At 41.5% G+C, this 144179-nt stretch overlaps 1 protein-coding gene across 1 annotated transcript; it reads right to left on the bottom strand.

The window, feature by feature from the left end:
* Positions 1-62166: 62166 nt before the first annotated feature.
* On the bottom strand, positions 62167-115582 carry CD47 (CD47 molecule). The gene is made up of 8 exons (XM_052636705.1): positions 115444-115582; positions 102395-102742; positions 93651-93740; positions 73432-73539; positions 68380-68472; positions 67585-67677; positions 66220-66312; positions 62167-62207 (listed from the first exon to the last, which is right to left on the bottom strand). The coding sequence occupies exons 1-8, from the start codon at positions 115487-115489 to the stop codon at positions 62167-62169; spliced, it is 912 nt and encodes a 303-aa protein (XP_052492665.1). The 5' UTR covers positions 115490-115582.
* Between the last annotated feature and the right edge of the window lie 28597 nt (positions 115583-144179).

The following is a 144179-nucleotide window of genomic DNA, read 5'->3' on the forward strand; positions in this document are numbered from 1 at the left end:
ACTGAAAACAGGGATCGAACAAACATTTGTTCACCAATGTTCATAGTAGCATTATTTGCCATAGCCGAAACGTATAAGCAACACAAGTTGAATTTTTAAATTCAACACAGACGAATTTTTTAAAAAGTGGTATGTATGTACGTTCAATGGAATATTAGTCAGCCTTAAAAAGGAATAGCATTCTGATACACATGCTACAACATGGATGAACCTTGAAGACATTAAGCTGAGTGGCATCAGCCGGACACAGAAGAACAAATGACTGTGTGATGCCACTTTCCTAAGGTACCTAGAGTAGCCAGAATCACAGACACAAAGTAAAACGATGATACCTACAGGCTGGGGGAGGGGGAAGTGGAGAGTTACTGTACAATGAAATGGAGTTTCAGTTTGGAGAGATGTAAAAGTTCTGGAGAACGATGGTGGTGATGGCTGTATAACAAGGTGAATGTACTTAATGCCGCTGAACTGTACATTTAAAAATAATTAAAATGGGAAACTCTTTCCTGGGTATATTTTACCACAATATTAAAAATAAAGAACTCAAGCAATATGCTGCTGCCTGGGCAAATCTGTATTTCTCTCTGTAATATCTCTCTGATATTTTTCCTCCCTGTGAGGGATTTTCTTTTCCCCTTCTTTCATCCCAGCTTCCTCTCTGCCCTGCTGTATTTAGCACTCTTCCCCATTTGCAAAACTTTCACTAAAGACAGACTATGATATGGTCAATGACTCCCTATAGGTTGCATTTGAGCCAGTATTATAGCTTTCCCTGGCCGGGTGGCTCATCAGTAAAGAACCTGCATGAAAATGCAGGAGACTTAAGAGATGTGGGTTTGATCCCTGGGTCAGGAAGATCAGCCAGAGGAGGGCATGGTGACCCACTCCTGTATTCTTGTCTGGAGAATCCCATGGACAGAGGAGCCTGGCGGGCTATAGTTCAGGGGGTCACAAAGAGTCAGACACAACTAAAGGGACTTAGCAGACATGGTGTATTTTCATTACAAGGGTTATCTCTAATGGGAAATATAAGGTCATATTTCCTGGTGAAGATGGCCCTCTGAGCCCCCTACGATATGTGTACCTTGGCCCCTGCACCTCAGAGGACTGATGGACTGGTCAGGGATTCCGCTGGGAAAACGAGAGTCACTATAGGTATTTCAAACACAGTGAAATTTAATATAGGGAGCGAAGTTTCCTAGGTGTTGGAAGGGAAGGAGCAAAATTACGGATGGGCCACAGTGATGCTACCCAGAGATCCAGCTCTGCAGTCAGTCGCTGTAACTCTGTAGGAACCTACTTGTCTCTGAGCCCACAGGACTCAAATAGCCCTGCTGCTCTTCTCAGGCCAGCAGGAACCAGCCACTGTCCTGCAGGGTTCCGCTGCTGCTAGCTCCGCCTCGGCAGGGGGGCTAGACTGCCGGCTGCCTCCCAGGCTGGAGCCAGAGAAACAGGTTCCCTCTCTGCCTCCTGCTCTCGTGCAAAATCCTTCCAAAGGCAGAATCTAAACTGGAACGCTGCTGGCAGGGGGCATCTGAGAGACATAGTTTTCAGGCTTCGAGCCCTTGTGGTTTGGGGAGCACTGAGAGGTTGGTGCTGAGCACAGCGGGCAACACCCCACGCAGACGAGTGTTGTGGGGGAGTTGAAATGAGCTCCTCCACAGAGATAGGCTGATCCCTGTAGGGTGAGTCCGCCTCGGGCTCCCACATCAGTCAGGCCTGTCTGACTGCTCTGGGATCCTGGGCCATGATAGCAAGAACTATGTACCAGGTCGTTCAGGAAGCAGAAAGCTCTGTGAAGGGCTTTCAACCTCACAACAACAAGACTGTAGGTCAATGTCATAATTTCAGCTTCTCAGATAAAAGGCTAGAGTTGGTGGTGGGGTGGGAGGATGGGTGTCAGGTCACATGGTCACTGAATGGGGGAGCTGGAATTCAAACCCAACTCTGAGTGACTCTTCTCTTGGGCTGAATGCTGAGCTTCCATTTCCTGCTCACAGGACTGCTGGAGGTTTGATGAGACCCTGGACGTACACCTCTAGTCTTCTGTTTCAGCCCTCATCCCCTGTGGCAAGCATGCCTGTGTGGTTGGCCTCCCTTTGAAACTCTGCACGATGGGGGCACACAGAGTGCGTGCTGGTCAATTCCACCTCTGTCCTGTTCTGGCAAATGAACCCTGTCCTGAACCTTCCCCGAAGAGGGAAGTCAGAAGAGTAGGAGGTGTTTCTGCCTCTGGGTAACTTTTCCATTGCAGCCAGCATTAGTTTCCAATGATGGCTGAAAACAATGGAAATGTATGGGAATTCCCTGGCGGTCCAGTAGTTAGGACTCTGCTTTGACTGCCATGGGCCTGGGTCTATCCCAGATCCAGGAACTAAGATCCTGTGTGGCACAGCCAAAAAAACAAACAAAGGAAACCAATGGAAATGCATTCTCCCATAGGTTGGGAGGGCCGAAGTCTGAAATCGAGGTGTTGGGAGGGCCAAGCTCCCCACAGAGGCCCTGGGCTGAATCCATCCTCACCTCTTACAGGTTTTGGCAGCTCCAGACCTTCTTTCTCATAAGGCCACGTGACTCTAAGCTCTGCCTGTCTTCACACTGACTGCTCTTCTGGGTGTCCTTTTACTCTCCCTCTGTCTCACTCTTTCCAGGTGACCTGTGATGGCATTTAGGTCCCACTCGGATGATCCAGGATGATCTCCTCATCTCAAGGCCCTTCACCTAACCCTCTTCACAAGGACCCACTTCCTGCATCAGGTAACATTCACAGGTTCCATACATTAGGACGTGGTCATATCTTTGGGGGCACCATTCAGCCCACCTCACCTCCCTCCCAGGGGAGGCAGGATGACGCACAGAGGAGCTTTCTGACTCCTCCTCTTGGGAGCACATCCTGGGATCTGGGCCTTGCTCCCTCATCCTGCAGCATCTTCCTCCACCTTCTGGGCCAAGCTGCAGAAGAGTCAGGAACCTGGAGGCGCATACCAAACAGGAGGATACTCACAGACACAGCCTTGCAGTCTTGTTAGTTGAGCACCGTGAATAGACTCAGCCAGGCCTTCGCATTTCCAGCGCAAGCCAGGTAGCACTCTCTGGAGCTCCCCAGCCTCGGGAGTCAAAAATTCCTTTATGGTTCTCATCTCAAAGAAACTGCTCACATTAACCTTTCTCCTTTCTGGCCTTCTGCTCTGCACAGAAAAGGAAGAGAAAGTTCTCCAACTAAATTCCTGCCCTCCGGTTTCTCCTTTCCAGATTTATTTCACTAAAAAGCCTCTTCAGTACCCCCTCCTTGATTGCTGAATCAAGTCACATGAACCCTTCATGTGGGATTGGCTAAACTCCCAGCTTCCTTCCTCCCACATCTCCACCCATCCCCTCTCCACCCAATATTCACCACACTTTCACTTCTGACTGTCTTCCCCAGCAGCTATTAATGATGACAACTCAACAACATGCTCCTGGTCCAGAAAGAAAGTGAGTGATCCCTCTCGATTCCCATACAGATTTGGGAGAAGGGGTTTCCTTTTTTCGGAAAACCTCAAGACCTGGGGTAAGTGCCTGGGTCAGTGGACTCACCTCCACTGTTGGGGTCGATGCTGGGTGAAGCAGACCTGCAGGTGGTTATCCAAGTTGGCTTCACAGCTCTGTTCACCATTTGGTGCGTGTTCTCATTCCCTATCTCGTGGGGGCCTGGCCTTCCGAGTCTCATCCATCCTCTAAACACCAGCTGAAGAGCTCCCATGTGTACAGCGTGCCCAGTGATGTAGAACTTCCCACAGCGTCTTTTGATCCTGAAAACAAACCAGGGTCACAGCTGGCTGGCTGGCCCTGGTCGCATTGCACAGATGAAGAGGCTGTGGTATTAGGATTTGTCCTGAGTCACCAGGCTGCACGTGGCAAAGCTGAGTCCAGCAGAGGAACCTGGTTGTGAAGGCAGTTTGCTTTCTGCTCCTGGACTTTTCCTCTTACTCTTTTTTCTCATTTTTCTTCTGTCCCTTTTCATCTTCTCTATGCCCCTGACTCAGCTCCTTACAATTTATTTTCCTCTCTATGCTAATTATTTCTGCCACTCACCTAGACCTGAATTTCACTACTAGCTTTGCTACTACAAACTGTGATCTTGTGCACATTTCTCAGCCTCTCTGGGCTTTGATTTCTTCAGCTGAGCACAGTGGTAATACTAACTCCCACACATGCTGGAGGTTTAAGAAGGTTATAAATAGAAAGAGAGAGATAGAGACGAAGGAAGGAAGGAAGAAAGAAAGAACGAAGAAAAGAAAGAAGAAAGTCAGTCTCTGGCTCTTGGCAGTCAGCAGTCATTTCTGTCCTCCACTTTTTTAATTTTGTGGAGACATGGCTAAGACTGTACACTTTTGTCCCCCATTCACCTGTATCATCCTTATCATAGAACTGATGGGTTTGATTTATCAGGAGACCCTGGCTGCGCTTCTGTGACTATGAGCCGTGGCCAAAGGAGAAGAGCCTGATGGATGTGGCCGGCGTGATTAATAGCAGCCTGTCTGAGAGTGGCGTGTGACGGATCGCCCCAGCTCCACTTTGAATTCTGTGTTGTTACAGGCAGCTGTTTGGCCAAGCAGAGGCACAGTGTTCACAGCACAGAGTCTGGCTGCAAGCCCTGGATTTCCTGGGTCACCAAACCCGATTTTCTGAGTGGAAAAGGAAAGAAAGCCAGGGCAATGGCACGCACCCAGAGCAGGGTGTGAGCCCAGGGAGCAGGCGCGGCTCTGCTCCTCTCTCTGACGGGACACAGTAGAGCGCAGACAAGGCTCACCCGTGCCCGTCTCCCCCACCCCCCACTTCCTGCAACGCCACTGTCTGGTGCTTTCGCAGGGAGAAATTCATCATCAGGACGCCTGGAAGCACCCAGAAGAGAGATGTGTGTCACTTTGAGATGTTCTGCTGACCTTCACCTGTCTCCTGCAAATGAGAAAGCATTGTTTTGGGAACCATGCCCTTCTCTCCATTCTGCAGCTCTCCAACCACCTCAGCATGAGGAGCTTTAAACAGAAAGAAACTTGCATTGTATCCCTGTTCCCTACTTAGAGTTAGGATTTGCTCACCCCATCTGCATGTCTTGGACATTGCTGTCAGGGGCTGTAAATTAATCTTGAGGCAGAGCATTCACTGACTCCATTCAAGGGGAATGCAACAATGAATATGTCTTATTTTTGCCAAGCTGGTTATCCATTTCTTAACCAATTCTTCTAGGAATGTAATCAGTCAGGAACAGGGAAGCTGGGGGTCCTGGTCTGCTCCTGATCTCTGCCTAGCACTGGAGTTGGAGGAAACCTTGCAGCTCCTATTTGAATTTTACACTTGGATGATGTTTCTCTTGGCTTCGACTATAAAGGCTGCTGCCCAGAGCCAATCTTTGGCAAAGCAGAGAAGTATGAAGCTTTTTTTTTCCCCCCTAGAATATTCCCAGTATTCCTCTTAAACACTTTTGTCTTTAGTCCTCACTGAGTTCTCAGACACTTCTTTCTTCCTGTACTGCAGCCACATGTGAGCTCTGGGAGGATCTGAGACATATATTCTGTGCATGTAAGTGGTTGATATTATGTAGAAGAGCACTTCGGAGAAGGGCACAGCAACCCACTCCAGTGTTCTGGCTTGGAGAAGCCCAAGGACAGAGGAGCCTGGTGGGCTACAGTCCATGGGGTGGAAAAGAGCCGGACACAACTGAGTGACGCGCAGCACAGCGCAGCACAGAAGAGTGCTTCACAGAGTTCAAGTGTGTCTGCATCCCCCGCAGCGCTAAGCTGCAGAGTCTGGATCAGCGGCCCTGGAGTGGGGCTAAGATTCTACATCCCCAATATGCTCCCAGGTCATGCTGGTGTGTGGCTGGTCTCTGGATGGAATTTTGAACTGTACGTTGAAAAAGCCTCCAGTCCTCCTCCCATGTTTCTCTTTTACCCTTACACTCCTAGCACACTCAAAACATTTCTGACATCATATGTGTGAGTTTACCCCACACCAAGCAATTCTGTGACACCAGCTAGGTGTCCTGTGATTCAGCAGAATTCTGACACTATCAACCAGGACATAGCATCAGGCCCCCACCAGGTTAAGAGCCCAGTTCCATGAGAAGGCCCTCCTGCCCCAAGTTTGGATTTGGATCACAAGTGGCAGGTCTCCAGGTCACCCACAACTTCTGTCCAACTGGTCTACAAATTGAAGGTTCCCCTGAGCTCCTTCCCCTTGGATTCAATGTTTTTGCAAATAGCTCATAGAACTGAGAGAAAGATTTATGCTTGTGTGTGTGTGTATGTGTGCTCAGCCACTCAGTCGTATCTGACTCTTTGCGACCCCATGGACTGTGACCCACTGGGATGCTCTGTCCGTTAGATTTCTCAGGCAAGAATATTAGAGTTGAGTTGCCATTTCCTTCTCCAAGTATCTTCCCCAGGGACTGAACCTGAATCTTCTGCACTGGCAGGTGGATTCTTCACCACTGTGCCACCTGGGAAGCCTTTTCTTATGTTTACCAGTTTATTAAAAGATATGATAAAGAATGCATATGAACAGTCAGATGAAGAGAGACATGGGGAGAGGTGTGCAGAAGGGTCCCGAGGACAGGCACTTCTTTCCACATGGAGTTGAGGTGCGTCACCCACCCACCTCCTGCCTATGTGGATATGTTCACTAACCTGCAAGCTCCCCGAATCCTATATTTTGAGGCTTCTTATGGAAACTTTGTCACATTGGCATAATCAGTCATTAACTCCATTTCCAGCCCTTTCCCCTCTCTGGAGATGGGAAGGTGGGGCTGAAGATTCCAAGCTTCTAGTCATGACTGAGTCTTTCTGGTGACCAGTGTCCTTTGGGGAGCCCACTCAGTCTCTTCATTAGAACAGAGAAGCTCCTAATACTCCTATCACGTAAGCATTTATGAGTTTCAGGAGCTCCATGTCGGGAACCCAGATGGGGATGGAGTTGGGAGGGTAAGGGGTGGGGGTGGAGCAGAGACCAATGTATAAATTTCTTGCTGTTTCACAAGCTTCCAAGCCTTAAGTCAATTCTAAAGGGAGAAAATGGGAATGGGAAAGAGCCTTCCTTTTCTCTCTGGTTTAGGGAAGTATGTGTGTATGTGCACGAGTGTGTGTGTGTGTGTGTGTGTGGTTCTCACATTTCTTAGTGACTAGCTTTATCCTTGTGCTCTCTTCAGATCCTGCATGATTATCGGTTTGCTTTATCAAATTTTTAAATTAATTGGTCAAGTATCAGTTCTCACTGAGGCACAGTTATGATCAATACAATTTTCATTATTTTTGCCAATAGAAACTTGTATTTTCTCAAAATACCCTGCTCTCTCATTTTGGTAAAAATCAATCAGTTTAAATTGAGTTACTTACAACCTTTTTCTCTACTGTGTGTTTAAAGACAGAAGTGATTTCAGGTGAGTCCAGGATCAGGTCAAGGAGATGGCCCTGCTTATGTCTGAACTGCCGCTGAAGGCTATCACCTAGCAGACTGCCAGAAGAAACGGTTTTTCTGAGAAACTGAAGAGCCGGAAGATGGGAACTCCTCACAGAGGGCATAGCACAGCTGACTCACCAGAGCCAAGTCTAAAACTTCAGTTCTCAGTAAAGATGGGTCTTTATCCCAACCTTCAGATCAGTTCAGTTCAGTCGCTCAGTCGTGTCCAACTCTGTGCAACCCCATGAACCGCAGCAGGCCTGTCCATCACCAACTCTTGGAGTCCACCCAAACCCATGTCCATTGAGTTGGTAATGCCATCCAGCCATCTCATCCTCTGTCGTCCCCTTCTCCTCCTGCCCTCAATCTTTCCCAGGATCAGAGTCTTTTCCAATGAGTCAGCTCTTCGCATCAGGTGGCCGAAGTATTGGAGTTTCAGCTTCAACATCAGTCCTTCCAGTGAACACCCAGGACTGATCTCCTTTGGGATGGACTGGTTGGATCTCCTTGCAACCCCACAGTTCAAAAGCATCAATTCTTCGGCGCTCAGCTCCCAACCTTATATTGACTCAATTTTCAGGTCCTGGGAGAAAGAAGTCTGTAAGCATGTAAACATAAAAGGGCTATTTTCATGAATGATTTTCTCAGAAAAGAGCTTGCATTGGTATCCTTTGAGCAGAAGGAATGCGTAAAAGAGACTGGTCAACGTCAGGGTCCCCCCATGTTTACTGTACTAGCTGAGCTGTGCCTGCAAAGGGTGGCAGCTGTGCCCAGCAAAGGCAGCAGCAGAGCCTGTGGGATTTAGGAGCATCCTGCATGGAGCCAGGAGAGCAGCAAGGGCAGAGAGAGCGGGGGAACAGAGTGGAGACCACACAGAACACCTGTGTGGGGAACTGAATGATTTCATTCATGAGCTAATCAGAGAAGCTCTCTGGAGACTTCCAAGATTATTAGGGGAAGGGGTGCCTGGGAAGGGGGATTTGCTGGGTGCTGAGGCTCCATGTCACAGATAAGAATTAAAGCCTATGCTACAAGCATAATTTAATCAAAATGCCATGTATTTAGGAGAAGGCAATGGTACCCCACTCCAGTACCCTTGTCTGGAAAATCCCATGGACGGAGGGGCCTGGTGGGCTGCGGTCCATGGGGTTGCACAGAGTCGGACACGATTGAAGTGACTTAGCAGTAGCTGCAGCCATGTATTTAGACTTTCGTTCTGTAATAAAATCACAGCACAAGACAGAATGAGTGGCTGTGGTCTACACTCCCATCCAGCCTGAGTAGCTCTGTTTCTTCTGTCTTATGGGGTGTCCACATATGATTTCATTTGAGGAAAAGGGTCCGGAGCTAAAATCCCTGAGTGGGCTGCTCTCCAAGGACATGGCCACCGCCAGGACCCGTGGCTCTTCCCCTGTGAGTTAGGAAGCAGTGGCAGATGCTGTGGTAAGTTTTAAGAACACAGCTTCTTGGAGCTTTAAGGTTGTGCTCTGGGTGGGGGTACCTGAAGTCTGAGTGCTTCATGCTTCAGTAGTTCTGAGTGCTGACAAAGTCCAATCCCTGTAGATAGCCAGGCCATCAGGACAGCTGTGGCAGTGTTTAGGGCAGGGAGAGGATCCTTGCAATGAGGGCTGAAATTCCTGGAGGAAATGGAGGTGGGCAAGGCCCCAGACCTCACAGGCTATTCTGAGCCAGGAATTAAGAAGCTGTTGCTCAAATCCCCAGCGTTGCAGTGTTCACATTCAGTCTGTATCACCAGCTGGCCTTAGCATCTCTCAACGTCCCCAGGGAAAGAGGCCATTTCTAAACTAACCAGAACCCAAATCAGAGACCTCATTCTACCATGATTGAAGTGTTCCGAGTAATGGGATTTTGAATAAATTAGTTATTCATCATGGAAGAGGTATTATAGATAAATACCATTCCTCATTGCTATTCTGAGCTGTCCACCAGTCATCTCCTTTAAGGAGAAAAATAGAAGAATTAATGTGGTTCTGAACAGTGATCTGCTTAATGATTTCAAGGTTTTTATCTGGAGAGGATTTCAATAAACTACTTTAAAAGAAGTGGAATGCAAAAAAGAAAAAATGTGTGAAGGGCCTATATAATTGCTGAAAGGTAAGTTCTGTAAGGCTAGAAATCAACAGAAAGGGTGAATGTTATGGAAAGATTTTTAAGTACTTATTCAGGAGAAACTAAATAGAAAATCAATCAGGAAAATAAAAAATTCATAAACCCAATTGCTTCTAATTGGCTCAGAACATAGTACAGAATTCAAAATGTTTTCCTCTGAACAGCTCTGTCTCTCGAAATTATGACTCTTATCGCAGGAAAGAGTATTCAGGTTACTTTTTTTTTTTTTCTTATCAAAGAAAATTCATCAAGGCCAAAGCAATCCTGCAAATGTCTCAAGCTGAAAAACTCTTCATTATGGATATTTATGGAGAAATTCCTACTAAAGTTTTACTCAAGCCAGAAAGAACATATTTTTCTTTCAAGTCTTTAAAGATGCATTAAGCCCCTACTATGTACACAGTATTAAGCAGGACATTATGGGAAATGCACAGATTAATGAGCTGTGATTCCTGAGTATTCTCAGCTTAGAAGGGGAGTCAAGTGAATGCGTAGTTAACTTTAGAACAAATACTAATGCAATAAGGGCTTAATAGTAGAGACATCAGCACGTGGTATGAGAAAAATAAAGGATATAGGTGATTTCTGACTAAGGAGATCCACGCAGTTTCCCCCAGGGAGGTAAAAATCTATAGCAAAGGGTTAGAAGATATTCCACCCAAAGGGAAGACTTGGAGCTAATGTCCAGCAGAAGAGAAGAGTATTTAATAGTAACTTAGAAGAGCTGGCACAAGGTGAAATCCTGAAGACCATGGCAATTATATTTAGTACTATGAGCTCTAGCCTCTGTATCTCAAACTTTGGTGGGCACCCGTAATTTATGCGCTGCCCTCATTTTTCTTGTCCGAATGAAAATTTCCTGAGAAATACATACCCTCCTAAGTATTACTGATTTCATAGGTGACCTCTACCAAGGAGTATCTGCTTTTTAAAATTAAAAAAAAATTTTTTGGTTTAGTTGCGGCAATCAGGATCTTTGATTTTCTTTGCTTTCATTATTTGCAGCGTACAAGCTCTGAGTTACAGCACTTGGAACGTAGTTCTCTGACTGGAGATCTAACCTGCTTTGAGAGTGCGGACTCTTAGCCACTGGACCACCAGGGAAGCCCCGGAGAATTTTAAAATGTTTATTATGTATTTGTTTAAAGTATAAAAGAACTCAAGATATGGAAGTGTTCATGATTTAAATGATAAGGACAAAATAAGAGGTGTCTGGTCCCCTTTTCTTTGTCATGAGCATTTTTCAACATTCCAAAGCTTGCTCAGTGTTTGTTTATAAAAGAGGGGCATGAGGAAAGAAGCTGTCTTTTGTTTCTTAGGTATTAACTCCTTTCTGGTGGAGGAATTGCAGACGTTAGTGTGCAGATGGAATGGGTGCATATTTAATTTATTTTATTTTTTAATCAGATGATAATTGCTTTACAGTGTTGTGTTGGTTTCTGCTGTACAAGAATGTGAATCAGTCATAATTATATATATATATATACACATACATATATATATATATATATATATATATTTATCCCTCCCTCTTGAGCCTCCCTCTGGGCACATATTTTAGAAACACCAAGCAGTCCTGAGATTCAGCTCCAGCTCAGCCTTCTGATTTTGTTTTTTAATTATTTGTTTATTATTTATTTCGGCTACACTGGGTTTTCCATGAGGTTCAAGGGCTTCTCCCTGCAGTGGCTTCTGTTGTTGTGAAGCCCAGACTCTCGGGCAGGCGGGCTTCAGTAATTGCAACACAAGAACAATGAGCCTGAAGCAAGTTTCTCCGCTTCTTAGAGATGCCTGTGCAAGCTGGAGGGGGTCACCGACCATTACCAAGATGGAGAGGAGGGTAGTGTCCTCTCACATCACACCGGGAGGGCTGATTTCACCTGACAGCAGTCATTCCCAGCACAGACACAGAGGAGGGAAGGGCCGTGAGCGTCCCTGGGGCAGCTGCGTTTTAGGCCATGGGGACCTCATGCTGTCTACCTCAGCAGGGCCCATGGCCCTCTCCCACTACCCTGCTGACCCCCACACCCCACCCTCCCCAGTTGTTTCTTCTGGTTGGTCAACTTTCGAATTTCAGAGGAAAATTATTTTTTCCAGGAGGCTTTCTCTCACCAGGTTGGGTCCAATATCTTCTCACTGTCAAGGCCATTTCTAGTTCACTAGCACTCAATGCCTACATTCCTTGCTAGACTGCAAGTGCCAGGAGGATATCAGATCAATTACAGCCTGGCTCTTGACTGATGGGCTTGCATGAAAGTGAAAGTTGCTCAGTCGTGTCCGACTCTTTGCGACCTCATGGATTATACAGTCCATGGAATTCTCCAGGCCAGAATACTGGAGTGGGTAGCCTTTCCTTCTCCAGGGGATCTTCCCAACCCAGGAATCAAACCAGCATCTCCTGCATTGCAGGCGGATTCTTTACCAACTGAGCTATCAGGGAAGCAAGGGCTTGCATATTCTTGAGTAAACTAATAAAGGAAAGGGGAAAGGAAGGGAGGGGAAAAGAGAGGAGGGAGGGGAGGTAGGAAGGAAAGTGAAAGTGAAAGTCATTCAGTTGTGTCCGACTCTTTGCAACCCCATGGGCTATACAGTCTGTGAAATTCTCCAGGCCAGAATACTGGAGTGGGTAGCCTTTCCCTTTCCAAGAGGATCTTCCCAACCCAGGGATGGAATTCAGGTCTCCCACATTGCAGGTGGATTCTTTATCAGCTCAGCCACCAGGGAAGCCCAGGAAGGAAGGAGGGACCCTATTAAAATTCGCTCCATTATCACTATATAAACCATCCAGAGGACCGGAAGGCTGGTGTATTCAGACAGTTGTGGCAGCCGCTAAGGAAGAATTAGGAGAAGCTCTGATTAATATGCTGTGATCTTTCCAGGCAAACAAAAAGGCAGCACCGGGGCCACTCATTCTTACAGATGTCAACTTTGCTCTCCGTGCTATTCCTGTAAATGTTTAAATGGCAACATCACGGCCCTGGGGCCTCGTGAACAGCACATGATAAATTCCCACAAACTGATGCTCTTCTGCTTACCACAGAACTTCATAGTATCTTCAACATGCTTTGCAAACTGGACCTCTTTTACTAAGTATGGTGGTGGATGAATATTTTCAGATCTGTTGCTGGCCAAAACCTTGGCTTTCTCTGCCCACTGAAGCCAAATAAAAAGTACAGAGACAGAGTTTGGAGGTAAGAGAAAGGTAGCTTGAACTGTCAGCTGGTAGAAAGGGGAATACCTTTCCATGCCCTCCCTTTATGAGGAGCCCAAAAAAATGAAGGCTCGAAGTCAGGAGTCACTAATGATGAACAAAGGTGTTAGGATCTTGATTTCTTCCTCTAACTTTGTTTCAAAGACAGTCATAGGATGGCATCAGTAACCCAGTAATTGGGTCTGGCAGTTCAGTGGCTCTGTGGCCTCCTTTTTGATTTGAAAAAAAAGGAAGAACTGTAAGGGGAAGAGTCTTGTAAGGCTAAACACCAGATACGGGATGTATTTAACACAGTTCAGTTCAGTTCAGTTCAGTTCAGTCGCTCAGTCATGTCCAACTCTTTGCGACCCCATGAATCGCAGCACGCCAGGCCTCCCTGTCCATCACCAACTCCCGGAGTTCACTTAGACTCACGACCATCAAGTCCGTGATGCCATACAGCCATCTCATCCTCTGTCGTCCCCTTCTCTTCCTGCCCTCAATCCCTCCCAGCATCAGAGTCTTTTCCAAGGAGTCAACTCTTCGCACGAGGTGGCCAAAGTACTGGAGTTTCAGCTTTAGCATCATTCCTTCCAAAGAAATCCCAGGGCTGATCTCCTTCAGAATGGACTGGTTGGATCTCCTTGCAGTCCAAGGGACTCTCAAGAGTCTTCTCCAACACCACAGTTCAAATGCATCAATTCTTCGGTGCTCAGTCTTCTTCACAGTCCAACTCTCACATCCATACATGACCACTGGAAAAACCATAGCGTTGACTAGACGGACCTTAGTCTGCAAAGTAATGTCTCTGCTTTTGAATATACTGTCTAGGTTGCTCATAACTTTCCTTCCAGGGAGTAAGCGTCTTTTAATTTCATGGCTGCAATCACCATCTGCAGTGATTTTGGAGCCCCCCAAAATAAAGTTTGACACTGTTTCCACTGTTTCCCCATCTGTTTCCCATGCAGTGATGGGACCGGATGCCATGATCTTAGTTTTCTGAATGGTGAGCTTTAAGCCAACTTTTTCGCTCTCCTCTTTCACTTTCATCAAGAGGCTTTTTAGCTCCTCTTCACTTTCTGCCATAAGGGTGGTGTCATCTGCATATCTGAGGTTATTGATATTTCTCCCGGCAATCTTGATTCCAGCTTGTGTTTCTTCCAGTCCAGTGTTTCTCATGATGTACTCTGCATACAAGTTAAATAAGCAGGGTAACAATATACAGCCTTGACATACTCCTTTTCTGATTTGGAACCAATCTGTTGTTCCATGTCCAGCTCTAATTGTTGCTCCCTGACCTGCATACAGATTTCTCAGGAGGCATGTCAGGTGGTCTGGTATTCCCATCTCTTTCAGAATTTTCCACAGTTTATTGTGATCCACACAATCAAAGGCTTTGGCATAGTCAATAAAGCAGAAATCAATGTTTTTCTGGAACTCACTTGCTTTTTCCATGATCCAGCGGATGTGGGCCATTTGATCTCTGGTTCCTCTGCCTTTTCTAAAACCAGCTTGAACATCTGGAAGTTCACGGTTCACGTATTACTTTAGCCTGGCTTGGAGAATTTTGAGCATTATTTTACTAGCATGTGAGATGAGTGCACTTGTGCGGTAGTTTGAGCATTCTTTGTCATTGCCTTTCTTTGGAATTGGAATGAAAACGGACCTTTTCCAGTCCTGTGGCCACTGCTGAGTTTTCCAAATGTGCTGGCATATTGAGTACAGCACTTTCACAGCATCATCTTTCAGGATTTGAAACAGCTCCTCTGGAATTCCATCACCTCCACTAACTTTGTTTGTAGTGATGCTTTCTAAGGCCCACTTGACTTCGCATTCCAAGATATCTGGCTCTGCAAAATGTAGCTCCTGCAGAGTCAAGGGGGCAGAAAAGCAAACTTAATTACAGACATGTAGAGTTAGGAATAAAATAAAAAAGCTAGAAATGATCAGGCCTGTTCACTCTTTATCTTCCTTGTCCTCAGGAAAAGGAAAGGAAAAAAAAAAACCTCATTTCCCTCTCTCTCTCTCTTTTTATTTTTTCCTTTTTACTGCTACAGAACCTTTCAGAATAATATAATAGACTATTCCATCATAAAACATTCTGCTTCTGTTTATAATTCAAAATATCTTTTGGGATCTAAGAATGGAGAAGTTGGATTATTCCTTTCATTCTTATCTTGACTTCAGATAGCTCTGGCAAGGGAGGGAATGAAATTAGAGAGATGTGAGGACACAGTGAAAGGAGCCTTTGGGGACTCAGCATTCAATCCAATTCAATGCAAGGAACATCTACAAGGTACTTATTGAGTTGAGTGATTCAAAGGAATAGCAGGTATTAGACATTGTATTAATAATTAAAATGTTTATGCAAGTATGGTGCTGAATTATCTCATTTAATATTATCAGCTCTAATGTTGATATTGTACTATTGTTATCCTAACTTTATGGATGAGAAGCCAGGCACAGGGATGAAATTTTAAAAAAGAAACAGAGCTGTGCCCAGGGACACATAAACATTGAGTGGTTGGCCAGGAATCCAACAGGGAAATCCAGTGCTTCCGTCTGTGCAGCTGGCCACTGCTGGGAATGGGAGGGCAGAGAGAGAGCCTGGAGATCCCATCTCCATCACTTACAAGCACACGGTCCATATAGATGTCTCAGAGCAAGAACCCAGACTCCATCATATTTTTTATACCTCTCTGCAGTTTTGGGGGCTTCCTTTTGGAATTGGAGAGAAATTTATCCTGCCTTGTACCTGTCACCCTTACAACTCTTTCTGTCCACCTGAATCTGCCATCGTGTCCACAGCTGATTGGACCACAAATGCTGAAGGAATGCACTTTCTAGGCAGAAGAAAAGACCTTCTGAGAAGTCCCTGTGGTAACTTTTTCCAGGGACTCAGAAAAGGAAGGTGTGCAGAGAAAGAGAGAGAGACAGCCAGCCAGCAGAGAAGGAGGAGCGAGGGGTATGCGTGACTGGCCTGGAACATGCCCAGCTTTGTAGTTCAATAACTTGGCACCCTTTAAAGCTTTGTTCTCTAAACATTTACTCAACATTTATTTACATGAGAGGCTGAGTGCTGCCTGGGAAAAAGGCAGAAGAGGAAGCTGTGCTCATTTATTTCACAGTCTTAATTTAGCTCTGATCTCAGGCTTCACAGACAACTCAGCCAAGCAGAGGTTCTGTGGTAACTAGGCTCTTCCATCTTCATACTGTACCTCTCAACCGACCTCAGATCTCATTCTAGCCATCAGCTCTTTTCCTACAGTATCCCCTTTGGGTAGTCTCATCCTCTCCTATCACCCTTGAGAGTTGTGATTTCCCTGCTCCCACCCTCAAAGGTCTTAAGCTCTATGGTGGTGGTTTACTCACTAAGTTGTGTTCAACTCTTGCGACCCCATGGACTATAGCCTGCCAGGCTCCTCTGTCCATGGGATTCTCCAGGCAAGAACACTGGAGTGGGTTGTCATTTCCTTATAGTAATCCCTGAGCAGATACTTCTCTGTGTGTGTGTTGTTTGTTTCCTCAACTGGAGTATAGTTGCTTTGGATATGAACTTAGGCAAACTTCGGGAGATGGTGAGGGACAGGGAGGCCTGGTGTGCTGTAGTCCGTGGGGCCAGCAAAGAGTTGGACATGACTGGGCGACTGAACAACAACGAGAATAATAGTTGCTTTACAAAGTTGCCTCGGTTTCTGCTGTACAGCAAAGTGAATCAGCTATATGCATACACCAATCCCCTCCCTCTCTGGTGACAGTTTGGTTCCAGGTTGTATTTTGGTATCTCTCACAGAGGTTTCTCCAATGGAATTGCTGCAAGCTGGTCTTGAACTTCTCTCTGAGACAAGGATAGATGAGTTGGAGAATGTCAAGTTCATGATCATTTGTGGCATTTACCTGAGGACATTGGGAGCCACTGGAGAGTTTTAAATGGAGTGGTGTGGCCTGTGTTCTAAACAGACTATCCTGGACGCAATGGACAGAGTGCTACATGGGCCTCGATTGGTGGGTCTGGAGAACTGAGGATGGAGGGGATGGAGAAGACAATACTGACATTCCTCAGTTTTCAAGTCTGCCCAAGTCCTCAGCTCTGTTTTTTGTTTTTGTTTTTGTTTTAAATAGTAATCACTGTTGTCATTGTAATCACTTTTGTTATTATAATTTGCAGGGCTCCATACAAAATGAAAGTGTGGTGCCCTTCTTTTAAAAGTTATCAAAAAGTTTAAGGTGATGATAGCCTGTGGGAGGTTCTCTGAGCTCAGGACTGAGAGACTACATGGGTCACACATCCACAAAACCCATCCTGCCAGAGGCCACACCATCTCTGTCCTAGTATATTCCCCCAGCTGACTCAGTTATCCCTGCTTCATCATCTCCTTATTTGACTTTTTGGTCAAATATTTGACTCTATTCTCTTTTTCTGATTTACAGTTTCTGCTTACTGCCTTCTTTTTGAATGTCATTTGGCCTCTGTCTTGCTGCTGACTGATGATTTTTTCTGAATATCTCATTTTCAGGCCCTACACAAGACAGAGTCTGATAATGTTGACATGGATACTGTCTAACAGAGGTCATTTTTGTTAGGAAGAACCCCATCAATAATTAGTCTCAAGGTCATAGGCTGACCCTGACTCAGGTGTCCACTTCTTGCCAGGCTGGCAGGGGCACATGAGCAGCAGGGGGTCTTGAAGCAGGCTCTGCATGCTGGTGCCCAAGTGTCTTTCAGACACATAATTTCCGGTGAAGTTGAAAAAGAATAGCTTTATTGCTTTGCCAGGCAAATGGGGATACTGTGAGATCGTAACTGCCAAAACTGTTTATCCCAACCCACAAGGGATCTGATAAGGAGTTATATAGAAATAGTTCAAAGGTGGGGCTGCTGATAAACACCAGGGTGTGTGCAGGGCCTGCAGTTCCTTTAATCTGGACTCAGGTGTTCTCCTGAGGAGTTCCTGTGGTTTTCAAATTTATCAAACTGTGACCTGCTCTCTGGATTGAAGAAACCTTCCTCAAGTAGTTAACAACATCCATTCATTGAGAGTTTTAATTCTGCAGAAGTGATCAACGATATTGTTATGTGTATGTTTCCCTTGAAAGGGAACCAGGATCCTGTCCCAAGGCTGTACTATTGTCTCTTGACTGTTCTCCCTTTATCTCTGCTTCCCCTCCCTTTCCTGAAAAGCAACTGAACCTGGGCTTTGGAACTTCCTTGGCTCCAAAATCACTGCAGATGGTGACTGAAGCCATGAAATTAAAAGACGCTTACTCCTTGGAAGAAAAGTTATGACCAACCTAGACAGCATATTCAAAAGCAGAGACATTACTTTGCCGACTAAGGTGCGTCTAGTCTAGGTTATTTTTTTTCCAGTGGTCATGTATGGATGTGAGAGTTGGACTGTGAAGAAGGCTGAGCGCCGAAGAATTGATGCTTTTGAACTGTGGTGTTGGAGAAGACTCTTGAGAGTCCCTTGGACTGCAAGGAGATCCAACCAGTCCATTCTGAAAGAGATCAGCCCTGGGATTTCTTTGGAGGGAATGATGCTAAAGCTGAAACTCCAGTACTTTGGCCACCTCATGCGAAGAGTTGACTCATTGGAAAAGACTCTGATGCTGGGAGGGACTGGGGGCAGGAGGAGAAGGGGCTGACAGAGGATGAGATGGCTGTATGGCATCACTGACTCAATGGACGTGAGTCTGAGCGAACTCCGGGAGGTGGTGATGGACAGGGAGGCCTGGCGTGCTGCGATTCCTGGGGTTGCAAAGAGTCACACACGACTGAGTGACTGAACTGAACTGAACTGAACTTCCAGTATTCTGGCCTGGAAAACTCCATCGACTGTATAGTCCAATTCAGTTCAGTTGTTCAGTCGTGTTCGACTCTTTGCGACCCCATGGCCTGCAGCATGCCAGGGTTCCCTGTCCATCAAAAACTCCTGGAGCTTACTCAAATTCATGTCCCTCGAGTCGGTGATGCCATCCAACCATCTCATTCTCTGTCATCACCTTCTCCTCCCGCTTTCAATCTTTCCCAGCATCAGGGTCTTTTCAAATGAGTCAGTTCTTTGCATCAGGTGGCCAAAGTATTGACGTTTCAGCTTCAGCATCAGTCCTTCCAATGAATATTCAGGAATGATTCCTTTAAGATGGACTGGTTGGATCTCCTTGCAGTACAAGGGACTCTCAAGAGTCTTCTCCAACTCCACAGTTCAAAAGCATCAATTCTTCTGCGCTCAGCTTTCTTTATAGTCCAACGCTCACATCCATACACAACTACTGGGAAAACCATAGCCTTGACTAGATGGACCTTTGTTGGTAAACTAATGTCTCTGCTTTTTAATATGCTGTCTAAGTTGGTCATAGCTTTTCTTCCAAGGAGCAAGCATCTTTTAATTTCTTGGCTGTCAGTCACCATCTGCAGTGATTTTGGAGCCCAAGAAAATAAAGTCTCTCACTGTTTCCATTGTTTGCCCATCTGTTTGCCATGAAATGACCGGATGGCATGATCTTAGTTTTCTGAATGGAGTTTTAAGCCAACTTTTTCAATCTCCTCTTTCACTTTCATCAAGAGGCTCTTTAGTTCTTCTTCACTTTCTGCCATAAGGGCGATGTCATCTGCATATCTGAGGTTATTGTTATTTCTCCCAGCAATCTTGATTCCAGCTTTTGCTTCATCCACAGCCCAGCATTTTGCATGATGTGATCTGCATATAAGTTAAATAAGCAGAGTGACAGTATGCAGCCTTGTTGTACTCCTTTCCTTTGGAACCAGTCTGTTGTTCCATGTCCAGTTCTAACTGTTGCTTCTTGACTTGCATACAGATTTCTCAGGGGACACAGAAAGGCTTCTGTGTCCAGGAGCCCCAGAGAGTCATATTTGGTTTCACTTCATAGGGAAGGAACAGATTTCTAGACTTCTCTCCAGTAAATAATTAAGGTTTGAGTCCTTGTCCAGGCTTTACAACTATAATAAATTATAAGAAACTTGATGAGATCTTTGTTCTTGTGCTCAGAGGGCTTATAAACTTACTGGGGAGAAAAGAGATTAAGATCTTTGTCATGTTGGGAAGTACCTGTTGAGGACTGTGATAAGAAATGCACCACACAGGTTTTGCTTGCCCCCTGCCCCTGTCCTCCCAGGGGTTTCTGGGGAGTGGGATCACCCACATGGCATTCCTGGCCCCATCACTCAACTGTTATATGTATCTGGACATGTTCTTCCATTTCTTTGTGCCTCAATGTTCTCAGTTGTAAAATTAGGGCCATAAGAGTACAGTCCTAGTCTCAGAGAGTTTTGTGATATTGTATAAGATCACCTATTCCTGGCTCAGTAAATGATTTGACCTAATAACTTCTACCATATATCTTTGTCTTCCTTTATTCTTAAATTTCTCCTCCCCTTGCTGAGCAGGCAAATTGTATCCCTCTCTCTCCAGAAGGTCCATGCTCCTTCCTGCTCCTTTAACTTTGCTCAGAGTGTTTCCACCTAAGTAAGTCTTCCCTCCTCTCATTCCCGCTTTCCTTTTAGGCCTCATCTATTCTTTTCACAACCCAGACTCAGTCCAAGGCCTTCATATAGCTTCTCTTGATTGTTTCAACCCCACATAGTCAGAGCTTAGATCTCAGACTGCAGCTCCTCTTTACAACTCATAAAGTTGAGGCTGACAGAGTCAAGCCTCTTTCTCTTTCCTAATCTCCTATTTACATCACACATCTGTACCATACGTCATAACCCTTACCTACAACTGCCTCTGTCCTCCTGCTTCCTGTCTTAACAACTATTCATTTTAGCCTTTAGATTTCAGTTCAAATGATTCTTCCTCAGGCTTACTCACCCCAGTTCAGTTCAGTTCAGTTCAGTCGCTCAGTCGTGTCCAACTCATTGAGACCCCATGAATCGCAGCATGCCAGGCCTCCCTGTCCATCACCAACTCCCTGAGTTCACTCAGACTCATGTCCATCGAGTCGGTGATGACATCCAGCCATCTCATCCTCTGTCGTCCCCTTCTCCTCCTGCCCCCAATCCCTCCCAGCATCAGAGTCTTTTCCAATGAGTCAACTCTTCGCATGAGGTGGCCAAAGTACTGGAGTTTCAGCTTTAGCATCATTCCTTCCAAAGAAATCCCAGGGCTGATCTCCTTCAGAATGGACTGGTTGGATCTCCTTGCAGTCCAAGGGACTCTCAAGAGTCTTCTCCAACACCACAGTTCAAACGCATCAATTCTTCGACACTCAGCCTTCTTCACAGTCCAACCCTCACATCCATACGTGACCACAGGAAAAACCATAGCCTTGACTAGACGCACCTTAGTCGGCAAAGTAATGTCTCTGCTTTTGAATATACTATCTAGGTTGCTCATAACTTTCCTTCCAAGGAGTAAGCATCTTTTAATTTCATGGCTTCAGTCACCATCTGCAGTGATTTTGGAGCCCCCCAAAATAAAGTTTGACACTGTTTCCACTGTTTCCCCATCTATTTCCCATGACGTGATGGGACCGGATGCCATGATCTTCGTTTTCTGAATGTTGAGCTTTAAGCCAACTTTTTCACTCTCCTCTTTCACGTTCATCAAGATGCTTTTTAGTTCCTCTTCACTTTCTGCCATAAGGGTGGTGTCATCTGCATATCTGAGGTTACGGATATTTCTCCCAGCAATCTTGATTCCAGCTTGTGTTTCTTCCAGTCCAGCGTTTCTCATGATGTACTCTGCATGCAAGTTAAATAAGCAGGGTGACAATATACAGCCTTGACGTACTCCTTTTCCTATTTGGAACCAGTCTGTTGTTCCATGTCCAGTTCTAACTGTTGCTTCCTGACCTCCATACAGATTTCTCAAGAGGCAGGTTAGGTGGTCTGGTATTCCCATCTCTTTCAGAATTTTCCACAGTTTATTAGGATCTACACAGTCAAAGGCTTTGGCATAGTCAAGAAAGCAGAAATCGATGTTTTTCTGGAACTCTCCTGCTTTTTCCATGATCCAGCGGATATGGGCCATTTGATCTCTGGTTCCTCTGCCTTTTCTAAAACCAGCTTGCACATCAGAGAGTTCACAGTTCATGTATTGCTGAAGCCTGGCTTGGAGAATTTTGAGCATTACTTAACTAGCATGTGAGATGAGTGCAATTGCGCAGTAGTTTGAGCATTCTTTGTCATTGCCTTTCTTTGGAATTGGAATGAAAACGGACCTTTTCCAGTCCTGTGGCCACTGCTGAGTTTTCCAAATGTGCTGGCATATTGAGTGCAGCACTTTCACAGCATCATCTTTGAGGATTTGAAACAGCTCCACTGGATTCTATCACCTCCACTAGCTTTGTTCGTAGTGATGCTTTCTAAGGCCCACTTGACTTCACTTTCTAAGATGTCTGGCTCTAGATTAGTGATCACATCATCATGATTATCTGGGTCATGAAGATCTTTTTTGTACAGTTCTTCCATATATTCTTGCCACCTCTTCTTTATATCTTCTGCTTCTGTTAGGTCCAGACCATTTCTGTCCTTTCTCGAGCCCATCTTTGCATGAAATGTTCCCTTGGTATCTCTAATTTTCTTGACGAGATCTGTAGTCTTTCCCATTCTGTTGTTTTCCTCTATTTCTTTGCACTGATCACTGAAGAAGGCTTTCTTATCTCTTCTTGCTATTCTTTGGAACTCTGCATTCAGATGCTTATATCTTTCCTTTTCTCCTTTTCTTTTTGCCTCTCTTCTTTTCACAGCTGTTTGTAAAGCCTTCCCAGACAGCCATTTTGCTTTTTTGCATTTCTTTTCCATGGGGATGGTCTTGATCCCTGTCTCCTGTACAATGTCATGAACCTCATTCCATAGTTCATTAGGCACTCTAGCTATCAGATCTAGGCCCTTAAATCTATTTCTCACTTCCACTGTATAATCATAAGGGATTTGATTTAGGTCATACCTGAATGGTCTAGCAGTTTTCCCTACTTTCTTCAATTTAAGTCTGAATTTGGCAATAAGGAATTCATGAGCCACAGTCAGCTTCTGGTCTTGTTTTTGTTGACTGTATAGAGCTTCTCCATCTTTGGCTGCATAGAATATAATCAATCTGATTTTGGTGTTGACCATCTGGTGATGTCCATTTGTAGAGTCTTCTCTTATGTTGTTGGAAGAAAAAGATCAATCCTATGGTTGTCCCTTCTCATAGCAACCTCCCCTTGGAAGACTTCATCAAAAAGCAATTCAGGGTTTATTGCTATAGTTAGTTGATTAACATCCACCTCTCTCACTTACTAGAACGAAAGTGTTTTTTAGAAATCATTTTCTTATTGGGTTCAGTTTAGTTCAGTCGCTCAGTCATGTCTGACTTATTGTGACCTCATGAACCCCAGCATGCCAGGCCTCCCTGTCTATCACCAACTCCTGGAGTTCACTCAAACCAATGTATGTTGAGTCAGTGATACCATCCAACCATCTTATCCTCTGTTGGCCCCTTCTCCTCCTGCTCTCAATCATTCCCAGCATCAGGGTCTTTTCCAATGAGTCAGCTCTTCGCATCAGGTGGCCAAAGTATTGGAGTTTCAGCTTCAACATCAGTCCTTCCAATGAATATTCAGGAATGATTTCCTTTAGGATGGACTGGTTATATCTCCTTGCAGTCCAAGGGACTCTCAAGGGTCTTCTCCAACACCACAGCTCAAAACATCAATTCTTTGGTGCTCAACTTTCTTTATAGTCCAACTCTCACATCCATACATGACTACTGGAAAAACCATAGCCTTGATAGACGGACCTTTGTTGACAAAGTAATGTCTCTGCTTTTTAATATGCTGTCTAGGTTGGTCATAAATTTCCTTCCAAGGAGTAAGTGTCTTTTAATTTCATGGCTATAATCACAATCTGCAGTGATTTTGGAGCCCCGAAAAATAAAGTCTGTCACTGTTTCCACTGTTTCCCCATCTATTTCCCATGAATTGATGGGACAGGATGCCATGATCTTAGTTTTCTGAATGGTGAGCTTTAAGCCAACTTTTTTGCTCTCCTCTTTCACTTTCATCAAGGGGCTCTTTAGTTCTTCTTTACTTTCTGCCATAAGGGTGGTGTCATCTGAGGTTATTGATATTTCTCCTGGCAATCTTGATTCCAGCTTGTGCTTCTTTCAGCCCAGCATTTCTCATGATGTACTTTGCGTACAAGTTACATAAGCACATTGACAATATACAGCCTTGATGTACTCTTTTCCCGATTTGGAACGAGTCTGTTGTTCCGTGTCCAGTTCTAACTGTTGTTTCTTGACTTGCAGACAGGTTTCTCAAGAGGCAGGTCAGGTGGTCTGGTATTCCCTTATCTTTCAGAATTTTCCACAGTTTATTGTGATCCACACAGTCAAAGGCTTTGGCATAATCAATAAAGCAGAAATCGATGTTTTTCTGGAACTCTCTTGCTTTTTTGATGATCCAGCAGATGTTGGCAATTTGATCTCTGGTTCCTCTGCCTTTTCTAAAACCAGCTTGAACATCTGGAAGTTCACAGTTCACATATTGCTGAAGCCTGGCTTGGAGAATTTTAAGCATCACTTTACTAGCGTGTGAGATGAGTGCAATTGTGCGGTAGTTGAGCATTCTTTGGCATTGTCTTTCTTTGAGACTGGAATGAAAACTGACCTTTTCCAGTCCTGTGGCCACTGCTGAGTTTTCCAAATTTGCTGGCATATTGAGTGCAGCACTTCCACAGTATCATCTTTCAGGATTTGAAATAGCTCTACTGGAATTCCATCACCTCCAATAGCTTTGTTTATAGTGATGCTTCTTAAGGCCCACTTGACTTCATATTCCAGGATGTCTGGCTCTAGGTGAGTGATCACACCATCGTGATTATCTGGGTCATGAAGATCTTTTTTGTGCAGTTCTTCTGTGTATTCTTGCCACCTCTTCTTAATATCTTTGCTTCTGTTAGATCCCTACTATTTCTGTCCTTTATTGAGCCCATCTTTGCATGAAACATTCCCTTGATATCTCTAATTTTCTTGAAGAGATCTCCAGTCTTTCCCATTCTATTGTTTTCCTCTATTTCTTTGCATTGACCATCAAGGAAGCCTTTCTTAATCCTCCTTGCTATTTTTGGAACTCTTATTGGGTGCCTGTTGTCATACTCAAGGTTCTGTGCTCAATACACAGAGGTCAAATAAACCAAAACAAAGGAGGTTGGAGAGAGAAAAATTTATTATGAAAGCCAAGGAAGGAGAATGTGTGGTTTGTGCCCCCAAATACCCAAACTCCCTCATAGTCTTCAGGGAAGAGTTTTTAAAGGCAAAACTTGCAGGGAGGGCTATAGGCTGGTGATGAAGTAACAGGGTGAAATTTCAAGAATCTCAACTATCAACGTTCTGGTTTCAACCAGTTTGGGGTTTCCAATGTGCTTGTTCTCAGGTGGAAGTTGCCCATCCTGGGTAGGTGCCTTAGTTCCTGTAAAACTCAGAGATATGTGTCAGATTGCTGTGTTTATCCCTTGAGCAGGAGCTGGAACTTTTTACTTTTGTGCTATTTTTTCTTGAGTGCTTTTCCTTTGTCTTTGCACTCCTCACTTCCCTAATTAGTAACTATTTAATTCGAGGAAGGTGTGGGACTGAAGCCTTTTTCATACAAACAAGAAATGAGGGACACAGAAAGGCTTTTGTACGTGGGAGGGCCCCACAGGTTCCTGTGCATTTTCATGCCTACTACATGCGTGATAGTGTGCTGGCTATTGGGGATTCAGTGTGAACCAGGCAGATTTGATCTTTGTCTCCATGGGTTTTACATAAAGTTACCAAATTAAGAAGTGAGAACAAGTTCTTAGAACTTTTGGGATCTTTCATGGATGGAAAATAGTTGAAGAAAATGAACAGTATGAGAAAATTTAGCCCCACTAAACTGAAGCAAAATACTGAAGATATTTTTACAATCAAGGATAAGATAATAGAAATATCTCAAGTACTCTGGGTAGTAACTACAGTGAAGAAAAATATTTTGAAAATGAAATACCCTCTTCTTTGGGCTAGATTCTTCTTTTGAAGGCCAAGAGTCAATCTATTCCAGTCTTAGTTGTCTAAATACTCCAATGCTTTGTGTTTCTCGGACTGTTTCATAAGAACAATCTAGTTCCTTATTAGTCAAGAGGCAGAACCCTGAGCACCTGAGCAGTTATCTTGCTTTGTAAACTAATCTGAGTGCAAACGAAGCCCTTCTTTTAAAGTTCAAGAGTTTCTTCCGTGTTTTATTTAAAGAAACCACAGAGTGAATGGATGGCTTATGCCCCACACACCCAAACTCCCTCAAAGTCTTCCAGGAAGAATTTTTAAAGGCAAAATTTGGGGGAGGACTGCAAGATGTGTGATTGGCTGGTGATGAGGTAACCGGGTGAAATTCCAGGAATCTCAACCATCAGCCTTCTGATTTCAACCAGTGTGTAGTTTACACTAAATTATAAGCACCCAATCCATTATTTTCCAGGCTTCAAATTGTCCATTTAAGGAAAACATCTTCTGCTGGTCGCTTGAAAATACTCTCCTTAGAGATTACAATGTTCACACTGTCTTTTAAATGTTAGTAGATTTCAACTGTCTAATGGGCATTTCTGTTTAGCTATCTCAGGCGTATCAACAATCCCCAAATTGAATTATGATCTGATAACTCCTTTTTCATTCTTTGTATCTGTTAGTGACACCTCTGTACTAGAAATTTGAGATGCAATCTCTTATTCAAATGCAAGTTCATGCATTTTTAACCCAAATATCTGCTGAATTTGCCTCCCAATCCCCTCCCCCAGTCTTTCTCCTGCCATCCTTCCTTCCCAGCTGGCTCAAGTTTTCATCTTTTTCACACTTTCATCGTACTTGAACTGTGGCCTCCTAATTTTTCTTAACACGTTGCCTCTGTCTTTCTGAATCTTACACTCCCATTGTACCACAGACATCTGTCTGCACTTCCCAGTTTTGTCAGTTCCATGTTTAAACCCCTACAGTTCAGTTCAGTTCAGTTGCTCAGTTGTGTCCGACTCTGCGACTCCATGAATCGCAGCACGCCAGGCTTCCCTGTCCATCACCACCTCCCTGAGTTCACTCAGATTCACATCCATCGAGTCAGTGATGCCATCCAGCCATCTCATCTTCTGTCGTCCCCTTCTCCTCCTGCCCCCAGTCCCTCCCAGCATCAGAGTCTTTTCCAATGAGTCAACTCTTCACATGAGGTGGCCAAAGTACTGGAGTTTCAGCTTTAGCATCATTCCCTCCAAAGAAATCCCAGGGCTGATCTCCTTCAGAATGGACTGGTTGGATCTCCTTACAGTCCAAGGGACTCTCAAGAGTCTTCTCCAACACCACAGTTCAAACGCATCAATTCTTCGGCGCTCAGCCTTCTTCACAGTCCAACTCTCACATCCATACATGACTACTGGAAAAACCATAGCCTTGACTAGACGGACCTTAGTCAGCAAAGTAATGTTTCTGCTTTTGAATATGCTGTCTAGGTTGGTCATAACTTTCCTTGCAAGGAGTAAGCGTCTTTTACTGAACTGTAATTCAGCTAGATGCTCAAGTATGAAAGCCAGTGCTCAAGAGGTAAGTGCTGGTAGGAATGGAATGGTTGCTTTACTCTGAAGGCCAGTGACATGGGGAGATGGCGGACTTGTGTTCAAAAACCAACTCCAAAGATTTTGATCAACCATAAAAGTTTTTAAATAGAGGATCATTTAGGGAGAAGGTCAGCATCTTCTTTATCTTACACGGTATGCAGACTTTCTTCTGATTGGTTGGTGGTGAGGTAACAGGGTGGTGCTCCAGAAATCTTGTGCTCAGTCTGGAATTACCACCCTTAATCTGGGTGGGGGCCTTGATTCCTACAAAGAATTCAAAGGTTTTATATTATACACACACACACACACACATATATATGCATATATATTATATACATATATATATGTAATAAATACATATATTTCTTGAGGAGGAGCCAGGGTCCTATCCCTGGGCAGCATTATTGTTTCTTGACTGCTCCTCCTTAGTTTTTGTATTCTCTCTCTTCCCTGATAAGCAACCCTTTGAATCTGCCCGAAGAAACTCAGGGAAGTTCAAGGAGGCTGAATGGAGTGTGTTTCCTACAAACAATAAGCGGGGGACATAGAGAGAATTTGTACCTGCAGGGCCCCACAGCAGTTCTGCTCCATTTAAGGAGGGGGCAGAACACAATACACCATTTTGGCACATTGATTAGTTGAATTAAATTTGTTCTGTAAACACCAGTGCAAGGACATTCAGACCCTCTTTTGTTCCCCTGACAACAGGAAATAAATAGTCCCCTTAAAATGTACCCTCCCTGGACCAGGAGGAAGAAAGTTATCTTTATACCAGACATAGGAAGTTTAGGGCCAAGAAAGCTATATAAACAAGACTTCTCATTTATTTATCAGTTTGCAATCCATGTTTGGATCACAAAACATGGTCCACTGGAAGAGGGAATGGCAAACCACTTCACTATTCTTGCCTTGAGAATCCCATGAGCACTATGAAAAGAAAAAGATATGATACTGAAAGATGAAATCCCCAGGTTGGTAGGTGCCCAATACGCTACTAGAGAAGAGTGGAGAAATAGCTCCAGAAAAAATGAAGAGGCTGAGCCAAGTGAAAACAACACACAGTTGTGAATGTGACTGGTGATGAAAGAAAGCCCTATGCTGTAAAGAGCAGTATTGCATAGGAACCTGGAATATTAGGTCCATGAATCAAGGTAAATTGGAAGTGGTGAAACAGGAGATTGCAAGAATGAACATTGACATTTTAGGAATCCGTAAACTTAAATGGACTGGGATGGGCAAATTTAATTCAGATGACCATTATATCTACTATTGTGGGCAAGAGTCTTAGAAGAAATGCAGTGGACCTCATAGGCCACAAAAAAAGTGAAATGCATTACTTGTGTACAATCTCAAAAACAACAGAATGATCTCTGTTTGTTTCCAAGGCAAGCCATTCAATATGACAAATCTATGCCATAACCACTAATGCCAAAGAAGATGAAGTTGAATGGCTCTATGATGACCTACAAGGCCTTCTAGAACTAACACCAAAAAAAGATGTCCTTTTCATCACAGGAGAATGGAATGCAAAAGTAGGAAGTCAAGAAATACCTGGAGTAACAGGCAAATCTGGGCTTGGAATACAAAATGAAGTAGGACAAAGGCTAACAGAGTTTATGCCAAGAGAACACACAGGTCATAGCAAAGACTCTCTTCCAACAACACAAGAGATGACTCTACACATAGACGGTCAATACTGAAACCAGATTGATGATATTCTTTGCAACCGAAGATGGAGAAGCTCTGTACAGTCAGGAAAAAACAAGACTGGGAGATGAGTGTGGCTCTGATCATGAACTCCTTATTGCCAAATACAGACTTAAATTGAAGAAATTAGGGAAAACTGCTAGGCCATTCAGGTATGACCTAAATCAAATCCCTTATGATTATACAGTGGAAGTGAGAAATAAATTCAAGGAACTAGATCTGATAGACAGAGTGCCTGAAGAACTATGGATGGATGTTCATAACATTGTACAGGAGGCAGTGATCAAAATCATCCCCAAGAAAAAGAAATGCAAGAAGACAAAATGGTTGTCTGAAGAAGACTTACAAATAGCTGAGAAAAGAGAAATGAAAGGCAAAGAAGAAAAGGAAAGATATACCCATTTGAATGCAGAGTTCCAAAGAATATCAAGGAGAGATAAGAAATTGTTCCTCAGTGATCAGTGCAAAGAAATGGAGGAAAACATTAGAATGAGAAAGACTAGACATCTCTTCAAGATAATTAGAGATAAAAAGAGAACCTTTCATGCAAAGATGGACACAATATAGGACAAAAATGGTATGGACCTAACAGAAACAGAAGATATTAAGAGGAAGTGGCAAGAATACACAGAGTTCAGTTCAGTTGCTCTTTGAGACCCCATGGATTGCAGCACTCCAGGCTTCCTTGTCCATCACCCACACCCAGAGCCTACTCAAACTCATGTCCATTGAGTCGGTGTAGCCATCCAACCGTCTCATCCTCTGTCATCCCCTTCTCCCGCTATCAATCTTTCCCAGCATCAGGGTCTTTTCCAATGAGTTAGTTCTTCACAACAGGTGGCCAAAGTATTGGAGTTTCAGCTTCAACATCAGTCTTTCCAATGAATATTCAGGAATGATTTCCTTTAGGATGGACTGGTTGTATCTCCTTGCAGTCCAAGGGACTCTCAAGAGTCTTCTCCAACACCACAGCTCAAAAGCATCAATTCTTTGACACTCAGCTTTCTTTATACTCCAACACTCACATCCATGCATGACTACTGGGAAAACCATAGCTTTGACTAGATGGACTTTTGTTGGTAAAGTAATGTCTCTGCTTTTTAATATGCTGTCTAGGTTGGTCATAGCTTTTCTTCCAAGGAGCAAACGTCTTTTCATCTCATGGCTGCAGTCAATATCTGCAGTGATTTTGGAGACCAGAAAAATAAGGTCAGCCACTGTTTCCTCATCTATTTGCCATGAAGTGATGGGACCTGTTGCCATGATGTTAGTTTTCTGAATGTTGCTCTTTAAGTTAACTTTTTTGCTCTCCACTTTCACTTTCATCAAGAGGCTCTTTAGTTCTTCTTCACTTTCTGCCACAAGAGTGGTGTCATCTGCATATCTGAGGTTATTGATATTTCTCCTGGAAATCTTGATTCCACCTTGTGCTTCTTTCAGCCCAGCATTTCTCATGATGTACTCTGCATATAAGTTAAATAAGCAGGGTGACAATATAAAGCCTTGACATACTCCTTTTCCTATTTGGAACCAGTCTGTTGTTCCAAGTCTAGTTCTAACTGTTGCTCTTTGACCTGCATAGAGATTTCTCAAGAGGCAGGTCAGATAGTCTGTTATTCCCATCTCCTGAAGAATTTCCCGCAGTTTACTGTTATCCACAGAGTCAAAGGCTTTGGCATAGTCAATAAAGCAGAAGTAGATGTTTTTCTGGAAATCTTGCGTTTTGGATGATCCAGCAGATGTTGGCAATTTGATCTCTCATCCCTCCGTTTTTTCTAAATCCAGCTTGAACATCTGGAAGTTCATGGTTCGTGTCCTGCTGAAGCCTGGCTTGGAGAATTTTGAGCATTAGTTTGCTGGCGTGTGAGATGAGAGCACATGCTAGCATGTGTGGTTTGAGCATTCTCTGGCATTGCCTTTCTCTGGGATTGGAATGAAAACTGACCTTTTCCAGTCCTGTGGCCACTGCTGAGTTTTCCAGATTTGCTGGCATATTCAGTACAGCACTTTCACAGCATCATCTTTTAGGATTTGAAATGGCTCAACTGGAATTCCACCACCTCCACTAGCTTTGCTTGTAGTGACGCTTCCTAAGGCCCACTTGACTTCACATTCCAGGATGTCTGGCTCTAGGTCAGTGATCACACCATCATGATCATCTGGGTCATGAAAATCTTTTTTGTATAGTTGTTCTGTGTATTCTTGCCACCTCTTCCAAATATCTTCTGCTTCTGTTAGGTCCATACCATTTCTGTCCTTTATTGAGCCCATCTTTGTATGAAATGTTCCCTTGGTATCTCTGATTTTCTTGAAGAGATCCCTAGTCTTTTCTATTTGGTTGTTTTCCTCTATTTCTTTGCATTGATCCCTGAGGAACGCTTTCTTATCTCTCCTTGCTATTCTTTGGAACTCTGCATTCAAATAGGTATAGCTTTCCTTTTCTCCTTTGCCTTTCAATTCTCTTCTTTTCACAGCTATTTGTAAGGGCTCCTCAGACAACCATTTTGCTTTTTTGCATTTCTTCTTGGTCTTGATCCCTGTCTCCTGTACAGTGTCATGAACCTCCATCCATAGTTCTTCAGGCACTCTGTCTATCAGATCTAACCCATTGAATCTATTTCTCACTTCCACTGTATATGCAGAGTACATCATGCCTAATGCTGGGTTGGATGAAGCACAGACTGGAATCAAGACTGTGGGAGAAATAGCAATAACCTCAGATATGCAGGTATATAAAAAGGTATATAAATAGGTATATACCTTTATTGCAGAAAGTGAAGAGGAACTAAAGAGCCTCTTGATGAAAGTGAAACAGGAGAGTGAAAAAGTTGGCTTAAAACGGAACATTCAAGATACTAAGATCGAGACATCCGGTCTCATCACTTCAGGGCAAATAGATGGGGAAACAATGGAAACAGTGACAAACTTTTTCTAGGGCTCCAAAATCACCGCATATGGTGATTGCAGCCAAGAAATAAAAGACACTTGCTTCTTGGAAGATAAGCTACGACAAACCTAGACATCATATTAAAAAGCAGAGACATTATTTTACCAGCAAACGTCCATCTAGTCAAAACTATGGTTTTTCCAGCAGTCATATATGGATGTGAGAGTTGGACTGTAAAGAAAGCTGAGAGCTGAAGAATTGATGCTTTTGAACTTGGTTTTGGGGAAGACCGTTGAGAGCCCCTTGGACTGCAAGAAGATCCAACCAGTCAATCCTAAAGGAAATCAGTCCTGAATATTCATTGGAAGGACTGATACTGAAGCTGAAGCTAAAATACTTTGACCACTGATGCCAAGAACTAACTCATTGGAAAAGACCCTGATGCTGGGAAAGATTGAAGGCAGGAGGAGAAGGTGATAACAGAGGATGAGATGTTGGATGACATCGCCAAGTCAATGGATAAGAGTTTGAGCAAGCTCTGGGAGTTGGTGACGGACAGGGAAGCCTAGCGTGCTGCAGTCCGTGGGTTGCAAAGGATGGGACATGACTGAAGGTCTGAACTAAACTGAATTGATCCCAAGCCCAAATCCCTTTGCCTTGTCAGCTCCTCACAAATTTATTGTTTCTTTGTCTAAAAGATATGAAAGCTGCCTGCTTTGGTCAGTTCTTTGAGTCTCATACTTTTATGAGTTTCTGTACATATGTGCAATTAAATTAGTTTTTAGTCCTGTTGATCTATCCTATGTCAATTTAACTATTAGGCCAGCCAAAGAACCTAGAAGGGAAGAAAGAAAGAGTCTTTCTCATTTACAGTGACAACCAAGAAATGCAAACACACATGCCCAGACATGCGCTGCTTCTTCCCCAGCTGACAATCTCTAAGAAAAAAATCTGTACTTCTTACCATGGTCTACAAAGCCCCCAGAGACCCGACCTGTGCCTAGACTCCTGGCCTCCTTACCACACGCTTGGTTCTCTATTAACAGTGACTGCTGTGCTTCGCCACCTGTGTGACAGCTCTTCCAACCCCTCACCCAGCCAACTGCTCCCTGCAGAGTCTTTTCCCCCCAGAAGCCTTCCTTGAACACTTTCCTTGCTTCTCTTGGCCCCTTTCCTCTTGCCCCCACCCCCATTCTGACACTGACTGGACGAGAGTTTCTCCTCTGGGTACACCCTGCATCCTGCGAACACTCTCCCAACACCCAGACTGTCAGGTTACCCAGACCTGTTAATACTTGATGGCTCCACGAACGTCTTTGTGGATAGTGCGGATGAAGACCGATGGGCTTCCCAGGTCTTTCTTCCAGGAAGCACTTGCTGTTTGTAAGACTGTCCTAAGGCTGCGGAAACAAAGTCCCAGGAATGAGGTAACTTAAATCAATAGAAATGTATTCTCTCACAGTTCTGGAGGCCAGAAGTCTGAAATCAAGGTGTCAGCAGGACAACATGCCCTCTGATGGCTCTAGGTGGAATCCATCCAGGCCTCTTCCAGCTGCTGTTGGCTCCAGGCTTGTGTCTGCATAACTCCAATCTGTGTGTTTATCTTCATGTGGCCTTCTCATTGCTGTCTTGTCTGCCCTTCTGTCTCTTATATGGACATGTCATCAGATTTAAGACCAACCTGCATAATCCAGGATGATCTCCTATCATGATCCTTAATTACATCTGTGATATCCTTTTTCTGAAAAAAGTCATAACTATGGGTTTAGGAGGTGGATGTTCTTACTTCGTGGGACCATTATTCACCCTGTTGCACTGTATAGCTATGAGGAGTGTGCTCAGCAAATAGCCTCTGGCCGTCAGCTCCTTCAGGGGCCAAGGAACCAGCCTGTAGGAGTGTTGTGTTAGACCAGGTTGCCTGATGGTTGAAAGTTGGGATGGGTCACTGAAAATTAGGCCACTTGTTACCTGTCAGTGATTCGAAAGACCCGCAGTCAAATTCTTTCTCCTGGACTTTCATTACCTTACGCTCGCTGTGACCCACTTTCTCTGGGTTTCTTTCAATAGGAGTCATTTACTGAGAACCCTTTAAACCTGCCACAGAGTGAGAAGTTGAGGTTGTGACAGAAGAAGCCTCATAGATCTCCTTATCCTCTTGGAGCCAGGCTGCTTGGTCGGGAAGACGGGAAGCAGTGAGAACACAGGTGGGATAATGACTAAGCACCGTGACAAACCGTTAAGGAAAAGTGACAGCTTCAGGAAGGGAGCTGGGTCTCTGTCCATCAGCCTCGTTTTCCTGAGCTGTGAAGAGGGCTGCGTTCTGAAGCCTAAGTCCTTTCAACACCCAGTCTGCTCTGTGTGCTGAGATAACTAAGGGATTTTTATGAAAGCCTTGAGACTTAAGCTGAGCTGTGAAGTATAGAAGAGGTCAAACAGGAGAAAGAGAAGGGAAGAGGCTGGAGGGCTTGGGCATCTGGAAGGAGAGGGTAGGATTTGCCTCCCCTGGAGGAGGAGGAGAAATGGCCTGGAAGAGTGTCAGGGGTTGGGTGTGAAGCTGAAGGAGCCTGGATGAGACAGGGCAGCGGTGCGGGGCTAGGCCCCTCTGCTAACAGTGTGCTGGAAGGGTTTCAGAAAAGGAAGATGAGATTATAAACGTGATACTGGGACTTCCCTGGCAGTCCAGCGGTTAAGATTCTGAGCTTCCTCTGCAGGGAGCAAAGATCTGATCCCTAGTAGGGAACTAAGACCCTTCATGCCACTTGGTGTGGCCAAAAAATAATAATAATAATAAGTGGTATTTGGGTGTTTTTCTTTTTTTTTAAGCTGCACTATGTGGCGAACATGTGGGATCTTAGTTCCTTGACCAAAGATCAAACCCACGTCCCCTGCATTAGAAGCTGGAAATCTTAACCATTGTACCTCCTAGGACCCCGGGTATTTGTTTTTGAAGAAAAGTGTTTGAGATTCAGTATAGACAAGAAAAGGGCTTCCCCTGTGGCTCAGCAGTAAAAAAAATCTGCCTGCAAGGCAGGAGACACAGGAGACGAGGATTTAATCCCTGGGTGGAGATCCCCTGAGTAGGGAATGGCAACCCACTCCAGTGTTCTCGCCTGGAGAATCCCATGGCCAGAGGAGACTGGCAGGCTACAGTTCATGGTGTCATAAAGAATTGGATACGACTAACGCAACTGGGCACACACATGCCTAGGTAAGAAAAAGTGAGAGGCCAGAAACTGGAAGGTAACTCAAGACACTTTTTGCCGTCGCCCAGGTCGGGGACTTGATGTGACTTGAAATTCAGGCAGCAGTAACATGAGAAACCCATCTCAGTGTTTGCTTTATCAGTTGGTATGAACTTCAGACAGAGAAATCTTAACTCCAAAGTTAGGATGCTGGGAAACACCCAGAAGTAAGAACACTTGGAGGTCATAGAGATTAAAAAAGACTGTGAGCTTGCTTTGGGACCTGTAGAGTTGTGGTATTGTCAGGACAGTCAGATAGAAATGTCTGACTGTTTGTTAGGGACGCCTTGTTGCTGCCCTGTCACTGCAGCATCTTGTCCTGCCGCCATCGGGCTGTCACCGTCATGGGCTATCTCTCCAAGGCCCCTGGGAAGACAGCCTCCTGTTAGCTCCACAACGGCATCTCTGCTGTCTTGAATGTGACCTTTCTTTGAATTTATACTATCTACCCTTGAATCTTTTGGTGTGTTAGCATCTGTTTTCCACTCTCTAGTGGATGAAAAGAAGCATCAGGGGTGAGTGTCCATTTACTCATTTGTTCAATATTCATTGAGTACCTACTTTGTGCCAGTTATTATGCTAGGCACTGGGCATCTAAAAATGAGTAAAACTCCCCTGGTTCTTCTTGTGGTGGGAAAGATGCCAAATGAGGGTGAAGAGAGGAAAGTGCAGGATTCTTCAAACAAAAAGCAGGGATGTCTGAAGAATGCTGAAGGGTTACAAAAAGCTTCTAACAGAAGCAGCAGTTAAGCGACACCCTGAAGAATGCTTGGGGGTGACCCGGGGCAATGCTGCAGGGCTGTCTGGCTCCAAAGTCACCTTGTATGGTGTGCTCTGTGTGAATGAGAGGAGATGTGCGAGGACGTGGCCCAGAATGAGGGTTGGGAAAAGTGCTGGAGGTGGGGGACAGATGAGGGGAGGTACCTCAGAACTGATCAGTATTTAGACACTGACTCATCTTAAAGAAACACCTAAGGCATTAATAAATATAAACAAGCATAACTGTTTGCTAATTTTTATGAGAAATTAGAGCATGTATCCTTCACACAGACCAGAGATGGACAGCTTTGAGGTGCTGACTCATGCCAACTAAACTCTCAAGGCATTAATATGTGCAAGTCCGTACTCTGGTTTGTTAATTTTCTATGAGAAACAGAGTCGATCTGTCAAGCGGACCAAAGATTGACAGCTCGTCCCTCTCCCTGCATGGGGGCCTCCCTGGGAAGCCCAATTATCCCAGGGTTTCATGGCAAACCTGGAATCAGAGGAAAGAGCAGTTAGTTACACAACCCGAGGACTTCAGGACCTCAGGCTATGTGTCTGATGTGTCCATCTCTTGTCCGGGACGAGCTCAGTGGATTTGTCAGGGGAAAGAGAGGTGGTGAGGGCCCGGCCCACCCTGACCTCTTTGCACCTCTCCACTCCAAAGCTTGTTAACCTTCCCCACTCTGACAGTCTTCCTTGGAATGTGTGAATGTTAACTGTAGCTTGGGAGAAACTGCTTACTGCATCCCTGTGTTCAATCAACTATGCTGTTGATGGTAGTCATTTCATGCCAGGGGCACTCCCAGTGTTCAGGTCCTCTGTGTCACCTCTCTGCTGTCTTTCAGTGCACGTGTACAAGCTAATTTGGTATCTTGGGCCATTGTAGTAATTGCTACATGAATGTTTTTAGGGCATGATGAATGCAAATCAACTTTTAACCAAGGTAAAAAGCAAGCAGGCCTTGGGATATACTTTAAGTCCTCTTACCAAGAATAGAACTTACACCTCCTAACTTCTACTCTAGCCCTCTCCCCGGTGCCTGGTCAGGACTAGTTAAACATGCCTTGCCACTGGGGCAGCTCAGGCCTGACCTACACTGGCTTTTTTTCGATCTGGATACTTCATGCAAAAGGTAGAAAAGTGTCCCCCCCAAAAGAAGTCCACATCCTAATCTCTGAATCTGTGACTATGTACCAAGGGACTGATGTGGTTAAGAATCTTGAGATGGAAGATTGTTGGGGATTATCTGAACCCAATATAATCACAAAGCTTCTTAGAAGAAAAGCAGGGAGGCAGGAGAGTGAGAGAGTTAAAATGACAGAAGCAAGAGGTCAGAGAAAGAGATTAGAAGATGCTTCTCTGCTGGCTTTTCTGGGAGGGAGGAGACAGAAGCCCCCAGAAGCTGGAGAAAGCAAAACAATGGACTGTGCCCTAGAGCACTTAGAAGAAATGCAACCCTAATCCCATCCTGACACAGGATTTCTAAAAAGGAGAACTCTAAGATGGTAAATTTGCATGCTATGACGTCACTAAGCTGGTGGTGTTATAGCCACGCATTCTGGGAAACAAACTCACTCAGAAGGACAATGCAGATAGTGGAGTGCGGTTTATTACACCGGCGGGCCCAAGGCAGAGTCTCCTCTTAGCCAAGGACCCTGACCAGTTTTTCTGAAAACTTTATATACCCTAAGTGTACGTGCCCAAACCCACCTCCCCAAATTCCCTGAAACTAGTCTGAACAAAGGAAAAGAAAGATACAATCCAAGTTAACCCGTGATGCATATGCCTTAAGCCTAGGTAGTTAACAGTGGACAGTTATCAATAGGCCTGTGGTCATACCTCAATAAGCGTAATAGAATTTATGACTCTATTCGGTTACACAGATAATTAGGGTATTCTTTTAGGCAACAGAGAGTCTAGCTATGAGCCCTGGGGTTCCATCCAGGGGGCCTGGTTTTCCAGTTGGTATGTCGTTTCCATAGATACTGGGCATATAGCTCAAAGTCCACAGTCTGTCCCAAGATGGAGTCCTGCTTTCAAGAAGGAGCCTGTTCTGTTTCCTCCTTCAGTGGTAATCTGTTATAGCTGTGATAAGAAAATGATACGTTCAGCTTCTCCTGTCTCCAGGACCTATCTAGTCATGTCCACCCTCCTGGGTAGAGCCCTGCACTCTGGAGAGCCTGCTGATGGGAGACAAGACACGCAGTGCCTGTGCCGAGTGGGGGTTATCCTTCTCACAAATGGTGCAGCATTTAAAGCTCTGGTTTACTGCTGCCCATGCATAAGTGTTGAGTCCATGCTCTGGGCCAAAAATGCAGTTGCCCTGTCACTGCTTGTGCTGTGACACAGCCCTCCTAGGGTGCTGGTGGAGATGCCAGCTTCCTTTGAAGCTAGTCATTCAGATCAGCTCTATGGGAGCCCTCAAGCAAGATGAGAAATAGGTCCAAGATTCTCATCATGATGCAAGTTTCATATCAAAAATGCACAATCAATTGACTGGAACAGGAAATAATTAATCAGGACATTATAGAGCAGTTAAGTATAATTAATTCAAACAAAAGAATGTGAGTGTGCAGTCTTAGCTACCAGAGTAATTTTATTTCCTTGCAAATTGAGTTCAAGATAAACAAACATCGGAATAATCTTTTCAGGTTTTTCATAACTCATGGGTTATTTCTTCCTTTCTAGTTATCAAAAATATTATTAAATTCACACACCAATACCTCTAAGTTGATCATACTCTGTAGAAAAAGCTCCATGCTCCTGGTAAATGAGAAATTAACTCTGACATTAGGAACCAGTTTCCATGTGTGTGTGTGTGAGTTTGTATGTGGAGGGGTTGGTGCTGAATAAAAGCTGGAGGGAAATTTGATTTCTTATCTAATATCTTAAAATCTAAGCACAAATGCATAAAATATTTATGTTGTGAAAACGCCATCTGAGAAAGTGACTTAATCTCAAGGGTAAACTTATTGATACCGTGTAGGTTTTTCTTTCCTCTTATCTTTTTTTTGGCCCTAGAGCTGAGAGCTCTTATAAGGAAAGAGGTGAAAAATGTAAGGCAATATGAGCTGGCTGCAGCACAGCATTATTGTTCTCCTACCCAGTTTTTTTTTTTCTTTCTTTTTTTGTCATTGTTGGGACATTCAAAAAGCCCATAAGACAGGCCTGTAAGCACGGCTTTATGTAGAGGTGGAAGAATTCATCATGCAGAAAGATTGGAGGGAGTATTTTCTCCCCTTTGTAGCTTCAGAGAGCGCACTGAGCCCTGTTGAGCTAGAAAAATAGAATTGGGTTCATGTGATGGGTGATTACTGTTTGGAAGTGCAGATCCATCACGGTAACAATGGGAGAGGCAGGGCTTCCAGGCAGCTCACAGGCCTGCAGGGCTTCTCTCTCCCTGATAGATCCACTCCCCAGATTAACCTGATCACAAAGTACAGCCAAAGGGCCATCTGGTCACCTAACGTGGAGCTTGTAATGTGCTATTACGTGACAAATCTAAACAGGTTCTAATTTCTGATTTAATTCACAGTGTAATAATAAATCAGTCAAGCTCCCGAGAACTTTACTCTGATGCCTTTGATCGCTACCTTCCCAGTAGGGGATGGTTTTCGAGATGAAATTTATGACCCATCAACAGGTTTTGAAATAAATTTAGTGTATTGCACATGTGCATGCTAAATTGCTCCAGTCATGTCCCACTCTTTGTGACCCTATGGACTGACTGTAGCCTGCTTCTGTGCCCAGGAAGACTACCATGCCCTTCTCCAGGGGATCTTCCTGACTCAAGGATCGAACTCAAGTCTCTCAGTCTCCTGCATTGTCAAGTGAGTTCTTTACCACTCAGTGCTACCTGGGAAGCCATTAGTGGATTATAATCAGCACTTTTTTTAAACTTTTTTTTCAATTTTACTTTACAGTAATGTATTGGTTTTTTTTAAATAAAAGAATAGAAAAGAAAATATCAGAGTATATCACACAAAGTAAGATGATGGTGTTTAGTTAGATGACATTTAGTTTGAAAGATTAGTTGTGTGCATAACTATATATCTGTATTACAGCATGTACATTCACCTCCACATCTGCATGTTTGTGAAAATCTATTGAACAATGGCCAAAAAAGTTTGAAAGCATTTGCTGACTGTGTTAGACATTTGAATGCCTATTTCACCCACAGAGAGATGCAGGGTAGAGCATCTACAAGCACATCAAAGCTAGTCTACACTGGGAAAGAGAAATGGACGGAAAGAACTGATGGTGCAGAGGCACGCTGATAGTGACTGCTCTGGTCTGGGCAGCTGCCCTGGACCCTGTCAAGGTTTCCAGGAGGTCTATTCACCCACCAGACTCTTTACCAGGGTGTCGGGTACCTGTGAGAGCCCCGTTTCCCCTGTCGCTCTGTGTGCACACAGAGTGAGTTTTCAAAGAGCAAATGGGACTTAATATGATTGATTAACTAGGGGAAATGAGCTTACACCCAGTATAAAAGTAGCTTGCTGGGGCAGAGGGAAAGACCTGCTGCTTGAGGTCGCCGCTCTTCGTGCCGCTCAAAGTAATGGAAATGCATAAGAAATGCTGCCCTGTTGAGCACATAACACGTGGTCCTTGAGCAAGAGCTAGAGGGACTCTCACACTGCATGTTTATGTGTACATTTAAGTATTCTAGCAGCACACATAAAACTATAGCAATGATTATTTTACAGCAATTCCTACAACCCTTGGAGTTCACCCAAGTTCATGTCTATTGAATTGGTGATACTATCTGGGAGATGGTGAAGGACAGGAAGGCCTGGCACGCTGCAGTCCATGGGAGTCACAAAAAGCTGGACACACTTAGCAACTGAACAACAACGACGACGAGAGCCCCCATTCCTCCTCTCTCTCTTTTGTAAAAATGCAAGTTTGTATGACTCTGTTTTTGTTAAGGTGAGGTTGCCCAGGTACACAGCTCTCATATCCTTGCAGACAGTTGTCCTGGAGCCCTTGTTATTTGGGCCAAGCCAAGGGAGTCACTCTGACTAGTAACCGACAGGATCTTTGACTCAATAGTAACATATCCAATGTCTCAGATTCTTGATTTTTGATGTATATTTTTGGGGGTAGTTCTAGTAAATGAGAAAGTCATCTCAAAAGTGATGATATGACCTAAGCAATTATCATCATAGCTCATGACATCCAAAGACAGAGACAACCAGAGATGATGAACCTCATGATGGAAATACTACAAACCCCAAACTAAGTCTGCGCAAACCTCCAACTCTGAACACCACTTTATAAGAAATTGGGGAGAAAAGAAAGCTTATTAAACAACATCACAGGCATGCCACCCACAGAGCCAAACTGTAAGGAATTCAACCAGACAAAAGACCTGGGTTTTTCAACAATAACAACACAACCAACAGAAAAAAAAGTATAAACCTTATTTGGATCTTGGGGCAAATAAACTACCACAAAAGGAAAAGGGAGAGGGACTCTCAGCATTAAAAAATTTGCCTGCAATGCAGAAGACATAGATTCAATCCCTGGCTCTGGAATATCCCCTGGAGTAGGAAATGGCAACCTGCTCCAGTATTCTTGCCTGGGAAATCCTATGGACAGAGGAGCCTAGCAGGCTACAGTCCATGGGGTCACAAAGAGTAGGACACAACTTAGTGACTAAACAACAACAGGGAACTGTAGACACTAAATAGATACGTGATGATGGTCAGGAATTGTTAGTAGTGATTTTAGGACGTGTGATGATCCTGTCATCATTGCTTTTTACAAGCATAAGTCTTGGTTGTTTACAAATATATACAGATACATTTATCAGTGAAATACCCTGACATCTGTGATTTTCTTCAAAATGACCTGGGTCGGGGAGGGAATGGAAGAGGAAACAAAATCATCTGAGTTGAAAATCCTGACACTGGATGATGGGAGTTCACTAGAGTACACTATCTACTTTGGTATACGTTTGAAACTTTTTCTAATTAAAAAAAAAGTCAGTGTCTGTTTTGTTGAGATATTCATCCTTCTCACAAACATATTGAAATCATACTGCCCAATATATATTGGGGATATAGAAACAAATTAGTGTTCTGGCTAGACTTATCATCATTTCATATTTCCTATTTCTAAGATACCATTGGTTTTAAAACACACAGTTGTTTTTACTGCAGCTTTTGATATCTCCTGATTTAAGGTCAAAGCCCACTTGGAGTGGGGAGGAGAAAAGACATATTGACTTTGAGACACCCAGCTTTCAGACTTCCCAAACTACCTATCTTGGAATCAAGGAAGGATGGTGATTCTTATTTTCTTTCAGTTCTAAGGAAATATTTGGTTGTACAACCTGAAGATTTCCTAAGAGGAAACATTACTGTGTTCAGTGTAACTGTAGGTTTTTGTCCTTTATATATTTCCTTCCCCACAGTGTGTCAGAATCCAGCCATGAAGTTGAAATAGGTTAATCTGGTCTTATCAGACATGTCTCAGTCATCTGGAAGAAGATATCAACACAAGGAGTAAGTATGGGTACATTCTTTAGAAACTGTGTTTGCAGTTGGTTTAAAACTCTTCCAAGAATTCAAGGTGAATTCAACAGTATGAGACCAAAAAATGTTTCCACAGCACCATCTTCGCAGGCACAGCTGCAGAGAACAGAGGGAGCTTTGAGCCAGAAGGAACTGGGCTGAATCCTGGATGGATTATCAGTTAGCAACTGAGTGAACTTGGATGTGTATCTCACCCTCTCCGAGCCTCACATGCCTCAGTAATAAAATGTCTGGAGAAACTACTGTTGAGTTCTGGAAGTAAATAGAATGACAACTTATAGAAGAGCACCTATGCAGTATTAGAAGATAGAAACTCAAGTTCTGACCATTTTCCTGGTCAGGCCCCTGTATACTCTGGATGGAAGATGTTAGCCCAGCCTTCTGACTGGTGCTCACAGGTTAAGTAGCCATTCTGCAAAACCATCATTTGGTGGATTTGTGGCTGAAGAATTCAATTTGGGAGGTATCTTAGCTCAGGCTGCCATAACAAAAATACCACAACTGGGTAGTTTAAATAACAAACATCTGCTTCTTATGGTTCTGGATATCCTGTGAAGTCCAAGGTCTGGGATCCAGCAGGTTTCCCAGATCTGATGTCTGGTGAGACCCAGCTTCCTGCTTTGCTGAGGCCTACACTGACCTTCCCCTTTTTTGAAGGCGCTAATCCCATCATAAGGGCCCCATCCTCGTTATCTAATCTAACTCTCGCCGCCTCCCAAGGCCCCACCTCCAAATACCATTAAAGGGGGATCAAGGCTTCAACATACAAGTTTGGGGGAGACACGTTCAGTCCATAGGAAGTGAATCGGCTGCTTCCACACTGACTTGGAACTTCAGACATAAAAGCCTTGGAACTTTCTTCAGATCTGGCCCATGGTCAACAAACAAGCTCCTCTGTGGCTCCTGTGGCCTCATGCAGGGATGCTGAGGACTGTGTATCTTCTGGGTACCCAGCACAGAGTAGGCACTCATCAGATAGGGATTGAGTAGATGATTACCACTGAGGCAAGTCCACCCAGAGTCCACATTTGGGGCTATGAGGTTGCTGCACCCACACCAGTGCTACTGGGTTGCTCTTTTGCTAGGATGTTTATATACCCTCTGTGCATCATGACTGCACTGATTTGGCTTTTGCTCTCAGTTCCATTTCAGAGCTGGGATAAATATTTACTCCCTTCCCAATGCCCTCTAGACTGGGGTCCAGGCAGCACCAGGTAGCCCTACCTAGAAACCTGGGTGAGCTTATGGCCTATCCTTGTCCATGCCTGCTGAGGACTCCAGCCCCTGGCTCTCAGCACTCGGCTTCAGGTGGTGGCAGCTGGCAGTGGCCATCCCATGGGCAGTAGGTCCACAGCATGCAGACCAGCTGGCTCCTCTCCCGGCACCACCCCATCTGCTCAGTGAGGGCGACACCAGGAGAGGATGGGAGGAGCTGGCCAGCTTACAGCCTTACAATATGCATATGTTCATGTTGCCTTTGAGCTGGGAGAACAAGGAAGGGCTGGGTTGGAAGGGTCCCTCACTGTCCCCAGGGAAAGGGCAAGGAAAAGTTCCCTTCTCAATCCCCTTCTAGACCAGCTGATACTGGGATGCCACACTTGGGGTATGATGCCTGTCTGAGCCTAAATTTCCTCATTTGTGTGAAAGGTGGAGAAAGTCATCAGAGAAAGCCCTGTTATTAGTATCAAGCAAATGAACTTTGGATTAATTTCCTAGATTCCTACCTGGCCAAAGGCTGATGGATGAGACTTGTCAAGTTTGCCACAGATGATGACAAAGCAAAGGCTTAAGATAAGAGGACTCCTGCCAAGGTTAGGTGCTAAGCCCACCCCATCACGACCTTATACACCGCTGGAAGAGGAAGGTCTGGAAGAAAGCTGCAGACTGTCTGCAGATTTCCATCTTCCAGGTTTTCCAGGGAGAGGAGAAGAAATTCACTGTCTTTGTGAGTTAGGCAGGTAGCGGAAATGAATGGAGTATGCTTGGGGTCTGCATAGTAAGCATTAACTACCTCCCCCACTTTCACAACGATGCTTTCTCTACTTGCTGGTAAAACAAGTGGTCCTCTATGTATATGTTTTGTTTTCTCATTTTTCATGAATTTGTGATCACAGGGAAATTATTCCTCTAGTGCAAACAAATTCTAAACTACAGGATCACATTGCACCTTATGGAAACCCAGGAGTTGTGCCACCGAGCCCTTTGTTGGGGGGTGGGCATGGGAACCAGTGTGGCCAGATCTTCTACTGTGTTTATTTAACAAATGCTGGAAATATAGATTTTTTTTAATGGAGAGCCTCCTGTTTTCACAGTTTCCTCTTCTTCTTTTCTTTTAATAGTGCACATGTTGTTTAAATCTTTGTGTACACCACATAAAACCTATCCGTCTGTGGTCTGTTTGTATCCCACCTTCTGCATGGTACTCTGAATGTTGAAGTGTTCTTGCTAAATTATTCCAAATTTAGCATTCCACGTGCGCCTCCTCTTGCAGCTGGGAAGTTGGGAGCTTTGGGAATCCTCATTGACTAAGGGAAGCTTGTCTTTGACCTTGACTTGGGCCTCATGTCCTTAGGAGATGTCAGGGGCTGGCATGGGCTGGACAGAGGTACATCTCCTTTACACAGCAGAATTTCTTTCCTGGGGTCTTTCTATCACCCTGAGGCATTGGTTCCTTCTGTGGGCCACCTCCTGGCTTCTCGTATGATGGATACTAAAAAAGGAACACTGCCTTGCTGTTTGCACTGACTTCCTGGCAGAGATGTCAGACCAGTAGTGCTAGGGAGAGCCCTTCAGGCATGGAGGCCAAGCCCCTCACTTTACACATAAGGACGAAGAGATGTAGAAATCTCCCAACACCTTCGCGGGCCCACAGCTTGTGGATAACAGCTGAGGGTTGAATCCCAGGACTCCTGCCTCACTGCCCAGCACTGTTTACTATCTCCTGCTGCGCCTGCCCACACAGGGCACACTTAGCCCTCCCGGCCTTCTTTGGAGGTTGTGGGCATTGCGTGCGTGCAGAGTCGTTTCAGTCGTGTCTGACTCTTGGCCATCCCATGGACTGTAGCCCACCAAGCTCCTCTGTCCATAGAATTCTCCAGACAAGAATACTGGAGTGGATTGTCATGCCCTCCTCCAGGGGATCTTCCCAGCCCAGGGATCAACTCTCATCTCGTGTGACTCCTGCACTGCAGGATGATTCTTTACCACTGAGCCATCGGGGAAACCAGACTGGAGCTGCATAAATAGCAAACTTCAGAGCAGAGGCTGGGAATAGTGAGGAAGGCCAAAGGGAAACAGAGGTGGGGAGGAACTTTGAAATACTCTCTCCTGGAAGTGAACAAAATTTTCCTGACATCTCTCCAAAAAAGGCTTCTTGCTTATTTTGTCCCCAGAGCATGGGAACACCAGTAGGTCTTGCCAGGCAAGTTCAACTTGCAGGCCACCCTGGCAGAGCTGGTCTCCCCAGTTCACAGAGCTGCTCCCCCAGGTCAGCCAAGGAGCCGGGCACTGGCTCTGCAGAGACTCTGGCTCAACCTCCCAAGGTCTCTCCCTCCATCCTTTCGGCTCAGGGGTCTCCACTATCTTGAGATGAAAAACCACACATTTCTGACTCAGGCGAATGATTTGCTTTTTCTGACAGAATGTATCCTGGGAGGGAAAGAGTGGCTTAAAGATTCTGGTCCTGTGATCTCTAATCTGTGATCTGCTGTTTCATCCTAAATGACGTATTCTTTTAAATGAAGACCTTGAACTTTCTATTAAACAACAATCTATTTTTTAAAAATTGTTTAGAAATGGGGAAATGTGTGAATTTAGTTTTTTTTCCTTTTCTTGCTTATCATGGGGTTGGGGGAAGTAACATGATTAAACTCTTAGTTATATTCCACTAGACAATTTTATATACATTATCTCAAGTAATCCTCAAAAAATTTCTGGAAGGCATGATACCTATCTAAAAAAAAAATTTTTTTTTTCTATGTTACAAATAAAGGGATCATGGCTCAGAGAAAGTGAGAAACTTACTAAATATATAGCCCAGCTTGGAGGATTGTGTCTGTCATTGCAGCTGTATCCTTAGGCCTTTGCATGGTGCCTGGCCGGAAGTGCTCAGTAGAGTTGCCAATAATGTTATTTCCCCTGTGGCAACCGGTGAGCAATGAGACCTTCATGAATGATGAAAAAAGACCTTGTAGGGTGAAGAAAAGAAAGAGGTTTGCATAATTAATACTGAAATGAGAAATGACTTTGATTTATACCACAGCATCTCTCTTCCAAGGATTTTGAGGTATTTGACAGTTATCTCACTTGTCTCTTCACCAGTCCTGGCAATATTCTTGCCAAGTGAGAGGACATGAAGCACAGAATGATTTAGAAAGGACCACACACAGAGCCCCAGGGCCAGACACAGTTACTTCCTGCTCTGTGTGCATGCCTTCCGGCCCCACTGGAATCTTCAGGGCACCCCCTCTTCAGTACCTCTCCGGAGAGGGACTTCTGCCCCCTATTCCATTCCATCACCCTGGAGATGAACTCAGCAAAGAGGAATAACTCAAATTCCCTTTGGACTCTTAGCAGGTACAGAGAAAACAACTTATAAGAATTGACTGTAGAGAAGTGTTTACCAGCAGTCTCCAAACTTTTTGGCAGCAGGGACCAGTTTTGTGGAAGACAATTTTTCCATGGACTGGGCGGGGATGGGGGATTGATCTTTGGAATGATTCAAGCACACTACATTTATTGTGCACTTTGCTTCTGTCATTATTACATCAGGCTCCATCTCAGATTATCTGGCCTTACATCCCAGAGAATGGGAACAACACAGATGAAAAATGACCTCCCAGATCTTCTTCCCAAAATCTTATCTTTAATGCTTTCTGTAAGACCTAAAACATTGCAGGAAATTGAGTTGAACTGAAGCAAAACCTCATGTAAACGCATTGCTGAACATTTCTGTGTTGCTTTTATTATTAGAAAAAAAAAGAACATACTAAAAATTTTATCCATAGCTTTAAGCTTTACTTTTTTAAGTCTGAAATGGTATCTTTTTATCAAAATAACAAAATGAAGGTAATAGAGGAAGGGGCTTTACAGTTGCAATACTATTAGGAGATTTCTGTACCCAAACAGGAAATCTAAAGACCTGTAAACTGGAAGCTGAAGTGAGTTCATTCGAGATTCCTAAGTACGCACTTGCCACTACCTGTCTCAAAAGCTTGTCTGAGACACAGAAGTCTTAATTAAATGCAGATGAAAAGGTGTCCTGAGTTGATTTTCTCGTTTAACATTAGACTTTCTTGAATTAAGCAGCTCAGTAAGAAACGAGACATAATTGAGTCTTGGTTTTAATTAAACATATAGAGATATATTTATTTATTTACTAGTTCCACTAAGATATTGCTGAATTTTCATTAACGCTGTTGATTTTTTCTTTCCATAGAACAATACTCTTGTTAATCTTGCTTGAATGCAATTAATTGTGCTGTATTTATCTTCCTGGCTTCACCATTAATTCCAGTGTAGAACCAATTATATTCCAGTGGAGAACCAATTATTTATATTTTTCACTGCTCCTAACATCCTCCCTACTGAACATTCATCAATAATGCTGTGACTCACAGTATATTTTTATTTTGGGTGGAAGAAAGTGAGGAATCAGTTTGGAGGAAGAAATGAGAGAGAGGTGTCTATAAAAGACGTTTCATTGGGTAGCATGGATTGGAAATGTCCCTGATGAAGGACACAAGTGCCTACTTTTGGATATAATTATGGTGCTGAGATTGGCTTTCTGCATTACTCTCTCTTTCTTCAGATGCAGATGACAGACTAAGAAAAGACTCCTATAGTTACTGCATCTCTAAACACCCAACAAACATAAACAGTAAAACACCTTAACAGACTGTGACATACTGATTCACTACGCACATCTGGCCAAGTTGGGAGTCAGGAGCTGAAACAACATACGAGGATAGCCCAGATTCTGTCTCTGGGGAAAGTACCTAACAGTCTAAGCATCCAAGGCTTAATAGAAAACCAAGCCTTCAAACGAACTGGGGGCCTTTAATCAAGCACTCTCTGAAGCACGTTTTGTACTCCACTCAAAGGACTGCAGCCAGACAGCCCCACTTGGCTTTTGATTCCCCCTTGAACTGGGCATCATCCGTGGCCATATGAGTAGGCGGAGAAGAAGTAAATAGAAGTCACTTCCAATTCACAGCATGTCTCCAGCTGCCTTTTTTGCTCTCTGCAGACACCCAGGAGCACTGGTAGAGCAGAGACGCTCATCATTTTAGAGAAGAGAGTGAGCTGGTTACATATCGCCTAAGCCTTATTAAAACCCCAGACTGAAATACTTCCACTGGTGAAATAATATTTACCAGGACTCTGTATTTTCAACAAATACCTCCACTCCCATGTATCAATACTTGGCTTTAGTCTCTGCTAGTTATTAGCCTCAAGGCAGCTCTGAGTTCTCCCGTGAATCTACAGTGATTTAAGGGTCTGCTCTTAGCACGCTTTTAGAGTCTTGAGCATCAGCCTCTGATATGAATGAATAAATGGGTGAGTTGAGTATTGCTGGCGGGCAAAGTGGGTTCTAAAGACCCTCCATGTGTTTATGAGGACAAGCTCCTGTCTCCATTCCAGGAAAGGGCGAATCAGATCTTCCGATGCCTTTCTCTTTCTCACTTGCCATCCTCTGGTTTCACTGAGGGAACCAGCATGCATGCATGCTTGCTAAGTCGCTTCAGTTGTATTCGACTTTTTGCAACCCTATGGACTATAGCCCTCCAGGCTCTGTCCATGGGATTCGGCAGGCAAGTATACTGGAATGGTTGCCATGCTCCTTCTCCAGGGGATCTTGCCAACCCAGGAATCGAACCTGTGGTTCTTACCTCTCCTTCATTGGCAGGCAAGTTCTTTACCACTAGCACCACCTGGGATGCCCTGAGGGAACCAGAGGGTATACCTAACAAGAACACCGTGTTTGGATGGATCGGGTCTGCAGTGTAGCGGTGCTTGTCGTGTGACTTTATATGCCGAGTCAGTGTATGTTTGATTTGCTTCTTTGGCAGTAACCCAACATAGGTAAGTATGAATTCCAGTATATGTTGTGCTCATCTCTAGACTATCATGCTAAGTTTTTTCCTCCCCGGCCAAAGTTTAATAAGACGGGGAAAAAGAGAAATAGTTGACAGTTCCTGAGCCGGGTACTGTGCTAAATACTTCACGTGCATTATCTTATTTCATCTTCATGTGTAAAAGGGAGACACAGAGGGCCCAAAGAAATTAGGTTACTTGCACAGGGCCACACAGCTGATGAAGGCACTCTGACTCCGTGCGAACCGCCTCTCCTTTAAGCACCTGCATGGGGAGCCAGCTCTAAGGTTTACTAGGTGATAGGAAGAGATGAAATCTAGAAGTGTAGGCAGCATCTCTACTCCAAAGAAAAAGGAACTGTTGTCAGAAAACACTGCAACCGCTGTGGCCTTCTTTCCAGGATAAGAATAAATTTGCTGAATTCTCCTTTAAGGCACTAATGACTGGGCTGCTGAACTCCACAAGCTATTATTGTTTTCCAGGCTGACACTTGGCTGGTTCTTTCTCTTCTTTACTTTCAGGCTAATAATTAGATCTAAATCCCTGACAGGATTCTAACCACCACCCCAGGGGGTTCTAGATTTCTTTACTATTGCTTGTAAAGATTTCATTTTAAAAAAGCCCTTTGAAGCTATAAGTTACACTCAGCTACAGCTTTAAAAAAAATCTATTATCTATTTGAGTCTTTTGAAGAACACACACTACCGTCTCTCTCCTCACCTTGAGAGATCAAATCTTATTTTTATCTCCAATTTGAAGACCCCAGGAGGACCAGAGAAGGTAGCGTCATCAAATGTCGTTTCTATCAGCACCTGTGTCTTTGAGAGGCTCACTTGGATAGCATCCAGGCTATTGGAATGTTTTAAATATAAATTTCCTACATATATGTGAAAATTATGGTAGTGGCTTTGCTCCTCAGGGGGAAAAATATAAAACTGCTTTTTATATGAACAAATGAATCTCTTGGCCTCATGCGAGCTCACTTTGAGGAAGGTGTTTAGGCTTTACTGTTTACCCAATGCGGCACTGCTCTCCACACCCACGCTGATTTGCAACCACACTTGAGTGGTTGTGATCATGGAAAGCAGCTGTCTGACCCAAATGGGGGCACTCTAAATCCTTTGAGGAGCAAGAAAAGCCACACAAATATGAAGCTGGCTCAGGTGGGGGATCACGGGCCTCATTAACGTGTATTAAAGCCACTGAGTGGCCTCTCGGGGGACCCAGTCACTCAGGAAAAATATGTTCTGAAACCATGTTATCACTTTATATTATGACTCCTTTGGAGAATCCCTGGTGCCTTTGAGGAGGGAGACAAAGAGCTGGCTGGTCTCTCTTTACTAAGTCTAGTCTATTCACACAGTAAAGTAAACGATTCCAGCCGGAAGGCCCAAGGATGAGATTTTTTGGTAAATATTCCAGCCAAACATTTCAACCAAATGTTTTCCGGGAGATTGCATCAGTGACTGTTTCAGAGGCATAAAATAATATGAGTGTTTAATTTTACCAAACTTATTGCTTTTGAAAAAGCTGAAAAAATGTCTTGTGTAATTTCAAGCACAATGATTTTAAGCCATTAATAAATAAACCACAGACTGTCCATCAGCTTAAAGAATAAAGCTTCTATAATTTTTTTTAACAACTTCCCTTGAATGGGGGTAAGCACAACTGATATTTGTTGATGCTTTCAAATACATCCCTGCACAGGACCCAGAGTAGTATTTTCTATTCCACATAGTGGTAGTTGTTAAGCAATAACCCCAGTTGATAGTTAGGCATATAGTTAAAGATATGAGGAGGCATGAGTTCTATCGAATCAAGGATAATAAAACTTAAAAAACCCCAACATATATGCCTACCAATTCAACTGCAAGAATTAAATGACTGTTAACACTGAAATAAAGAAACGTTTCTTGGGGTAACCAAATATATGCATCCTCTAACTTGCAAAGAGGGTTATGAACATTACATTCTAAAAATGTCTGGTGGAGCTGGGGGTGGAGACTCCCTGGAGAGTGAGCAGCATTCCTAGAACGACTTACCTGGGCGGTGCGTCATTCCAGCAAAGGGCTTACGTGAGGGCAGTGGGGAAGCTACTGCTACAACTGTTGGAGAAAGAGATGTAGCAGTTTTCAGTGCTCTCTGGTTGCCCTCAGTATGAGTGCGTGAGAGAAAAATTACCCCACAGAATTTACACCATGATTGCTATGTACCCGAAAACTTCACCCATAATGCAACCTAACCGCAGCACCCCTAAGATAAACACCTTTTAAATAAAAATGACTCAAAAGGCCTTTATGGACTGGCTTAAAAAGCTTAATTATCATTTATTTAAGAAATTAATAAGTAGAGAGTATATCCAGGGAAGATATAATCCACGTTTTAAACAAATACACTTTAACTCTGAAAACAATTCATTTGTTTAGAATGGAAGTCCACAAGATTTTACATTGTCAGTTTGACCTTGAAGAATGTAGCAGGCAATTCAAAGAAAATTAGGAAGCAAACGATAGTGGTTCTTCTTTTGGAAGACAAGTCTATGATTAAATAAGGTCATTTTAAGAGGAGGATCTGGGCGCCCAGTACCGTGCATGCTGTTGCAACATCTGTAAGGGAAAAGCAGCAGCAGGTTCATGAATCCGCCAGATTTGCCTGCTATCTGGCCTCCAGATTGACATCGGATGGGTTTTCCGACATATAAATCATTTCTCTCCAAACCAGGCTCTTAACCAAACATTTCTCATCCACCAAGCTGGGAAGACATACCTGATCTTCCACAAGTGACTATGAACAGAGTTGAAAAGCTGCTGTTTTATCGTAAAATGACTAAATAAATAAATGCTGAATAAAAGTGGAGTTCTAATCATTTAATCCACGATCACTTCTATGCAGTCTGCAGTGCTGTCTTTGGCATTAAATAATCAATCCAATTATCCATAACTCAAATACTTCATTTCCCTCTGATTTGATGGATGGGTACTTGAGCATGAAACTTAAATATTCAAAATAAACACCAGGGGTCAAGTCCCAGCACAGTCTCACTTCAAACACCCAACTCTGTCAATTGTGTGGAAATCTCTGAGTTACTGGTGAAATCATGTCCTACATGGATGGTGTTACCATAATACATTGTTTTCTAAAGCTGTCAGACTTGAGGCCTTGAGCTGGAAAGGTTGCCACACAAAAACGAAATCCAGTTGCATCTGGAAGCCTACACCTCCGTGGGAGTTTGAAAGAAGTTAAGCGCTGTTCTGTGCTGCACAGAACAGCTTTCTGTACAGGAGGTAGGCTATTAAATGCTTTCTGAACTCCATTAGTTACTCCTGCTGAGTGAAAAAAGTCCTCATAAATGCATAAAAATTAAATTGCCTGTGAGGTAAGGAGTGAGATGGTACTTTGCTGCCAAATATTATTTTCCATTCAAATGGTTTACAATCACACATACAATGCAGAATCACAGTACATACCTGCAAGAAACAGGCCTAAAATCTAATGCCATCTTAATTTGGTTAAAATCTTGACTTTGCTTCAGTTTACTACCGCTCTGTCCCCAACCCCTACCCCGGATGGAGTCCACAACTCCATTCCCTCCAGGCCAGACAGGCATGAGGTTCAGGCTGGCCCAACCTGGGTGTCAGAGATGCTGGGCCCCAGTGATTGAGAGGCCCCTGGCCCAGGCAGAGCTCTGAGCTGCAATCTTGGGTGGATGGGACTATTCAGAAAGGGAGAGACACTCTTTTTTTCTCCCCTCTTCCCTCCCTGAACTCAGGAGAAGGTGGGTATTGGATTGTAGTCAGCCATTCTGCCATCACACACACGCTCTGAAGAAGTCAACAGGGAGACTGAAGCCGAAAGTTGGAGACTCTGATCCTGAGGACACTGCTGGGAGGCCCTCTCCAGCTGGACATGTGAATTTTCAGTTATATGAGCCAATAAATCCCACTTTTCTTAGATTTAGTTTACTTTCACTTGCAATCCTTGGTGGCTCAGAGGTTAAAGCTTCTGCCTGCAATGCGGGAGACCTGGGTTCCATCCCTGGGTTGGGAAGATCCTCTGGAGAAGGAAATGGCAACCCACTCTAATATTCTTGCCTGGAGAATCCCATGGACAGAGGAGCCTGGTAGGCTACAGTCCACAGGGTCGCAAAGAGTCAGACACGACTGAGCGACTTCACTTTCACTTTTCACTTGCAATCAAACTAGACCTAGCAGATAACCAATTAACATGAAGAACCATTTCAATTTGCATTTCAGTCTTAAAGAGGCTCTTCTGATTCTACAGATAAGGCGGGACTCAGAGGCAGGTAAGTTGGCTTGCTGAGGTCCTCTGCTAGTCCAGAGTATGTATACCCAGGACTAGGAAAAAGAAGTATTTACTCTACCATGGGGAAAACTAATACATTGGACTTACCTGGAACTTTCAATTAAAACTCTGCTCTGATCAAACATTTACTTATTGGATATTGTTATACTTTAAAAAAAGAACTTATAAATTAATATTTTAAGTCATCATTTGCATTTGTATGTCGGATATGGACCTGAAAATACATTGATAAACTAAAATTTCTCAGTAATGCACTTGTGGCCTGCTGAGGCAGCAATAGAAATAAGCTCAACAAAAATAGCTTAAAATGTTTTATTAAGTATATATAATATTACAGGGCAATATTTACAAAGTTATGTTTTTTAAATAAAAAAGTATCTTGGCAAAGATTGCAGATATTCAAAGCTTCAAACAGTGATAAATTGATTTAATACATATAAAAAGAAAACCTTTAACAGTAACACAGCTGTAAAACAACTTTGGTCTTTAAATCACTGCAAAAAATGGCTACTGACAAATAGCACACCTTTAATTGCTATGGAAAAAAGCCCCCAGGAGAGGATCTCACACATAGCAACATCAGAGTTTCCTTTATTTAGAATGGTTAATGGATATTTATACCGTGTGGAATCTAATTCTCAACAATGGCTCTTTGTAAATAATGCTCTGTTTAATAAAACCAAAAATGCTTCCGTCTCTCACCCTGATAACAACATTTAAGATTCCACTGATATTGCCTTACAGAGAAGTTCATTACAGATGCTCTCTTCTTTTCAAAAGGCTAAATTTATGGGAAAGCTGTTCTTAAATATTAAGGAAAGGCTGTCAAAAGCCAAAGGCAGGAAAGCTTCCTGTTCACTGCTCATCTCTGAAAAGTTACCTGGATTATCCCTATTAGCCATAGAAGATGACTTAACAAAGGATCCCAGTGGGTGATGGCAGTTGGTGGCTGAAAACATGACACGTGAAAGACTGTTTCTAAACAGAATCTTCATCAAATTAAACACAATATAATGATAAAGGGTTGCCCAACAATCACTTCTCTAGTTTCCAATAACAGGTAAAAAAGGGGTGTGCCATTCCATACATACACCACAGATGTCTGTTTTTGAATACCCATGTTAGGACAAAAGAAATCTAGGTGATACAGAGCTTAATTCTTATTAACGAGAAGGAAGCATAAATTCACAACTTTTCCAGCTTTATTATAACTCAAATCACAATTTGGTTGGTCACTTACTAAAATAACTACAACATCCTGAAAAGAACAATACTCTCAAGTATGGGATAATCCTATTATTTTCATTCTGACATTCTCAGAAAATTAACAGATTGGACCTAGGGTTTCCAGGTGAAAAAACTATCACCTTTGAAGGTTTTCAGAGCATGTGAAAATTGTCTAAAAAGAAAAATCTCTGGCTCACTCTATTAACAATATGGGGAAACTGAAATACAGCCTACTCAATCTTCAGATTTACAGAGTGAGCCTCTAATGTATGCAAACACTGCAGGAAGAGAAAGGAAGGGGAAAAAAGGCTCTTGCTTTATGGTGGAATTTTTAAAACTGAATGAGAGGAGCAAGACAAAAACCCAGTGGAGCTAAGCAGAGACACACAAAGTACTAGGAAAGGTAAGTAAGAGATGAGAGGCGGAGAGATAGGCACAGACCGCAAAGGAGAGCCAGGAGGGGCAGAAGGGTGGGAGGATACTGTTTTGAAGGAGAGAGAATTTGATTTGTTGCCAAAACGACAAATGTTGTCACTCTGAGAACATACAGTATATTAAACTGAAGTCGATGGCAAAAATTGGGATCACTGATTAAAAAAGCATATTATGGGGGTAACAGATAATACTGATACTCAAAACAGCTGAGAACTTTAATTTGGTGTGACAGAAAACTTACTGTCATTAGAAGTCTAATTTAAAGAGAATGAACTGGCCCAACGATGCCCAAGTAAGAGGGCGCCTGCTGCTGTGGTCCCTCTTCCAGAGAAGTTGACAAGGAACAGCAAGGGTAACAGTAACATTGGCCTTTCTCCTGCCACCTCTGTGTGCTGTCTAGGGCAGGGACTGCCTCCAAAGACAGGTAGTGTTAAAGAGAACACAAAGGACGGATAAGTCCCAAGATTAAGCCCCAAATAAATGAGAGCTGACTACATAGTAAAAGGTACAACTCTGGTTCATTAAAAAGTTTATTATAAGATTTCATATAGAGAACAGGAGTTTGGATGTTTTTCAAGTCCATCTGCTTTTTTCCTCCTTTCATCAGAATTGATTTCTAAATCAACAAACTATATTAGTAAAATACAAATGTTTTCCGAAGGAAGAAGAGCAGTGGAAGCCATTAAATTTGTATAAAGGAATACAGCTCCCTCTACATGTTAATACTTTGGACAGGAACACAATTAGGGAAGAACATTAATTTTTCTTTTTTTCAAAAAGAACTGTTTTCATAGTATGTTCACTTTTCTAAGAGGCATCAGCAGGTTATAAATTTTGGTTTGCCATGGGCAAACCAATTGGTCCCAGCATAAAATATGACAAGTAATTTGGCATAAACGAGGTACATGGGAACATTCAGTGGACTAAGCAATAACTATTAATAATGCAACTACAAATAGCAATGTCTTCTTACACAAACAGGAAGAAAAACCAGTATTTTTAGAGGGCACTGGTGAGCAGTCAAAAAGCTTGGCAAATTACCTAGAACTTTTTAAACATTTTAAGTGATCGATTATTCACATCAAATAGAAGTCCACCCAATGAAGATCTTTGTTTTTAAATGTTCTCACTAGAAGCATGAAATTAACATTTGCTCTCCCATAGGTACCTCACCTTTGTGCATACAGAAGAGGTACGTGCCTATCTTATACATGTGCACACACAAACACACACCCGCAAGGGAAGAAAATCTAATAATCTAAAAGTACTCCAGGCGATCACGACTGTCAGAATGTTAATCTTCTTCTAATGGGGGGTAGGAAACGTGGGGGGGGGTTGTTTTACTTTTCAATCTTAGGGTAAAGTGAATATGAGGCAGGACTACAGGAGGAGATGATGAGTGTTTATCATGCAACACAGATACAACAGTAATAAAACCACCCGTTCAGGGCTGGCCTGTTGGCCTGACGGTGACACACATTATGTTGCCATGCAGGAGACTCATAGTTCAAATCTCAATCTTGGTTTTTCATGCCCCAGATCAGAAAAGAAGTGAAGAAACACTGTAGATTGTGCCTTCAAATCCAAGGAAGGGAATACATATGTTACAACCATCGCTATTTCTGCTGAAAAGTGTGAACATAGTTCTTTGAGAATAAGTCTGGCTCCTTTCTGAAGTGATGCTACTGTGTCACTGGACCATGTTCAAAGAGGAGAAAAAGTGCTACATCTCGTACAGCAGAAGCAAATAACAGGAGGACAGGACAGCATGTAAAGGGTCATGTGAGAAAAAGGAAGAAAACATCCATCAACAAAATTACCCTCAATCTGGAAAGGGTCTGGTACACTGTATGTTGAGGGGATAACGTGTGAGTGGCAACCCCCAAGAATGAAGACCAGGATCCTCAGCAGTATCACACCCCATGTAGGCAGCCAACAAGATGTTCCTAAATGAATTTCTAGTCTGTACTTAACATTATGCCCCTGACCCAGAAGAGGCAGACATTATTCAGTTAACACCATAACAGCCAAAGTGGCTGTGCCAAAGTTCGCTAAGGTTTGATGGAAGCCTCTGTTTTCATAGATAGCTCTGGGTAACCAGGGTAGTGCCAGGAAATTTTCACCTTGAACCAATTTAAGTTGGTGACCTAGAGTTAAGGGCCCCCAGGATCTGGAAGGCATCATTCTTGGAAGTTGCCCACTCTACTTTTGCCCCTAATTGAATAAAAATAACAACAAAAACCTGGATTATCAATTGGGCACACAACACAGATAATAATTCATTTATTAATTAAATTTAAAAATGCTTTGAATAAAAACTTAACTGTAACAATCATTTAAAGGTCAATTATTTACTTTCTCCCATAGATGGAAACCAGTTACTGTTCTTGTTTTCTTCTCCAGGACAATGAATCAAGGCCATGGTGCTTAAACACAAGTGTATTTCTTTCATGTCATACTACTCTCCAAATCAGAGTCCATCACTCCACTTCAGTTACTCTGGAAAATTGAAAAATGGATATATAATTGCTATGCATGTCTATTTTCTATGCCTTAACAAGTTGATATATTTTAAAAACTGAAAATTGTTTCAGATATATGGTATCTAAAAATAAAGAAAAATTATTTAATCTTAGATTTCCAAAGGTCACAGACATAAACTAGACAATCCATTAGCCTTTTTAGCTGCAGTAAGGAAAAGGCCAATGCCAAATGGAAATGTAAATCAACAAAATCTGATAATCTCCGTTTGCTGGGTTAGCTGAGAAGAAGTCAAGAGATGTTGATTTTTCCAAAGTAAAAGACATTGATCCTAGAATAATATGCTATCACTTTCATTTTAGACTGACACCATTCATTTAATGTAAGAAAATGAAATTGAGATCAGGTGTTAAGTGAAAGAGGAAATGGGACTGTGGTCCCAAGAGGGCACCCGGTACCTCACTTACCAAAAAGGCAGATACACATGGGCCTTGTGACCTGTCAGTAGGAAGAGCCCACCACACAGACATTTGGAAAAAACCCAACAAATTCTGAACAGCTAAAATTAGCAAAATTAAGGGAATTTCAAAGGTTGGTATAGTTATCATGTGCTGTGAAAATACAAAATCTGCTGTCTCTACATTGGTGCCCAAAAAGTCATATCTTAAGGGGAATTAATAACGGAAGAGGCACTCAAGGCTCTTCTGGTTTTCTGAAAATGGAGAAGAGTTTAGTTTCTTCATACAACTACAGAAGAATGACACCACAGTAGGAAAAGGAGAAAAACAATGAAATTTAAAAAAACAAAAACAAAAAACCAACAACAGAACACGAGAATGCAAACACAGACAAACCATGCCACAGTTTAAGGTATCAGTTCTTTTTTAAATGTCATTTAATGTTTTCCTTCTGATCCTGTTTTTTTTAGGAGCGCAGTGATTAGCAGAGCATGCATTTTTCGTAATAAAGGCTGTGACACAAATTTGCAAAGGGGGCATCATTCTGTGACTGCTTACTGAACACAGTCCAGGCACTGTTTTAAACTTAGCTCACCAAACACAACTGGTGTGTTTTTAATCTTATGCAAAAATTAATTGCACTCAGGGGAATATAGCCTCTTGAGTTAAATGCTGCATTTTGCTGTAGAGGTGAGCACGTATGTCACAGACGTTAGAACAATAAACTGAAAGCAGACTATTTACATGATCAAGGAATGATTATAAATATCAAAGGTATGAACAAAGTTTCGATAAAATGAAAACATAATTATTCAAATGTTAACAGAACTCAAATATCAGAATATGCTAACATAAAATTAAAACGAATGCTTACAGAACTCAATATCTCATACTTAATTAGCTTTAAGAACTAATAAATATAGGTCTTTGAAACAGTCATTAAAAATTAAAAATTATTAGCCCAGAGTCCCCCCTTCAAAAAGCTGGAGTGACTAAACATGTCTTTTTCAATCGTCTCCCAAAAGGTTAGAATCCAATCCTTGCTTTAAAAAGCTGAGATATTAAGTCTCCATGAGCCAAATGCAACAAAATCACCAAACATGAGCACAGAAGAAACCCTGTCAAGACGATAAAGATTTGTGCCAAATTATCTAAGCATCTTACAAAGAGCATTTAAAGTTTCAGTCATCAGACACTGCATCTGAAAAATGTTTGTTTATTTTTTAAAGCAGTTATTTTTCTTTGTTATGAGCAATATGACTGGAAAGTCTGATTAGTGATACCCTACAGCTTTTATATTATTAGTTTTGCAACTTGTAACAGAGTAAGTAAGTTTTATAAACTAAGAAATGTAGGCCTTTATGATTTGACAGTGTCCCTTAAAAGAAAAAAAAACCCCACACTTTCAAGAAGCAATTTTACTTCTTTTCAATGTCCATATTTTAACCAAGCTATAATTGCAGGTGCATTTTATACTTACCATCATTCATCATCCCTTTTGATTCTTTAAATGCTAAGAATTAGTAATAAGCCAAGCAGTTAGTAAGATTCCACAATTAGAAATCATTTCTAGACAAACAAATATGCGGTAATATCATGCCCAGTTAATTCTAAGATTACTATTTAGTTACAAAAGCCTTCTTGTGGGTCATACCCACAGGCTCCACAAAGGACACAAAGTCATTGGGAATACAGATCTAGATTTGGGGAGAAGTGAGATACTTCGGTCTCACTCCACGATGACAGTCTATATCTGAAATTTATAATTAAAAATTGAAACTAACTGAGATCCTTCTCTACTGGGGGTGTTACATTTCATCTTGGGCAATTAAAAAGGCAAGAGAGTCCCCCCACCCAAAATCACTTGGCTCGAGAGACACAGAACAGTGCATTTTTCTCTCAGAGGTGACAACACTACAAAAGCAATACTCTTAATTCTTGATGAATAATCAAGAAAAGAGAGGTTAGGCAATTAAAAAAAAGAAAAGAAACTAGATTCTTCTCAAGGCACAGAGAGCATTCTAACTGCTTTGGGGCCTAATTCAATTTATGATGATCTGGTAACGGATCAAGAAGAACATATAAATTTGTAATAACCACATACCATTAAGAGGTTCCTCTACAGCTTTCTGGAAAATATTTAAAATATATTTACATAAAATAGAATTTATTTCATGTTCTTTCATACTATAATTTATATATGCTAACATTTAAACTGTATATAAACAGTGAATCCTACAGCCAAAAGACAAAGTAAGGCAATAAAGGTTAGGAAGACAAAGCTTGCCAAATTTAGCTAATAGTTTGATAATGACAGAATCATTCTCTTAATAGTTTCTGTGCAGAACTTCCCACCCTACCCTACCTCTCTCTGTTCAAGAAATCCTAACTATAGAACACAAACACAGATAGCAACATAATAAGCAATACAGTTAAGCCAGATATGAGAGCAATCATTTTCAAGTCATGCAAACTGAACTTGGTAACAGGAAAGACAAGCGTTAGGATTGATGGGTCTACTGGCCGAATTATCTTTAACAGAGGCACTTCTAAAACTTCTAGCTGTTTGGGACCTGTGTAGCTATGGTATCAATCTTTTTAGAATGAACACGTGGGGTAACGTGCACCCCCGCTTCCCTCACCTCTCCGGAATGTCTGTGGAGGCTTATCAGCTTTACGGGCATGTGTAATCACCCCTTCCTGCCACAGACAGGACAGTCTCGCTTTTGGCATCCCAGACAGAGCTATTACTAATCCTTAATCCTTTTTAGGAAGATGAATACAATATGGCCCTTTCAGATCTTATTTCCATAAAGTAGTTCCTGTCCCTGTCACCATGATGAAAAAACAGCTTTTTTCATCCCCCACCATTTATCCCTTTCAGTTTACCTCCTCAATTTCTTCTTTTCTTGGAATTTTCTCAGGTAGCTTATGATACAGAAAAACTACAGTGCAATTTGGAGGAAGAAAAATGCTTATAAAATGGGGGAAAGAGGGAAATGAATCAATTCAGAGCAGCTGTTTTTTGGCCATAGCTCCATTTATTTTATAGATTATTGTTTTTAATGAAATCAATTTAATATGAACTTCTCTCCTTATTTTTAAGCCTGAAATATCATTCTGTATATGCACTTCAAATGTGTCTAACAGGTGAGGCAATATATTGGAATCAGATTCTTTCAGCAGATAATGACCATTATTCTTACACACAAACTTTCCAGTTCTGGGCATGAGAAAACAGCACAATCTTAAGGAATCGTTTATTCTAACCCATTGCTAGTAATTGACCAAGTTTTAAAATAGATTGGATCTATCCATGCAAAGGTCATAAAGTGACTTCATACGTGTGTGCTAAGCTGCTTCAGTTGTGTCTGACTATTTGCGACCCTGTGGACTGCAGCCTGCCAGGCTCCTCTGTCCATAGGATTCTCCAGACAAGAATACTAGAGTGGCTTGTCATGCCCTCTCCCAGGGGATCTTCCTGACCCAGGGATCAAACCCACGTCTCTTATGTCTCGTTCATTGGCAGGTGGGTTCTTTACCACCAGTGCCAACTGGGAAACCCTGAAATAACTTCAGTGTTCTCTTAATTTGATGTCTTGGTGAACAGTGAGCAATGGGGTTCAATATCTCAATTACCATTCCTCAGACTAAACCGTCAAGTATCATACCCAATTCATTTAAGAAATTTTAACTTACCTTAGGAGGTTGTATAGTCCTGTGATTGGAAGCTGATCACATTAAAAAATAAGAAAATTAATTTAATAAATGAAAGCAATTAAGGCAATATTATGTTTAATTTTAAGATAAAACATTTAGGGCTAAAACTAAACATGTCAGAAACTCCACTGAAAGAGTTTGGCTTTGATAGACAAAAGGTACAGAACACTCAATCATATACACTGACAGAAAAAAATGATGCAAATAATCCACCCCAATCAAATAATAAACACATACACACTCTCATTTGTACATGCCATATGTCCCTCAAAATCAGTCACTTGTTATACTTTGTGGTGGAAAAACAGTCATCTACTCACCCCTGCTGTAGGCTTTACACCCCTCCCTACTCAACCCAGCTGGAATGTGGAATTGCCCACCCTTAGCTCACTGCTGTTGTTCCTGCAGCCCATCCTCTTTTTTTTTCTTCTTCCCTCTTTCCAGTTTTCAAAGCTCCAGCTAGCTAACAAACTAAAGAAAATATCAGATCCCTCTGAGTTTAGAGAATTATTTGAGGCCAGCTAGTTTTAGTTACAATCAAGCCCTTCTCTGTCTGTATTCCTCCCTAGCTTTTCAAGTTACCCTTCACTGCCTCTCAGTGGATTGGTTAATGAAGATGAAGAAATGAGGGGATGAAGAAAGTGACACAAGAATGGCTCTAGTTGCACAGGGAAGAAGAGAAATGCTCCTTATAAAAACCAAGCAAGAAGGTCCAGGAGCAGCTAAAACTGGTCTTAAATACAGAATCAGAGTCCTACAGATACAAAAGCATCAAGGGGCAACACCCTGCGGGTCATTCTGTAGGAAGAGGATGCTACTGGATGGTCAATTCCACTGATCTCTGGACTGGATGATGGCACTGATTTATTTATGAGAAGACTGAGGCAGGCCCCTAGAATTGCTCTGGTCTTCTGTGCTTAGTATTTCCTACCACTTCTCCATGCCTTCTCTATCAAGCTTCCAAAGCTGATGGGAAATGGGGGTAAGACCTGAGCCAAGGGAAGCCAACCTATAGACAAGTCAGAAGCTTGGTAAGACTTGTTCCAAAAGGGAAAATGGTAACTGACTGGCCTGAAAAGTTTCTTTCCCACTGGAACCTGGAGAGGAGAAGAAAGAAGACGAGAAAGCTGGTGAAGGGAAAGAAAGGTGAAAAGGAGACAGAAAGTAAGCAAGGAGAAGCTCAAATCTCAGAGCCAAAGGTAAGAATACAGACCAGTGAGAAGACATGAATAGGATTAAAAAAAAAAAACCATTAAGGAGAGGATGAGCTATCTGGCTAGCAGGTAAAGAACCAAAGAGAGAGAGAGAGAGAAAGTAAGTACACTGGCAGAGGGCATCTGCTAACTCTTGCTACTGAGAGGGCAAATCATGACTCAGACTTCAGAGATGTGTTGGATTCTTCCAATTCCTAAACCACTTAGTTGTTCCACTCTCTGTGAGGATCAGTTATGTATCTGCTTTCACGCGATTCCGATCTCTGTTAGTGCCATGTGTGGTTTTAAAGTAAATCTCCTTTACTGGAGGCATTTGAAAGTGGTTTGGTCCTTGAGACCAAACAAGAAGAAATGTCTTTTTAAAGTACTATGGAATAAAATGTGTTGGGAATATGGGTAATCACAATTAGCAACCTCTGAAATAAACCAAACAGAGTTATAGAACTTTATTTGGGACAATCATGGTAGTTATACGTATATACAACTTACTTCAGCTAAACCATGCCCCATGTCCATGTTCTATCTAGGAAAAGAGAACTTAGCAGCCATGTAATGTGAAGGGTCAGAGGTAACATTTTAAAGCTATATTTTTGACCTCATAAATTGTTAGAATTAGTATTAAGAACTGCCAAGCAACTCTTTTAATAGTCTTAAAAAAGTGTGAAGAAGTTTCCGAGTTCTAATTCTCAGGTCCAAGGAGCATCATACTTGGCTAGCCCATTCTGAAACAAAGAGCTCTATAAAGAACATTGATTCAAAGGGCACCAGTCAGCTGTGACCCCTCTAATATAAGACCAAACAATGCAGAAGTGAATTTAGCTTGAGTTAATCCTCTCTAATAGGCATATGACCTATGTGACTAAAGAATGATAGTGATATGTGAGTGGGGGTGTGTGTATAAATCACAAGCCTTAAGCATTTCATGTAAGCTCACTTGCAAAGCTTCTTCTCTACCAAAAACACTTGATACAAGGAGTAAATATATTTCCAGGTTTTGAATTTTCAGGGACAGCTTTATCTTTTGATACCAGATTCACCTCTCCCCAACAATGGGCAAGAAAATTTCACTGAATTTTACATATCTATTCTGTGTCTTTCTAAAATATGTGAGATGAGATGTGGTCAATATGGTTCCTGACTGTTAGGAGGCTGATTTGTATCAAAACATTACTATATTCCCTTATATAGAATTAAATAGTAATGGCTTAAGAAAATTAACAAGTAATGACCCTTATGAAGAATGAACATAAGCACCCTACATAGGTAACACACCCAACTTCATTGCTGAGTTTAGTTAGTTCTTTTTAATCTTCTATATTTTCTCATATTGTTATTGTTCTCAACCCTTGATTTCATTTTATGAAACAAATGTTTCAGTAAACAAACTCCAACACAGTTAAAAAATAACATAGAAAATGAAATTTAAAATCCTACTCTTTAAATAATATTTAAGGCTACAAATTTAAATTGGGAAATAATGAAAATAATGAAAGTTAAATCTCTCACAGGGACATAAACAGCTTGGATTTAAAAGTCAAGACACATTCTTTAGACTTTTCCAAAATAGACCATCAGCAACAAGTAAAAGTTACACTGAAAGCATTTACAATTTTACTTCCTAATACAAATGCTCAAATTTGTAACCTTAAATGTTATATATACTCATATTTACATATTCAGTTATATATGAAAAATACATCAAATTTTCTAGTCTACCACATTATCTAAAGAGCTACTTCCCTGTACCTTTTCTCTTCTTGTCCTTCAACTGACCAAAGGCATTTCTCTGAACTCTGGTATCAGACAAGTTGATTTGAAAAGTTAATTTAGAAAAGTCTCAAAATGTAAATAAAACCTAACTTAATTCTTCACTTACATATACTTATAAAACTACCATAAAGAAAAAACAGTTTGAGGAACTTGCTAGGAATTCAGTTTCACTTTGAATTTAATGTGAGAATAATACGTTTGTAATGATAATGGTTTCACAGGCTTCTCAGGGGTGTAGTGGCGGAAAAGGGGAGAGAGCAACATCAAGGGGGCAGCAGCTAGAAGATGCCTGTTCCCACTGAGTCAGCATCTCCAGACCTGCTGGTCGTCAGACAGGGAAGGCAAGAGGGAGCATGGGAGTAAAAGGGAGGGAAATCCAGATAATGAGGGGGAAAAAAAAAGAACAAAGAGCTGACCACCAGTCAAAGATACCTAATACTACATCAGCTGCATGGGTACTGCAGGTCACATACTGTTCTCAAGTATTAATAGGGAGCAACATCATTAGGAGAGTCATCTTCAAGAACCAGACAAATGGTGATTAAAAAGTCAAACCCAGGTCTCAGGGACTGAACCCAGGTCTTCCACCTTGTAGGGAGACACTTTATGAGACACCAGGGAAGCTTAAAGGGAGCTAATATAAACCAGGGACTTCCCTAATGGCTCAGTGGTAAAGCACCCGCCTGCCAATGCAGGAGACACAGGTTCGATCCCTGGGTCAGGAAGATCCCCTGGAAAAGGAAATGACAACCCACACCGATATTCTTGCCTGGAGAATGCCCATGGACAGAGGAACCTAGAGGACTACAGTCCGCAAGGTCACAGAGTTGGACACAACTGAGCAACTTAGCACAAGGCACAGCACAAATGATTTCAAATTAATTATTTTAAAAATACAGTGGCATTTGCTGTATTTTCTCATTTTTGGAATTACTCATGCACTTCTTTTGTCCTAGACAGTAAGAATCAGCCAAAAGCATTATCCACATTATATATTAGAAATTCCTCGCATAGGCTAACAAAAATAAGGCTGACTTACCAACACATTTCATATAAACTAATCCAAGTAATTCTGCTAGAGCTATAATACCCAAACCTGAAATCAGAAGAGGACCATGCACTGGGATACATTCTGTAAAGACAAATGAAGTTCTATATTAGAAATTCATATGAAATGATTGATTTTTTAAAAGAACTAGCAATGACAGTAATAATATTGAGTTTTAAGAAACTGTCCTTTTATCAAGAAACAAAAATTATCTACATTTGTTCATCACTATTAAGTCAGTCAATGAAATGACTTCAAATTATTAAAAGAAAAAATCCTTTGTCTGTATAGTATGTACCTTATCACATCAAGACTAATGGGAAATAGTGTGTAAAGCCTAAGGCCCCAACCCACTGGATGGAGCCTCCTTATTTTAAAAGCTCTCTCACAGATATAGGCAGAGCAGTCTGGCTGCTGAAAGAATCAACCCACAAGCCATATACAGCCAGTATACTCACAGCAATGTGGAAAGCACTATCCGCAATGTGGAAAGCACTATCTGCAATGTGGAAAGCACTATCCTCAGTGCGGGGAGCACATGACACTAAATGCCGGCAAGGATGTGGAGCAATAGGAACTTTCATCCATTGCTGGTGGTAATGCAAAATGGTATAGCCACCTTGGAAGACAGTGTGGCAGTTTGCTGAAAAACTAAATATGTTCTTAACATACAACACAACCACTGTACTCCATTGGAGTTGAAACTTGTGTCCACACAAAGACCTGCACATGGATGTTTAGAGCAACTTTATTCTTAATTGCCGCAACCAAGATGTCCTTCAATAAGTGAATGGATAAACAAACTGTAGTATACAATACAATGGAATGTTATTCAGTGCTAAAAAGAAATGAGCTATCAAGCCACAAAAAGAGAAATCTTAAATGAATATTACTAAGTAAAAGAAGATAATTTGAAAAGGCAACATACTATGGACACATTAAAAACACTGGTGGCTGCTGGGGTAATTAGGGAGAGGGAAGATAAACAGGCAGAAGAGAGGATTCTTAGGGCAGTGAAACTGAACTGAATGATACCATATCTATGACTATGATCCATATCATTATACATGTATCAAAATCATAGCATATACAACACTAAGAATGAACCCTCATGTAAATTATGCACTTGGGGTGATACTATGTCAATGTTGGTTCAATGACTATAATGCATTTACCACTCTGGCGGGGGATGTTGATAGTGGAAGAGGTATATGGGAACTCAGTACGTTTTACTCAAGCTTGCTGTGAACCGGAAACTGCTCTAAAAAAAATGAAGTCTACAAAATAAAAGCAAGAAGAAAAAGAAAGAGAACCCTACTAAGACAAGGCGAGACTAGAGAGGGCTGAGACTCTTACCTGAGACACAGAGGCTGAATCCAACCACAGAGAGCACATAGCCCAGTATCTGAAGGATCAGTATGCTGATGGTGTAGGAGGACATCCCCATAGCTGGACGGAGGAAAAGTGTGTTGAGGGCATTTAAAAAGCAGTCAGTCCTGCTTGTATTTCGTGCAATCAAGAAAAACAGCCTATGACCAAAGACTGCCTCTGGAGTTCTTGTCAGATGGTAAATTCTTTCCCAGTGACCTATCTTCTATGTCTAGATCTGTAATTTTATGACAAATCAATACTTTTCCAATTGTAGGCCAGAGATAGGCTCTAAGGCTGAGAGTCACATGGGTAACTAAAAAAAATAGATTCTAATATTAACAAAAATGTTAGTGATTTACTCCTAAAATGCAGTTAAAATGACACCAATTACAGGTTGGATATCTACATGTTAAGATTTGCCATAACTAAAAAAAAAGCTACTCTTTCTTATTTATAATTCTTTTTTGTAGAACTAGCTAAAACCTGAAATAAAAATATGATGATAATCATTAGGAAATTATATAGCATAACTTTAAAAATATACTGATATCAAATATACATAAAAATAATTTTTTACAAGATAACTTAATGCCTTGAAAACCCAAGCCAACTTTAAAATAATTCCATATGGGTAAAATATCACTAAGAATAGCCTGGGAAATCTGTTAATAAAGCAACTTCTATTGAGTAGTTAAAAAAATACAAGAATATTTTAACCAAAAATGCTGTTCTTTAAATGAAAAAGGAGAGCAAAATCATTACATCACAACAAATACTCACCTATCATAAATACACAGTAATGAAGTAATATTAATATTACTGTAGGAAGTACAATTAAACCAAGTCCCGAAGCATTCTTTGTTGAATATTCACCTGTTAATAATGAAACATAATAATTAATATTTTCCTACAAACCTCCTACTCTTACAAATCATTACTTAATTTATTAAATGTATTAATCTCTATACTGCTCTTATAAACTACAAAAGGTTTAAAAATATTTTCTCCAAAACTTCACACAAAATAAATGACTATTTTTTTTATTATTCTAGACCAAATTTAAAACACGTAAATGTCAACACATAAGTCTGAAGACGTCAAACCTTGAGTTGGCTCTGCCTCTTTATTAACTACTTCACATAATTACAATGAGAAACTCTGGGATCTCTTACCATTCCCTTCACTTGCTATACTCAACCTGTCCCAAAGTCAAAGCAATTGTTCTTTCAAATTGTCTTCTAAATTAATCTCCTTCCTCCCTCTGTTAAAGTAGTGCTCAAAATTCTATAAATCAGGCTTCAACAGTACATGAATCACAAACTTTCAGAGGTTTAAGCTGGATTTAGAAAAGGCAGAGGAACCAGAGATCAAATTACCAACATCTGTTGGATCACAAAAAAGCAAGAGAGTTCCAGAAAAACATATACTTCTGCTTTACTGATTACACCTAAGTCTTTGACTGTGTGGATCACAATAAATTGTGGAAAATTCTTAAAGAAATGGGAATACCAGACCATCTGACCTGCCTCCAGAGAAATCTGTAGGTAGATCAAGAAGCAACAGTTTGAACTGGACATGGAACAACAGCCTGGTTCCAAATTGGGAAAAGATTATGTCAAGGCTAAATACCGTCACCCTGATTATTTAACTTATACGCAGAGTTCAGTTCAGTCGCTCAGTCATGTTGGACTCTTTGTGATCCCATGGACTGCAGCAGCCCAGGCATACCTGTCCATCACCAACCCCTGGAGTTTACTTAAACTCATGTCCATTGAGCCAGTGATGCCATCCAACCATCTCATCCTCTGTCATACCCTTCTTTTCTCACCTTCAATCTTTCCCAGAATCAGAGTCTTTTCCAATGAGTCAGTTATTTTCATCAGGTGGCCAAAGTATTGGAGTATCAGCTTGAACATCAGTCCTCCCAATGAACACTCAGGACTGATCTCCTTTAGGATGGACTGGCTGGATCTCCTTGCAGTCCAAGGGACTCTCAAGAGTCTTCTCCAACATCACAGTTCAAAAGCATCAATTCTTTGGCACTCAGCTTTTTTTATAGTCCAACTCTCACATCCATACATGACTACTGGAAAAACCATAGCCTTGATGAGATGAATCTTTGTTGGCAAAGTAATGTCTCTGCTTTTTAAAATGCTATCTAGGTTGGTCATAACTTTCCTTCTGAGGAGTAGGGATCTTTTAATTTGATGACTGTAATCACCATCTGCAGTGATTTTGGAGCCCCCCAAAATAAAGTCAGCCACTATTTCCATTGTTTCTCCATCTATTTGCCATGAAGTGATGGGACCGGATGGCATGATCTTAGTTTTCCGAATGTTGAGCTTTAAGCCAACTTTTTCACTCTCCTCTTTCACTTTCCTCAAGAGGCTCTTTAGTTCTTCTTTGCTTTCTTCCATAAGGTTGTGTCATCTGCTTATCTGAGGTTATTGATATTTCTCCCGGCAATCTTCATTCCAGCTTGTGCTTCATCCAGCCCAGCATTTTCCATGATGTACTCTGCATAGAAGTTAAATAAGCAGGGTGACAATATACAGGCTAGACATACTCCTTTTCCTATTTGGAACCAGTCTGTTGTTCCATGTCCAGTTCTAACGGGTGCTTCCTGACCTGCATACAGATTTTTCAAGAGGCAGGTCAAGTGGTCTGCTATTCCCATCTCTTTCAGAATTTCCCACAGTTTGTGGTGATCCACACAAAGGCTTTGGCATAGTCAATAAAGTAGAAATGCATGTTTTTCTGAAACTCTCTTGTTTTTGTGATGATCCAGCAGATGTTGGCAATTTGATCTCTGGTTCCTCTGCCTTTCCTAAAACCAGCTTGAACATGGTTCACATACTGTTTAAGCCTGGCTTGGAGAATTTAGAACATTACTTTACTAGCGTGTGAGATGAGTGCAATTGTGCGGTAGTTTAAGCATTCTTTGGCAGTGCCTTTTTTTGGCATTGGAATGAAAACTGACCTTTTCCACTCCTGTGGCCACTGCTGGGTTTTCCAAAAATGCTGACATATTGAGTGCAGCACTTTCACAGCATCATCTTTTAGGATTTGAAATAGCCCAAGAGGAATCCATCACCTCCACTAGCTTTGTTCATAGTGATGCTTCCTAAGGCCCACTTGACTTCACATTCCAGGATGTCTGGCTCTAGGTGAGTGATCACACCATCGTGATTATCTGGGTTGTGAAGATCTTTTTTGGACAGTTCTTCTGTGTATTCTTGCCACCTCTTCTTAATATTTTCTGCTTCTGTTAGGTCCATCCATACCATTTCTGTCCTTTATTGAACCCATCTTTGCATGAAATGTTCCCTTGATATCTCTAATTTTCTTGAAGAGATGTCTAGTCTTTTCTATTCTATTGTTTTCCTCTATTTCTTTGCAATGATCACTGAGGAAGGCTTTCTTATCTCTCTTTGCTATTCTTTGGAACTCTGCATTCAAATGGGTATATCTTTCCTTTTCTCTTTTGCTTTTAGCTTCTCTTCTTTTCACAGCTATTTGTAAGGCCTCCTCAGAGAGCCATTTTGCTTTTTTGATTTCTTTTTGTTGGAAATGGTCTTGATCCCTGTCTCCTGTACAATGTCATGAACCTCCATCCATAGTTCTTCAGGTACTCTGTCTATCAGATCTAGTCCCTTAAATCTATTTCTCACTTCTAAAGTATAATCATAAGATATATGATTTAGGTCATACCTGAATGGTCTAGTGGTTTTCCCTGCTTTCTTCAATTTAAGTCTGAATTTGGCAGTGAGGAGTTCATGATCTGAGCCACAGTCAGCTCCTGGTCTTGTTTTTGCTGACTGTATAGAGCTTCTCTATCTTTGGCTGCAAAGAATATAATCAATCTGATTTCGGTGTTGACCATCTGGTGATGTCCGTGTGTAGAGTCTGCTCTTGTGTTGTTGGAAGAAGGTATTTGCTATGACCAGTGCATTCTTTTGGCAAAATTCTATTAGCCTTTGCCCTGCTTCATTCTGTACTCCAAGGCCCAATTTGCCTGTTACTCCAGGTGTTTCTTAACTTCCTACTTTTGTCTTCCAGTCCCCTATAATGAAAAAAACATCCTTTTTGGGGTGTTAGTTTTAAAAGGTTTTGTAGGTCTTCATAGTAGTGTTCAACTTCAGCTTCTTCAGCATTACTGGTCGGGGCATAGACTTGGATTACCATGATATTGAATGGTTTGTCTTAAAGCACAAGCTGGAATCAAGATTGCCAGGAGCAATATCAATAACCTTAGATATGCAGATGACACCACCCTTATGGAAGAAAGTGAAGAGGAACTGAAGAACTTCTTGAAGAAAGTGAAAGAGGAGAGTGAAAAAGCTGACTTAAAATTCAACATTCAGAAAACTAAGATCATGCCATCCTGTCCCATCACTTCCTGGCAAATAGATGGAGAAACAATGGAAACAGTGACATTTTATTTTGGGGCGCTCCAAAATCACTGCAGATGGTGACTCCAGCCATGAAATTAAATGACACTTGCTCCTTGGAAGAAAAGTTATGACCAACCTAGACAGCATATTAAAAACCAGAGATATTACTTTGCTAACAAAGGTCTGTCTAGTCAAAGCTATGGTTTTTCCAGTAGTCATGTATGGATGTGAGAGTTGGACTATAAAGAAAGCTGAGCCCGAAAAACTGATGCTTTTGAACTGTGGTGTTGGAGAAGACTCTTGAGAGTCCCTTGGGCTGCAAGGAGATCTAGCCAGTCCATCCTAAAGGACATCAGTCCTGAGTGTTCATTGGGAGGACTGATGTTCAAGCTGATACTCCAATATTTTGGCCACCTGATGTGAATAACTGACTCATTGGAAAAGACCCTGATGCTGGGAAGGATTGAAGGTGAGAGGAGAAGGGTATGACAGAGGATGAGATGGTTGGATGGCATCACTGGCTTAATGGACATGAGTTTGAGTAAGCTCCAGAAGTTGGTGACGGACAGGGAAGCCTGGCGTGCTGCAGTCCATGGTGTCACTGAGTTGCACCCGACTGAGTGACTGAACTGAAGTGAGCTGAACTTCCCCTGTCTTTACTAACTCCAATTGCAAACAGAGCTACCAAATTGATATTCCTAAACATTATGCCTATAGAGTATTCTGCTCAAAACACAAGGCTTCTTCCAGTTTGCACTTGTGAGTCCCAGCCTGTCTCTGCTGCTCTTTTCATGTGCTGCAGACCCTTCCGCCCAACTCACACTGCCACCCTTCATGGGCAACTGCAATTTCAGACCCATCTGGGTTCCCAAGTTCATTCCACCTTCCAAGTCTTGGCTAATAAAGTGTGCCTCTGTAGTGGCCTAACAGCTGCCCTAAAGATATGTCCACCTCCCAAATACTCCAAATTTGTGAATATTAACATATAGTAAAATACATGATGAAGGTAAGGATCTGAAAGAAGGAATATACCCTGGGTTTCCCAGGTGAGTCCTGAATCCAGCGACAGGTAGTTTTGTAACAGAGAAGCAGCAGGAAATTAATGGAGACACAGATGGGAGGATGCCGCGCGACCACGGAGCAAGTTGGGAGCTACGCTACCACAAGCCAAGGAGATGCACAGATGGCCAGCAAAGAGCAGAAGCTAGGAGAGCTTGGAATGGATTCTTCCCTAGAGTGTCAGGAGGGTGGAAGGCCCTGGTAACACCTTTATTTCAGATTTATGACCTCCAGAACGGTGAGAGAATTTCTATTGTCTTAAGATACCCAGTTTGTGGTAATTTGTTAACAACAGCCCTAGGAAATTAACATGCACCTCTCCAGAAATGTCCTCAACCTTATCAATCCTCCTTTCCCTCATAATAACTGTATATCTTACCTGGGATGAAAAGAAAGGCTCCAACAATGACAAGGACAGTGAGCAGCAGTCCAGCAACTAATAGAAAAATGGCTTTCTCCTTCGTATAATTGGACTTATATTTAAGCGCTTAAAAAAACACAAAGAATTACATGAACTCAATCACAAGAAAGAAATGGAACTTACAAGGTGCAAAGATTAAACTGGTAACTTACTATAATTGAATAACCTTTGAGGAACAAAACTCCACATCATGTCAAGCCACTTCAAATCTCTTTCATAATGAGTCAATGGCTAAATGGTATCATGGCAATATAAATATGGATGCTGACTTTACAGGTGATACTTTATTCCCCTAAAATGAAGTTATATATACCAGGCTTTCTTAATCATAGCATTATTATTTTAGGTCAGGTAAGTTCCTGCTGTTAGGCACTGCTCCACACACAACAGAATGTTTAGTACCATCCCTGACCTCTGCATACCTCATACCAGTAATAACCCCCAAACTGTGTCAATTAAAAATATCTCCAGACATTGTTCCCTGAGGAACAGAACTGTCATGTCTATTTATGACTGATAGACACACTGCTGAGGAAAAATAACTGGCTAATCAGTTATATCAAGAAAAAGAGAAATTTGTAATATCTTATATAAAATTAGTAGAACATCTGGAAATCCAGATCTTTTGTTTTGAAAAAGTATACATTGGACAAATCCCACCCTCTTGAAATCCTGAGGTGAGGGAAGTGCTTATATTGTTTAATTAAAATAATTTCATACAAATAAACTACAAATACTCCACAGGTTTTAATATATATGTTACACTTTTGATGCTAGCTCTGTTGTCAAGAATCCAGCTTCCATAAAAGAATGATATAATGCATAAACCTAAAAATGTTATTTTTATCATGTATTTACCCTTCCAGTTTTGTTTTGGTTAAGATTAAAATTAATGTTTCACCAAGAAAGTTGCTAAAAGTACCCTAAAAGCACACTGAGTAGTAGAGAGAAAGGGTGTGTGATTGATTGAAATTCAGCCATTTCATCCATACATGATTCTCTCCATGTTATTTACCAATGGGCAGTTGTCTTGAGGAGAATTTTTTCAGTAATTTTATATTTAGCATTTAATTTTCATCTAGTAAAATGACAGATAAATTACAGTAAGAACAACTAATAAACTCCTAAATGAACATGATAAAATCCATGTTTAAGGTATTATAACCTAGAGTTAGATTATAACCTATGGCTAAGCACTTAAAAGGTACAATTACCTTTTAAAATCTCTACTCATACTTTAGACTGTAACCTCAACTTTGTCCTCTTTAGGGGGATGGAGGGCTAATCGTAATTAATCCTGAAGCTGAAAAGTGAAATTCACATTAATCAGAAAAAAGTAAGAAACAATAAGCTTGCCAAGCCTTCGTTTGATCTATCCAGCCTTGGAACTTATGTGACTATGACTCAGTCATATCCCTGCCTTCTTATAGGGCACAGACTTTTTCCTATAGCCTACTTTCTAGTTTCAAACACTGGCTATGATGATAAAAATTCAGTGCATATGTTACAAAAGGCACAGATAAAGACAGAAAAAGAAACCTTCTCTTTTTTATTTTTATTTTTTCAAAATTTACTTTTAATTGGAGGATAAATGCTTTACAATATTGGACATATGGCAAGGTTTTCATTTTCATCCCATGTATGTGTGCTCAGCCACTCAGTTGTGTCTAATTCTCTGTGACCCCTCGGTCTGTAGCCTGCCAGGCTCCTCTGTCCATGGGATTTCCCAGGCAAGAATATTGGAGTGGGTTGCCATGCCCTCCTCCAGGGGATCTTCCTAACCCAGGGATCAAACCCACGTCTCCTGTATCGGCAGGCAGATTCTGTACCACTGTGCCACCTGGGAAGCCCCAATCCCATGTATACTATTAACTAAAGAGAATTTGAAATTTCTGCAAAAGGCTTCTAAAATAGAAGCTGTTTCAAATTACCTCACAATCAAACAAATATTCATAAGATACACTCCTAGGTTTAACTCAGCACATAAAAGAGCTACAAAGATGTCTGACTCTTTGAGACCCCATGGACTATACAGTCCACGGAATTCTCCAGGCCAGAATACTGGCGTGGGTAGCCTTTCCCTTCTCCAGGGATCTTCCCAACCCAGGGATCGAACCCAGGTCTCCAACATTGCAGGTGGATTCTTTACCAGCTGAGCCACAAAGGAAGCCCAGAGTCCAGTATAAGTACATGCAAAATGGCTGACTTATACCATTCTTAAGAAAAATAAGAGTTTGAACCTCATATAAAATTCAATCTCTTCAGGCTTTCCAGAGCTACAGGAAAAAAAATAATGTCAACAATAGAAACAAAAATAAAATGCCACAAAATGCTATTACTGACAGTGTTTTACCATAGAATGGTCTTTTTAAAACCTTTTGGATGTAGCTTTCATTTCTGCTGATTGGTTCAACTACTAATTTTCAAGGCTATCTAAACTATTCCTCAAATTTAAGCAGCAATTCCCACTAAATATATTAGTAGAGTCTACTTAAGTAATCACAGGCAATGAAAGATTATGTCCATGTTTTCTTTAGTGAACCTTAAAAAGGGTTTCTTTTGACTCACAATGGCCATGTTTTAGCAGGTCCCATAGCAAGTCTGTAGAGTATCTTGTTGTTAGGCTCTGTTGTTTTACAGTTGGAATCACATAGCATGTAGCCTTCTCAGATTGACTTCTTTCACTTAGGAATATATATTTAAGGTTCCTTCATATCTTTTAATGATTGACAGCTCATTTGTTTTTAGTGCTGAGTAATATTCCATGGTCTGGATGTAACACAGTTTATCCATTCTCCTATTGAAGAATATCTTGGTTGCTTCCAAAGTTTTGCAATGATGAACAAAGCTGCGATAAGCATCCATGTGTAGATTTCTGTGTGGACTTCAGTTTTCAACTCCATCTGGGTAAATCCCAAGGAGTAGGGCTTCCCTGGTGGCTCAGTGGTAAAGAATTCACCTGCAATGCAGGAAATGAGGATTTGGTCCCTGAGTTGGGAAGATTCCCCTTGAGAAGGAAATGGCAACCCACTTCCAGTATTCCTGCTTGGGAAATCTCATGGACAGAGGAGCCTGGTGGGCTACAGTCCATGGGGTTGCAAAAAGAGTTGGACACAACTTAGCAACTAAACAACAACTATTACTGGATCATATGATAAGAGTACATTTAGCTTTATATGAAACCACCAAACTGTATTCCAAAGTAGCTGTATCATTTTGCATTCCCACCAGCAATGAATGAGAGTTCTTGTTGCTCCACACTCTGACCAACATTTGGTGTGGTCAAAACTTATGTTTTTAAGAAAAACCTATAAATGTGCTGCCTGACACAGGAACACCAAATATACAGGGAGACAATGTCAAGTTTTTTCCAACAAATTAGGAATTCCAAGTTTCCCTTTTATACCTTCTATCAAGTAATTAAATCTAGCTAGCTACTTCTCAGAGATGAGATGGGGAGCTCATTCATTTGTTCTATCGTTACTGTGTGCCTACCATGTACTGGGCCCATTTATTAGCCCAAGTCACATCAACCAAATTGAGGCACAAGTAGAAGTTACTTTATTCAATAATAATAATTGATCACGTACCTACTATGTGGCAATCACTATTCTAAGTGCTGGCAGTGAACCAATAATTCTGCCTCAATGCTCCTTATATTCTAATGTATGAATGAGTGTGTGTGTGTGTGTGTGTGTGTGTGTGTCGGTGGCGGGGAATGAGTGATGGAAAGTGTTACTCCCAGTTATCCTCCTCCAGTTAAGTAAAAGATGTCGGTCTAGCCTAAGCAAGCCCTATTACATATTTAAGCTTTCAAATTCATGTGAACAGAGAAATGACATGTCCCTCTAGCCACCTGAAGAAACGTGGCTAATACTATTGATAGATACTCCAGTAAGGCTTTTTTTGTGTCTTTGTCACTGATGTAAAGGACATATACAACAATGCAGGCTGTGGGTGAAGAAGTCTTGTGAAATTACCAGGTACAACCTGGAGATCAAATAAAACTATCATCTTAGTTTTCATGACATCCCAAAGATGGGATACAATAAGCCCATAAAGATCCACCACAGGCTGAAGTGCAGCTAACAAAACCCCAAAATTCATGAATTCAATGCCTGTTCTAACTGCATGACAATTAAATGATCCCTAAGTGATTAGTGAGTTTAGTGGTGAGATAGGAAGGTTAACCAGTGAGGTAAAAGACACATCAAATAAAGAATAAATCATGAAGAAAAGACATACACTTGATTTTATTATTACAGTACCATCTTCTGATAACTCTCAGAAAGTAATTTTAGGATGTTTTTGTTAGCAGTTGAGCTGCACATTGGTACTCTCCCTGATTAAGGATAAAGCACATCTGGTAGGTTTTAAAAAAGATGGCAACTTCAAATTTTTTATTTAATTATATTAAAATTACTATTTTAAAAACATTTAACACACATTAAAAAAAAAGAAGGTTTTGTGAAACTGGTACTAGATAAAAATGAATAAGAATGTCAATAACAAACTGATTACTTGCCAGAAGGCGAGTAAAGTAATTTTATAATGAATGCCATGCACTATCCAACATTCTTTGATGAAACAATTTTGTCAAAACGAAGACGGATGAGAAATCACATTCCTAGTCTACAGAACAGAGAAATAAAAGAGTCCAAGTTTCATGAAGTCTGGGCTTTGAAGTGCTTTGAATATAAAAGATAAACGCAGGCAACACCTAACATACTAATTTCTTTTCCTTAGTTCCAAACATTCTTGGTCTTATGGACCATGCCACACCTTCAGAATAGAGGCAGGAAGGTGGGACATTTGAATTTGGAAAGAGTCAAAGTAACAGCAACTGTATTTCTACAAAAGAGTATATTGCTAAGCTGTAGGTTTGTTCAGTTCCTTCCACAATAAAATCAGTATATAAAAACACATTTTAATAAGCAGAATTGGATAATTATATGGACAGGACCAAGGAAAAGCAATGGGAGTTCAAGATTATTTAATAGGATCTTAGCAATAATATTTACTATGATGATGCTTTGCCTTCCTGGATAGATGTTTCCTAGTACAGTTAGTATGTCTTTGTGTGTGTGCATGTGTGTCTAGTCGCTCAGTCATGTCTACTCTTCGCAGTCCCATGGACTATAACCTGCCAGGTTTTTCTGTCCACAGAATTTCCCAGGCAAGAATACTGGAGCAGGTTGCCATCTCCTTCTCCAGGGGATCTTCCCAACCCGAGGATCAAACCCAAGTCTCTTGTGTCTCCTGCACTGGCAGGTGGATTCTTTACCTGTAGTGCCGCCTGGGAAGCCCATATATGTCTATTTCTTCAGAATGATTTTTCTAATATACAAAGAAATTCTGTTTCATTACTTCTTTTAAATGTGGTTTCATGGCCTAATCACTTTCAAAATTAAGCTAGTCCTCAAGATTGGACTCAAGAACTTAGCAGGATCTCAAGGGTGTTGTGATGGAGAAATTTTTTCTTTGAATTTTCTGATTTCAATAGAGGCCTCCAGCCAGAAACCTCTGAGCAGTAACCAAAATCACTGTGGAATAATCTTGAGCAAGGACTAGAAAGTTAGAAAACAAAATGAAAGATGCCTAGAATGAACAAATTTGAAATTACAGCTGGCCCTCTCCTTCCCTAGTTCTGACATGCATCAGTTATCATCATTTAGTTAAATAACACAAGTCCTCCCAAAACACAGTTCAAATTTCCATGACCTCAATATAATAACGGAGTAATTGCATAAAGTGTAAACTTCACTGTTATCTCTTCAATCCACAAATCACTACATAAATAAGAGATGTGCATCACCGTCAGTGACCAATCATGTCACCCTTTTCAAAGACTGTTGGTGACTGCTCACTGCACAGCTGTTATTCAATTCACACACAGACAGCAAAACATATGTTGTGCTACCTCCTGTCTCCCAATCATAAACCACTGTGACATTTTACAATGGATAATCAAAAGAGGAAACTGGGCAATAAAGATGAAGGAGCAAAGAAATGAGATGTGATAATGCTGGAAACGAAATTCCAATAGACGGTGACTGGCATTATAGAATAGCTAACTGTGGAATGTAAAGACTACTGCCATTCAAGAGACTCTAGATATACAGTCAGAAGAACTCAGGAAAAGTGAACTTATTGGCATACATGAGGACAATGAGGTGGCTGTGACAAAAATGAAGATGTCCCAGAAGTGACTGGCAAAAAAAAAAACTTCATATGAAAGAAACTCTTGGAGACCGTTCATGACAATATATGCATAAAGGATAGTTCAAGACATGGAAGTGCTGGGGAGCTGATTAGATCTTAGAAAGGAGTATGACAATTCACCAAGGCGTAGACAAGATGCATGCTCTGTATTCAAAGTTATATAACAAGAAAAGGCAAGCATTTTTCCACCTGCTCTTGATAAAATTCACCAATTCTCAATGTTTTTAAGGTTTTAACTTATCATGTACTAAATATTAAATTTACTCTTTTTTCACTTCCTAATACATTCATTATTGACAATAAGAGAGGTTTTAATGTTTTGACAAAAATTTAAAGGTCATGGAACAACAGTAGTTTTGGCATTTATTATAAGATTGCTTTGCAGAGTTTCAGCTTACATGGTCATGTTTATAGTCCTAGAGTTCTGTGTAAAGCAGGGATTCACTGAAAATAACAAAAGTTCTAAAGAAGAAAAAATAAGAACAAGCAATCGTATCACAAAGAATTTCAACATGTTATCCAGTTCTCAACACGGAGTTAAACATTAATCCTATACAAACTGGATGTCCTGGTGAGAAGCACTTGAAATCATTCATTACACATCTAAATGATGGAAAATACCTGTCATATTGACACTGAGTAAGGAAGGACAATCCTGAAAATCAGCCAGGAACATAACTGTCAGTGCAGTGGGAAACTGAGTTGGTACAGTTTTCAGAACAAAAACAAAATACCTGAAACAAAATCCTATTAGAGATTCATTACTTCGGCCAGCAAATCTATAATTTGTTAGTCAAAGTAACTCGGTTAGCAGAAGGCTTGGTGTTTGATTCTAGGATTCTCTGAGCAGTTGGTTTACCATAAGATTCTGTTTAGACATTTTTAAGTTAAAGCTGAAGGCAAAGGTATTTCCCTGTGAGAGACCTTTGTGGTCAAAACATGAGCTAGGGCTCACCATATTTGGGGGTTTGGCTTGGTTTCCAGAGTTTAGAGGTCTCAAAGCTTCTTTCTCAGTAAGATCGATGGCATCCTGAGACAGAGTTCAAAATACAGTTCTGGTATAAAGAAACTTTCTCCTCAAAGTGAAAGTGTAATCTGATGTCTTTACTGGATGTTTAGCTGATGGAAAGTCTAGGTTTTATTTTGGGTGACCAAAAAGAATGACACACAGAGCTAGATAAACCAGAGAGAAATCCCCTGTGTATAAGTGATATAAATGAAAGACTATAAATGATAATCAGGAAAAGTTAAAAGAAACTGAAAATCTAGAAAGGGAAAGACATGGGTCTGAGTCACTATTAATACTGTAGAGGCTGTAAGATTCTGCACTCTAAAAAATGCATAACCAAGCAGCAAGTGCAAAACAAAGGGGTTTTCCTTGGGTGGAATCCCCAGGTCAGAAACAGGATGTCTCCCACAAAGAGTACTGAAAGCATCTAAATAAAAATTGCCACAATTTTTTTTTAGGTTTATGATCACATTTGTTAAAATATGACCAACAAAAGGGAATTCCCTGGTAGTCCAGTGGTTAGGACTCTGTGCTCTGACTGCCGGGGGCAGGGGTTTGGTCCCTGGTTAGGGAACTAAGATCCCACAAGGCATGGCCAAAAAAAAAAAAAAAAGACCAACAGAATAAATATAAAAAAGAATTACCCTCACTAACACAAAAATGAAAATTAAGATGATGTTTTTTTCAACCACTGAATTTTCAACCAAAGATTTTAGAATTATAATGATGTCAAGTTTGTGAGGTGGAAGATGGGTGTTCTCACCTGCAGCAATAATTGATAAAACAGTGCTGGAAAACATGTTGGCAATATGTATTAATATCATAAGCCTTAAAATACCTTCTCTGCCTTTTCAAGTGTTACATATCTTTAGAACACTTACTTTCATAACATCAAGAAAATTTGGAAACATCCTTAATATCCATCAAGATGAGAGCTAAGTAAATTACAGTACATCCATAAAAGTAGAGCACAGGCAACTATAAAAAGATTTCTGAAAACACAGGAGGAAAATCAGCATTCACAAGTGTATAAGCTACATGAGTCCATTTATGGGTTTTCCTTTTTTAAGAAAAAAAAGGCAGAGAAGTGGGAAATTCACCAGAATACCTCAATAGTTTATTTCTAGGCTCTGAGACTCTAGATGGTATTTGTCTTTTCTTTACACTTCCTATGTTGCATAAGGTATCCTAAAGGGGTATGTATTACTTTTTTAATTCAGAAAAACAATGGTAAAACTTATTTTTGTAAAAATATGGCTGATAGTGAACACACTCCTGGTTCAGTCGACTAATGATAACGCCATGATCAGTACAGTTCAATCAATCCAAATGCAACAAGTCACACTTCTGTTAAGTGATTTCATGATCTGAGAAAAAGACTATTTCCCGCCTAAATCATAAGACATAGGCCTTAACACCTGAGTCTGCCAATACGGTTAAAGGTGTTCCCTGATGTCAGTGGACAAGGTCTTGATGCTATACTAGTTATTTTCTTAATATAAAAAGCTTACTGAAACTCTAAGAAATTGCCGTAAGAATTTCAGACACTGTTTTGAAAGAGTTGTGAAATGTCTTGACAGTTGTCTTTCTTAGCCCTTTCTTTGTCTTTTTTGCTTTTTAGACAAAAGCTGAGAAAAGCTTTGAAATCACAAAACATTTCCAGGGTGCTATACATTGAACACAGTCTTTAGAATATATAATCAATCATCTCACTTCTACTTTTATGTATCACTTTTAGATACACATGACTGAAAAAAAAAGGAAAGTGAAGTTGCTCAGTCGTGTCCAACTCTGCGACCCCACAGACTGTAGCCTTCCAGGCTCCTTCATCCATGACATTTTCCAGGCAAGAACACTGGAGTGGGTTATCATGCCCTTCTCCAGGGGATCTTCCTGACCCAGGGATCAAACCTGGGTCTCCCACATGACAAGCAGACTCTTTACCATCTAAGCCACCAGGGAATCCCATAATAGGTAATCTGCTACAATATTTTACTAGCTTTCTTTTTATAAAGGCTGCAGAATAAAATAAGTAAATTAAATCACCCATTAGTCACTTCTTGCCTTATTTTAATGTACTTTTTTCCTTTCCTTTCCTTATTGGCCTTCAATGACTAACTTATTTAACTGTGCTATAAGGAGATGAGAAAGATCTCTTAAAGTTTAAAAGTTTAGACTATCATCTCAGAACTTTACTAATTTAGTAAATTTCCTTTACCAAACTGGTAAAGAAATACAGTTGAATATAAATATCAACCAAAATGCAAAATACCATTTTTTAACTACTAATGACAATCCTACATTACTGATGCTAAATCTGATACAGCAAGATTTGTGACCTGAGAAGTTCAGTCACATGATCATCACAGTAAAATATGATCAAATAACATCACTTTCTATGGCTACTTTCTTAGAGGTTGTAGAACTGTATAGAAAGGATGACAAAATATGGCTTAAATTGGGCTTTTCCAAGCACCTGTATTTTCCTGGGAAGTTCAAACTGGAAAAATAAAGAGAGGGAAATAATTAATACTCAAAAGAACAACATCCTTGTTTTTTTTTAAACTGAAGTATAGTTGACACATTATATTCATTTCAGTGTACAACATAGGGAATCAACATTTACATACACTACAAATTGATCACTGTAAATCTAGTAAACATGTTACCACACAAAGTTAGACTATATTTTCCATGCTGCACATTACACCCCCCATGACTTATTTTCTAACTGAAAGACTGTACTCCTAAATCCCCTTCACCCATTTTTCCCATTCCCCTCAAATCCCCTCCCTTTTGATGACTACTGTATTTATGAATCTGTTTCTATTTTGTTTTGTCTGTTCATTTGTTTTGTTCTCTAGATTCCACAGATATTGAAACCATATGGTATCTTTGTTCTTTCTTAAGATTGTATATTCAGAGTCTTTTATGTTTCCATGCAAATTTTAGGATTATTTGTTCCAGTTCTGTAAAAAATGCCACTGATACTTTAATAGAGATTCATTACATCTGAAGATTGCTGCAGGCAATATGGACATTTAAAAATATTAATTCTTTCAATATATAAGCACAGAATATCTTTCCATTTTGTTGCTGTTGCTCAGTCGCTTAGTTGTGTCCAACTCTTTGCAACCCCATGGACTGGCTTCCCTGTCTTTCACTATCTCCCAGAGTTTGCTCAAACTCATGTCCATCGAGTCGGTGATGCCATCCAACCATCTCATCTTCTATTGCTCCCTTCTCCTCCTGCCCTCAATCTTTCCCGGCATCGGGGTCTTTTCAAATGAGTCAGCTCTTTGCATCAGGTGGCCAAAGTATTGGAGCTCCAGCTTCAGCATTAGTCCTTCCAATGAAAATTCAGGGTTCTGTGTTGCTTTCAATTTCTTTCACCAATGTCTTTGTCTTTAGGGTTTTCTAAATGCATTATCATGTTATCTGTAAATATGACAGTTCTACTTTTTCCTCTTCAATTTGGATGCCTTTTATCTTCTTTTCCTGTCTGACTGCTGTGGCAGTCATTCCAATACAATGTTGAATAAAAGTTGTGAGTGAGCATCCTGTCTTATTTCTGATCTTAAAGGAAAAGCCTTCAGTTCTTCACTGAATATGATGTTATTAATAGCTGTGGGTTTGTTATACATAGCCTTTATTATGTTGGATATACCCAATTTGTTGAGTGTTTATCATAACTGGATGTTGGATTTTGTCAACTGCTCTTTCTGCATCAATTGAGATGATCAAATGATTTGTATCTTTCCTCCTACTAATGTGGTGTATCATATTAAATTAATTTGTGGATACTAAACCATCCTTTCATTTCTGGGGTAAATTCCACGTGATCAGGGTACATGATCCTTTTAATGTATTGTTGAACTTATTTTGCTACCATTTTGTTAAAGATTTTTGCATCTATGTTCATCAGGGATATTGGCTTGTAATTTTCTTTTCTTCTAGTGTGTTTGTCTGGTTTTAGAATCAGGATAAATCTAGTTTCATAGAACAAGTTTGAGGGTGTTCTCACTTCAATTTTTTGGAAATTTTTTTATAAGGATAGCTAATAACTCTCCTTTAAATGTTAGTAGAGTCACCTGTGAAGCTATCTGCTCCTAGACTTTTGTCTGTTCAGATTTTTTTGCCCTGGTGGCTCAGATGGTTAAAAAAAAAAAAAAAAAAAACCTGCCTGCAGTGCAGGAGACCCAGGTTCAATCCCTGGGTCAAGAAGATCCCCTGGAAAAGGGCATCGCAACCCACTTCAGTATTCCTGCCTGGAGAATCCCATGGACAGAGGAGCCTGGTGAGCTATGGTCCATGGGGTCGCAAAGAGTTGGACATGACTGAAACAACTTAGCACACAATACAATTACATTTCTAGTAATTGGACTGTTCAGATTTTCTATTCTTTTTCTTAATTCAGTCTTAGAAGATTGTATGTTTTTAAGAATTTATGTATCTCTTCTAAGTTGTCTAATTTGCTGGTGTATAATTGTTCTTAGTAATCTCTTATGGTCCTTTGTATTCTTGTGGTATAAGCTATAACTTCTCCTCTTTCATTTCTTATTCTATTTGGGTCCTTTCTCTTTTTCTTGATGAGTCTGGCTTAAAGGTTCATAAATTTTATCTTTTAAAAAAACTAGCTCTTAGTTTTACTTATCTTTTTTATTGTTTTTAAAGTCTCATTTTCATTTATTTTTGATCTGATCTTTACTATTTTCTTCTTTCTACTAATTTTGAGCTTTGCTGATTCCTCTTTTCCAGTTCCTTTAGATATAAGGTTATACTGTTTGAGATTTTTCTTACTTCTTGATATATGCCTGTATCACCACAAAATTCCCTCTCAGAACTGCTTTTGCTGCAATGCAAAGATTTTAGGTCATTGGGTTTCCATTTTCATTTGTTCCGAGGTATTTTTAAATTCCTCCTTGATTTCTTCAAGTGACCCAATATTTGTTTAGTAGCAAGTTGTTTAGCCTCCACTTGTTTGTGTTTTTTCCATTTTTCTTCTTGTAATTGATTTCTAGTTTCATACTGTTGCAATAGGAAAAGATGCTCATTATGATTTAAATCTTTTAATTAATTTATTTATTTTGATTGGGGGCTAATTATTTTACAATATTGTGGTGGTTTTTGTCATATATCAACATGAATCAGCCATGGGTATACATGCGTCCCCACATCCCCTGCCACCTCCCTCCCCACACTATGCCTCTGAGTTGTCCCAGAGCATCAGCTTTGAGTGCCCTGCTTCATACATCAAACTTGCACTGGTCATCTATTTTACACATGGTAATATACATATTTCAATGCTATTCTCTCAAACCATGCCACTCTCAACTTCTCCCACATAGTCCAGAAGTCTGTGCTTTACATCTGTGTCTCTTTTGCTATCTTGCATATAGGATCATTGTTACCATCTCTCTAAATTCCATACATATGTTTTAATATACAATATTGGTGTTTCTCTTTCTGACTTACTTCACTGTATAACAAGCTCCAGTTTCATCCACTTCATTAGAACTGATTCAAATGTGTGTGTTTTTTTTTTTTTTTATAGCTGAGTATTATTCCATTGTGTATATGTACCACAACTTCCTTATCCATTTGTCTGCTGGTGGACACTGAGGTTGTTTCCATGTCCTAGCTACTGTAAACAGTGCTACAGTGAACACTGGGATACATGTGTCTCTTTCAATTTTGATTTCCTCAGTGTATATGCCCAGCACTGGGATTGTTGGGTCATATGACAGTTCTATATGCATTTTTTAAAAGAATTTCCACACTGTTCTCCATAGTGGCTGTACTAGTTTGCATTCCCAACAACAGTGTTAGAGGGTTCCCTTTTCTCCACACTCTCTCCAGCATTTATTGTTTGTAGACTTTTTGATGGCAGCCATTCTGACCGGGATGAGATGGGTACCTCACTGTGGTTTTGATTTGTGTTTTCTAATAATAAGTAATGTTGAGCATCTTTTCATGTGTTTGTTAGCCATCTGTATGTCTTCTTTGGACAAATGTCTGTTTAGTTCTTTGGCCTGCTTTTTGATTGGATTGTTCATTTTTCTGGAATTGAGCTTCATCAGCTGCTTGTATATTTTGGAGATTAATACCTTCTCAGTTGTTTCATTTGCTATTAGTTTCTCCCAATCTGAAGGCTGCCTTTTCACATTGATTATAGTTTCCTTCATTGTGCAAAAGCTTTTAATTAGGTCCCATTTGTTTATTTTTGTTTTTATTTCCATTATTCTGGGAGGTGGGTCATAAAGGATCTTGCTGTGATTTATGTCAGAGAGTGTTCTACCTATGTTTTCCTCTAAGAGGTTCACAGTTTCTAGTCTTACATTTAGACCTTTAATCCATTTTGTTTATTTTTGTGTATGGTGTTAGAAAGTATTCTAGTTTTATTCTTTTACAGGTGGTTGACCAGTTTTCCCAGCACCACTTGTTAAAGAGATTGTCTTTTCTCCATTGTATCTCTTTGCCTCCTTTGTCAAAGATAAGGAGTCCATAGATGTGTGGATTTATCTCTGGGCTTTCTGTTTTGTTCCAGTGATCAGTATTTCTGTCTTATTGCCAGCCCCATACTATCTTGATGACTGTAGCTTTATAGTGTCATCTGAAGTCAGGCAGATTGATTCCTCCAGTTCTATTCTTTCTCAAGATTGCTTTGGCTATTCAAGGTCTTTTGTGTTTCCATACAAATTGTGAAATTATTTGTTCTAGTTCCATGAAAAATACCATGGGCAGCTTGATAGGGATTGTGTTAAATCTACAGATTGCTTTGATTGCTGTACTCATTTTCACTACATTGATTCTTCCAATCCACAAACATGGCGTATTTCTCCATCTCTTTGTGTCATCTTTGATTTATTTCATCAGTGTTTTACAGTTTTCCATATATAGGTCTTTTGTTTCTGTAGGTAAATTTATTCCTAAGTATTTTATTCTTTTTGTTGCAATGGTGAATGGGATTGTTTCCTTAATTTCTCTTTTTTCATTGTTAGTGTATAGGAATGCAAGGGATTTCAGTGTGCTGGTTTTATATACTGCAACTTTACTATATTAATTGATTAGCTCTAGTAAATTTCTGGTGGTATCTTTAGGGTTTTCTATATAGAAAATCATGTCATCTGCAAACAGTGGGAGTTTTACTTCTTCTTTTCCAATCTGGATTCCTTTTATTTCTTTTCCTTCTCTGATTGCTGTGGCTAGGACTTCTAAAACTATGTTGAATAGCAGTGGTGAGAGTGGGTACCCTTGTCTGGTTGCTGATTTTAGGGGAAATACTTTCAATTTTTCACCATTGAGGATGTTTGCTGTGGGTGTGTTGCATAAGGCTTTTATTATGTTGAGGTATGTTCCTTCTATGCCTGCTTTCTGGAGAGGTTTTTTTTTTTTTAAATCATAAATGGGTGTTGACAAAAATGAATTTTGTCAGAAGTTTTCTCCACATCTATTGAGATAATTATATGGTTTTTATCTTTCAATTTGTTAATATGGTGTATCACATTAACTGACTTGTGAATACTGAAGAATCCTTGCATCCCTGGGATAAAGACCACTTGGCCATGATGTATGATCTTTTTAACACACTGTTGTATTCCATTTGCTAGAATTTTGTTGAAGATTTTTGCATCTATGTTCATCAGTGATATTGGCCTGTAGTTTTCTCTTTTTTTGTGGCATCTTTGTCTGCTTTTGGTATTAGAGTGATGGTGGTCTCACAGAATGACTTTGGGAGTTTACCTTTCTCTGCAATTTTCTGGAAGAGTTTGAGTAGGACAGGTGTTAGCTCTTCTCTAAATTTTTGGTAGAGTTCACCTGTGAAGCCATCTGGTCCTGGGCTTTTTTGTTTGTTGGAAGATTTTTGATTACAGTTTCAATTTCCATGCTTGTGATGGGTCTGTTCAGATTTTCTATTTCTTCCTGGTTAAGTTTTGGAGGGATATACTTTACAAAGAATTTGTCTGTTTCTTCCAAGTTGTCCATTTTATTGGCATAAAATTGCTCATAGTAGTCTCTTATGACCTTTTGTATTTCTGTATTGTCTGTTGTGATTTCTCCATTTTCATTTCTAATTTTGCTGATTTGATTCTTCTCCCTTTTTCCCTTAATGAGTACAGCTAATGGTTTGTCTATTTTATTTATCTTCTCAAAGAACGAGCTTTTAGTTTCATTGATTTTTGCTACAGTCTCCTTCATTTCTTTTTATTTCTGGTCTGATTTTTATGATTTCTTTCCTTCTACTAACTTTGGGGTTCTACTCTTCTTTTTCTAGTTGCTTTAGGTATAAAGTTAGGTTGTCTATTTGATGTTTCTCTTGTTTCTAAGATAGGCTTGTATTGCTACGAATCTCCCTCTAAGCACTGCTTTTACGGAATCCCATAGGTTTTGGGTTGTCATGTTTTCATTTTCATTTGTTTCTATGCATATCTTGATTTCCTTTTTTATTTCTTCCATGGTGATCTGTTGGTTATTCAGAAGCATGTTGTTTAGCCTCCGTATGTTTGTGGTTTTAATAGTATTTCTTTTGCTCTCGCTAACATCTAATCTTATGCATTGTGACCAGAAAAGATGCTTGAAATTATTTCAATTTTATCAAGTTTACCAAAGCTAGATATATGACCCAGGATGTGATCTATCTGTTCCATGTGCACTTGAGAAAAGGTTGAAATCCATTGTTTTTGGGTGAAATGCAGATATCAATTAGGTTTAACTGGTCCACTGTATCATTTAAAGTTTGTGTTCCTTGATAATTTTCTATTTGGTTGATCTATCCGTAGGTGTGAGTGGGGTACTAAAGGCCCCCACTATTATTGTGTTGCTGTTAATTTCCCCTCTCATACTTATTAGCATTTGCCTTACATATTGAGTTGCTCCTATGCTGGGTACATATATAATTGTTTTATCTTCTTCTTGGATTGAGCCATTGATCACTATGTACTGTCCTTCTTTGTCTCTTATTATGGTCTTTATTTCAAAGTCTATTTTCTGATATGAGTATTGCTACTCCTGCTTTCTTTTGGTCTCCATTTGCCTAAAATATCTTTTTTCAGCCCTTCACTTTCTGTCTGTATGTGTCCCTAGGTGTGAGGTGGGTCTCTTGTAGACAGCATATACAGGGGTCTTGTTTTTATATCCATTCAGCCAGTCTTTCGGAGAAGGCAATGGCAACCCACTCCAGTGCTCTTGCCTGGAGAATCCCATGGGTGGAGGAGCATGGTAGGCTGCAGTCCATGGGGTCGCTAAGAGTCAGACATGACTGAGCAACTTCACTTTCACTTTTCACTTTCATGTATTGGAGAAGGAAATGGCAACCCACGCTAGTATTCTTGCCTGGAGAATCCCAGGGACAGAGGAGCCTGTTGGGTGCCATCTATGGGGTCACACAGAGTCGGACACAACTGACGTGACTTAGCAGCAGCCAGTCTTTGTCTTTTGGTTGGGGCATTTAACCCAGTTACATTTAAAGTATTTGTAAGTATGATCCCTTTGCCATTTACTTTGTTGTTTTGTGTTCATTTTTATAAACTTTTTCTGTGTTCCCTGTCCAAAGAAGATCCTTTTGCATTTGTTGAAGAGCTGGTTTGGTGGTGCTGAATTGTCTCAGCTTTTGCTTGTCTGTAAATCTTATAAAATTTATTGAGACTGTTTTGTGGCCCAGCACATTATCTATCTTGGAGCATATTCCCTGTGTACTTGAAAAGAGTGTGTACTCTGTTGGTTTTGAATGGAATATCCTATGTATGTGTGTATGCTCATATGTGTGTGTGTGTGTGTGTGTGTGTGTGTGCAGTCATATATATATATGTGTGTGTGTGTATCTGTTCAGTTCAGTTCAGTCACTTAGTCGTGTCTGACTCTTTGTGACCCCATGAATCACAGCACGCCAGGCCTCCCTGTCCATCACCAACTCCCAGAGTTCACTCAAACTCATGTCTGTCGAGTCGGTGATGCTATCCAGCCATCTCATCCTCTGTCGTCTCCTTCTTCTTCTGCCCCCAATCCCTCCCAGCATCAGAGTCTTTTCCAATGAGTCAACTCTTCAAGTGAGGTGGCCAAAGTATTGGAGTTTCAGCTTCAGCATCAGTCCTTCCAATGAACACCCAGGACTGATCTCCTTTAGGATGGACTGGTTGGATCTCCTTGCAGTCCAAGGGACTCTCAAGAGTCATCTGTATGTATATGTAAATTACATCAAGCCTGACAAGTAATTTTCTTTGCAGATGATCTATTCACTGATGTAAGTGGAGTATCAAAGTAACCAAGTACTGTATTACTGTCAATTTTCCTATTATTTGTTAATACTTGCTTTATATACATTAGGTGTTCCTTTGTTGGATACATAAACACTTTTGAATGTTATATCCTCTTCTTGGATTGAGCCCTTTATCCTTATGTAACACCTTTTCTTTTTTTCTTCTATTAAAGTCTTTGTTTTAAAGTCTGTTTTGGTTGATGTGAGTACAGCTATTCAGCTTTCTTTTTGTTTCCATTTGCATCAAACATATTTTCCCAGCCTTTCATTTCCAGACCATGTATGTCTTTGGGTTTGAAGTGAGTCTTTTGTAGGCAGCACATAGATGGGTCTTGTTTTTGTGTCCAATCTGCCATCCTGTGTCTCTTGGTTACAGCATTTAATCCATTTACATTTAAAGTGATTACTGATAGGAATGCACTTTTATTGCCATTTTGTTAATTATTTTCTGGTTGCTTTTGTAGTTCTTTTCTGTTTCTTTCTTCTTTTAGTTTCTTTCCTCAGGGTTTGATGATTTTTAGCTTTGTGTTTGGGCTCCTTCTCCTTTACTTTTTGTGTATATATTATAGGCTTTTGGTTTGTGGTTATCACGAAGTTTACATATATGGATCTATCAGCAGATTGAAGTTCAAATACATTCTGAAACTGTTTTTACTCCTCCCTACTCTCAAACCATATTTTATGTTTTTGATGTCATATTTATATCTTTCTATTCTGTACACATAAATAACACTCACTGTATATAGTTACATTTGATTTTATAATCATTTTACAAAAATTATTTTTTGTCACTTAACCTTCACTTTTTAAGTGACAATCCTTTGCCACTTAGAGGATGACCGAGGACAAGATAGATGATGGCATCACTGACTCGGGCATGAGTTTGAGCAAGTTCCAGGAGATGGGGATGGACAGGGAAGCCTGGTGTGCTGCAGTCCATGGGGTCACAAAGAGATGGACATGATTGAAAGACTGAACTGACTGTACTTTTGACTTCAGTTATTGTATTCTTGAGTTCTGATGGATTCTTTTCTTCTATACTCTAACTCCTTGTTGAAGTTTTCACTGTTTTCATCCATTCTTCTCCAGCCTAGTAAGCATCTTTATGATGATTACCTTAAATACTTTATCAGGCAAATTGCTTATTTGTTTCATTTAGCTCTTTTTCTGAGAGTTTCTCTTGTTTTTTCATTTGAAACATATTCCTCTGTCTCCTCATATTGCCTAATTCTCTGTGTTTATTTCTAGATATTAGGTAGGTCCATTACATCTCCTAATCTTAGATAAGTGGCCTTATGTGGGAGATGTCTTATGGAGCCCAGCATCAAGGTTCTCTACGGCCACCAGAGCCAGAGGCACCAGAAGTATCTCCTACGTAAGCTCTTCTATTGTGGTGAGGCTGACTCCTGCAGGGACACTGGTAGGCACAATAGAGTTCCCAACACTGCTGGCTGAGCAACCTGTCAGTCTACAACTATCATAAGTCTCATGACTGCTGGTGGGATGTGCCAGCCCCAGGTGCTAATATGTGAGAGAGACAATTCCAACATGGTGCCCACCAGGTCAGGCATCAAGAGTGATAGTACAAGATCACAAAAATGGCTGCCACCAGCATCTCAGTTCTGGGGGGAATCCCAGCTGCCTATCGTCTTCTAGCAAGGCTCTCCGTGAAAAGTCACTGGGCCTGACCCAGACAGCTGTCAAGTGCTGCATCTGTGCTGGGACCTGAAGCAAGTATGCTTTTGGACATACCCTTTAAGAGCAAAGTCTTGGTATACCACAGTCTTCTGGTTCTCCCAAACCTAAGTCCCACCGGTATTCAAGGTCAGATACTTTGGGCACTTGAACTGCACTGTTCTTGCCTGGAAAGTTTTATGGACAGAGAAGCCTGGTGGGCTACAGTCCATGGGGTCACAAAGAGTTGGACATGACCGAATGCATGTGCATGTGTGCACACATGCGCATGTGCGCGCGCACACACACACACACACACACACACACACACACACACACACATACTTGGTTTAGGACCTCCAGGATGGGGAGCCAGATGTGGAGCTTGACCCCTCTGGGAGGATCTCCACTGCTGTGATTTTCCTCCCACTTAAGGACCCCAAGTGTGGGTTCTGACCAGACCACATCTCTGCCCCTCCTACTCATCTGGTTGTGTTTTCCTCTTTACAGTTGTAGAATATGTTGTCTATCAGTCTTTGGGTCATTCTCAGAGACACATGCTCTGAAAACAGTTGTATTATAACTTTGATGTGCCAGGGGAGGTTGTAAGCTCAGGGTGTTTATATGCTGCCATCTTGATTTCTTCTATAAAATCCTATTTATCACCAATGTAGACTGTAACCATATCTTTACCAAAGAAAATAATATATGTATAAATGTTCTGTAAACATTAAAACCAGCTGAGTCAAAGGTACTGTTATTTTCAGGATTCACAATGTTAATTCTTAAGAAGTTAAAAAATGAAAACCTTTGGTGGAATTAAAAGTGATCTGAAGTAAACTATGAAGGACAATATAGACTTCAAGGAGAATATTAATATTTATTGTACATTCTTACTTATCACAATATCATACTTGCTAATACAGTTTGGCTAAATTAAAATTTTGCCAACATTGCCTCCAAGAAATAACAATTTAACCACTAAAACATAAATGAAAAATAGAAATAAATACTTACTCACAATACCAAACTGTCCCCAGAACAGAAGTATAGCCAAAACTGGGAAAATAACAATGAGGATATTTTCATTTGGAGAAAACCATGAAACTGGGAAGAAAGAAAACAAAAATCACAATTAACACTTACTATAATCACTTTAACTCCTAACTGTGATTAGTCAACAATATATACTATCATGGAGATGGAAAATAAAAATAATTGAACTAAAAGTTCAGCTTTAAAATAAACAAACTACACATATAATTTACTTACACAACAAATTTTACTTATGAAACAAAAAACTATTTATGTAAGTGCTTTTCACCACATTTTCCCTAACCTATGACTTCTAGAAGGAAGTATAATGGCACAGGAATTTAAAACAAGGTTCTACAGCCACAGTGTCTGGCTTTGAAACGCAACCCTAATTTACAGTCTCTGTGACCTTGAACAAAGTCTTAACCCCTCTTGTTCTTCAGTGTCCTCATTGTTACACTGGACTATTACACTGTTACACTGTTATACTAGACTGTTGTGGCTGTTACACTGTTACACTGTTGGACTATTAGACTGTTACTATTGGACTGTTACACTGTTACATTGTTACACTGGACTATTGTGACTTAACAAAGTTAATATATAAAAAACCTTGGCACTTATCAAGTGCTCAGTAAACATTAACTACAATTATAATTATGTACTCCAACAATGAATACCTGTTAGGTGTCATTGCTAAGAATTTATCTTAAGCCAACAGTGACGCCCTTCTGTAAAGACTGACTCAGGGTATCAAGTGAGGAAGCTGTACTCCGGGGTACCTTCACCTTACTCTGACTAAAACCAAGACAGACGTGAGCCCTAACTTTTCTCAAACTTACTCTAGATTAGAAGATGCATTTATGAATAATTAGGCCTCAAATGATTGTTTATGTGTAAAGTAACATGAGGGGCTTTAGGTATTAAGTGAAGGGAAGTGAAAGTCACTCAGTCGTGTCTGACTCTTTGCAACCCCATGGACTTTACAGTCCAAGGAATTCTCCAAGCCAGAATACTGGAGTGGGTAGCCTTTCCCTTCTCCAGGGGATTTTCCCAACCCACTGATCAAACCCAGGTCTCCCGCATTGCAGACGGATTCTTTACCAGCTGAGCCACAAGGGAAGCCCAAGAATACCGGAGTGGGTTGGCCTATCCCTTCTCCAGGGGGTCTTCCCAACCCAGGAATCGAACATGGGTCTCCTGCATTGTAGTGGATTCTTTACCAACTAAGCTATTAAGGAAGCTTCTATTAAGTGTGCAAAGAGCCGACTCATTAAAAAAGATCCTGATGCTGGGAAAGATTAAGACAAAAGAAGAGGACAGCAGAGGATGAGATGGTTAGACAGCATTACGGACTCAATGGACATGAACTTGAGCAAACTCTGGGAGATAGTGGAAAACAGGGAAGCCTGGCCTGCTTCAGTCCATGGGATCACGAAGAGTCGGATACTACTTGGTGACTGAACGACAACAACAATTAAGTGTGTTACAAATTATCTAGAGAATGATATTATAAAATGATACATTCTACATAAGAGAAATTGTGAAGTTAAGTCTTCAAAGAAGGTTTGTTGAGACCTTTTAAAAAATTAAGTTTAGTTGCATCTTATTAACTTTTAAGACTGTAATTTTACCTGTGAAATTTCTTCTCTAACAACAAAGCAAAGTAAATGCACTGAAAGTGTTTCCAAGTTTGTCTGTATAGAGGGAAATGCTAATTTTATCCAAAGCAAGCACTCATGTTCTTCTAAAATTAACTCTTCCAAATCTTCCACTGTTCTGCCTCTTTATCAGCATGTAAGGAAACTATTTGGCTTTCATACAGTAATGCTAACTATGCATTTCCCACGTTAGCTTATAATGTTAAGCTCTGGTAGATGTTAATAATCCACAGAATATAATAATGTTATAAACTCTATCTCACAGATATTTGCTTTCCATAATCTAACATTTTGCCCTACACATGCAGAGACTCAATTGGTTTGTTGCTGAAGGTCCCAACAGTCAAAAAATAGTGAGTGAATGAAAGACAGATTTTTTTGGGTGAGGGGTGGATGCTCTCATGGTTGCAGGTCTCTACCAAGAGACAGATGTCTTCTGAATTAATACCTTAATTTCCAACAATGACTGAGCATCTTCCTTTACCAAGGAAAATCCATTTCAATTCAGTCTAAAATCCTACCAAGAGAAACCTTTATGAATTATCCCTAGGTTTTCACATTTAAATGCCTAAAGGATTTGGTAGAAGCTCTATGATTTAATGATTATTCTTAGTTGACTTATTTTTCTCTACTTCCTTTATTATTTTGTTTTGAGTTGTGTATATCATTAACTCCCCAAATCCTCACAATTAATTAACCCCTCCTTATCATATGGGAAACTGAGGCCCAGATAATTAAGCAACTGACTTCTGACACAAGTTCCCCCTACTCTTTCACCAAACCTACCCTCTCAGTTTCCCCATTTCAGTAGTGGTGACCCCATTTCTCCAGTTGCTCAAGCTAAAAGCCTTGGAATCATCCTTGACTCCATGGTTTCTCTCACACCCTACTTCTGGTCTGACAGTAAATCCTGCGGTTGCTGCTTTCAAGACACAGCCAGTATTTGATCTCACATTCAAGATGGGCTGAGAAGGAAACGTTATTTCACAGGCCTCCCTGCCTACACAACAGAACGATATTCAACATTCTTGGCATTTATTAACAGAAATCTACCAGTGAAAATAAGAAGGATGTTTGACCTGGTCTGACCACTCGTTTTTCATTTATCACACAGTCATTTATTAAAAGCCCACCATGGGCAGGGTGGGCTTCCCCAGCAGCGCAGTGGTAAGCAACCTGCCTGTAATGCAGGAGACAAAGGAGATGCGGTTCAGTTCCTTGACTGGGAAGGCCTCCTGGAGAAGGGAACGGCAACCCACTCCAGCATTCTTGCCAGGAAAATCCCATGGAGGGAGGAGTCTGCCAGGCTACAGTCCACATTGTCACAAAGAGCTGGACGCAACTGAGAATGCAGGCATGGATAGAATTTCTTCCAGGTATCTGTGATTCAGCAGTGAACAAACTAGGGGGAGCCACAGACTTGAGGAGGGGGAGGGGCTGAGGGATAAGACTCTTGTGGGTAGTAAGGAAAGGCCTTTGGGGAGAGGAATTGGCCCCAAACCTTGGACTAGAAATAGCCTGCCATTTCCAGACAGGGGAGAAGATACACCAAAGGAACAGCAAGTTTGAGCAACTAACTGATGGCCAGTGTGACTAAAATTTAATTGATACACAATGAGACGGGAAGAGTTTGCTGGGATTAACATCATGCTGGGTCTTATTAGCTTGTTAAGGAAGTTTGGATTTTATTCTACAAGCAATGAAAAGTTATTGGAAATCCTCAAACAGGGGAGAAAAATGATTTACTTAAAATCTTCCTTGGTAGAGGAAAGGAAAGTAGCTAGAATGGGGATGCTGAAACTAAGAGCAATGATTGAAGGAACTGGGGATTTTTACCTTAGAGAAGAAACTTGGGTGAGAAATACCACAGCCCTCCTAGTGAGTGAGAAATTGTAGGGTTGCAAGCTTTAGTTTGACTTCAGGAAGAATTAGAACTGCCTAATAATAGACTAAAATCCTTTGGGAAGTAACAGCCTCCTCATGTCAAACATTTACGTAAAAAGTCTGAATGACCAACTACTTAGGGTGTGATAGAAGGAAATCATGAATTAGATGGGGAAACAGATTAGATGACTAACAGCTGACCCTACACCTCTAGGCAGAAATATGTGTAAGAGCTATTTCAAAGATGGGGGTAGGATTATGAATAAATAACATTATTGACTAAGTGATTCTTAACTGAAACTTATCAAAACCACCTGGGGTTTATCCAAACATCACATATTCTCCAGGGATTCCCTCATAGCTCAGTTGGTAAAGAATCTGCCTGCAATGCAGGAGACCCCGGTTCCATTCCTGGGTTGGGAAGATGGCTGGAGAAGGGATAGGCTACCCACTCCAGTATTCTTGGGCCTCCCTTGTGGCTCAGCTGGTAAAGAATCCACCTACACTGCAGGAGACCTGGGTTTGATCCCTGGGTTGGGAAGATCCCCTGGAGAAGGAAAAGGCTACCCATTTCAGTATTCTGGCCTGGAGAAATCCATGGGCTATACAGTCCATGGGGTTGCAAAAGAGTTGGATGCAACTTAGTGACTAAACAACAACTCCTTCAAATATATACAAGGTACACATCCATGCACAAAGAACATATTTCCATAAAAGAAGATCACAATGAAATTTCTAACAATAAAATTCAAGCCACATTTTTACTGATGCTTTAGGATTGTGAAGGGTTTTTTTGATGTATTAACTTGGCTAAGATATAATCCCTAGTTATTTAATCAAAGCCAGAATTCTAAGGTGGTTCCCAAACCCTGCCCCCTGCAAGCCTTTCTTTTTTTAACTCCTTCCCCTTAAGGGAGGGATGGGCCTGTGAACATGATGGATTTCATTCCCATGATTATGTTGTGTCACATGGCAAAAGGGATTGTGCTGACTGTAAATTAAGGTCCCCAATCAGCTGACTTTGAAAAAGAGTGATTATTCTTGAGGGAGAGGAGGCAAACCTAATTAAGACCTTAAAAGGATCTGGGATTGTTCTAGCCAAAAAAAAAAAAAAAATCAACATTCGCAAAGGAATCAAGAAGAAGAAGATTATTCTTAGCTGACTTTAAATATGGAAGAGGTTCTGGAACAAGAATGGAGCAACCTCTAGGAACTAAAAGAAGCCCTCATCAGACACCTAGCAAAGAAACAGGCACCTCAGTTCTACAACCATAAGGAAAGTAATTTTGCCACAACCATGTGTGCTTGGAACAAGACCCTGAGCTTCTGATGAGAACACAGCCTGCAAACATCTTGATTTTAGCCTCATAAGACTGAATGGAGAACCTAGTTATACCATGACCACAACTGTGATCTACAAAGTGGTGAGCTAATAAATGAGTGCAGTTTAAAGCTGCTGCATTTGTGGTTGTTTGCACATGCACTAGAAAACCAACACAAGGGTCTCAAAATGCCTTCATGTCAACATTAGGAACATAACATATTTCATGTTGGTAATAACGGAAATGGCAACTTTTCTAAACTTGAATAGACCTTTTAAAACAAAACCCTAAAAGCTTACTCAGAAAAAAGTAAAAATTTAAGCTTCTAAGTTTTTGAATCACTATACTATAAATACAGATAAGAATAACACATTGTATAACTATTTTTATTTACATTTAATAATTTGGTTGTTTACAAGATGTTTTCATAGCAACCATATACAGTGGTAGTAAACATACTGGTTTTAAAGAAAGACAAAACTAGGTTAAAATCCTGGCTATGACACTGATTTTGAACAAGTACTCTAAATCTCTCTTACTTCATGTGTTAAATAACAAAACTGATAACTAACTCCCAGAGTTCTTAAATTAAAGACACAATAAACATAAACTACTTGGTATGTGGCCTTATAAATGCAAGATTATTTTACCATGGTACTGTACTATCACTTCCCTGAAATCAGGGATTATGCCTTAGTCATCACTGAATCCACTGTGCCCAGGATACAGCCCAGCACATAGTAGTTGCTCAATAAATCTCTGGTTAAGTAAGCAAGACATTTTGAGCAAGACTTTGATGAAATGGTCCGCATTTAGCCGGTAAAAACAGAGGGCCTGACAGGTTGACTTTCTTATCCAAATTTTCTTAAACTAGAAAATAAAAATGTATGTAAAAAGCTTTCTAAATTCAAGTCCTGTGCTCTGTCCATGGTACCATACTATACATAGGCACCAGAGGTATATAAAACCTCTCTATATAAAAGATTATATATATATTTGACAGTATCTCTAAAATACTGCACTTAAAAGAATGGCACAAAGAATGGCCTTTAGTTCACATTCTACTAAGTATAATTCTCTATGACACAATTTCAGTTCCTCATCTATGTCTAAAAAATTGGTTTCTATTGCCTAAATCCCCAATGTCCATATGATGGGCAAGTTCCATTATCACAATACATTTGTATTCCACTGTAACAGTCCTGCTCCAATTAACTTTTTGTTGGAAGAAGGTTCTTTTTCTCCCCCCCATCCCCCAGTAAAAAATGGATGCAAAACAATGATATGACAACAGCAGATGCTAGCAAGGATGTGAAGAAATGGGATCACTCATATGCTGCTGATGGGGATGTCAAATGGACCAACCACTCTGGAAAACAGTTCGACAGTTCCCTTACAAACTAAGCATACACATGCAGACAGCCAAATAATCTGTCCTTACTCAGAGAGGTGAACACTGTGTCCACCTAGAAAACCTCTACATGATTAATTCACTGCAACTCCAACTGTAATAGCCAAAAACTGGAAACATTCAAGACGTCCTAAAACAGGCAAACAGTTAAACAAGCTGTCATATGCCCATGCCATGGAATATTACTCAGCCAAAAAACACAGAAAGAGAGCAAACTGATGCAGGCAACAACTTGGTTAGATCTCAAGGGCACTGTGCTGATCGAAAAAAGCCAGTCTCAAAAGATTACACACTGTATGATTCCATTTACATAACAGTGCTAAAATGACAAAACTATGGACAAGGGGAACAAATTAGTACTTGCCAGGTTAGCATGAGGGAGAGCTTTGTGCTAATGAAATAGTTCTATATCCTGATTGCAGTGGTAGCTACACAAATATACATATCACAAAATGACAAAGAAATATACATACATTGTACCACTGTCAGCATCCCAGTTTTGTTTTTTTTTAAAGTTACACAAGATTTAAGCATTAGGAGTAACTGAGCAAAGAGTACACAGCACCCAGCACTGTTCTGTTTTATTTTTGTGAATCTTTTATTTCTGTGAACTTCCTGTGAGTCTATAGTTATTTCAAAAAATAAACAATGAGTGCAAAGCCAAATGTCTGAGACCTCTGGTAGAATTTTCTACATTCTCTCCAACAAAACAATACTTCCTCATTTGAATGGTCCCAAAGTAAACATAGTTCATATTTTTATAGGGTACTTTGAAAATAAAGAAAAACAAAACAATCACGGACACACAAAATTATAAACTTTCTCTTCATCTCCAGATGCTGGTATTTCTTTCCCATTCATTTTCATTCCATCTCCTGGCCTTTTGAGTCTCATATCTTGAGATTACCTCTCAGTGACCTATACAACTACCAAACAATTGATCCCTATGTCTCGTTTTTTCATTCCAATGAAACTGTACATTCCTTCAGAAAAAATTTCAACTAGATATTAGATTATGCAATTCCAGATTCGACCCCCTGTTGAAAGGCACACTTTAAAATAAACAAAACAAAAAAAGCTCTTCAGCCTAAATTGGTACAAATTAATACAAGTTACAATGTAAGAGAGATTTCTGAGCAGAAAAGCCTTCCAGATTCTCCTAGCCTATTCTAAGCCATCTCTCAGCCACTCCTCATGGTGCAAGAATCCCTCTCACAACCACAGGCCAGCTTCGCAACTTGACACCATCTTTCATAAAACAAACATCCCAAGAACACAATTCACACCTGTAAAGCACTTCAGTTCACATAGTGCTTGTACACAAGGGACCTCATTTGGTGCTCATTAGACTGTCAGGATAAGACATAAAGGCAGGAATCTTTCTTCATCCCCATGTAAGAGATGAGGTAACTTGACTTGGCAAAGTAACTTCTCAATAGCATAAAGGTGAACAGTTAAGTTGCAGAATAGGGGATATAACCCAGATCTGCTGATTTCCTAATACTAAGCAATGTCAAAGTATTCTATCAACCCAAACACCTCATTCCCAGTGTGGTAACAGACATTTATTAATGGTAAATGCAAGAAGAACAGAGGCAAATAGTGGATCCAATGGAACCGATCTGAGTCCACGAGAAGAGCAGGTTCTCAAAGTATGGTCTAATCCTGAGATCTGTAATATAGCTAGCAATTCTAAATAGAGATTTCAAAACAGAAAGCCAAAATGTACCTCTGTGTGGCTGAAGAACTTAGCTGGCACTGCAAGGAATAGGAAAGAAATGAAAACTTTTTACTCAGCTAACTTTACTGCTTTATGCAACTCACCAACTCAGAAAGGGCAGGATAGTGCTTCTATAATCAAAGCTGAATTTAAATATATTAAATTGAATCCCTAGCTCTCCCACATCTTAGCCAAAGTGGGGGCGGGGGAACAACACCAGAGCAAGGCTAAGCACAGGAAATCTCAAGGAATCAGCTATGATAACATGATTTTTAACATTCTTATTCTTCTCCTAATCTGTTATTTCTAGAGGAAGCATGTTTGGGACTTGGCAACCCTTGATCAAAGTGTAAGGTTAAAAAAAAAGGTGAAATAATTGGGAAAAAGGCTTGAAAATTAATCACATGAAAGAGAGTACGTCTGATGGCAGCAAACAGAACCGCGAGGAGATGATCCCTGAACTGCTCCCTGCAAACATCACAGCCCTCAGACCTAAAGTTTGAGGACCACACAACGCACAAATTATCAACCAACAAAGGAGATTTATTGAGAAAAGCAGAAGAGCAAACAAGATAAAACTCATGATCTTAATGCTGCTAAACACTCCAACATTTAGGATTAATAGAATGTTTTTTGATTCAGAGAAGTTCCTAGCCCCATTTTACCCTTCTTTAACAGGATCATGTAGCTGCAGAAGAAAGAACAGAGAAACTTTATAGAAGTCTTACCAACACGATATTTTAGTTCTATGATGGTTTCTCCTTCTCTGCTCAATTCCGTTACTTCGCAAGTGTAGTTTCCCAAGACAGCATCACTCTTATCCATCTTCAAAGAGGCAATGCCACGCAGTAATTCTGGTGGTGTGATTTTTGCACTAGAAAAGTTACTGCTGGGCTTGGACATCCGCTTACTTCCATCAAAGATGAAAATGTTTTCTCCTTTAAATTTCCATCTGACATACAATTCAGTAATGTTCTTCGTCTCCACATTGTTAACAAAACATGGGATGACAACAGTTTGATTGCAAAGGGTATATTCTACAGATTTGATTACATTAAATATTAGTTGAGCTGAACCTGGAAAAGAGAAATAAAATTGTTTCATTTCATACAGAATACTATGAGATCTTAGGTATGTTACAAATTCTTAAGATAAAGAGAAGTGCTTCTATTGTTCACTTAAGCAAGTAAGCAACTATAGAGAAGATGGGTGAAGTGAAAAGAACAAATTATTTTAATATTAATGTGCTCAGCTGATAGACAACACTGTACCTCTTCTTTATTCATTCCCACTAACACAAAATATACATTCTCATGAATCCTGGGAATAAACTCAGCAACTGTGTTAGAACATACAGATGTAGTATCTGGCTTTGGAAACTCTGAAGCTTGTGTCTTCTGATATTTAAAGAAAAATACTGACTTTACTATGAGAAAATTTTTAAATTGAAAGTAAAACCAAATAATATATTCAGTCTCAACTTCTATACACTTTCTCCAAATAGAACTTGCTAAACTGATAGGAAGTTTATTTCTACCCCTAGGTTACATTTCCAAAAAAGGTAGCAGGCTCTACTGTACTTAAATATAAAAAGTAAATCACATGAATCACATCACATCTTTCCACTAGGATGGTAAGCCTTAGAATGCTAAGGATTTAAAAAAAAAATTCTCTACAGCTATTTTTCCATTGCAAAATACAGACAGCAACAGACATTCGGTATGCAAGTATCATAAAGGATTATACACAATTGAATGGCATTTCCCCACTCCCACATTTCACTGAAACTAAGGAACAACTTCCAAATATATATTACAGGCGTCCCTTTCTTCTAGAAACCATAAACCACCCAAAAGAAAGCTAAGATGCAAGCTGAAACCAAGAGCAGATACTACTAATAAGTAGCATGTATCCGATCAACTCTTTTCAATAGTATAAACTACTGGTTGTTGCCTTATAAAAGAGAGGTTGAGAAATGGGTCTTCTTTCATGTGGAATGTGCAAAAATGTGGACAAACTGTAGCTGTCCTCCATATTCTTCAGCCACTTATCACTTCTTTCATGTAAGCAGTGAGTTGGTGTTTCCTTTAAAAAAAGGATTGACAGATATAAATAAAACCTTAGGTTTAATTGTTCATCTTTAAGATTTTTCCTTTATCAGGGGCATCAAGGGCATATTATTACTCTAGGAACATAATTACTCATCAATAAATGCCCACTGAATTGAATGCTGGGCTGCAGCATTGAATATGAACTGAACAATGTTCAGAAGCCTGAGAACAAATCCCATCTCTGTCACTTTTCAGGGTGCAACCTTAAGCAATTCGCTTAACTTTCTATGCCTTGGTTTACTCTCTATAAGTAAGATGATCAAAAAATGAACACTGGGCTGCTTCACAGAATTGTGCACACTAAGTTGCTTCAGTCATGTCTGACTGTCTGTGACCCTATGGACTGTAGCTTGCCAGGCTCCTATGTCCACAGGATTCTCCAGGCAAGAATCCTGGAGTGGGTTGCCACGCCCTTCTCCAGGGGATCTTCCTGACTCAGGGATCGAACCTGCATCTCTTGCGTCTCCTGCAATGGCATGCAGGTTCTTTACTACTAGCGCCACCTGGGAAGCCCCTCACAGAATTGTGGTCGGCATCAATGGAGAAAACATATTGGTAAGTGCTCTGTACTGTGCTATAAGTATGTAAGGTCATATTATAAAAACTAGGCACTCCAGCATCTTAATGTAATGCTCTGGACCTTCTCTGACTGGCAGGTCTAATTTCTGGGAATTGCAGTCTAAATCAACCCTGTGGTCATCCACAGCTCACCTTCCCCCAGTTCTCTCCATTTCTAGCCACCTAAATATCAGGAAGCTCCAGGCCAAACCTGGACTTCCAACTGCATTCTTCAAAACGCTGGAGTTATGAATTACTTCCCCTGAGAAATAAGCACTGGGTGGAGACTATAGAGTGTACACGGACAGAAGAAAGTGGTTACGATGCTGGAACTAGAAAGGAAGAAAAGTCTCAGAAACTATGGTCAAACTATGATTTCAACTATGATTTTGAAATGGGCTAAAAGATTACCGGGAGTCCTTTCAATGGGGTGCTGGGCCTTATCGGACAGATCCTTTTGGAATAACTCTCTAGCAGCCTGGGCCTCCTGCCAAGACTAGGCTGTTTTTATACTTTTGTAAGATGTAGAAAACTGATGGTAATGCAAATGATTCTTATCCATAGAGATACAAACAAACTTTGTTCTGCAGTTGATTTGGACCTGTTGGAAGAGAGGAATTTTTAAAAAAACTACATTTTAGGGACTTCCCTGGCAGTCCAGCTGTTAAGACAGCGCTTCACTGCAGGGGGCATGGGTTTGATCCCTGATTGGAAACTACATGCCACACAGCAGGGCCAAAAAAAAAAAAGATTTTATTGCCCTGAGGACACTGGCCAACTTTGTATCTATCCACAGATTCATTTCACCATTCCTGACTGCCTGTATGAACATGTGTCTATTCTTCCAATCCTCTTTTTTTTAATTAACAGTTGTTTGGCTACATTGGGTCCTTAGCCACAGCATGCAGGATCTTTAATTGTGGTGTGCAGATTCTCAGTTGTGGCATATGGGATCTAGTCCCCTGACCAGAGATTAAACCTGGGCCCCCTGCACTGGGAGTGCAGAGTCTTAGCCACTGGACTGCCAGGGAAGTCCTTCCAATTCTCATTTAAAACCAAGATGGCTGTACCGTCTTGTTGGTTTGCTTGTTAATTCATGTGTGAAATAAAAACTTTGACACGTGAGCATTTCATACTTGTTTGAGTCAAACTATACCTCCTAAAAATTATTAAATTTTAATTATTTATTTATTTAAATAATTTAATTAATTATTTTATTTAATTGTTAATTAAAGAGATACAAATGAAGAGCTAAGTTACCTCAGCAAACTTTTTTAGAAGCCTCCAAGTGAGTACCAAGTGGTCAGCAAGCACTCAGTGACTTTATAACTTGTGTTTAGAAAATGAATTTTCTAAAGAATACAGAAAGCACTGATTCCACTGCAGTATTTGTTGTAATATCAATATAGCCATTTTTATAGCTGAAGCAATTTAAGTTGAACAAATGCTGTCAATAAAATTCAAAGTGAAATTGACCTAGATCAACTATAATTTGAATAACCCTTGCACTAACAATTAATAAATACAATCCAAAAATGTTGCTTCATCAGCTGTTAACTACAACTTCACCCTCTACAAACATTTACTAAGCAGCTATTAAGCAGTGAAATTATTTGATTTGGTTTTTCTCTATTTTGCCTACTGCCTTCTGATGAAACAGCCAAGTGAAGAAAGAATCTAAAATATACAGAGCAAATAAAGGATCATATAGATAATTACCATGAATAAGTAAATTCTGAATAATCAAGAAATGCCTACAGCAGTCTAATCAGATAGGAATTGATAAGTATAACCATCCGTGATGCTGGAGTTACAGATAAATTAACAAATGAAATGGGAAAATTAACTTACATCAAATGCCAAAAATATGGGACCTTACAATTTCTGTGAATACAGACTACCAGTTCAAACCGTCTCATCTGATCTGAAACACTTAACAGGAGGTGCGTATACAATAATGAAAAAAAATGTAGGAATCATCTTTAAAAAACTTAAGAATTCTCACCTGGGGGACTAATGAAAGTGAAAGTAAAAGTCGCTCAGTCGTGTCCCACTCTTTGTGACCCCATGGACTATACAGACCGTGGAATTCTCCAGGCCAGAATACTGGACTGGGTAGCCGTTCCCTTTTGCAGGGGATCCTGCCAACCCAAGAATCAAACCAAGGTCTCCCGCAGTGCAGGCATATTCTTTACCAGCTGAGCCACAAGGGAAGCCTGGGGCGCTGATACATACTTTTTACAACCCAAGGTCGCAAGTGCTTTCTTTCCTACATGAACAAAGTGCTATGGATGGGCAAGAGAGTAACCAGTCTTTAGACTTCTAGGAAAATGTTTGTTGCTACTACAGGAAAAACAGAAGACTATCATAGACTCTGCTCATTTATTTAGGCCTTCATTCTTTTACCTTTTCACGTGTTCCATGGAAAATTTCTCTCCTTTAGAACAACACTGAAAATACTGTCCTTTTGTAAGAGCTTATCCAATACTCTCCAAAGGAGCCCTCCCTTCCTAATTACTTCAAATTGAGTCCTCCAGGTAAGAAACCAGAAGCTTCCAATACTTCCCCCTAGACATTCTCCTGCTGCCCCACCTATCCACACCTCTCTTCCCCTCACTTCTGCTTCAGAAATGAACTCCTTCACTTGACAGCTAGTTTCCATTTCTGTCTCCACACTCATCAAGGCCTTCCCCTAGTTGTTTACCATCCTCTGACATCCCCCAAGTTCATTTACAATAGGTTTTTAAAAAATTTTTTTAATACTTGAATATTAGCCAACTGGGGGAAAAAAAAAATCCCTTGTCCTTGTCTCTCTCTTTCCTAGCATCTAGAAAGACAATCTAAATGCATTTCTTCATCTCTTACTTCCTACATCCCTGCTACCTGGCCTCCACCTTGCCTTCTTCACTGCAATGGCTCTTGCCAAAGTCGTCGACCATCCCGTGAAAATGGAATGCACATGGTTCGCTCTCCATCTTGACTTCTCTACAGTTCTTGAGCCTGTGGGGAGCCCCTTTCTTGTCTCTTGGCTTCTGTATCTCTGAATTTCCTCCTAGTGCTTTCTCCACCTCATCGCAGCTTGCTTGCTTTACTGAAATCCACTCCTTGACTCACAGTACACATTAGGTTGCTAAGGACTTCCTACCCAGCCCTGACCCCCACCTCTCCCTACTCCAGCATTCTCCCTTACTCCAGGTTTTAACTACCCACACATTTTATTTAACTAGGTTCCCCCTTTCTCCTTAGCTGCAGAGCTTGGGAAGCCAGCCATGTGCTATGCGTTTCCACTTGGATATACGACAGTTACTTCAGAGTCAACATGATCAAAAATCTATCTACCTTCTGCCCACGTTCATCCCAAATCCTCACCTCCCTAAAGCACTTTTTATTATCTACCAGTCAACCAGACCTAAACCTAAGGATCATGCTAGATTCTGCTCTCTCCTCAGCCAGGCGAGTTCTGGGTAGGCTCAACCTACGTGACTGTTCCTAAAGCCAATGTCTGCTACATAAATTAACTAGACATTCATCATTTCTGCCTTGAACTATTGCTGCAACCCCTAACTAGCTCCCTGCCTTCAGCCTCAAAGTTTCCCCATCCCAGTCATGCATTTTGCACAGTTCCCAAAATAACTGTTTCAAACACAAATGTGCACTCCTTTGCGTAATATACTTTAACAGCACCCCTTCCCCCACTTTCAGGCTAAATTCAAGTGCATTAGCACGGAATACAAACTAGGTCCTTCAGGATCCTGTCCATCCTCACCTCCTACACTCTCTTATTTCCCAAGTAAGCTTCAGTCATAATGACCTTCTAGCAATTCCCTGGATATGCAAATGTACTCTCATCTCCAGGCCTTTCCCCACTCACACCAGCTGTTACCCAGCCTAAGGAGGCCCATACCTTTCACTGGAGGTACAGGTAAGGGCACACACTTGGCTCAACACTTACCGCTTTCTAGGTGTATAAGCTTAGGCAAGTTACTTAATTTCTGTATCTCAGTTTCCTCACCTATAAAATGTGACCAGTGATCATGTACACCTCATAGAGATTTTGTTGAGATTTAACAAGATAATGAACATGGAGTTCCTATTGAAATGCCTTTCACTTACACAGCAAACGTTCAATAAATGGCAGCTACAATTCACTAACTTTGGCTCTTCCTGAAGGCACAGCTGAGATGTTCAATCCTGTCCCCGTCGTTGCTACTACTCAACTCTATTCGTCCCTCCTAACTGCTCCTATTCCCCCCATTCAAGCGCTGTCGCTCAGTTCCAAATCTTGTAACTACTGTTTTACTCTACTGATTTCTCCATTAGGATAAAAAGGGAGAAACACAAGGACAATGCATTCATTTGATATCCTATGGATCTAATTCAGGGTCCAGCCAGTAGGGCTCAATACATTCCTCCTGAATGTAAAAATTTAAAGTATGAATCCCATGAGAAGAAAATCTAAATATCATATCAGGGAAGATTCACTCTTCTTCCATATTTCAAGAGATTCCTCCACTGTTTCTTACTTCTATAGCCCTGATTATGGTATCATGAGGCTACATATTTTAATGAAAAATCTAAACCAAGTTGGATGCAGATTGGATGGAACAGTTTCTTTAAAATTACTTGATGTCTCTAAGAATGCTCCTCCTACCAGACAGTGTTTAAACTGGATGAGTTGCAGTGTCCTAGAAAAGGAAGGGCTTTTCAGGCCATAACAAGTTCAGAGGAATAAAGAAAGAATACCCGAAGGCCAATGATTATTCAAGTGAACTCCAGGAAAAGGGGCTGGAAAAGATGATTAGGACTTATTGTAAAGGCTTCCTTGAATGTCATTGTGGGAAGTCTGGAGCTGATAACCTAAGTAATGACAAACCATTCAGACTTCATTACATTAAAAATAATAATAATAACACAGCAGTATGAAGGGTGAATTAAGGACAGGAAGAGCTTTGGGAAAGGAGATTCATTAAGAGATGGCTGCAATAATCCAGGAAAATGACAAGTGAAGAGAAGGCCAAAAGTAATAGTGAAAGAATGAAAAAAGCATACGGATGTAAGTCAGATGTGAGAGGTAAAGGAGAAGCAAGAAGAATTACAGTTATTAACTAAAATAGTATGTATAACCAGTTAGATTGTGGATTAACTATAGAGTAAAGGAGAAGAAGGAGAAGGCAATGGCACCCCGCTCCAGTACTCTTGCCTGGAGGATCCCATGGACGGAGGAGCCTGGTGGGCTACAGTCCATGGGGTCGCTGGAAGTCGGAGACGACTGAGCGACTTCACTTGCACTTTTCACTTTCATGCACTGGAGAAGGAAATGGCAACCCACTCCAGTGTTCTTGCCTGGAGAATCCCAGGAACGGCGGAGCCTGGTGGGCTGCTGTCTCTGGGGTGGCACAGAGTCGGACACGACTGAAGCGACTTGGTACTAGTACTAGTGAAGGAGAAGGAAATGGCAACCCACTCCAGCGTCCTTGTCTGGAGAACCCCATAGACAGAGGAGCCTGGCGGGCTACAGTCCACGCGGGGGTCACAAGAGTCGGACACGACTTAGTGCACTGCCTGTCTCTCAAAGATACTTAAGAGATTCAGCAGTAAATATTCTTTCAATATTCAATAGGCTGAGTATTAAAAGTACCAGTGGCACACTGAAATGGAGATGTCCAGTAGATCCCAGGATATGTCAACGTGGATTTAAGAAGAAAGGTCTGAGCTACAGAGACTTGGGAATTACCAAGAATATAGCTGGTAACTGAAACTGTGAGCATAAACAAGATCACTCAGAGAGTCCTTGCAAACAGAGCAGGTACCAGAGAATAAAATGGTGGGGAATATCAATATTTATGGACCGAACAGTTAAAGAGGAACAAACTAAGGATGTGAGAAAAGAGGTGAAGTAGGTGAGGGGGCAAAGAACACCACTGCAGACACAATGGAAGGGTCTTAACTATGGACAAAATAGATGTTAAGCAGGATGAGTAAAAAAAAAAAAAACCCTCTAGATTTAAATTTTCATTCTTAGCTTCTTTATCTGCAGCGATGTCAGCAGACGAGGGACTGGAGTCAGACTGCATTTGGGAAGTGAAGGGGAGGGGAGAAAGAAGAGGCAGTGGTTCTCTATGAATAAATTTGGCAGAATAAGAAAGCAGGCTTCCTTCGTGGCTCAGCTGGTAAAGAATCTGCCTGCAATGCAGGAGACCAGGGTTGGGAAGATGCCCTGGAGAAGGGAAAGGCTACCCACTCCAGTATTCTGGCCTGGAGAATTCCATGGACTGTTTAGTCCATGGAGTCGCAAAGAGTCAGACAGGAATGAATGACTTTCACTTTCACTTTTGTGGGCCTCCCTGCTGGCTCAGATGGTAAAGAATCTGCCTGCAATGTGGGAGACCCAGGTTCAATCCCTAGATCAGGAAGATACCCTGGAGAAGGGAATGGTAACCCACTCCAGTATTCTTGCCTGGAGAATCCCATGGACAGAGGAGCCAGGTGGGCTATTGTCCGTGGGGTTGCAGAGTCGGACACAACTGAGTGAGTAACACACACACAAGAGAGCAGAGAAAGAAGGCAACAATGGAAGGAGCGTGGAACCACTCTTCTTGTTTGTTTTTAATATGGAGTCAAACTTGAGCATGTCTTCAAACTAAGATGAAGGAATCCATGAAGAGGGAAAGATCTAAGGTACAAGACTGAAGGATTAAGGTGATTAGGCAGGTCTCCAAGATGGTGGAAGTGAAAGCCCTGTAGACAGGGGGGTCTTTCCTTGGAAAGGTGAATAGGAACACTTCTGACACCGGGTGAAGGAGGAGAATGAAATGAATGTTGCCTAAGATATTATAGACAAGTTTAGTAATGGTGGGTGGGAAGTTGAAAGAGTCCACACCACACATCACTATTTTCTGCAGCAGAGTAGGAAGTTAATTATTTGTTCAGGATGGATGATCAGGAATGGGATAAGAAGCCCCAGCAGTCACTAAGGTAAATGAAGCAAAGCCCATGAGTCAAGATACCTGCTAGAAATGAATCCATTTAATTTCTGCCATCAGGCTTGGGTTCTGGTATGAAGAACTGCAGTCTCAAACTGAATCAGGTTAAAATTAGGGTCAAAGCGAGGATTTAGTCAGATCTCTCCCAGAGACCAAAAAAGGCCGGTAAAAAGGCAGGTGTTCACAGGTGTTTAGTTCTGACTCAAACTGATCTCCCACTGGGGTTTTAAATGGTCCCTATAAGAACAGAAGTAGTCAACTTAGAGTTATAAGGCCCAGGGCAGTTTAAAGGCAGTAACATCCACAATTACAGCCTTTTCAAGCACTTAAAATATATTAAGTACTACTGAGGTATAAAAACAAAAAATCCCTTCTCTTTATAAACTACACTTTAAGTTATTAAGAGGCACACAGTCTGAAATTTGTCTGTATGCCCCAGAAGGCCTTGCAAAAAGCTTAAAGCATAGCATGGGTTCATACTTACTTCAAATAGAATAAGCAATGTTGACAGACCCTGCACTTACCCAATCCCTTGTGTGTGTGTGTGTGTGTGTGTGTGTGTGTGTTAGTCGCTCAGTCGTGTCTGGCTTTTTGCAATCCCATGGACTGTAGCCCACAAGCCCCCTCTGTCCATGTAATTCTCCAGGCAAGAATACCAGAGTGGACTGCCCTTCCCTTCTCCAGGGGATCTTCCCAAACCAGCGACTGAACCCAGGTCTCCCACATTGCAGGCAGATTCTTTACCATTTGAGCCATTAAATTCAAATATGCACTTAATTTAAATCCTAATTTAAATCTCAAACCCTGGGATTGACCAGATTCTGATGGCTCAGTGTTAAGTAATCGGCCTGCAATGCAGAACACACAGGAGATGAGGGTTCAGTCCCTGGGTCCAGAAAATACCCTGAAGGAGGAAATAGCAATCCACTCCAGTATTCCTGCCTGAAAAATCCCATGGATGGAGGAGCCTGGTAGACGACAGTCCATAGGGTCGCAAAAAGTAGGACACAAATGAACAACTGAGCACACACACCATGGAGATGGAATAAAATATTCAGAGCAGCTTCTAATTCCTGTTTCAACTCCATGTAACCACAGAGAATGAAAATCCAGATTCTACTGTCTTGGTCTAGGTATACCACAATCAAATTTCCTGAGTGCTCTATACTTTTTTTCACTTTAGTACTACAATGTGTTTAGCAAAACTGATCCTACACTATCATTCTTGTTCTTTTATCATAGAAGAAATATCAGCACTAGTACACAGAGTGAAATTTGCTTTATCACAGCCCGAGAGTGCATTATATTAGGCTGAGCTACAAGATACAAAACTACAGAAATTTTTATCGTGTATAAAAAGGTATGACAGCAAAATAAGCTAAAAGAGGGGTAAAATGGTTACATGAAAACTATGTCTCTAAAAGAAGATGAATGTATTAAAAAAAATGACGCCTATTCTAGCTAGAGTTGACTTAATATTAAGGAATGCAAACTTAGTTTTAATAATGCATTTTGGATTTACAATGTTTATCAATTTTGGGGAAACCACCTATTTCTCTACTTTAGAACCTGGCCTTTCAAATCTTCATTAACAACTCAGTGGCAAACATAAAACATCTGCCAAAATACAGATGACAGCATGAGAAAGTGTCCTAATAGTAGGCATTTAGTGCAATGGTTTAGCACCCTGCCTCTAGACTGCTGGGCAGCCCCGGAAATAAGTACATTTAAAGAGGCGTTTACTTCCTTAAAATGGCAAATTGTGGTTCAAAATAATATATCTGTTAGGAGAAAAGAAAACATTTTTTTTTAAGCCAGCTAAATTACTACTAGACTTAGACAATAAAAATGCTTTAAAATCATCTGTACCCGTGATTCTAAATACTCACTTTAAATAAAGAAAAATCATTCAATTACTGAAAAGACAGTTCTTATCAGTGTCATTATCTGAGTAACCTTTTATTTACCAGTTAGTGAATATCACTGAAACTGATGATGTACTTTCAAACAACGTATAATTGGACATATGGGGGAGGGAGGAGGAAAGGAGAATAGTAATAATTCATTCTGCATCTTGTAAATCAATACAGAAAACTGTATTTTTCCTGTAATTAAAAGGAATGGGCATTTTGGATAACTTTCTTTACTATAAAGATCAACTGAATCTGTAGAGGCTACCAGGAAATAGCCTTTGACCACCAATCATTTATAAATGAAACTGAAAGCAAAATCAAACCTGAGTACAAATAAACGTACAAATCCATGACTTCCTTACTCATTTGAGAATCTAAATTCAGCCTTGCAAATACTTGGGTTTACAACTACTTGTGTTCTGAAACAACATTTCTTCCTACATGTTCTTTTAAAACTACATATTAAACACACATGCACAAAAATACATTATAGCTTATGACAAACACTATCCCTTCCTGTTTTATATTCAACACTTAACAACTCAAATGTATAATATCTCTGTTTTGGCCTTTTTTTAGGTCATTATTAACTAAGTACAATAAAAGACCATAAATTCTGAATTCTAAGACTCTGTAGGGACTTAAGCATATTAATATTGTATGTAAATAAATGCTAATCATACATGATCATACCTATTACTAAAGGAGGCCTAACCATTTCTATCCTCAAAAGTACCATTCGAGCAGTTCTTTCTAATCTACTTGAAAATAGGACCCTTGTTTTTAAAACAGTGCATGATTCACATTTTTTTATGCTTCAAACTAGCTTTGAGACCACCGGTCTGATTTAGTAATATTTTATTACAAATTCATAACCGGGTTCAGTATGAGGCTTTCCGATCATACAACAGGTTTCTGAAAGCAGTATTATCTGAGCTATGACGGTAACGGGCAACAAGATGTTAAGGATGATAACAGAAAACACTACCCTACCTAGTATCAACCCTTTAGATAACAGAGATTGATTATTAAGAGCTCCAACATCTCAGGAGATTTCACAGAGGGGGGAAGGAGCTAAGTCGGGACATAAGGGCATTTTGTAAACAGCCTGAAGTCACAAGCCTTCACAAATGGTAGAGGGAGGCTAATAACCCATTTAAAATCTAATTAATCTAGCATTTCAGAATTAAATGTAACAACTGCTTGATACTACTACTCTAACTCAATTCTGAATTTTACAAAAAGTTCACAACAGAATGTATAGATGTGAAGTGTGACAGGCACTATAGAGCCTCGAAAATTCCTATTCCTTCCTCAGTTTTTACAGGCGAAGCACACGTTCTAAAAAAGCGAAATGGATTCCAAAAGCTTGGGGGGCCAAAACGCCTTTGGCGTTGAAAGACACCAAATCCCACTCTACCGCAAATGTGTTTTGACTAGAGGTTACTATCTTCATACTTGAAGCGAAATCTGGATTACTTTTAAAACGGTTCCCCTAAATAACGTAGGAAAACTTGAACGCGCAATTCAGACTGTATTGAAGTGGCTGATGGTGGTGGGGCGTGGGGGTAGTTTCCACCCAGTAAGCTATATTTCTAGGGTTAAAAAAAAGAAAGAAAGAAAAAAACAGCCAGAGAATCTTCTGATTAAACGCTGGGTTGTAAATGAAACTTAACTGTGTCCTTTACGTCCTCTTAACTCCTATGTTCGTGTGGTAGGGCAAACGGAGGAAACCCCTTCTAGCAGACTTTGCCAAAATGCGTACTTGCATCACAAGAGGCTGGGGCCCTCCTACTCTCCTTCCTTCAACCCCCAAAACGTTTAAAGCACGGGGAGGGACAGGGGTACGAAAGAGGGGTACCCTAACAGCTGCCAACCCCTCGCCTCCGATCGCGCCCCTTCTCTCCAGAGCTAATTTTTGCGCGAGGTGCACGGTTGGAGTCTTCCTCGGTGGTGGCAAACAGGGGAAGATGTGCCCCGCTCTCACCCAGGGGGAAGAGGAAGAGGAAGGAAAGGAAGAAAGGAAGGGGGTGCCGATTACCCGCTGGGCCCTCCCGCGTCTGCACCCGGGGCCTTGCACCCGTGCAGGGCCCGCTCGTCCCGCGCCCCGGCCACCCTCTCCAGGGAGCCGCCGGGCCAGCCGGGCGCAGCCCACACACCCGCGGGGGCGCCGAGACGCAAGCTGTAGAACCAAGAGCTAGTGACCACTCACCGCAGCGCACCGAGGCCAGCAGCAGAACCACTACCAGGGGCCACATCTCCGCGCCCGCCGCTGGGTCGCCGCAGCCGCCGCAGGCGTCTAGAGCAGGCGCCGCAGCAGACACAGAGAGGACCCGCCGCCACCTCCTGTCACAGGCAGGACCCGCTGCCCAGGCTGCCTGGCCGCGCGCGTGCGCGCGCTCCCGACGCCCCCCCTCCGACGCCCGCGCGGGCCGCGCACGCGCACTCGGCCGCCCTCAGCCCCGCCTCGGTGGCTGTTGACGCCGCGCCCTCCAGACTCGCAGCTTCTAGTTCCCGCTCCCGCCTGCTCCCTGGCGGTGGCGCGCGCAGGGCTTCCCGGTCACGCCCCGCGGCCCCCGGCCGCCTCCTCCCACGTCAAAGTCCACACACCGCCCCCGCTACCCGCTGGAGGCTGAGTGCGTGTTCTCCCGCTCACCGGGGACCTCACTGCACCTGTCCCTGTCTGCTGTTCCCTTTTACCTCCCCGGGGACCCCCTGTCTTATCTCCGCTGCTCCTCTCCTGCGTTCACGCCCAGCCTCACGCTTCAGGAGCCCCCTCCCCAGGCGCTGCTCCGTGGCGCTCCCTCGGAGCCCACTTCCCTCTGGACCCCACAATGGCTCGCCTCTCCCTTCATCCAACGTCCTCCCGCGCGATGGGACCTCCGCGGCTCCACACTTCTCACCCCTCTCCATTTCCCCCCGAGCTCGGCCGCCTGCAGTGGGAGCGCACACCGCGTGGGGGCATCTCAACGCTTCCCCCGCCGGCAGCGAGCCCGGAGGGACCACGCCTAGGACAGGTCGCAGGCGGTCGCGTGTCCTCTGGGAACTTCCACTCTATGCTCGTGGGCTGCCGGGCCCTCCGGGGTTCACCGCGTCCCGTCTGCTTTGGTTTTCCCGGCCGCTCTCAGATCCTCCGTTCTTTTTCTCGCCTAGTTATGTTGTGTTTTCAGCCTTTGAAAGGGATTACTCAAATTCCATTCGTGGTGGTGAACACTTTGTTGTTGTTCAGTTTCCAAGTCCTGATGCTGAAACCCTAGCAACCATCAGGGGTGGTCGCAACGGTTAGCAGAAGTATCCACGATGCCCCTTCCTGCAGTCATTGGGCCTGGTTAGTTCCCTCGCAGTGGTCCCTCTTCTATGCTGTTTGAGTTTACCTAGCTTAAAAAATGGGTTCAAAGTATGTCTCCAAGCCACAGTGTGGACAAGTTCTTTGATTAGCTCTCTGAATCACACAGACCACATCATTTATACAGAAGCAAATTCCCTTTCAGAACTCCCTTGAACATTTACCCTAAATGATGAAAATGCTTGCTGAAAAGTCATGCTTCGTGACTACTGTATTGGCATGCATATTGTCAACTTAAAACTTACATGCAATCTAAATGTTGAGCATTAGGTTTTATTCAGCAGAAATTTTTAGAAGGTAAGCCAGGGAGGGAACCTCTCAAATAACCCTGAGAGAACTGCTCCAAAAAGGTGAGGGGGGAGGAGCCAGGTTACATAGAAGCTTTGCAACAAAGGGCAGGTAATCTGAACATGAGAAGGTTATTGTTAATTAAAGAAACCCAGATATCCCAAGTTAAGGAATTTAGTACTTTTCTATGTATGGAAGGGACTTCCCTGGTGGTTCAGAGGTAAACAATTTTCCTACCACTGCAGAAAACGGGGGTGCAATCTGTGGTTTTAATCAGTGGGTGGGGAGGATCCCCTGGAGAAGGAAATGGCAACTGGTTCCCAGTATTCTTGCCTGGGAAATTCCATGGACAGAAGAACCTGCTTGGCTGCAGTCCGTGGGGTTAGGTAGCAAAGAGTCAGACACAACTTAGTGACTAAACCGTAACAACTGTGTATGGGAAGATGCAAGAGTCTGGGCTCACTGAAATCGTTCCTTTTATAGGTATCTCAGCTATCTGGCCAGCATCCTGTGTTTTCACTCTTGAGCTTCTTTTCCCCAGGGCTCATAATAGAGTTTGGCTATTATGCTGGCTGCTAGATAGCAGCTATTCTTCTACCTAAGTTCCCTTAGGGCTCACCTGCTCACACTGGATGGGTGCAATCGCTGAAGATTGTGACATCCTTATGTACCAATATGGTTGGAAGTATTCCATTTCTCAATATCCACTGCTCCCTTGGCTGTTTTTCACTCATCTGGTGGAAAACAAAAAATCTTCCCACCACAATATTCCAGTCCTCCAAATCCTCTACCCATGGTGTCTCTTTCATTGCATCCCCTTAGTAATAAAATCCAGGAAATAAAATTACCACTCTCTGACCTTCTGTAGCATTGTATTATATATACTGCATAACTTTCCCTTTGATTGTTTGTGTGTGTGTGTGGGTGTAAATTTCTTCCCCACAGCATTATCCATTTTTTACAGTCAGAGAGGGTATATTAAGTATTCCCTTCTCCAAGACTTCCTGTTGAACTAGGCAAACAGAAGGGGTTTTAATAAACCTGTAGATGTGACTTGAGGCAAGCATTGCTCCAGTGAAATTTGATTGTTTTTTAATGATTAAAAAAAGAATGAAAGAAAGAAAAAACAATTGCCTGGCAGATATCTTACTAAAACAATGGTTAATAATTATGATGGTAATGATTTGAATGACAGCTTTGACACCCTGAGGCTACCAAAGGGACTGATGGATTCTCCTCCAACTGCGGCTTCTGTGGATACAAAAGAATCATCCATCAGACTTTGAGCATTCGGGACATTGTGTATCACAGAGCAGCTGGTTGGCTAAATAAGGCTGTCAGCTGTCCCTGAGATCCACCAACCCCCCTAAAGCTGAAGAATGACTGGGGAGGACTGTCCCTAACCTTCAGAGGTGGAGATCAGTGATGCTCTGTTTTATTGTGGGAACTGCTGACATCATGTGCTTAAGGTAGTTTGTGAAGAAAATGGAATAGCTTAAGTCAGGTGAATGAGAGGCCACCTGGGTGACCACCTCTGCTTTGGGAATCTGACCAGGATATGTTTTGATGGTGGGGCATGAGGAGGCCTGTTCTGGGAGAGATGATCCAAAGCAACCTACCTGGGTTTGATGATTTTCTCTTTGAGATAACTTGGGCTCCTTTCTCAAGTATCTAAGCACCTCATTTTTGTGGTTTCCCTTTTAACATTTGCAAGCATTTTGTGGGGCGGGGGTGGGTTTTGAGCTCATCTTATCTTTACATAATGAGTTTTCTTGGATAGAAAGCAAAAGAATAATGCATAGAATGTTTTGAACAGAGGTAATACACATTAGGTATATTACCTAAATCTTCACAACAACCTTGGAACGGGTTTTATGATCTTCATTTCAGTGACAAAGAAGCAAAGGGAAAGAGGGATGATGAGCACATTGTCTATGATCCTTTGTGTCTAACTCATTTGCCCTCTTTTTCCTACTTTCTCTTTTCACTCTGTAACATCAAAGATGTTATAGTTTCCCCTTTGTAGATAAATCAACTCATAAGCCCAAACAATTGCTACCCTTTCCCATCATCATTACCCTTACAGGTAAGGAAGGTGAACTTTGCTCAGGGAGGGGATGGTGGTTAGTCTGACTCCAAGGCTGGCGAAAATGTTCACAAGCTTCGCTTCTCAAGTCATGATCAGCTCCCCTTTCTTTCACTTTCTATCTCAACAGTACACCTACTTCTGTCTTCCTCCCCAAACTGTATCTACATCCTACCACATGGCCCATATTGTTAGGGTATTATCTAAAAATATGTGTTGATACAGTTGTGTCCTTACCACAATTTTTCATTCAACTGGAACCTTTTTTTCTTCCCATGTTGGTGTGGAATGCATGATCCTTGATACTCTGGAGAGTTAGCTCAGAACTGTACCTGCCTAACTGTGCAAGGCCTACGCTTTGTGGAGGGCTAGATACACCTTTTGATGTAAGTGAACCTACATCGAATGATCCCACAGTAGACCAAAGCCCAGGATTCCCCCACTGTAAGTTCAGGGCCCCTTCTCTGTATTTTCCGTTGTTTGGTACATATCAGTTACTTTGTTATGTTAAAACATACCTGTTTGTGTTGCTTTCTTCCTGTTCAATAGTAACTCCTTCCTAAGCCCAATGAGGGGAGAGGCCACATGAGTATTGTTCTCTGCTAGCCCCATTGCCTGGCACACAAGAGGTAATCAAAAATCGGTCATTAAAATGATGAATGAAAGAATGATCAATAACCTCTCAAGGCCAGGAACTCTATTTTCTATGATTGTCTGGCAAAGTACCCATCAAAAGGGGATGCTCCATGAACTGCACTAACGAGCTAACCCTGATGCTTGTCTGGTACGTAAGAGACTTTTATCACCATTAAGTTCCATTCTGGGGCTTATCAGTCATCAAGTTAGTTGCAGTACATGATGAGTATTATCTCTCTTAGTGTTTCTGAATATAATTTGAGGAAGGTGCTATTTGTAATGAAGATTCTTGTATTTTTAACAGTTCTGGCCAATGTGATCCTAGCTAATTTTCATGCCCCGGTCAAGCACTTGACACTTGTAACAATGGACTTTTCCTTGCTAGGACTATTCTATGTTCAAGCTTCTATATTTCAGTCACGCTGTTCCCTCTGCCTCATGTGTCTTCCCCCACATTTTTTTCCCTCTCTCTTCAAGCCAAAGAATTCCAACTCATCCTTCAAGACTAAGATCAAATTTTACCTCTTCTACGTAGCTTTTCTCAACCTTATTTTTCCTTTTTCTCTTAACTCTCTCTACCACTTTTAAGGTCTAATGACCTCTTCTATTATACTTTGTTCATGCCTCAGTAAACAAGGTGATATGAAACAGTTGTGCTCATGACACAGTAAAATGTGTCAATATATATTTCTTTCTATATACCTGTCCTCTTCTATCATGTTATCAATGAAAAAGATGAAATGTTTCTGGGTCTATTTGTATCTCCAGGGTCTGGCACAGTACCTGGTTGAGTTCTAAGGGCTCTGCTTATGTTAAATCAATCAAGAGAACTCAGTGTGCCATGTGTGTACGGAAACACCCCATAGCATACTGAAACACATTAGCCTGAGTTATAGCCATGTACCACCAGCCAACCTTGGACAAGTTATATAATCTTTCTGAGTCCTATTTTCCTTTCCTCATTTTAAAAGTTAGATGACAAACTGATAAAAATAATAGAAATTAACTCTTCAAGTTGCCTTGAGAATTTAGTAAGTTAACACTTTTATAGTTACATAGAGCTGTGTATACAATAATCACGCAATCAGTATCAGCTCTTAGGATTACAGTCTTCTTATAGTGAGATGGCAACCCACTCCAGTGTTCTTGCCTGGAGAATCCCAGGGACGGGTGAGCCTGGTGGGCTGCCGTCTATGGGGTCGCACAGAGTCGGACACAACTGAAGCGACTTAGCAGCAGCAGCAGCAGAGTGAGATGGGTCTCCTAGAAGGGCAGTGAAAAGTATTTCAAAAGGATCCCCAACCACTGATTTGGAGCCTTGAGAAAGCACTGTAGTTGGTGAACTGTCTACAATTTTGACTTAAGCTAGCCCAGTGGGAAGTCCTTAATCCTCTTGCTCTTCTGCACACTGTGTTGGTGATTGAATGCTGAGGAACCCTTGTCTCTCTCATCTAGCTCAGGGCCCAGTGTCCTAGGATGTTACTTCAATTTGACCCAGTTATTAAAGCACAGGTGGTGGTTTAGTTGCTACAGTCCATGGGTCTGTGACCCATGGACTGTAGCCCACCAGGCTCCTCTGTCCATGGGATCCTCCAGGCAAGAATACTAGAGTGGGTTGCCATTTCCTTCTCTAGGGGATCTTCTCAACCCGGGGATCAAACCCAGGTCTCCTATTTTGCAGGCAGATCCTTTACCTACTGAGCCACCAGGAAAGCATAGGAGTCCTAGTCATTGAATAAAGCTGGGTAGCAATGAGGGTCCGTGTTCTCTGGGTTTGTTTCATTTGGCAGCTGAAAAATACCTATGTGTGGCTGGGGAGATGGATTTGGTGAGGGAGATAGAAGGAAGGCTCCAGCAGCAGGAAACGTTCTTCTTCCTCACCTGTGTTTCAGTTAGAGGTGAATACTGGAAATAGAAGCTGCCTCCCTGGAGGAGGATAATAGCAGGACTAAAGGTTTCCAGTAAGAGATATCCTACCAGAGAGCTGACAACCTGTTCTGGTGTGAATTTCCCTGCAGATGTCAGAGGTGCACAGGCTTGTCTTGCTTGGGTCACAAGGAAGCACAACATGTCCTGCTCTTCCTGCTGCTGCTGCTGGAGCTTACTCCTGTAGGAGGCCCATCCTCATGACAGCTGGAAAGTGCTAGAAAAAGACAGCCTGCACATTAGGCTGCAAAATTGCCACAGGCTTATTTCTTTAAGAGTACATGACTTTTGGGGTCCTGGGAAGGCCCCTTGTATCTTGCCTACCTCTCCTCTTTGAGGGCAGGGAACATATATATCGGGGGTCACCTTAGGTAGCAGATGTTTCCATGCTAGTGTGTTATTTTCTATCATTGAGGGTGATGCAGGCCTGCTCAGCTGTGTCTGACTCTTGGCGACCCCATGGACAGTAGCCCACAGGGCTTCTCTATCCATGGGTTTCTCCAGGCAAGAATACTGGAGTGGATTGCCATTTCCTCCTCCAGAGGATCTCATCAACCCAGGGATTGAACCCACATCTTCTGAGCCTCTTGCATTGCAGGAAGATTCTATTGCTGCAGGAACAAATTACCACTAATGTAGGGACTTAAAATAACACCCATTTATTATCTCACAGTTTTGTAGGTCAGAAGTCCAGTGGCTCAGCTGATTTCTCAGCTTCTGGTCTCACAAGGCCAAGATCAAGGTGTCGACTGGGCTCCTTTCACTTCTGGAGGCACTAGAGGAGAATCCGTTTCCAGCATCACTCCCGTGGTTGGCAGAATTCAGTAGCTATAGGACTGATGTCCATATTTCTTTGCCTGCTGCCTTCTAGGGGGGCTCTTTAGCACCTAGGCCTCTTTGGGGTCATTGCGAATAGTTGCACATAGTCTCAAAACATGTCAGAACTAGCAACAGTACCCCAAATCCTTCTTTTGTTGTCATACTTCTGCCTTCTCACCTTCTGCCACATTTCTATGACTAACTCTTCTGCCTTCCTCTTCTTTTAAGTGCTCAAGTGATTAGATTGGGCCCCTTGGGTAATCCAGGATAAGCTCCCTATTTTAAGGTCTGTAACCTTAATCACATCCACAAAGTCTCTTTCACTATGTAAAGTAATGTAGTCACTGACTCCCAGCGATTAGAGGCTGAAATTTTTGGGAGGCACTATTCTGCCTACCACAGTCAAGCTCTTTCCTATTTATGTCCCTCAATCCTCATCACAGTCCAATAAAGAAAGCATGATTATACCCATTGTGTATGTGTAGAAACTGAGGCTCAGAGAGATTTATATCACAGGTAAGAGATGGTAGAATTGGAGCTTGAATCTTGCTTCAGAGCTCACACCCCTTCCTCTGCTAGGGAAAAGGAAAAGTGGGAGCAAAGCAATTGTATGATCTGTTACCGTCCCTGTGGTCCCCGCTGTTGTTTTGCTAGTGCCATTTCTCAACTAAGTGAAGTAGTCACCATTGTGTCCAGCAAGTTTTCGGTTCTTCTCCTGGGTCCCAGAGAAGTATATCCACTGGGCATCAACAGAAAACAGGTGGCACACTCAAATGAATGATTTACAAGAGACTGGTTAAAGGACTGTTTACAAGGATGTAGGTGGGGTTAAAAGAAACCAACAAGGAAAGAAGAATGGCTCTTAACCAGCAATAGCTATTGCTCCCAGGTCCCTAGGTCTGGAGGTGCAAGAGGAGGAAGTGATTATGAGAAAGAGAAAGGAGAAACTGAAGGCAGGCTTCTGGGCAAGAGCTGGTGGCCTTTGATAGGGGAACACAGCCACTACCAGCATGGCAGAGAAAAAGATGTCAGAGTAAGTCCTCATTCCCATCCTCTAAATTTCTGCCATGGGCAGTTCTCAGCCAGAATCCACAGGGGGAGAGGTCAGCACAGGCAGTTCTTGAAGTTCCATTTTCTAGGCTCTGCATAGTATGAAAGGGTGGAGAGTTGGTCTGAGAGAGAATATTCAGCACAGCAGGACTATCCCTCTCCATTCCCCTGAAACTGGCTGAGACTGACTTTGCCCAGAGTCTTAGTTTCCTAGGGCTGCCCTAAGAAATTACCATTAATAGGGGACTTAAAACAAGAGAAATATATTCTAGAAGTCTGAAGCCAAGGTGTCAGCAGAGCCACGCTCCCTCTGATGGCTCTAGAGAAGAATCGTCTCTTGCCTCTTCCTAGCTTCTGGTGAAAGTGAAAGTCACTCAGTTGTGTCTGACTCTTCGTGACCCCATGGACTATACAGTCGGTGGGATTCTCCAGGCTGGAATGCTGGAGTGGGTAGCCTTTCCTTTCTCCAGTGGAACTTCCTGACCCAGGAATCGAACCAGGGTCTCTTGCATTGCAGGCAGATTCTGTACCAGCTGAGATACCAGGAAAGCTTCTGGTAGACCCTGCCACTATTGGTGGCAACACTTCACTCTCTGCCTCCATCCTCACGTGGTCTTCCGCTCTGTCTGTGCCCTCTCTTCTTATGAGGACACCAATTGTTAGATTCAGGGCCCAACCTAAATTTAGTATGATGTCATCTCCAGATTCTTAACTGAATACATATGAAAAGGCCTTACTTCCGAATAAGGGCACATTCTGAGGTACCGGGAGGGGACATGAATTGGGAGGGGATACCATGGGATCCCAAAGAGTTGGACAGGACTGAACTAGTGAGCACGCATGCAGGCACTGTTCAACTCGCTAGAGCCAGTAAAGCGTGTCAGATCTGAGCATGGGATTTGCCACTCTCTCTTCCCCTCCCCCAGGGCAGTCAGCAGCCCTCCAGACAGTGGCTGCTCCCTCAGCCTGGGTCCCGGAGTGAAGATGCGGCAGAGTGATGCCCCAGCTGATCTACAAAGGAAGCACAATAAGAATAGAAATAAATGTGTCATCTCTCCAGAAGGGATCACATCTGAAGGGTTTAATGACACCGTCAAGCCCTTCACAGATATTTCCAGCAGCTGATGCGGCTCCCCCATTCCCTACCTTACCTAATAAAGAACACCCTTGAATACTGGCATTACCCAAAAGGACTTTTGCAGGCTCACTGTTCCTGTTAGTCCCAACTCCACTGGCAACATTTTACTGCTTATCCTTCCTCTTTGGGGGCCAAGGTGTAAAAAGAGAAAGGTTTTATTTTATCTATTTATTTTATATTTTATTTATTTATGTTTTATTTATCTTTATTTATTTATCTTATATTTTATTTATTTATGTATTTGGCTGCATTGTGTCTTAGTTATGGCACACAGAATCTTCATTCCAGCTCATGGACTCTCTAGTTGCAGCATGCAGGCTCTGGAGTTCAGGAGTCAGACTTAATTGCTCTGCAGCACATGGGTTCTTAGTTTCCCACCAGGGATTGAAACGACATCCCCTCCATTGCAAGGTGTATCCTTAACTTCTGGGCCACCAGGGAAGTCCCAAGAGAAAGATTTTAAAGACAGCCTTTTGTATCCTTAGAGGAGCAAGTTTTCTAGAAAGAAAAGAAAAAAAAAAAAAAGAATGAAGGCTAGAGCACATGGATGTTCTTTGAAATTAGCTGCAGAGGAACTGTGTACATTTCAGGCTGACAGTCTCACCTCCAGTTTCAGAAGAGTTCCCCACCTGCAGCAGCTAGGAATGTCTGCTGAGGAACCTTTGTTCTCCACCAAAACCAGGACTCCCTCAGTGTGCTCTTCCCAGCCCTACCACAACCATGACACAACATGACTCAAGACTCTCGTGCCTCGTGAAGTTTGCTCATTGATGCTACATGAGTTCTACTTGTATGCCAACCTGCTTTTCTCTAATACTGGCCTAACTGCTATGGGCATGGATCAGAGACTCAAACTATCATCAGATGAGCTTTAAAAGTGAAGTGGATAAACTAGGATCAGCCTGCCAGACAAGACAGATGTATATATTTGGGATCATGAGATAGGTTGGCTAATTCCATGTGCTTTCACTCTCACTTATCCGTGTGTCTTGAATGGCAGCCTGGACTTGAAGGCACCACATGCCCCCTGCTGCTGCGGCTGAAATTTCTATTGCTTTCCCCCAATCACAGGTTCCGTGAACCCCAATAGCAGGAGAAAAAGTAAAAGTTATCAAAACACTGTGCTTAGAAGGACAGTTCTCCAAGCTTGGTATCTGGATCAGCAGCTGCCGCAACACTTGGGAACTGGTTGAAATGCAAATTCTTGGACCTTACCCCAGAAACTCTGGTGTGAGGCCTAGGAATCTGTGTTTTGGGGAGTCTTCAAGGAGGTGCTGGTGCATGTGAGAATCAGAGCCACCAGCTTAGGGCTTGATCTCAGAAGTCGGGTGGCCTGCCTAGGAGGTCATCCGTCTTGGTAAAAACATCATCAGCTCCTCTGTCCCCTTTGATTTGGTGGGAAGTCCCACATGTAGTACAGTGGAGAATCCCCTGCACTAATGCAGGTAGCCAACAGCAAATGCAAAATGCCCCAGGTTATCTCTCGGCCACCGGGCATTAGGTCACAAGTGTAGCTGGGCTGAGGTGGTGCCCTGGAGACAGAAGCACCGCAGCCACAAGAGAAGTGTCTCTCACCTTAGGAGCAGGCTTTCTCTGATATCTCATGGTGAAGGAGCTCATACTCTGCCCCTTTCTGAAAGAAACAGATGTATACTTCCAAGTAGCTTGAGGATCTCTTTAGTGCTAGATTGAGTGAATTTAGAAACTGGTTTTGTTGTAGTTTACCAATGGCCTTTCCTGTGTGTCCATCAGGGTACTTAGGACCTGAAATCTGTGCTAATCTCTTCTGAGTTTCCACATACAAGATGCCGTTTTGATAAAAATGCAGAAAATTTCCATATGGTTACATAATTGTGCTTCTTTGCCTAGAAAATGAAGTGAATAAAACCGGGGGATTCCCTGGAGGAAGGACACATCAGTACCCTTTACATCAGATGACAAATTCAGAGGTACCACAGGGCAGCATGTAAAGTAGAAGAGAAAAAAAATCATACTCTATCGTAATTCAAAAGAAAATGAGGTGTTCATGTTCAACAGCTACACTGGCTAGACCACCTGGAGCAGGTTCTGGAAACTAAGGTACAGGGCGCGCCTTAACCCTCTCTATCACTAAGGGGTAAGTGACATTTTTGTCCAGGGGATATGCCTCTGGAGGCAAGAGAAGGGCTCTGGACAGATGAATCAGTTAGATTTGCTAATGTGTATGTTCCCTGGTGGCTCAGACGGTAAAGCGTCTGTCTACAATGTGGGAGACCTGGGTTCAATCCCTGGGTCGGGAAGATCCCCTGGAGAAGGAAATGGCAATCCACTCCAGTACTATTCCCTGGAAAATCCCATGGACAGAGGAGCTTGGTAGGCTACAGTCCATGGGGTCACAACGAGTCGGACACAACTGAGTGACTTCACTTTCGCTTTCGTGTTCCCCTCCAGTTGTTTGATGGTTCTTTTAATTTTGTTGGCAGTACTGGAATGCCAGAGAAACTCCGCTGATTTCCTGGCACAGCACAAAATCTTGTGAACTAGGAATTCCATTTTTTGTGACTTTTTGGTGAGAAGATTGTGTTTCTCATGCTCTTCCTCCTTCCACTCTTAGAACCCTCACTCTGTTTTGGAGCATGGGAGATTCAGCCCCAGAAGGCCAACTGAACATGCTTGTGGTTTGTGCTCTAAAAGTCATCTCGCCTTTCCCCGTCTCCCCTCTTTGGGGAGTTGAGTCTATGCTTATCCAGCTTCTTTTCCCTTCCCAAGAAGTGGCTTTGTGCCAGTGGAACTGTAAGCTAGATGAAAAGCTATCAAAGCACGAAGGAGAGGAATCAATAGTAATATGTGTAAGTGTGGGTATATATCACAAATGACAGGCTCGTTTCCATGCAAGTTAAGATATTCTCAGTGCATCTAATTGATGCCCTGCCTATCTGTGTGTCACTCTGATGGGGATATACACAGCTGGATTCACCCTGTAGAGGTAAGTGGACAGCTGCCCATGGGCTGGGATTTGATTTTGCTCTAGAGTCCTCTCTGTGACGACCCCAGATGGCCCAGACCTTTTGCTTGCTGGGAATTCCCACATCACTGGCGTCTTTGGATTCAGGCACTGAAAGCTGTTTAAATGCAAATTATTTTCTAGGTGGTAGAAACATTATTATTCATTAATATCTGGGCTTTAATGAGTTTATCAGCTTAGAAAAGAATAGGCCAGAGTCTTTTGGTAATAGAAGCCAGAGAGATATGTTTTAATAACAATAGGTGGGAAAGGTGGAAAAGACTATAGTGAAAGTGAAAGCCTCTCAGTCATGTCCAACTCGGTGACCCCATGGACTATAGCCCGCCAGGCTCCTCTGTCCATGGGATTTTCCAGGTAAGAATACTGGAGTGGGTTGCCATTCACTTCTCTAGGGGATCTTCCCAACCCAGGGATCAGACTCTGGTTTCCTGAATTGCAGGCAGATTCTTTACTATCTGAGCCACCAGGGAAGACAGAGTGAGAATGAAAATATTACAGGAACTATAGCCATAGGCTCAAGGAATAGCATGAGGACATTATTTACATGGTAAGAAACAAGATGGAAAAAAGGAGCATGGGAAATAAGGTGGCCTCCCAAGTCCACGGGTCATTTCAGCCATCTACTCCTAGAGATTCTTTCCCAGGCAGGTGTGTTTGTAGAAACAATGCTGAGACACTGGTACATTTCACATTTGCTGTAGCATCACTATTTCCAGGGATTTATTTAGCTATTCACAAATATTTATTGAATATCTAGTACACGCCTAGCCACTGTGAGTGTATGAGAACAGCAGATGGGACGGAACTGAGACCTTAAAGAGCTTGCATTTTAGTGAGAAGGGGTATGGGGTATGGGGAGAGACAACAGACACAATGCATAAGGGAAGCATGGTAGGTTAAATGCTGACAGGAGCTCTGGAGAAGAAGAAAGCAGTGAGGGGCTGGGGAGGAATCACCATTTTAAATAAGATGGTCAGAGACGGCTCACTGGAGGTGACACTTGAGTGAGGAGTAAGGAAACCCCACAGGTGTCCATGAGGAGATCATTTCCAGCAGAGGGGAGAGTAAAAAAATGCAAAATCCTGCATCAGGAATCTGTCTGGCTTATTTGAGGAAGGGCGGGGGGTAGGGGTGGAGAAGGCAATGGCACCCCACTCCAGTACTCTTGCCTGGAAAATCCCATGGATGGAGGAGCCTGGTAGGCTGCAGTCCATGGGGTCGCTGAGGGTCAGACACGACTGAGCGACTTCACTTTCACTTTTCACTCTTCACTTTCATGCATTGGAGAAGGAAATGGCAACCCACTCCAGTGTTCTTGCCTAGAGAATCCCAGGGACGGGGGAGCCTGGTGGGCTGCCGTCTCTGGGGTCGCACAGAGTCGGACACGACTGAAGCGACTTAGCAGCAGCAGCAGCAGATCCTTGTGCTGTTGCAATAATGCACAGGAGAGATGAAGGTGGATTGGACCAGGTTGAAGCAGTGAAGTTAGATCAGATATTGGCTACATTCTGAAGCTAGTACCCTCAGGACTTGCTGTCAGACCAGATGTGGGGTGTGAGAGAAACCAAGGAAAGTGACGAGAGAAACCAAAGATGACTCTGAGGCATTTTGCTTGAGCAACTGGATAAACAGAGTCACCACTACTGAAATAAGGGGAGTAAACCCAGCGGGAGGTTTGGTGTAGGACTGAGAGGAGGGTATCAGGAGTCAGTCTGGGAAGTGAAAATGCAAGATGCCTTTAGGATAAAGAAATTGGGCCTTCAGTTCCCTCTAACTCTCCGTCCAGTCCTCATATTCTATGATTCCACAACTGTGATAGAACAAACAGCTACCCTAGTGGCTTCTATGGTAATTGTGTTCTTCAGAGAGACCTTCCGCTCTGCATTACGCCACTTTCCCAAATGCAATTGGTGATTATGCTAGCTAGAGATCAGTTGCTGGAAGGCAGGCACACTGAAAGGGAGCAACTGCCAGCTGAAACTAGCAGGAGCACTTGGAAGAGTAACATGAATGGTGTGCGTGCTGAGGAGGCTTTGAGAGCTGGAGGCAGATTCCTGTGTATCTTAGTTTCCTGGAGGTTACTCATAATGGAGGGTTGTCAGCCGACCAGGCTAAGAATGTTCAATTTGTTTTCAGAGAAAAAGCAAAACATCTTCTTCGACTTCACCTCGGCTCTGCTCTCAGAATGGGCACACTTCAGACCCACTCACCCTCTGCATAGACACCCGGGAGCCGGGCGCTGATCCCGACGGCCCCTGGGGACCCTCAGGACACAGACGTGGTCTTTGCCACTAGCTTCTGCAGGCAATTTCCTCCCTCTTTTCTCTTCTCCCTGGGAGATGTATCCTCTGTCTGCCCAAATTCTTTCCACCCAAGAAGTGGCTCGGTGCCAGTGGGATTGTTTGCTGTGTGGGGAGCTGGCAAACCACTTTGAGAGTGAGCTGATAGTAATATATTTAAAATATGAGCATTTATCAGAGCAGCAGATGGAGGCAGCAGAGTGGAGCTCCCAGAACGGAGGGCAGGGAGTATTTCATTCAAGTGTAAAGCTCGCACCATCTAGACTCAGCTGGCACCAGCTTCTGAAACCAATGAACAGGAGGAAAACAAAAAAGGCCACCTTTGTGCTGGGTTCCAGAGGTCACAGCGTTCCCTGACCGGGTGTCCTCAGTGCCTCAAAGGCTGCATTCACTACAGAACGGGAAGGAAAACCCTTCTCGGTTGTTTTCCTTAATACGTTTTATTTCCTTAAAGCTTAGTAATTTTAATAGAAATTCCAAGCCTTGGAGCAAATGGAAATAGAGACCAAATTAATGCATTTATGTATGCATGCATTAATTCATTCCACAAGCACTTACTACATGCCTGGACATGCCTGGAGCTGTGGCATATGCTGGGACAGTGAACCAGGCAGATGTATGCCTTGTTGTAACTCCTAAATATTACAGATGTCAGAAGTATTTTCATTTTAATTTTTTACCACTATCTCCACAACCCACCCTAAATGTAAAAATATATTTAAGACCTATTCTATACACTATTTGAACTATATAACGGAGTGTATTTTTTAGTGGTAAATTTCCTGAGGGTCCAAGTGTTATGCTCAATACATTAGTGTGAAAAAAAAAACCATGATATTAATTTCAAATTGTCTTTTTGAGAAGCGTGTTATTTTTATCGTGTCAGGATAAAGTAGATATATTATGTAACACTTCGTTGTTATGGATGACTCTATCTCTAATCTTCAATCTACATGCTCTTAGAGCTCTAGTGTTCTTTTCATTTTTGCTTTTTGTTTTTAAAGTCATTTATTCAGCAATGTTTTTGAACATTTATTCAGTTTCCGATTGTGTGATTCCCTGAGCTAGTATGAAGGTGATTGATAGGCATTCCTGCCCTATACACATGCCCTCCCACACTACAGGAGGTTGGGCCAGCACTACCATCAAGAGAGCTAAGGGCTGTGGAAGGAAAGAGCCAGGAAGTACCAGGGCTGGAGAAGGAGACTGTGGTGAGAATGATCAAGGCTTGAAGGAAGCTCTAGAGTTGGTCAAGTCGACTAAAAGTTCTCAGCAGAACAGATATTGCTCCCTCCAAGAGTTTGAGAACCTCAGAGGGTGTTGCCATTGGTCACTGATAGGAGGCATTTAGTGGATGAAGGCCAGAAATGCTAGAGGTTCTGCTATGCATGATTTGATCCTACTCACAAAGTCTCATCCTGCATCCAACAGGACATTTGAGTGTCCCACCAGACATTTGTCTGGGTGAAAATTTGTTTACAATTGTCTGAGCCTAATATCCAACTCATGTCACATGTAAACACAAAGTATGCTTTACCCAGTTTTAATAAAAAGTGCATTTCCAGGAATACAACTCCCTTATGAGTCAAAGAAAGACTGTGTTCTGTTCTTTTTGGAATTTTGCCAAAAGTCATTCACCAGCCTGAAAAATCATACCACTGACTGTCTCATTGCTCTTGGCATTTGTGTCTCTGAAACAATACACGTGAATCGGTTCATTTGTACCCATCAGTCCCCTGTGGTTCTAGGCAAACATTTGTTATGTCTTTGAATGTAGGTGTGCCCAAGCATATACGTGCAGAAACATCCATTTTATTCCATACTACTTGCATTTTTTCCTATTACAGTTAAAGTATTATTTTGGATTTTTAAAAACTATGAGTGTAGAGACATTATCTACAGCATTTGTTGCAAGATAGTAAAAAGCAGAATACCTTTTAAAGATATATAAAATGGGGGCATTTCATCTCTAGGGTGAGAACCAGTGACTTGGGCAAAGTAGGTGGAAAAAGCATTCTAGGCAATACTCTACAATTTTAATGTGAATAGAATCACCTGCAGATTTTGTTAACACATGGATTCTGATTCAGTAATAAGCTCTTGGATGGTGTTGATGCTGCTGGTCCATGGTCCATACTTTGAGTGGCAAAGTATAGAAAATCGTAGGTGCAAAGGTATGAAGTCTTGGAAGAGTTTTTCTGGGAAACAATCAGGAACTTGGTATAATCAGAGCACAAAATGTGGAGGGTTGTGAGGTGGGAAATAAAGAGGGAGGCAGGGTCAGAGCAGGTGGGACCATGGCCACGCTGTCTTGACCTCACTTTGTAGACAGTAGAGTGCCCTGAAAGGGCTTTAAGCAGAGCTGTGTAAGGTTACGTCTCTGCCACCATGGGTGACGGCTCTGTCGGATGTAGGAAGTCATGAGAAAGGCTTTCACAAATAAGTCCCATGAGAACATAACAAAAATAAGGACCTGAACTGAGGAAGCCAAAGCAGAAGTGGAACGAAGAAGACAGGTTTGATGATTTGAAGTTAGATTTACTGGGACTTGACGACTGATTGAACACGGGGAGTAAAAGACAGGAAGGATCAAGAATGACTTCCATGCTGCTGGCATGAGCTCTGGGTGTATAATGATGCTATTATTGACTAGCATTGGGAGCAGAGAAGGATATACAGGTTTGAGGGCAATGTTTAGGGAAACTGACTTTCAGATAAATGAATTCCAAGTGTCTTCCCAATCAAAAACCAGAAAGATGTCCAGTTGAACTTTGATGTGAGGACTTTTATTGAGTATATCATGGAGGAAAAGAACTCTGTACACTGTTGAAAGAAATGTGAATTTTCATAACCACTATGGAAATTAGTTTGAAGGTTCCTCAAAAAGTAGAAAAAAAAATACTATATGATCCAGCAATCCCACATCTGAATATATTCTCAAAGGAATTAAGATCAGGATCTCATAGAGATATCTGCACTCCCATGCTCATTGCAGTGTTATTTACAATAGCCAAGGGATGGGTGCAATGCAAATACAATGTAAATGTCCATCAACAGATGAATAGGTAAAGGAAATATGGTATGTACCTACAATGGAGCATTTTTCAGCCTCAAAAAAGAAGAGAATCCTGCCATTTGTGACAATATGGATGAACCAGGAAGATATTATGCTAAGTGAAATAAGCCAGACACAGTAGGACAACGCATACCATTTATATGAGGAATCTAAAATAGTCAAACTCACAGAGCAGAGAGTAGAATGGTGGTTGCTGGGGCTAAGGGGAGGCAGAAATGAGGAAGTTATTTGTCTAAGGGTACAAAGAGAGTCCCTTGGACTGTAAGGAGATCCAACCAGTCAATCTAAAGGAAATCAACCTTGAATTTTCATTGGAAGGACTGATGCTAAAGCTGAAGCTCCAATGCTTTGGCCACCTGATGTGAAGAACTGACTCATCAGAAAAGACCCTGATGCTGGAAAAGATTGAAGGCAGGAGGAGAAGGGGAAGACAGAGGATGAGATGGTTGGATGGCATCATCAACTCAATGGACATGAGTTTGAGAAAGCTCCAGGAATTGGTGATGGACCAGGAAGCCTGGTGTGTCCATGGGGTTGCAAAGAGTTGGACAAGACTGAGCGACTGAGCTGAACTGAACTGACAAAGTTTCAGTTATACAAGGTAAATAAGTCCTAGAGATCTACTACTACAAGCAAAGTGCTTATAGTTTGTGATACTATATTATATACTTAAAAGTTTTCTAAGATGGTAGCTGTTATATGCTATTACAAAAAAATTAAAAATAGTGAGAAGGCAGTAGAAAACTTTTAGAGATGATAAATATATTGATATTTATGGCATAGATTTTGGTGATGGTTTCATGGATATATACATATCTCCAACTCATAAAGTGATGTACACAAACTACATAGAGCTCTTTGTATGTCAATCATACTTCAATCAAATGGTCTTTAAAGAAGCATATTGTATTTCACTCTAATAGGCATCACTTTTGTAGGAGTTCATCTGTCACACAGGGAGTGGAGGAGGAACATGTGCAGTTCCTACAAGCTCCGTGGTTGTCCAGGCCAGCTGTGACAATGAAAATAAAAGGGGCAGTACAACATATTTATTTTATTATGAAAGTGGATGAAGTATTGCGATCATACGGGAGGTGTCAGAGATTCCTCACGATCCCATGGACTGTAGCCTTCCAGGCTCCTCTGTCCATAGAAGAATTCTCCAGGCAAGAATAGTGGAGTGGGTTGCCATTTCCTTCTCCAGTGGATCTTTCTGAGCCATGGATTGAACCCGATCTCCTGCATTTCAGGCAGATTCTTTACCGTTTGTACCACCAGGGAAGCCTGTAGAAGACATAGGTAGAATTATAATTCCTGCTTCCCAGGGTCAACCTCTGTTTGTCTTTCTGTTTGTGTCTTTGTCTGTCAACATACACACACACATACAAACACACACACACACACCAGAGTGCTGTCTTTGTGTTGTTGCCAGTTTACAGACATTGGCATGGCAGTGAGGTTGAGGTGGTCCCTGTGAGGTCATGGGCCTGGCGTTCCCTTTTTTGTGTTCAGTTGTATCAATCTCCACAAACACCAAGAACAACTGGTCTACTTTGAGAGCTTGGAACCAGTCCTTGCCAAATTGCTTTATCTTATTTGATTTTATATGAAAAAATTTCATTAATGAGAAAATTGAAGCTTGTAGAGAGAGATCAGGTCATATGCCTATGGTAACATAGAGAAAAGGAATGACAATCTAGCCCAGATCTCATTTCCTTTCTTACTCACTCTGTAATTCACTTCCTCTAACCTCTCCCAGTTCAGTTCCATTCAGTCACTCAATCATGTCCAACTCTTTGCGACCCCGTGAACTGCAGCACGCCAGGCCTCCCTGTCCATCACCAACTCCCGGAGTTCACTCAAACTCATGTCCATCGAGTCGGTGATGCCATCCAGCCATCTCATCCTCTGTTGTCCCCTTCTCCTCCTGCCCCCAATCCCTCCCAGCACCAGGGTCTTTTCCAATGAGTCAACTGTTCACATGAGGTGGCCAAAGTATTGGAGTTTCAGCTTCAGCATCATTCCTTCCAATGAACACCCAGGACTGATCTCCTTTAGGATGGACTGGTTGGATCCCCTTGCAGTCCAAGGGACTCTCAAGAGTCTTCTCCAACACCACAGTTCAAAAGCATCAATTCTTCAGTGTTCACCTTTCTTCACAGCCCAACTCTCACATCAATACATGACCACTGGAGTCACACTTAAATAATGGCTGCTCCTTAACACCCCATGCTGCTTCACACATCTGTGTACACTGCATACTTCTGCTTGGACTCCTCTTCTCTGATATTCAGCTGTCAAAGTCCTGCCTAGTCAAAATTACGTCAGAATTCTACCCAGGGACCCTTGTATCTGTGGACACTCTCCTGAGCCTCCTGTCTCGATGCCTGTACACATTCTCCTCTAGGATGTACCAGGCTTCATTGCAATGACGTGTTTCCACACCCCTCCCTCTTTCCAGGTTGTGGGCTCCTGCAGGCAGGGCCAGTCTTAGTGTTATTGTGTCAGGTAGATATAACTATCCAGTAAGGGGTTCTGAACTAAACTGTTGAGTACAATCATTGGTCAGATCTCAGTAAATGTTACTGGACATAATAGTGCCTGGGAAGAACACATCAGTTTCTAGAGAATGTAAACACTGCTGCTGCTGCTGCTAAGTCACTTCAGTCGTGTCCAACTCTGTGCAACCCCATAGACGACAGCCCATCAGGCTCCCCCGTCCCTGGGATTCTCCAGGCAAGAACACTGGAGTGGGTTGCCATTTCCTTCTCCAATGCGTGAAAGTGAAAAGTGAAAGTGAAGTCACTCAGTTGTGTCCGACTCTTTGTGACCCCATGGACTGCAGCCCACCAGGCTCCTCTGTTCATGGGATTTTCCAGGCAAGAGTACTGGAGTGGGATGCTGTTGCCTTCTCCAATGTAAACACTAGAAATGGGGAAAAAAAAATGGCTTGGAAAATCATAATCTTTGAACATATTATTTATGTATCAAACTTTTAATGAATGTCTTCTTCTCCTGTAATCCTTCACCATTAATATTAGTCTTACTTATTAAGTTTAGTTTATTGGGAGTCAATATTTAATTTAAAATTTTAATTCTTATAAGGGTTTTAATAAATAACATGTAATAACTGTCAATGATATTTTACCAAATAAAGCACATAATTTTTAACATAATTAATTTTTAATAAAATGTAATAGAAAAAGTACTCTATATGCAACTCTACACCTTGAACAAGTTTTAGGTCTAATCTTATCCTTGTCTCTTTGTATTGCTCATTCTACAGCTTTCTCTCTCTTTCTTCCCCCTATTATTTCTTCAGTAAGGTTCATGTGAAAGAAGATGGACTTTTTCAGGCCTAGCGGGAGCAATAAAGCAGGGGAAAACAACAATGACTAAAGAAAAAAACCAAAATATAGTAATTTTAATATATAGGAAGGTATAAAAATTTCTACAAATAAACATTTTTATATTTAAACATTAAATTCCATTTCTCTGTAGCCTGTGGTTAATTTTATTATAAATTAACATGTATTTAAAATATCTACAATGCTGTCTTCCTGGCTTTTGTGATTCAGAAGAGGTTCTCATGCTTTGGGGCATACACACACACACACACCCACACACACACCCACACACCCACACACACACTTTCATATTAATATCTCTTAAAACATTTAATTAACAGAAACACACTACTGTATATAAAATATCAATAGATAACCAACAAGGACCTACTTTATAACACAGGGAACTAGATTCATTATCTTCTAATAACCTATAATAGAAAAGAATCTGAAAAAGAATATGCGTGTGTGTGTGTGTGTGTGTGTGTGTGTGTGTGTGTGTGTAGCTTCCATGATGGCTCAGTGGGTAAAGATTCCACCTGCAATGCAGGAGACACAGGAGACGCGGGTTTGATCCCTGGGTCAGGAGGATCCCCTGAAGGAGGAAATGGCAACCTACTCGAGTATGCTTGCCTGGAAAATTCCATGGACAGAAAAGCCTGGCAGTCTACAGTCTACAGGGTTGCAAAGAGCTGGACATGACTGAGCACGTGGCATAAATATATACATATATATAGTTATATATATAGTACATATATAACTGAATCATTTTGTTGTGTACCTGAACCACTGTAAATCAACTATTACTTCAATTAAATAAGTAAATAAAGCAAAAATCAAACCAAACCAAATCCAGTTGCAAACTAATGTCCTTAGCAACAAAGCTCAAATAGTAAATTGCAAACTTTCACTGTCAATTAAAAAAAAAAAACTCCCTAAAAGCATGTATTAGAATCTTCAGGGACCAGTCACTCAGATAACCTCAGGTAACGTTAGTGTATCATGCAACCATGTTTCTCCAACTGAGGTTGCCATACCTCCAAGGATTACAAGAGTTACTGGCCAGGAGTTATGGGAAGCAACTGAAAAAATATGTGGCATCTCTCCCTAAGATATTAATTTAAATTAATGGGTTGAACATCATATTTATGTAAAAATCAGTACAGTTCTATTCAGGAGGAAAATGCAAATTTCTCATGAAATTTTAAAGATAAAGATAACAAGAGACCCCAAAGAAACGCTGAACTTGTCATCAGCTGCACAGACTCCATCCCAGGCTGCTAGTAGTATACAGGTTCTTCTTTTCTTTGGTTAAGTGGAAAGGTCAGAGAAGTATTGCTGAGGATTCACACACAAATAAGGACAAACTCAAGAGCTTCACAACAGTTTTGTTGGAGATTGGAATATTGTTCAAAACACAGAGTGAGCCTGGAAAAAGCCCAGGATGGCTCTAGCAAATGAATTATCTTGACATCACCTCAGCAGTAGAATCTTTCATCCTCTGCCCATAACATAACACTGAAGGACTACTTCAACAGTCCTTACTCCCACCAGCCAGCCACCCTCTCCACTCTCTTGTATATCTTTTGGTTTCTTCTTTCCTTTATACATCTGTTGGTTTCTCTAATAATTTCAGTATATCCAGTGGTCTTTCATATCCTTTATAGTCCATTTCACTTCATGGGAAATGGATATGGAAACAGTGGAAACAGTGCCAGACTTTATTTTGGGGGGCTCCAAAATCACGGCAGATGGTGATTGCAGCCATGAAATTAAAAGACGTTACTCCTTGGAAGGAAAGTTATGACCAACCTAGATAGCATATTGAAAAGCAGAGACATTACTTTGCCAACAAAGGTCTGTCTAGTCAAGGCTATGGTTTTTCCTGTGGTCATGTATGGATGTGAAAGTTGGACTATGAAGAAAGGTGAGCATCAAAGAATTGATGCTTTTGAACTGTGGTGTTGGAGAAGACTCTTGAGAGTCCCTTGGACTGCAAGGAGATCCAACCAGTCCATCCTAAAGGAGATCAGTCCTGGGTGTTCATTGGAAGGACTGATGCTGAAGCTGAAACTCCAATACTTTGGCCACCTCATGCGAAGAGTTGACTCATTGGAAAAGACTCTGATGCTGGGAGGGATTGGGGGCAGGAGGAGAAGGGGACGACCGAGGATGAGATGGCTGGATGGCATCACTGACTCGATGGACGTGAATCTGAGTGAACTCTGGGAGTTGGTGATAGACAGAGAGGCCTGGTGTGCTGTGATTCATGGGGTCGCCAAGAGTCAGACACGACTGAGCGACTGAATTGAACTGAACTGATAGTCCATTTTCTTCCAGGGTATCTTTTCTTGTGTTCCATCTTCCAAATGCTCAAACCAATATGTGTACTACATGAGAAACTCTTTGAAGAGGGAACATAATTCCTTCAATTAATTACTATCATATTAACCCTATTTTAATACAGATTTTGTGCCAAGTTGCCCTATAGAGCACCAGCCAGCTTACATGTCAAGTTCAGCTCCCACTTCTGGGGAGGCTGTCTGTTGTTGTGTCAGGGGAGTAACAGTTTATGGATTAAAAGCATGTCAGTTGACCAGGGTCAGGTTTCCTCTGCAGGAGACCATGGAAGTATGTTGTGGGCATTCTGACTCTTGCCTTTTCCAAAACAGGTTCCATAAAAGATATCAGAAATGGATGCCTTTGGAAGGATTAGCAGCTGATAAAACAAGATAAAGGTCTGAAGCCTGTTCATTGACACATTCTGGATAAACTTATACAGAAATTTAAAAAAACAGAAACATTGTTTGAAGAGACCACCTAGGTAATGCAGGTATTCCTTCTTATTTATCAAAAAAAATTTTTTTTGTATTTTAGTTATAGAGGGTTGAGTTAACCATACTCCTTAGTTCCCAGCCCACCAGCACTATTGGTCTGAGCAAGACCTCCCTTGGTTGATTTATTGGTTAATTGGAATCCTCTCCACAATGTCTGTGACAGATGCTTTAACCTACTTTGGAAACTCACTATCTGTAAAGGGAACAGCTAATACCGTATATAGAGCCCTCCAACTCTTAGATAATTCTTTCTTACATTATACCAAAAATAGCTTTTCCATAACTTTGCCCCAATGTTCCCAGGTTTTTCCTGTAGAATCATACAGAAAAAAATCAATTCTTTCCTCAACTGATAGCTTTCCAACCCCACAAAATTAGCTATCATGAAGAAGTAAATCTTCACTTCTATATGAGGTACATTCTACTTCTTGAGTCTTCACTGATGTGATCTTAAGACTCTTTATGACCTAATCACCTTCCCTTGGGCAAACTCCAGTTTGACAATGACTTTTTAAAAAACAGGTGTTTAAATATCTTGAAATTGATGTGCTTTGCCAATGCAAAATATGAGTGTAACCCTCCCCCTCCCTTCCTTAATTTCAATTTCTATTAATGCATACTAAAATTTGTATTAGTTTAAAAAAAAATAATACCACATTTTGACTCTCACTGAACTTTATATCTTTTCTAGTGAACTGCTGTCAGTCCAGAGCTTTTCCACCTTGTATTTAAGTAGTTGATTCTTTGAACTTAGATGCAGAACTTAACATTTAACCCTATTAAGTTGTATATCATTAATTTCATTTCACCTTTCTCCTTTGTCAAGGTCTTTTTCAAGTTTGATTCTTTAATATGGTTTATCAATTTTTACTCCAACTTGGAATACACCTAACTTACTGATTAATATATTTAAGATTTCAGAAAAGAGAGCAGAGAACTTTGGTGTGGCTCTCAGATTTTAGTGTACAAAAGAATTATCTGGAACATTTGTTAAACATGCAGATTGCCAAGTCTCATTTCTGGAAATTTTGACTCGGTAAGTGTGGGATGGGACTTCAGCTGTGCATGTCTAACAAGCACCACATGTGATCCTGATGATCTGGTCCTAGAGCACACTTTAGAAACTTAGAAATTTCCTTTAGGCCTGAGTTGACAGTAATGTGTTCATTCATTCTAATAGGGTGGTTGTCTTTGCAGTGCTGAACACATGATTAATACTGAATGAATGAGTAAAGGGACGAAGGAATGAAGAATGGGAAGGAAAACTCAGCTAATCATCCACTTTATATTTTCCATTTTAATCACAGTACCGATATGATTGACTTTTTCAAATACTCTGTTGCAATTAAATTGTATCTTTGATTCCCCTCTGGGAAAGGTGTTTTGCATGACTATTCTTCATAGAAAACATAGACAACATATTAAAAAGCAAACACATCATTTTGCCAACAAAGGTCCATATAGTCAAAGGTATGGTTTTTCTAGTAGTCATGTACAGATGTGAGAACTGGATCATAAAGAAGGCTGAGCACTGAAGAATTGACGCCTTTGAATTATGGTGCTGGAGAAGACTCTTGAGAGTCTCTTGGACTGCAAGGAAATCAAACCAGTAAATCCTAAAGGAAAACAACCCTGAATTTTTACTGAAAGGACTGATGCTAAAGCTGAAGTTCTAACAGTTTGGCCACCTGATGCAAAGAGCCAACTCATTGGGAGAAAAAAAAAAAAAACCTGATGTGGGAAAGATTGAATACAAAAGGAGAAGATGGCAGAGGATGAGATGGTTAGATAGCATCAGCGACTCAATGGACATGAATCTGAGCAAACTCCAGGAGATGTGAAGCCTGCCACGCTGCAGTCCATGGAGTCACAAAGAGTTGTACATGACTTAACAGATGAACAGCAAAAATCCTTCATAACATGTCATCTCCTAATGGTTGTTTTTGTCCTTTCTAAGTGCTCACACATCATGTATTTAATTCCTCTAAAATTTCATTGAATATTAAGTGGTGTTTCAATGGCAGTCCACTCCAGTACTCTTGCCTGGAAAATCCCATGGAAAGAGGAGCCTGGTAGGCTACACTCCAAGGGGTTTCAAAGAGTCAGACACAACTGAGCAACTTCACTTTATATTAAAACCCAGAGATCTCCCCCTACTAATTCCTGGTTGACTTATAAAAAATAAAGGTGTATTTTTAGTGTTTGACTTATTTGTTCCCATTCAGGCCATGATGTTCATCTTTTCTGTTTTAACAGGCTTGCAGACAAATAAGAAGCCAAGTGCCAGACACTTCAACCAGAAAAGATTTCTTACTTTTCCCCTGAATTTATAGTTTTGAAAATGTCAAAGTCCACAGAAGGACTCAAAGACTAATACATACAATGTACTTTACCTAGATCAACAATTACCAGAATTTTGTCACAGTGTTTTTGTTTGTTGTTGTTTTTTTGTATCTAGCTATAGCTCCATAGATTTCTGTCCCCTCAACCAATTAGTCACCATGTTTCTTTGGTCTCTTTTAGTCTTGAACAATTTCTTTATCCTGTTTTCTGCCTTTGGGGGTGGACATCTGAATTATCTAAATATGCACCTTGTTTTTGTTTGTTTAGTATTATAAGTGTTGCCTTTTGAATCACATTGTTTCACATATTCAAAAAGTAAAACTAAAGAGGATTTTTTTAAAGTTAACTTTAAAATTTGCTCCTAAAGGGGGATTGGAGTTGCACATCACAGGGTTCACCATAGATTTGAAGAAATCAGATCCTGAGTACAGGAGAGGGGGACAAAAAGCTGGGTAGAAGCTTCTGGGACTCTGGGAAACCTCAGGAGGCTTCAGCAAAGCCATGGGGGATTTCTCCAGACAAAGTTAGTTGTCAGATCAGTGTCCCTGCTGACCCAAACACAAGGATGGATTTCAGATCCCAGCCCCGGGTCTGTGAGAGGAGACCTGAGAGGGGACACAGGCGCCATACCAGAGTCATTCCCTCTTCCCAGGGTGGTCCTCACCTGATTGGGTGTTGGGGTCCCAAGACCACCAACCTCCCACCCTAACTCAGGGGCGGTTCCCACAGAGGCTTTATTAAGATTTCATCACAATGTCCGGCTCTGCTCAATCCTTCCTCCTTCCTTTAGCTACACTCGTTGAGGATTTAAGGCACATTCCCTAATAAACTCCCACACACCCATCTCCAAGCACTGTTCCAAGCACAACATATTAGCTATGAAGGTATGTGAGCCACAAATGCTATGAAAGTGAAAGTGTTCGTCACTAAGTCATACCCAACTCTTTGCAACCCCGTGGACTGTAGCCTGCCAGGTTCCTCTGTCCATTAGGTTCTCCAGGCGAGACTACTGGAGTGGGTAGCCATTCTGTTCTCTAGGGAATCTTCCCAACCCAGGGATCAAACCAGGGTCTCCTGCATTGCAGGCAGATTTTTAATGCATGAGCCACCAGGGAAGGCCCCGCATACCCATCTCCAAGCACAGCTCAAATGATATGATGTAGGTGCTATTAGCTATTTTATATGTGAGGACATGAAGACACAGAGTGACTAAATGATTACGCAAACAAAAAAGATGTTCTTCTCATTATAGGGGACTGGAATGCATAAGTAGGAAGTCAAGAAACACCTGGAGTAACAGGGAAATTTGGCCTTGGAGTACAGAATGAAGCAGGGCAAAGGCTAATAAAGTTTTGCCAAGAGAACGCACTGGTCATAGCAAACACCCTCTTCCAACAACACAAGAGACAACTCTACACATGGACATCACCAGATGGTCAACACCAAAATCAGATTGATTATATTCTTTGCAGCCAAAAATGGAGAAGCTCCACACAGTCAGCAAAAACAAGACCGGGAGCTGACTGTGGCTCAGATCATGAACTCCTTATTGCCAAATTCAGACTTAAATTGAAGAAAGTAGGGAAAACCACTAGACCATTCAGGCATGACCTAAATCAAATCCCTTATGATTATACAGTGGAAGTGAGAAATAGATTTAAGGGACTAGATCTGATAGACAGAGTGCCTGATGAACTATGGAATGAGGTTCGTGACATTGTACAGGAGACAGGGATCAAGACCATCCCCATGGAAAAGAAATGCAAAAAAAGCAAAATGGTTGTATGGGAGGGCCTTACAAATAGCTGTGAAAAGAAGAGAAGCAAAAAGCAAAGGAGAAAAGGAAAGATAGAAGCATTTGAATGCAGAGTTCCAAAGAATAGCAAGGAGAGATAAGAAAGCCTTCTTCAGCGATCAATGCAAAGAAATAGAGGCAAACAACAGAATAGGGAAACTAGAGATCTCTTCAAGAAAATTAGAGATACCAAGGGAACATTTCATGCAAAGATGGGCTCGATAAAGGACAGAAATGGTCTGGACCTAACAGAAGCAGAAGATATTAAAAAGAGGTGGTAAGAATACACAGAAGAACTGTACAAAAAAGAGCTTCATGACCCAGATAATCACAATGGTGTGATCACCCATCTAGAGCCAGACATCCTGGAATGTGAAGTCAAGTAGGCCTTAGGAAGCATCACTATGAACAAAGCTAGTGGAGGTGATGGAATTCCAGTGGAGCTGCTTCAAATCCTGAAAGATGATGCTGTGAAAGTGTTACACTCAATATGCCAGCAAATTTGGAAAACTCAGCAGTGGCCACAGGACTGGAAAAGTTCAGTTTTCATTCCAATCCCAAAGAAAGGCAATGCCAAAGAATGCTCAAACTACAGCACAATTGAACTCATCTCACATGCTAGTAAAGTAATGCTCAAAATTCTCCAAGCTAGGCTTCAGCAATACCTGAACCATGAACTTCCAGATGTTCAAGCTGGTTTTAGAAAAGGCAGAGGAACCAGAGATCAAATTGCCAACATCCACTGGATCATGGAAAAAGCAAGAGAGTTCAGAAACACATCCATTTCTGCTTTATTGACTATGCCAAAGCCTTTGACTGTGTGGAACACAATAAACTGTGGAAAATTCTGAGAGAGATGAGAATACCAGACCACCTAACCTGCCTCTTGAGAAACCTATATGCAGGTCAGGAAGCAACAGTTAGAACTGGACATGGAACAATAGATTGGTTCCAAAT

Source organism: Budorcas taxicolor, chromosome 1 (genome assembly GCF_023091745.1).
Source record: "Budorcas taxicolor isolate Tak-1 chromosome 1, Takin1.1, whole genome shotgun sequence".
In the NCBI taxonomy this organism is placed as follows: Eukaryota; Metazoa; Chordata; class Mammalia; order Artiodactyla; family Bovidae; genus Budorcas; species Budorcas taxicolor.

What these genes read in the sequence shown, in the direction of transcription:
- CD47 (XM_052636705.1), bottom strand. Translation starts at nt 115,489, where the DNA reads ATGTGGCCCCTGGTAGTGGTTCTGCTGCTGGCCTCGGTGCGCTGCG. An exon ending in AGAACTAAAATATCGTGTTG is followed by an intron (nt 93,741 to 102,394) that starts GTAAGACTTCTA and finishes CTTTCTTCCCAG; the next exon opens with TTTCATGGTTTTCTCCAAAT. An exon ending in TTACTGTGTATTTATGATAG is followed by an intron (nt 67,678 to 68,379) that starts GTGAGTATTTGT and finishes TCCTCCGTCCAG; the next exon opens with CTATGGGGATGTCCTCCTAC.